Genomic DNA, 144,179 nt, shown 5'->3' on the forward strand with positions numbered 1-144,179 from the left:
ATGAGGTAGGGAGCCATTAAATATTGTCCGATTGACAGACCACGAGTTTGAGCCCAATGGATTATCAATTCAAAATAGACACATTTTTTTTCTTTGCAAATAGAACTAAGCCATCGATCCCGAGACACCATCATTTTTAAACAATAGAGACGTGCGCTGTTGTAAATAAGAAACCAGCTTTATTTCCTATTTATGTCACTCGAAATGCGCTGGGATACATTGAGAAGCAGTGAAATGTTGTTTAGCCTTATTATGCACTAAAGATTTTCCTGGTTATCTCAGCCTCTTATTTACGCATTGACCAACTGAAGTAAATCACACAAGTAACATTTGCATCATTATCACAGCGGAGCTGAGACAGTCCTGCGCTCAATTAGCAGATGAACGTGTCTCATTATCCGAAACGCTGACGTCAGCAGTGTGTTTGCAGCGATGTGAGCTGGGTTCAACTAGACTATAAAAAACAGTCGTTCGGCACAGGAGTTCTGTCCGCGACACTCATGAAATGAAAAGACGTCATCAGGCGTAGTCCACATGCCTGTTGTGGACCACTCATACGCTTTTGAGTCACACCTGATGGATCGGCTCCATGAGGTCGTGACAGTAGTGAGCACACAGCGTGCGCAGTTGCTGTATGAAGAGCACGTAAAGAAAACCATTCCTGAGGAACAGAGGTGTTGAACATCTCCCTGTTGATTTATGTCCAACTGTTTTTAATGCCATCACAGTGGACTGGTGACGTCTTATCCACAGTCAGCAGTGATTCAAGGCTCCCAACTGGACTATCATTTCTGAGTTGATGCATTTTAGAGTCTCGCTGTGTCTCGTACCGAGTTCAGAAAAATCACCAAAACTACTTTGAGACACAATGGCGGTGGAAGGAAACATAATTAAATATGCGTCGTAGTGGCTCCTTGTGTGAGTCCCCACCGTCTTAGTTCAATTAAAAACTCATTTATGCATCGCTTGGAATGAATATGGAGAAGGTGGTGTTAGGTCCGGACCGTGCGTCATTATCGTCCTCCTTCTGCTGGGGTTTGGCTGAAAATCAGAAAGGTCACGGTGCTTGGAACACTGACACAAATGCCTATATGGTGACAGATTGCTGCTGCCGGCACATACATGAGTGCATATTTTATCAATGCATATATGACTAAAGAAGTGAAGCGTGTAAACAACTGTAAAAAAAATAAATAAAAATGTGATATTGCAAAGTTATGTCCAACACTGAGCTGTCGAGGTCTGGATGTAACAACAGAGACTCTCTGTTTACTTTGAAATTCACTTCCTTTGACTGAAGAGTGGCGATTCATTCAGAGAAGCCAAGGCTCTGCTGCAGGGCTGGAGCGACCAACTGAATCTCAAGGTTAGGCTCCTGCTTGAGGAAAGTCATTCTTGTATCTGTGCTCCTGTCTTTTCAATACCACAGAAACTTTATGAGATTGATGTGCGGGAAACTTCTGAGTCACCACAGGCCTTATTCTTAAAACTGCATGTAGGAAACCCTGTGGTGCAGCACAGCACATGTGAGGGGTACAGTGACTGTACAGCGGCCTCGCTGATCATGTCAAGGGGTTTCATACTAGTTTCACAATCGTGGTAGTGTGTGGGCACGTTCTACAGGCAATTGATATGAAGTTAACATACATTTCTTTGTTTTAGAAGTTCAAATATCTTGCAGACTTGTTCTTGAGTGAGGGGGTAAGGGAGTTGGAGACTGGTCGGCAAATCTGCGCTGCAGGGGCAATAGTGCAGTTGCTCTACTACACTGTTGGGTGTAAGAGAGAGCTGAGCCAAAAGGCATAGCTCTCTATTTACAATCTTCATCCTGACCCTCACCTCTGGTCATGAGCTGTGGGTCATGACCGAAAGACAAGATCCCAGATACAAGTGGCTGAAATGAGCATGACTTATATTATGTGTCGTGAAATGTGTTTATTTTACTTGAATCATATGTTTTTTTGGGGGGTTTTTTTTTGCATCCTTCTACTGTTTTTCAATCCCTGTGTGTACAGCAGGGTCATAGCTGCTGTCGAGGCGCACACATTTCCATGTCAAGATTGTTTTTTTCTCAATACTATCCAACAAAACAAGGTGGTCTACCATTCATAAATGAGACCCCAGGTAGTGTATGGGAGAGACTGAAATATACTAAAGCATAAATATACTGCCACAACCAAATTTAAAACACAGTCCAAGTCATGTGCCGAACAATTTTCATAATTATTAAAGAGTCAATAATGGTATTCTTCAACAGGAAATAAGGACCGAAAAGAGGCTTAAGCTAACTTTGAGGTCAGTGTCAAAATACATAAATCGCTGAGCCTCACTGCACAAGAAATGCTTGTTTTCTCATGAATCTCATTCCCTTTCAACAACTTCAATTCCAGATCGCAAGAAAACACCCAGTCCTTATGTGAACCTTGATCACATGATCACAGTAGGTCCTGGTTCTGACAGTGAAAGCACTTGAAATTTGTCAGGAACTTGATTTTAAGCTGCCCATTTGCTAATAGCAACACATTATATACGTTACATTATAACGTTAATATCAAAATAATGTGAAACAAATGAATTAAACAAAATTCTGGCGCAACAAATGAAATTGTTTGCTAGGACAGTTGGTATGGATTGAGGAAATGGTGTGGCATGAAAACAGGGAAAACTCAATCGGCATTCAGAATACATTTATTCCGACTGAGAAACAAACGCCCACGTGACCGCAGCAATTTCTCCTTCACTTTTGAAGTTACTTGGTTTGTTGTATGTAGGACCTTAGTGTGCGCAGCCAAGGGCTTGGCTCACAGTGCTGACTGTTAGTGAAGCTTGTGCTCATGAGGCGACACCATATTCCTAACCCCTCTTTTTTAAATGACTGGGCATGTCATCAGGAAATGCTGTGGTAGGGAAATGTCACTCGGGTGCAGTACGTGAAAATCCAAGTGACAATCTAGCAATATTTTATGCCATAGAAATTAAAATGTCTTTAGGGAGGCCATATAAAATGACTTGGCAGGGCATGTGTGGCCCATTAGCCTGGTGTTTTTAGGAGAGCCTTGGAATGTAATTGACAGCCGCCGGGGGGAAAGAAGGATCAGGGCCAAATGCAGATGTTCCTGTTACAGGAAAGAAGCTGAAAATGGAAGAATCAAAGAATAAATGTATACATCGGTCAAGAGCGGCTAACATGTCTAATTGTGTTCTTAAGTCCCAGAGGGATAATGTTCTCTGAGTTCCGGGGAGCGGAGGGCACTGGTGTGTTTATGTGTTATGTAAATAGATTGAATACAAAAAAGGAAAGTGAACTCTGAGAAGGGAATAAATTGAAGAGCAGGAGCAGGAGCAGGGGAGCGATTAGCAATATTACTGAATTAATGAAGCAAGCCATTTTATTTGGCTCTGGGTTGTTTATCTTAGCAGCACCTCCATGTCAGGGCCGCACTTGTTTTCACTCCTCTGCCCACAAGATCAAACAATCCACCCTGGTGGTTAATTTAATGTTTTTTTTTCATCATTCAAGTGAAAACACAGCAGTGTCATTCTCTACACAATAAAATGGTGCTTGTCTGACTGCAAGAAAGGTTTTCTGCTTTCTGTTACAGGTGATTCATCTTAAAGTCTTCTTTGTCGTGATGCTGTTTCTGTCAGTTCTATCAATGAAATGAATAGAACATATTGTTTTATATTAGCATGCACTTTTTGTTTGCAGCCACAACTTTTAGTTCTCCTCTTGTCAATCTTGTTTTAGTTTAGAAATCACTCATTCTCACTCACAGACAAGAGAAGAAAGAAAAACCCAAATCTGCAGGCAACAGGAGACAAGAAAACCCTGCGTAATACATGTGGTTTATCACTTCCCAGGCTGTTGCTCAACTCAGCTCGGCATCTTTCTCCTTGAACACATTGCGACCTCTTATCTGAGTTGGTTTTGACCTGCATTTTATTCAAGATAAATATATTTTCCACAGACATCAAACAACAAAAGAGGCTCAACCAATACTCATTTCACATGTATAGATGATAAACCAGGACCGTCACAACAAGGAACATGGAATGCTGCCTATCTGAATACAGCATCAATCTAATGACAACAAAAAATGATCTTTACCATCAGAACATCAAAGGAACAGACATCTGGGAAAAAACAAAAGCACTGTGCAAAATGTGATAACATCCTGGCACGCATGAGTAAAAAGAGAAAAATCGTGGAATCTGCCGGAAGAGCAGAAATTTACTCAGTTGTCTGGTATAAATGACTTCAGGTGAGGAGGTCTGTTTTGTTTCTGTGAAAGGCTTGTGAGAGCTGGGCTTGTGGCGTCTGAAGTGAGCTTCCTAATAACCAAGTACCAGGCAGAGAAGAGTACTCTGTTTTGGTGCTGCTCATGCTTCTGATTGCTGTACTTGATTGCTGCATTTTTCTCTTTATCCGCACTTGTTGACGGTTTTTCAATATTCTCATCACCAACTATCACCTGGAGCTCTGACGTGGACCCAAATCTTTAGGTTATGCTTCCAAGGGAACTGGAAATAAGTGGTGAGTGGTAACATACAGTATGTAGCCAGACTATTCTAAATACAGTGGTACCTCGGTTCTCGACCACAATCCGTTCCAGAAGGCTGTTCGAGAAGCAATTTGTTTGAAATCGGAATAAATTTCTCGCATTACAATGAATGGAAAAAAGAAGTTTTTCCAAGCCTTAAAATAGTCTTTTGTAGGAGTGAATGTAGAGTGTCTGCTGCAGATGGCTGTTCGTCTATGTGTGTGGCCGCTGCATGTGGGAGGGGTTGCCGAGTGAGTGACGTCTCTCCAGAAGTGAAGAGGTGCCCGATGCGTGTCCAGCTCTGAATGTGCGCTTCTGTGCAGTTTGGCTGTGACAAAGTCATAAACCAAGTAACGCTCTGTTCGAGGACATCAAACCCTGGAGTGCACGCTCCAGCCTCGGAGGTGTGGAGAGCGAGCACCTCCCCTGTGACTCTCTACCACGGTCCAGTGCAGAGACAGGAAAGGTTTTACACCTCAATATGAAGAAAAAACAGACAGTAAATGTAGCTAACGGGACACGTCTGCATGCAGAGGCTGCGTTATACACAATAACAAAGCGCGTTGTGGGTCAGCTGGTTGGTTCGCGCACGTCATGTGTTTACCGACTTTTTTCGGGGGCGTTCAAGTTCTGTTTTTTTCGTTCGAATTCCAGGACTTTCGAAAACTGAGGTACCACTGTATGTATTTCCAAGAAATCAATTGCAGACTTGAAGTAGACACAAGCAATACAGTACCAGAAGATAAAGTAATAATGGTTTCTTTACACCATATAACGTCATACCTTCCACCCCTCAATGAGGCAGTTAGCAAAGGGCCTCCTTGTTTCACGAGCAATTGCACTCAATTATCGACAAAAGTCGCGTGAGCTTTGTACTTTACTGGTCAAGATCTCTGCAATTCATTATTTATCCCTGAATCTGAACCAGACCTGGGCAAAGTGCAGCTCGGGGGCCATGTGTGGCCCTTTGCCTTTATTTTTGTGGCCTTCATGAAGTCAGACGAAAACTGTACTACTGATATGTAGTAACTTTTCTGACTTTTGTTGTGCCCTATTTCCTTTTTAGTCATTACTCATTCAACAGCAAATATAATATGTTATAACTTTGTTATAAAACCAACATTGTCTTTCGTTTACTTCTTTTCATTTGACATTTTTGTGTGCACTTCTCAGAATACATTGAAAGAAAATTGACAATGTATTAATAATAAATTGCCTTTTTAACTTTCTTAGATGTTTGGTTCATAGTTTTATTAGGATTTCTATTCAAATAAAATCTATTTTAAGTGACTTTTCACAGTACACGTCTTAATATCCTTACTTCCATTTCGTTTTATATCGTAGTCATCGCCGACTTCCTTTTGGCATGACGGCCCCTCACAGCAGATACAGTTTATGATGTGGCCCTACAGGATATTTGATCGCCCACCCCTGGTCCAAACAGAACTGTATACTATGGCGCAGTAATTACTGAAGCAGCAAGGTTGTGCATATGCTCTGCCCCTCCTGCGCCCACTACATTTTCCTCATTAAAAGACACTTCAATGAAATGCTTATTGAAGCAATTTTTCCTCCTCGTGAACCATCCTCAAATGGTTCATTCACAAGATTATGTGAATGAACTTGGCCTGGAAAATATGTCTACCGCTTGATGATAACATTCCCTGCATAGTAACAGTGCAGCCAAATGTCTGCAAGTTCCTGAAATGAGCGGACTGACTCCAATAGTTGAGCAATAGAGTCGCGTAGTTCAGATATTTCTGCTAGTGAACAGCATTATACTGCGTAACTCAAACATAAGGGTCATGCCGACATATTGGGGCTACAGGTTTACATGGCACGAAACTCCTGACAACATAAGCCATGCATGACACCCTTGTGTAAGCCTATGACTTTCAGACATGACTGAAAGCATTAGACGAGAGAAGATGGTCTTCAGAAACACTCTCTTGACTCAGACACAAGCCTCTCCTGAGCAGCCGGAACTCTCCAGTTGCCTTGGTGAACTGGAACTTCCAAGTGATTGCTGAAGGCGTTAATTTTCTGCAGTCGGTTGTTTCTCCGTCATTGACGTCATCACATTCAAGAGGGCAGCCTCACATTTTTTTTCCTCAGACCATATTCATTCTTAGTCAGACGCCAAAATGAAATGTGCGAACATGTACAATCATTGGTGTCTATTGAAAGAATGCAAATCGAGTGGGCGGATTGCAGTTATTGAACACAATGACTGGATGAACGACAGCTCTTCAACAGTTGGAGATGAGGAACACGTCATGAAGCATGGAGAGTGAGAAAGGCTTTATCATCGGGCAAGAGAGGAAAATAGAAGACACCCGAGGAACTAGTCAATGTGTTAAATATGACCCAGCCAGGACGGTGAGGTCACCATAGTGTCTTCGAGAGCAGTTCAGTAACAGCTGCATTAAATGGGGTTTATTCCAGATTCCAATGTTGTGAGAGACTGTTGCAGGACTTTGAGTGTCGATCAATTGAGTTGAGTAAATTTAGTTTTTCCTTGACTACTTTTAATTTTTTTCTTTATATTTTCATATTATATATATATATAAATATATAAATATAGGGCAGCAGCAGCCCCAGTGTTGTCTCGAACACAAATGTTGGCGGAAGATGGCACGTCCGTGGGGTGCAGCCGATGATGAAGCCATCCCAGAGAGCAGCAGAGGAGGGGAGTGACTTTCCGTCCTGACCTTCCCCTCTTCTCCCGCTCTGCCGTTCCTTTACGGGTTAACCATCCTTAATGCTTCATGTATGGCTTGTGTGACACTCTTTGCATAAATGATACCAAATAATTGGGAGTGATGCATTATTCATTGTGTATTAATGCCGGTGAAATAGCTTTTTGGCTCGGACTGCTGTCTGTATATATATATACACACACTGTATATACACCTAATATATATACAATATACTACAGCAGATCAGAAAAAAAAAGTTAAAAAAAAAAAAAAAAATGTAGTGTGTATAAGAATTTCAATTTTATAAGAATTTCAAGTCCATTCAGAGTAGTGGAAACCCTGGCCATTGTGTAGTGAAAAACATCCCTGAACAAAAGCAAACAGATGCTTTTGTTTGATTTTGTTCAGGGATTCCTCCATGTTTGTTGTTGTTGTTATCATCCTAGCTGCGTCGTGTCTTGTGCATCAGTGGGATCAGTGGACCAGGAACTCCTGCACTTACAGAGGTTCCCTGTTGTCTGGAGAGCAAACTGTTAAATCAAATTAAATTGATTACATGTGATTAAAATATTTTAATGCATTAATTATTAATTAAAACAAAAGCATCTGTTTGCTTTTGTTCAGGGATGTTTTTCGCTATACACTGGCCAGGGTTTCCACTACTCTGAATGGACTAGAAATTCTTATAAAATTTCAAGACATTAAAAGAGCTTTAGTTTCAATAAGGTGATATAAAAACTTGAATATAGCCACCTTATATATCCTGGCACGCATGAGTAAAAAGAGAAAAATCCTAGAATCTGCCGGAAGAGCAGAAGTTGGCTTTAGTTTGAGATCACTCAAACACTGTTTCATATAGTGTTTTACGCTTGAATCTGGCCTTCACCCTCACATCTGCTGCCACAGTCATTAAGTGCCAGCGACGCAGCAAATGACTCATTCTGAAGATCCCTGTGACTAAACCTGAAGGAAACAGCGAAGGTAGCGAAGGAACAGTCTCACGCACAGCAAGTGACGCAAGTCAAGTCAGGGTGAAACAAAATGCTCACTGAGGCCACAAGACCAGCGAACAGCAGGAATGGAAAATTCAAAAGAAGTCGATGTGTCATCCGTGATGGTCACGGAACCACTGCTTTAATTTGGGACGTTTTCTGGTTCCATTCTTGGATGAATCACACAGGGCTTTATTTAGAAGCCGATGCACGTGTTGACCCGTGTAACACGAATCAAGTTGCACTCAGTGATGTACTGTACAGTGTGTGTTCCAGGACTGCACTTAACAACTTATGACGTTCCCCTGCAATTCAGTGTGTTTAGGGAGGGGGAAATGCAAAATTGTGTCTTTACTTTCAAGTCCATAATCTTGGTCATTAAACCATTACATGTAAAGATGGCATCTTTATGTAGCACATTGACATTCAAACAATTCACATGAGGACCGGCGCTAACAGAGTGCACTGTTTAGGTGCTAAACTCTTGGTCTCTGTGCCGTGGTGGTTGAGCAGACATTTTGGCCTAATGACGCATGCTATATTTGCATATAAGGGGAGCAGGTCACAACAACAGATGCCATAGCCACAGTGCTGCAGGCACTACTATCTGGAGCAGAGAAACACATATGCGAAGCTGCAGCTGAACAAACCCCTATCTAAACAGCACCGTCTTGGACTGAACACCATCCTGTGTCACTTTGTAATGTCATCACATCCCTGTTCCCTGTGAATGGAGGTTCATATGCTATTAATCTGTGTTATTTATATTGAGTATTATCGATTATATCACAACTCACTTACTGAAAAATGTTAATGTCCCAGTGCCGAGTTATGTTCATTTTAAATAATATCACTCTGGTGCAGCATGTGCCTGCAAACCAGGAAACGCACAACCGTTGCTCCTGTTTTAGATTGTACACACTCTCATTGAAAATGATTGGCAAACAGTGCAAAAGTCAAATAGTGTGCTGTATTTAATGTAAGCAAACAGGGCATCATTATCATGAGCCTGCCTCCGCACTGCAAATACTCCAACTCTTACTACGTTTATTATCTTTATTTGTAGTCAAAATGTCTCAAACGAAAATTTTGCAGTGTAGATCATTAACATATACTTTATTTGCCTCTACTGCAGTAGTATTCCTTCACTTGTCAGTCAAAATTCCAATAAATCTGGCAGCACAGCTCTTTAAAAATGAGTTAGTTTAGTACAGAAACACTCTGACTTTCCTGTTGAAGGAAGCAGTGGTGGGAGCTGGGAAACTACCTTCGCTGGCGTCAGTGAGTGGGCTGAAGATGCTCAAGGACACATGCAACTCTGACAGCGGCATCCTGCTGAACGTCATGTGACCACGAGTAGTGAGGTAGGGATGAAAGAAACTCACCCTGTCAGGCCACTGTAGCCTGGTTACGATTAAGATCTAGAGGCTTCCTTGTCAAATGTGCGATACATGCTCCACGTACAGCACAGATCGAATTTATAGTGAGTCGAGTCTGGGACTATGGCAGGGGGCAGAGCAGAAAGGGAGTGGAGCAACCAGGCATTGGGCAGTTGTGATGCTGAGACACAAGCAGGTCTAATAGAAACCAAGGTAAACTGAGGAAAACTTCACCAGCATACGTCATGTTTTGACTTCATAACTCTCAAATACACACAAAAAGGCATTTGAAGGAGCTGAAGTTATGGGTAAAAAAATTACTTTTTTGACATCTCTAAGGCTAATGTCATGGTAACTGACATTCTGAAGACGACAGGAAGACGGCGGATTGAATGAAAGTAGAGAATGCAGTGTATCTTTAAGAGGCTTATTATAAAGTCTTGTTCAAGTATTGACTCCAACCGGCTGCTGCTTGAGTGACCAGTGTGACCTCATAGCTTGATGAGGTCAAGGCGAGACGCAGACGCTGTGATTTGTGAGAGACACCGGGAACACAGTGACTCTCTGTGGTGTAACTCTCCTGACTTGCACTGACCAGCGATTCCTGGTGAAGCCTCAGCTTCCGGCTGGAACTCTGCACAGAATACAAATGCTGCAATTATGGTAACCCAGCAACAGGAAGTTGGCTGCCCTTGAGGAGAGACAGAAGAACAGCGTTGAATTCATCTCTCTGATACCGGCGAGCACGAGCGGATGCTGTCGGGTGGCCGTCGCTGCGCGTTCAGAGTTGAGGAATAAGGTGAAGACCAAAGAGAGGCGCGGGCACAGAGAGCCACGGCCCCGAGACGTTCAGTTCAAAGTGCAGAGTCAAGAGTGTGCGGAGTGTTCCTGGAGTGTCCCTCTGACAATGAAGACACTGCTGCTCTTTGGCATCAAGAAAATGTAAGATGGCAGCACGGCGGAAAGTGGAACGTGGACTGGCGATGCCGTCTCGGTCCGATTTTGACTCAGATTTAAAGTGGAAGCTGCCAAACTCAGACACAAAAGAAGCGAACCCCCAGTGGAGTTTATATGATGGAAAAACAGACCTCTAACAATGTGAACGGATGAAACCATTGGTCTCCACCTTCACAATTTAGCAACTGCATTGTTAACTTAAACTGGGAATCAAAGTCCCGCTTGCTGATCCAGTATTGCTGGGACTGCTCCGACATAAATGACTGGAAAGAGACAACAAGTTTGCTGCATTGCAGTCAGCCTCATCACAGGACATTCTTAATTGCAGCTTCTGTGACTCGGCGAGAATCGCTGTTCGACCCTCATCTCCAGTGAAGTCACTGGGTGCGTGTTCTGAATTTTGAGCGGCCCGGTTGCCATGGAAACATAAACGGCATCTCTTCCCAAACAACGCTTTCAGTGCTGCAGAGCACTTTCATCGAACCACACTGTTAAACCTGTTGCTGCGGAGACCTTAAAGCCAACCAGCACCGGGTGACTGACTGACTGTTAGTGCTGCAGGCTTAAATGCGCCACCATTCACAAACTCGTGCCAAGTTTTCAAGCTGTCAACTCCTCATCATGACAGCTAGCACGCTACTGTTCATGAACAGGAGGAGGTGGATTGAGTGGTGTTTTATGGCGGCCGTGATTCATGAGTCATTCAAGATTTTGTCAGGGAATCACGACCTTTATTCACAAGAGAGAGTCACGTTGGAGAGTTTTGTTGAAGGTGGAGCCCAGCAAAGGGGCCAGTCAGTTGCATTGCCACCTGACCTGCGAGGTTCAATCGAGATACGAGTATGCAATATGTTGTATCAGTTATATGTTGTTGTATGAGGATTTCAACTTCTCAGTTGATGAGAAGTTGAAATCCGCTGAGAAGTTGATCGGTCGCAGCCTGCCACCTCTGCAGGACCTGTATGTCTCCAGGACCCAGAGTGGTCGGATCAGAGCCGACCCTTCTCACTCTGGTCATTGACTGTTTGCCCTTCGTCCCTCTGGCAGGAGGCTACGGTCCATCCAGACCAGAACCTCCTGTCACAGGAACAGCTTCTTCCCCTCGGCCGTCAGACTGTTGAATTCGTGATCAGTCTTTGTTGTTTTATTTTACTTGATTTTATTTTATTTTTTGTCAGCACTTTATTCCAAAGCACTTTCCTAGTTGGTGGGATCCCCACTGACCATGGCAATATATCTGATTCGGATTCTTACTCGGACACTCCCTGGACCTGGGGTTCCACACGTGACACTGCAGTGCTATTCACTGCTAACTCCAGGCAAAACTGAAACTATTCTTTGTACTTCTAATCTCACGCACTCATGTGTAACAGGATCAGCTTTTGCTCCGCTGCAATTACATTAAAAGGTTTGTTTAGTTCTTTTTCCCCTCTGATGACGTGAGGCAGATGTAACTCAGAACATTTTAACCTCAAATAGAGCCAGCTTTTGCTATTTCAAGGGTCCAGCTTAACCCTAGCCTCCAAAATCAACTGATCATTCTCCACACAACTGGTGGTTAACCCCCTCCTAATGGTAGGGAATGTGTCCCTTCTGGTGAAGTATTTTTAGCCGGAAGAGCTGATAAACTGCAAGGGCGCTCTATTCTCGGTCATAATGCTTCTGCTAGGGTTGTTCTGAACATTGTTATTTGTGGAGGAAATCATCGTCTACAGATGCAGAGCATAAAAGCTTGTGTGGCTGCTGCTGTGTCACCGTGGCCACGCTGAGAAGAAGAAGTGCAGCTCATGTTCTTGTCACGTAGTTCTAAACGTGCAACACTTCGATGCAGTATTTCAGCAGAAAACAATCGTGTAGGACAGTGGCCATAGATTGTGATGAGTGTGGTGCTGTTATGGAACAAATTAAAATAGCCTGTGTTTTCTTTTTAGCAAAATAACGTCAAGTTTTGAATGGATTCAGGAAATGCTAACTAGGGTTGAAGGAACAGATGATGACATTGTGACAGTGTTTTAAGGGTTATCATTTGAAGTCACAGTTTTGAAGGAGTCTGACTCAAGTCACTTTGTCCAGAGAGAGCTGCAGTGTCGTGCTGTGCTCAGGAAAGTCGGCAAAAAAACAAAAACATGTTTCATGACACCCATCCCTCACGTTATATGGTAGTAATACATTTTAGGGCTGCAAACTGTAATAGATTATTAAATTAGTCGCCTATTGGTTCATTCACCATGACGTCATCATTCTCCTAGCATGGTCTGCAGCAAGAGGACCAATGGCTGAAGCTATGTTGTGTCATGGCGACTCAATACGTTGGACATATGGGACCATTTCACCAAGGACACACCAAATGCTTTTCATACCACATTTCCAGCAATTCAAATTCACATGCAGAGTTTCAAAATATTTAACGCTAGAAAAGTTATAATACACCTTTCAGAAATGTATACAAATATATATATATATGTTATATTCTGTTGGCAACTCGACAATCATGTTGCTGTGTTCATCAGCCTGACTAGTCGACTAAATGTTAAGGTGGTCGGTGACTAGTAGGCAATCAAAATAGTTGTTAGTTGCCGCTCTAATACACTGCTAAAGAAAAAGCGTGGACGCTCGACACGCTTGTGAAATCAAACCGTCCACTCAGGAAGCAACACTGACTGACAACGTCACGCGCTGTTGTGCAAATGGAACAGAGAACAGGGGAAATCATGGGCATTTACAAAGACAGACCCAAAAATGAAGTGGTCCTGCAGGTGGTGACCACTGCTTTCTGGCTGATGTTTTGGTCACTTTTAAATGCTGGCAGAAGCATGTGTCTGCAGTCAGAAACAGACTCCATGAGGATGGTACGAGGGCAATGAAACTGATCATGTTTAATCTGGACTGCAAGTGAGCGCTTTGGGTAATGGACGCGTTAAAACACATCATGAAGTTCCGTCTCGGACCATTTATCATGATGCCATTTTGTCAGCTTCGGCTTCAGCCTTTGTCACAAAGTTTTGTGAAAGTTTCCATTGTCAAAGCAGCACTCATTAGATCTATCCCTCTTTAAAAAAAAACTTTTTCTCCTTTGCTTCCTCTTCACAACCACATTATCTCTGTCCTTTTATAGCCTTCAATGACCATCGGAACGTCCTGCTGGAAAGTGGTTGAGCGGACACGTTTGTGTCATCATCACCAGGTGAATTTCCACAAGTACATAGCATTAGGAAAGAAATTAGCATGTTAGTGTCTCACTAAAAAGCGAGTCAGAGGAGGTTCAATCTGGCGATGGGCCTTGACGGGTCCCCCTGTTTTAAGCATACAGTATATTGTGAGAATTAGAGTCTTCATAAGAGCACGTTATTTCCTCCGAACTCTCTCCATCACCCTCCCTTCTTTCTCAGGAAATCTGTTTATGGAGCTCCTGCAGAAAGGGAAGCTGTTTCCATGGGGACCAGCGTCTCACAGAGCAGCGAGACAGTGCGTAAGACAGTCCTGCGGCTTGAAAACTTTTCACTTTCATAAAGTGAGCGACTGATGTGAGGGGTCTTTGCCGGGAGCAGGCTTGCAGCAAAGGAACAATATTGAACCCATGAGATGATGATGATGGGATTCTGCAGCATACACCAGGTGCACAAGCCTCCACGTCCCTCAGGTGAGGGTGAGAAGTCCCCAGCTCACACTCAAGTACTGCATTTAATGAAAGACTGTTTACACCATGAAACGCATTTGAGGTGATACAGCTGACATGGTCGCCTGTGCGGTGAACAGCGCTGGGTTTGGACCAACTGAGCGCCAGATCATTTCGAGTCACACGTCATGTTATTACACGAGAGAACACTGCCACCCAGTGGAGGAATCGTGGTGTGTAGGAGCTAAAGCTCTTAATAAAATAAACAAATAAAGGATCATGAACGTCTTACCATCTTACCAATTAATGTATCCAAGCAAAGTAAGTGGACATTTTTTAACCATCAGGAATGACGTGACATAAAGGTTGACTCTTGGAACACTTGCCTCTTGTAATACATAAATAAATAAAACATAAAAACCGTGGAAGGGTAACAAGGCGATGCAAATCGTCCTTTGATCTTGTTTTTTCATTTTATGAATTTACATTGAAGTTCCTTACATAGTTCTTGTAGATGAAGTGGGTAACGTTGTTGAGAAAACTACTGTTAGTGTAGTTATCTGCTGGGAAGAAGTTGGCAGCAAAGTAAAGAAGGACACCTTAGAAAGGGGGAATGCAGACAAGGACGTGCTGACAGTGACGCTCCACATAACTGTGGATAGACTCAAGAGGAACAGACAGACTGCTTTATTAAATCCCGTCCGTTCCCCCTGTGATATTGAGGCACAGACGTCACTGGTTTTGAAGGTAAGAGAACTTCAAGGGCCGTCACCAAAGAGTAAAAGACATTTAGTCTTTTAAAGAGTGTATGACTGTATGATGTGAAAAAATAAAATACATAAAAAAATACCTCCATATCTTTATAAGCACAAATACACATCATGTCATTAACATTCCAGGACAGTAAATTCAAAAATAAATGATATATTTCATCTTTGGAGCTAAACTATTACAATGTCTTAGGCCTCAAATTGAAACTATATTGTCTCTCAATGTTCCTCTGTTAATCACCAGTTTGGGAATGAACGTTTTTTAGATACAAAGCAGATTTAAATAGAAAAAAAAGTGTTATAACCATTTGCCTTACACATGTCTCTTTATTGTTTTGCTCTGTTCACTTGTTCCCCAGTCTCTTGTGAGGTAAAAGAGTCAAGAGTATGCGGTAGGGACGTGCACAGATAGACCCCTCGTGTTGCTCAAGCACCAGCCCTATGTCCATGTATAGAAATGCCCCGTCTTTTTCTTCCATCTTTATTCATTTATTTATTTTGATGTTCCTCTCAAAAGTAGTTTAATTTTCTTGAATTCATTAGATGTGGTGCACAGCAGCGCTCAAAGCCCGTGTCGCAGCCCCTTCAACTCCATCTCATGCCACACAGGAGTTCGACAGACTGCATTTCACACAGGTAAACACAGTGTGTGAGCAATGCCCTTCAGCCAGAGCATTGATACATTTTAGAAGTCTATATATATATATGACTGGCCTTTTTTCTGGCTTGACTCAAATATCAGCTGATCCAACTGTCTGCAAATTCAATGTTCCCACAAGTTCCACGATGTGCTGCAACAGTTGAAGCTATTCCTGCAGTTATAGGGGTCCAGGACTGCAGCTTGCTTGTGTTCCAGACAAGACAGTTTCTGGATAGAGTTGGATACTCTTGTCATGGCCAAATGAATTCTTAAAACAAAGGAAGCCAATTTCTTTAAAAACATCCCCTCGCTTGCTTGCTGTGCTGCAACACCGGTTTTGTTTGTTTAAAAGAGCAAATACCTTCAGTCGACTTGTCCTTTCCCCCGATGACAATGAGTGTGTTGAGACCTGCAGTTAAAGCCATTTCCTTCCCGACTTTTCCAGCCCTGTGAGTCACGACTAATTACAGTCATTTATGGAGGATTACTCACAAGCCACTCGGTCCTCGACAAGATCAGTGGGAATACAAATCCACTGCATGGACCAACATCATAATTCGTGCCTCTGGTTTCCTCTGACTAATACGTGTTGATGAGAAGCAAATGTCACGCTGGATGAATGACGGGTACAGAATCGGTGAACGGGGTTTGTGTGGAGAGCCAGGACAGGAGAGGAGAGAAAGTTTCAAGCTCTTATGTTATTCAGTTGCTTTATGAATAGTTCTTAAAGTACTTTGTTAATAAATAATAAACAATATATTCATTCCGTTTTAGTTAATAATAATAATAATAATTGACTTTTTAATAGCATTCTTGGTGAATATACCTCTTCAGAACATAAGCATGAAAGTAGCAACCATATTTGATCTTTATTCCAGATATGCTACAAATAAAAATAAAAGTAAACGCAGACTAGTAATGGATTCCTGCAACGATCCTAATTCAGCCGCATCAGCAAAACACAAAATGCTAACAATTACAAAACCGAAGGACGTGTATTGAGTCACCTCCACCAATCAATCTTCAGACTTCCCAAAATGAAGATGAAGGTAGTTTCCATGGCAGCCAGGTCACTGAGGGCGATGTCACTGTTTAAAAACGGGCCGACCACTGGGAGATATTGGCAGGGCTTTGGGACACTGCTGCGTCTGTTTATTATCTGTCTCTACTGGCAGTTGTTCCTCTTATGAGTGACATTATTCATAATATGTGATCACTTATTTAAATCACGACTATTTTCATCACCATCACCAGACGCTTTTGGCTGTCCAGGGAAGGAAGCCTTCCATTGGTCACGATAAAGAGTTAATATCCCTCTGGTTTTGTGATAAAATCCCCATTAAAGGTGGTCTGGAAACCCACCTTGGGAGACTTGACTCTAACCTCAACTACTGTGGAGGAACAGCCCGTGTTCGTTGGACAACATGGCTGCCTTAAAGGAAGCAGCTTGAGTGATGGTCTCCTGAGGTGAGTGTTGCATTCTTATATGAGCAGATGACTTTTCTGCCACGAGCGAAGAGGAGAACAGAGGCCAGGGTTTGTTTTCTAAATTATTTGGGATATATAGCATTATTCTACAGCAGTTACTGAACCACAAACCTCCCTGTCAGAGAGGCGCATGATTTCCCTTCCTGTCACTCAGGTTGGATATACAGACCTGTGATCAGTCAGTAGACCACGGTATCACAGATGCCCCCGCAGCTTCACTCCATAGGGCCTTGAGGGAGAACGTGTGAGCACCCAGAAGCGAGCAGAACGCTGGATGACTGGCTGCTCCTGTCTGTCACAGGAGGAAGCAGGTGTTGATTGGAATGGTCCTGAATTGGCTCTGATATTTTCACACTGTCAAGATGTTTCAGAAGCAGTCTAAAATTATGCCAGTGGATCTGGCATGTCAAACTGCCACTGCATGTGAAGACTCATATGCTATTATTGAAGGTCCACCGGGAAAGTACTGACAGTACTGGCGCTACTTTCAGGTCTGATGATGTGGTACTGCGGCAGTGGACACTTATAAGTAAATGTCATTGTTTTGTTTTACCCATTCGTTTTAACATTCGGTGATAGAATCCAGTGATATCTGAGTTCTTCAACCGAACAAGTGAAAAGGGATGATGCCCATCACTTTAGCCTGAGTCAATGCAGGACTCAAAAGTCAAACATATGAAAACAAGATTCACCAGTGTTTGTGTCACCGCTGACCTTTCCACGGCTGTTTGTCAGACGTTTGAGCAACGATCACAAACAAAGCCACAAATGTCTCTGATGTCAAAATCGCGTGGAACAAATGTGATTCGAGTGCGAACCGAGAATGAATCAAGTCTGAAGTGGCGCTGACGGCTTGCTGCACTTTTGCCTGTGTAATTATCTACGAGACCTTCTCAGTCGTGTGTAGGTCACCAATATTGTTTCGGATTGACAGTAACTCCCTATGATTACGAGTACAATGACATGTTTTTTTTTCCCACTGTCAATGACAAGTGGCTCACTTTGTCGCTCACATGCTGACAAGTCGTGTTGGCATTCAACCAGCAGCAATAATTCCCAAGCTGGAGTGACCAAGATCTTGGAGAGATGATGGACAGGGCTGAGGCAGCTACGCTGGAGCTCACTGAGTGAAGGGCACATTTACGTCATGGCATTTATGCAATTGGGTTATGGCTGTTATGTTGAACTGCTGTGTCCGGTCTGCATGGAAACCACCGAGCATCTGGAAAGTGCTCTCTCTCTGAGGTGCGGCTACAAATTGCACTGATGTAAAAGTCCAAAGATTACACGATAATACCACTTTGATCCATTGAAGTCAGATCTTTTGTAAGAAACTGGGTAGATAACCGTGTATGTATGTGATGCACTGCTCCGGGACTCTGTGAGTGTGATGATCCTGGTGACACAGGAGACTGAGCGAAGAGTAGGTTCCAAGTTTACAGGTAAATGGTCCATGCACAGATACATGCACAGTACTGAAGTCAGTTTTACTCTTCAATTAATGTAAAGACTTCTGGATTCAGACATATTGTCCCCAAACCCTTTCACCACCAACAATGTGAGGATTAAAATATAAGATGAAATAATGAAAACGATCAAATTACCAAAAAGTATTATTATTAATCTGTGATTTTCATTTTTCTGCCTCAATGTTAAGCTCAAGTTAGACAGGAGCTGAAAACAATAGGCGAACTATAACCTGAAGGGGAGCGCTCCTTGGACCGGACTGTGCTCGACACGACTGAACCTATTATTCATGTCAGACAGCGGGATTAAGAAAAACACTGACATGTCAAAAATGTGACCGCTTGGTGGCACTGTCGACTGAAAACGACGAAGAAGCGGCGATTCGTCAGCTTGCGCTGCAGTGACGGGAGTTGTAGTCTTTAGCGCGGACAACGTTTCTCGGCGATCGCTCCAGAGGTTGAACAAACGTTTCTGCCCGAGGAACCTTCAGGTATGTCAGGCTTGGTTCAAGGACAAATCGGACAGCGCTGGGTTTTTACACGAAGCGCTACATTGGTTGGGGTCGTATGGCGGCTAATGTTAGCTTAGCTTTGGAGGACAAGCGGATTTAAAATTATTTCAAACGACGTGTCGTCAGGACGTGGTTTCGTTTGTAATGTTTGAATACTCACTTTTATAGTATTTTGAGTGTCATGTCGTGGTCACGACTAAATGTTGTTGCCGTTAGAGTTTGTTCCTTTGCTAGCATTGAACACATCGCTCACCGTTCCGTTAATACAGCCTCATCTTAAGCCCCAGTTCAACATCGTGTGTAGTGTGGCGTGAGATCGTATTCAAGCGTCTGTCTGTTTCCCCCCGTCAGAGATCGATGGTTGACAGTCATGGATGGAGATGCTGAGGACGCACCTGTGACGTTAGTCATCAGGTCAACCACCCAGGATTTCAGTGACCAAACAGTTCACTGTTTCCACAACTGGACCGTGGGGGAGCTGAAGTCCCACCTGTCGGATGTGTACCCCCGCAAACCTGTAAGTATTTGGATCAATGAGAAGTGATCAACTGACTGTTGACCAAATCGTCGCTGAATGTTGGATCAAGAACCAGTCTGTCGACTGCTTTAAGACCTCAAGTCAACATGGTGTATTTTAAATGTATTTATTTTATGATGTGTGATGGAGTCAGTGTCCCGTGGAGCAGCAGCTGAACCTCATGATCCAGACAGTGAGGCCATCAAGGCCTCATCCTCGAGACTGTGGAAATTGACACACACACACAACATTGTGTTGGACCAGTGCAATGTTTTAGTATTGTATCTCCTGTTTTGTTGCAGAAAAAAAATGTCTTTATTGGGGCCGTCATATGAATTTCACTTCAAATATTGGCCATCGATGTATGCACTGTTAATACCTTCCAGTGTAAATGGCTAAAATCCAGTGTATCTTGTCTGTCAATCTCCTCACAATATGAGGCAAATCATCAGTAGGCATGATTCTTCTCAATATGCTGTTGACATGTACAGTATTTGACATAACGTCTGTGTCTCTGGTTCTTCAGAGAGTCGAAGACCAAAGATTGATTTACTCTGGGAAGCTGCTGGAGGATCACTTAGTGGTGAAAGATGTTCTCCGGAAGGTAAGTTTTCAACCAACCAGTCGCCGCCCTTGTCTTCCCATGATCCACGTATGACAGTTGTGTCCTCCACAGCAAGATGAATACTACATCCTTCACCTGATCTGCTCGACTAAAAACATCTCCAACTCCCCGAAACCTTCCTGCCAGCACAACAGCCGGGACAACACGGTGGGTTCCAGGGCCATCAGTGTCTTCACCAAATGTAGTGTACGGTGGCTCATTAGGGACAAACTACGAAGGCAATACAAATCACATGCTGGGAATATGTGCTCTGCTTTCTGCAATATTATAAAGACCATAAAACTTAACTAAATACGGTTGCCAATGAATAATACATGAAATTCATGACACAAATTTGGCGATGATCATTACAATGAGGCCATGTTAGATGGGTATTTGGCGGAGTCGACCTCCTCTGCATCCCCAGATAGTGCGAATATGATGTAAGGCATCCGCACTAGAGAGCGACTTGGTCTGATGAAACCAACTCTTAGCAGCTGGAATTTTTGCCCATGATTTTTTCCATTGCCAAAAAACAGGGACAAAAACTATCCCAAAACCATTTATCTAACCTCGTGTGAAAAGAGGAGATCCATTTTGCCGAACGTTCTCCTTCGTTCCGCTTGTGCATAAGGGTCTTAAAAGCCCTTGTCAGAGAAACACGGTTAGCACGATTCACCGTGGCAACACATGGAATCGCACCTCCTTCTTCTTCACTGTGGAGGGACGATTAATGAACATGCAGAAAAGCACTTATATAGTGACCGTCATTGTGTGTGTTGAGAAAAAATCTAGAGTGTTAGCGCAACACAAAACAGATGTAACTGAAGATGAACTATGAAAAAAATATATTGAGTGGCATTATTGGTTTAGTGTGCTGTTGTTCTGCCGGTCCTCATCATAGAAGAGTATTTGTATTTGATCATCCTTGAACACATTTGTTGACGTAGCTCTGATGAATACAGCTTCAACTGTAGAAATGTGTGTTGTCATTATAGAGCAGTTGTTCAGCAATGATTTTAAATATGACACTTTACACACAGGGCTTCTCAATTATTTTCCCACATTCTGTCAAATAATAAAATCTTGGCTCCTGACGGTTATGGTCAATTTCAATTAATATTATTAATAATATAATCAATATTTCCACTATCATACAGCCTTGACGTGAGCACGGACATCTTTAAACATCAACCGACCTGTGGACCACGTGCACTGCTTTACACTGAAATGCAAAGTTTAACTTAAGATTTTTTTAAAAATGATCCAGAGTTGACCAGTGAAATATTAAAAGAGAGAAGGCAACCAATGACAGCTAGACCTTTTAGTGAGTTTCCTCATGGTCGGCCCTTCTGCATTCCACCCAATATGATGCTTTGTGTGAAGAAAAATATTACAAGCTCGCTTTTCTGACTTTAAGCCAGTTCTGAGTAGATCCTGTTGTCTTCCTGCAGGGCTTCCTGGACTCTAATGTTTCTCCCTCCGAACAAAGTGGCCAGCCATCCTCTGACCAGAGAAGAGAAGAGTCTGCGCAGCAGGCGAACATGCTCACGTACCACCAGTGGTATATTCAGTACATGCACAGGTACTTTAAAATAGAAAAACAAAACCCGAGGAAGCTCAAATAAGACGCACACATCACTAGAAGCAAAGATGACGACAAGAAACCTTCTTCTTCCAGTTGGTACTCCCAGAGGTGGATCCCGCCCCCGTACTGCAACACCCTGATGCTGGCCTGGTGGCAGCAGATGTACGCCCAGCAGCACTTCCAGTACGTCCCTCCCTCATTTCTGTCTACATCTCTCGTCCCGTATCATGACACGGCTTCTCCCTGCAGTCAAACGCTGGCTGCTCAGACGCGGAATTCCAGTCCAACCCAGGTGGACACGTCTGCGGAGGAGACCCTCGAGGAGGTGAACAACGCTTGGCCCGAGTGGGCCTGCACCTCTCTGTTCGGTGCCGTCTTACTGGGCGTTTTCTTCTTCTTCACCTCTTTCAATCACTTTTTTTTGGTGGTCATGGCCGTCCTCTTCCTCTACCTGTAAGTTCACGCCCGAGATTCACTGTGTAGCTTCATCAACACTCATAACTTGTGCCATATTGGCCGGCAGGCACGAAGCCGGCTGGTTGGGAAATGATCTCATGATCCCCGGAGACAATCTCAACGAGAATCTACCGAACCACGACCTGCAAGACTTGGTAGCGGATCACTTTCATCAAGTCACTTTGGTGTCTACTCTGGAGTAAAAACTCTTCTGTCTCTTGACAGGAACAAGAGGAGCAAAGAGAAACAAGCGCTCCTCATGTGGGCTACCTCTCCACCGCATGGTCCTTCATCTCCAACTTTTTCATGTCTCTGATCCCTGCTGGAACGCCACACGCCGCGCCACAAGATGCCGACTAGGGAGACTGGAGCGAGCTTCCTCTCGTGTGTTACATGGTGTTTCAGCAGCCTGAGAAAAAGTTTAAAAAGGCGGAGTGATTGTTGAACACCCTCGCATGAACGCTGAACAAAACAAATATAGTTTTATAATTTAACAATAGAGAAGAAGTACTGTTACGTCGTGCCACCTTCAGTATGTGCTCTCGTGTCCGACCCAGTGTTAAATCTCTGATGTTGCTTTCTGCAGACACTATTGTTTGCAGAAGCATTTATTTGTGTCTTCAGATTTTGAGTGCGGTTGTATCGTGAACGCCGCTTTCCCTGAGTCATTGAAAACCTAAAGCTGAATCATCAAATCACTGTTTGACTGTTGAAATCAAACTTTGGTTAGAAAAACAGTAAACATGAAGCATATCATATTTGTTTCTGTCCTTACTCCTGTCGGCACTCCGGGTTCCTCCCCGAGACTCAAACATACCGATGTTAAGAGTGAGCAAGGGCTTGAGTGTCATATGCGACCTGTCGAGGGTGTCTTCTCCCTCTCACCCTGGGTAGCTTGGACTTAGTCCCTGCATAAACGAAAAGAATAAAACTAGTCCATCTTGTTTTTACTTTGTGAGGAATGCAGCTGACCACTGCACACTATGGCGAAATGACACTTATGTTACATGTCATGCAGCAGACTCTTTTGTCCAAAGCAGTCAACAAAGTGAACAATCCAAGTTAGTTCTGAGAAGTAAACTGCAAGCTCAGCAGTCTCCACACGAAGTGGCAAGGTGGGAGTGCGTCACTGATGATACTGATCCTGAAATAGCAGGACAGGATGTTGATGAAGTTCACAGATCCAGATGATCATTTCTTCTGCAGCGTTTCCTCTCCGCTGCGTAACAGCGGTTCATAAAAGCTCCCTGCTGCTGACGCAACTGTTAACATTGTGTCGGCAAAAGCGGAGGCGTTGTCATAATAAGTCCGCTTACAGCACCCCAGACACTTGCTTCATGTCGGGTGGAGAGCGCTGACCTGAACTTGAACTTGACCCGAAGTCAGTCCTAAAACAGAGTCAATGAACGGAAGGAAGACTTATTGAAAATTTGGACGGTACTCAAAAAAGCATCGACATGTTTGGAGGTGAGAATATGTCAGGGTTGGTTTGGGTTGTGAGTCTAAGAACAAGACACAGGTAGATGAAATAGCTGAAGCGAAGAGAGATGGTGACCATTTATTCTCTTTTATTGCTTTGCTCGATGGCAGTGGCAGAAAACCCATTCAAGCTCTAACATGATGTGTCACCGGTATACACGTAAATATTCATATATCTTCCTGTAAAAATAAGATCTGCTCTGATCAAAATACAGCTATGATGCAGTAACACGTCAACACTACTGAAATGATCGATGGAGGAAACAAGACGATATCCATCACAGCACTTGGTTATTCGAACACAGAGTCCAAACACGCGGTCTCCGCACATGGAAGAGCGACACGAGTCGGTGGTTGACGCTACGACTGGTACACTAAGGTGGACGCACGCGAACGCCGGAGAGGGGGGAAACACTGACGTCATCAACACGAGACTCACACTGGACAAGGCACGTAAGCGATCGGCTGTATATCACCACAGATGGAGCTAAGTCATTTGAATCACTGATCCATACTTCAGTTATGGAATACTTATTGCTAAAACAAGACGGCACTTTGCAAAATAACTTTGTAGAATATATATGTTTTTACACGAACTGTAGAAATATTTGCCATAATGATTCCATAGTCATCTGTACACAACACACCAACGCTAAGAAGGATACAGCGTAGAAAACAGGTACGACTAACTGGGGTCACGAATATTCTCCGTTTTCTTCAGTCCTACAGATAAACCAGTGATGACAGCGTTACAGTGGCTATATAGGTTAGTGACTAAAATATTGAGTGACCGCAGTCAGAAATCCTTCGAGATTCCTGAGGTTTTCCAATCCGACGTTGGTACCGTCCGAACACACCGCGGGAGACGGAAGCTTATTGTTGTAGTTGTTAAGAACACTGAAGTCAATTTCAGATAAAAACTAACAAACAAAAGACCTTACTGGCAAAGTGCTTTCTGTACAGTATAGACTTCATATGGCCTCCGAGCTGGGGGAGAAAATATTCAGACCAAAAAAAAAAAAAAAATCTGACAAATAACAGAGCAGCAAACTAGTTCAAACAACGCACATCTGCTTTGTGCTTTCTTTGTGTATATTTCCCATCCATACTACCACATCTGGCAATCTTTCCAGGTTGTGAGGTCATCGCACGCGGTCCGCAAGAATATCCTGATGTCCGTAATGAATAGCGAAAAGCACTACGACTACAGATCCCAAGTTGAACTGCAACAGTTGACACTTTAATAACAGTGATGGCAGCCATAGTAATAAAAAAAGAAAAGTCAAAAACCGTTAATTCTCTTGTATGAACTGGGTTGTATTTTTGTTCTGACACCTCTGATGTCGAGCGATGAGATGGTCAATATTTCCCAGGAAAGTTGGAAATTCTGTCATGGAACTTCACCCATTAAATATAATTTATAGCAGTTTGTTGCATTATGCTCAATGTTTTCTTACAACAGGAAGTTGATTTCTAACAGATGAGAATATACAAATATGTAATTAGATAGAGGAGTATATCTACAGGGAAAAAAACCCTTTGGAAATCTTTAAGGAATAGCCTTCAAATTCTGTATGTTTTCAAGGTAATGCCACGATTATTTTTAAAGAATAAAACTATAAAAAGGCAATCTATCTTTTGAACCTTCTGAGAAACAAGAATGTCATATTGGAATAAAAAAAAGGTACTATCAAGACCAAATGTTTCAGCGGCTTGACGTGTTACTAGAATAGTTTTAAAAATGTGTTTACCAAACACAATAAAAAGGACTATTCATTAATGTTCCGCTAAACTGCAACATGCTTCACTGCCATGACTCCTCAGCTGATTGTGTTTAGAGATGAAAGCTGGTAAACGTCCAATCGCCAGAGTTTCAGACAGAGAACATTTGGAGTAAGGTTTGACTGGTGAGGTGGAATAATGTCTGAACACAGAACAAGTGTGGTCACTGCTCAGAGATGGGAGGCAGCATGGATGGGAGGTGGAGAAGAGACGTTTCACCGAAGAGAGTAGTGCTTAGTGACAAAGCAGGACCTAAGCAGTGCGGGTCAGAGGGTCCAGTGACTGTGGCAGTAGAACATGCCAGGATGACACTTGTGCAGAGTTACATCAGCTGGCACTGAAATATGATGGCTTTCATAAAGTAGGATACACAACCGGTGCGTTAAAACACAAGAGGAGGAACAGCAAGTGTGTCTGTGCAAGGTTTAGCGTTTTGACACAAGCTGAAATGATCAAAAAGGTAAACGTTAAATTAAATTACATCGAAAAACAAAACACCCACACACACTTAAGATCCGACGGGGCCCATTCCTTTGGCGTCTCAGAAGAAATCAGGTGGGAGGGCAGTGACTTTCCTCGATTTTCTACGACAGGCGAGGAACGCTGTGACGTGGAGGAGGACTTGCAGCTCTGTCGGGGAGCTGGCTGTTCAGGGCAGGGACAGACGTGTCAGGAGGGGAGTCACAGGAAGGTCTCGGCCGTGGTGCCTCCTCCTGGCGTGTCCGGGCTGATGTCCACTCTGACACACGCCACTTTCTCTTGACTGCTGAACACAGAGAAGAGACAGGACATTTACATCCAATGAACTGAACACAGACTGGACATGGGGCTGTTGTTAGCACGGAAATCCAAACAAGCAGTGCAGCTACTGAAGTGGATGGAAGGGCAGAAAAGTCATTACATGAATCCTCTACAGTTTGCTTGAAAACAAGTCCACCTTTCTGACTCGACTGCAGGTGAGAGGGCAACTGTGAGCAGCACTGGAGGACATCACCGAATACAAGTCTACAATTCCCAGCTCAGGATCCTTGAAGTGAATTTACGAAGAACACTGTCTGCTTATGACATGAACAGATGTGGGAAAATAAATAGTTTTGTGTCCAAAAAAATCTAACTAAAACAACCATGAATTTATGTTTAACAAAGTGCCCACATCACTAAACTACTAAACAAAAGGTCCAGACCAACAGAAGTTGTGCAGCAGGCGTGTTATTTGTGACCATGTCAGAGAGTGAGTAATACCGTGAATCAGAAGACGTATCAGTAGCACAAGGATAGAACTACCTGATGTTAAAACATGTTTTTGATCAAGAAAAAGAAGATCCAGACTATTTGCTTACAGACTATCTTTCACTGCTGGTAACATTTTTCAGTGCACCACATTGTAACATAGTGATGCGATAACCAACACATCCATGATGAGGGACACTGCACTGACGGACAGAAATATTGGGTTTAAAAAAAGCTTCAGGACAGAAGCATGGAAATGTTATTACTCTGTGCAAACAGTTCACTTATCATTCTAACTGCATTCTGCCAGCTCACCACTAGAGGCCAGTGCGGACTAGAGCGATGACAGGCTCTCCACTTCCTCATGAAGCCCATAAACCGTAATAGCTTCATAATTTCCATCATCAGATCCGAATTCATTTCGCAGACAATAAAACGGCACGCTAATCTCATCTCCTGTCTGATCTACGATTACTGTGCCAGTGGATTAAGAGAAGGCCATGACCCGTGACATCTAGCGGCACATCTCATGATCATCATCAGGATTCATGCATCACATTATGAGCAGGAGCACATCAACACTCCAGGCAGCGACGCTCGCACCTACTCACAGGCACAAACACGCAGAGTGAACTCAGGGTTCACCTGCATGTGGACGTAGGTTGAAGCTAGCAAAGACAATCGGGGGTGTAAATGCGATCAACACACAACATGCTCATGTTAGTGACCACGCAGCTTTGATGAAACCTCACATGTTTATCATCCGTGTCAAATGTGAGGCCCAATGTGGACATGACTACAAATATTGTAACTGAGCAAAAATAGTGTGTTCAACCCATCAAATCTTTTATTAAAAAAAAGACAATTTAGGAAGTTTTTATGATTTTTTTTTCAGGATTTTAAGCACTCATTGGGTCACATTAAAACTTGATCTATTATGACCAGTCTGAAGGCGACATGTAGCCAAACAGGTAAAGAGCAAACTAAATCAATCACCCTTCATCATCTACAGTCCAGAGAATATGTCTCCACAAACAGGACAAAAATCTATAGGGAGTTGTGGTGATGTCTCTGTTTGTCCCAACAAATGGCTCCATCCAAACATTAGTGCGCATCAAGGTCCCAGTCAGGCCATGCACTGACTGCTGAGTGAGGTCAGGGTTAAATGAATGAATGACACGAGTCACACAGCCCTGCTACCTCCTGGTCCACGGCTGGCTGCTGGTCAAAAGTCCTATTCTGTAAGATCTGTTCAAGATGGACATAATAACGCCACCAGGTGATCGACCCGTCAATATTCAGCACAGATGTTTGGGATTCTGATTGCAAAACTTCATATTTTCAACTGGTAGAATGACAAGTGTTTGATGGGCAGACCGTCACTCTCACCTTCCTGAGAGAGCTTTCGCCGGGATGCTGAGCTGGGTCGCTTCATCGTAGTCGACAGGGATCTCGTCCTCGTCCTGCAGCCTGGACTCCTGCTCCTGAGACAACATGGTGGGACACGCTTACTCAACACATTCTACAGGTGATGCTGCGACACCGCTACGATCATCCTTCCATCAGAAACAAACACTTGCCAGCTTTTCTCGTGCTTTCTTCTTCTTGTCGTCTTCCTTCTTCTTTTTGCTCTCCGGCATCAGGTCATCCAGCCAACTCAGCTCTCGCTTGGTGAAGAAAAGGTCGAGGAGCTTCCGAACAAACACCAAAGCCAGAACCTGCAACATAAATAAAAAGTCAACCTCAGATAATGTTTTTAATTTAACACAAAAGAGGGAAATTGTGAAAGACCAGACACAGATTGGGGACACAGTAATAATAATAATACTAATAATAATAACAACAACAATAATGTGACATTGTCCAGGAAAAAAAATGTAACTGGATTAACTGTGAGCCATTTCCAACGTCAGGCGTGTTAAAGCCTGACATTCTGTCGTCCCTGTGGCTCCCCAGTGTATAAGCAGGAACAAACAGAAAAGGGCATTTCAGACAAACAAAGAGAGGCAGACTTTTCTAACCACTGTTGGCATAGCAACAAGGCAACAGTGTCTTCACCCCCCACACAAACACTGCATCGTCACCCTGCCTGTGTTTTGGTGGAAGAAACTGTTCTCCACAACCACAGGTGTCCTTCTGATCTGGAGCACTCGGAGAGTCATTTCTGTTGCCAGGGTAGAGTGTGAAAGACAAAAACGGGAGGGGGGTAATCACCATCATGGGGAACACCACAGCTGCTGCAGAGGCTTTGATGACCCACAGCAGGACCAAGCAGGTCAGCTGCACCAGCGTGAAGATGTGAACCTTCCACAGTGGAACGTAGCGCAGGTAGATGAGATCGGGCTGGTGCTTGGCTGGCATGCCGAACAGCTTGATCCTGTCGAAGAACTGCAAAGGGAATGGGACTTAACATCTGCACCACAGACAGGCCTTTAGTTGAGCTCACAGCTAGTGTGCTCACTTAAATGGGGACCAAATGACTACAGATGCACCTAATCGACCATGAATATATTGAATATGTTGGTTTATTTGAAAACAGCGAGGTGAAAAAGATGTATCACTGCTGGATGTGTTTATTGCTCCAACAAGATGGTTACGCACCAGCGGTCAGCAAAATATCATTTGTTCAGGGATGAGTGATAATAACCAACCCGATATTGAGAAAAACTGAACAAAATGAAGCAGCACAGCTTGGATTTCTGTCCATTTCCGGCCAAAAGGGAGGCAAACTGTAGTTCTTCAGCACTGACTAGTGATGGGTCTAATGCAGAAGAGCTCTTTAAAATGACCAATGTGAACCAGCTCCTGTCTGATAACCGTTCTCCTCCACTGCGATGTAATTCATCTGCATGACAACATGTGCAGTGCAGTTTTGGGCGCCTCACTTGATCGCAGCCACTTCTGCAGGATTCTTGGTCCACTAGAGTCAGGATATCAGTGACAAGAGTGATCATCACCTAACAGCCTCCAGAATCCTTTGTCTACAGGCTATTTTGTTGACTTAGTTCCAGCTATTCTGGAGTTCAGGCGGTACTTGTAATTATTTATAATTTTTATTTTATTTTTAAATGTTAAATGGGCAAGATGGCATGATAAGATTGGTTTTATATTAATAAAACATATATGAATGCAAACATAAAAATCTTATTATGAAGACGTTACCAGACAACCATTGTTTGATCAAGTTGAAGCACCAATGAAAACCCTTCTACCGTGTAAAAAATGGAACTTCATGTGGTTTGTCTCTGTGACAAGTACTGTAAGCAAAAAGGATACATAGCTGGGGTGGCTCTAGTTCACCAATACTCTCATAAAGAACAAAATAATATCATCATGTGCAACTTAAGTAAAGTCACATTATCCGCAAAATGTGTCTTTATTTTCATTGGAGGACAGATTTTGGCTCTGGTTTCAGTATAGACAAAAATGTCAAGTAAATTGCAATGTTAATATAAAACGGTGTCTCTTTGCGATTTGGCATGAAACCTGTGTTTCCCATCATAGAACTTCACAGCACAGAGATGATAGTTACAAGGTTCCTCATGCTCCAGGGAGCCAGTAAACTTTAAATTAGTGATGAGGCAGGTAAAGAGTCCATGAAATAATAATGGGCTGGGAAAGTTCTTACTTGAATGCCTTTCAAAGAGGAGACGCCCATGTAGAGAAAGACTCCATACAGCACTGGCATTGGAATAAACTAGGAGAAAGAGTGGAGAGCACCAAGCATGAATCACACGACTGAATCAGAAATACGGTCCTTGGATCTGAGGTAATGGGATTCTAACCTTCAACACCGACGTCATGAAAACTGAACATCCCATGAGGACGAAAATCATGAATCCAGTGACTCGCTGCTCTCGGATGCCCAGGAACTTTGGCTGCTCCCCAGGAGCGGAGCAGCCGGACTCCACCTTCAGGCTGTTGACGTGAGAGATGGAGAGGACTGTCGCTGCCACGAACCAGGGCAGGCCCATAACGGAGCAGACCCCCAGCATCACTGACACTATCAGTAAGTCCAGGTGATAGCCACAGCCTTTCTGTAGACGGGCAGAACATTCAAGAACAACAACATGAAATTCATCAAACTCACTTAAAATGATTTTAGCTCAGCGAGACTAAACTCAAGCAGACACAGAGAGAGCGAGTGTTTGATACCTTGAGCTTGTGTTCTTTGCGGTTGATAATAACTGCGGTAATCTGCTGGTCCATGAATATCAGGATAGTACAGAGCAGCGCCGGAAGAGCCGCCACAAGCATTGTCCACCACGGGTTATCACCCAACGGGTCGATCAGCCAGCCACGATTCTTGGAAGTGGGCTGTAGGATATAAGAAGTGGCTATAAATCAAGGCTGCTCAGATGCCAACGAAGGCCTTCTTAGTATGACATCACGAGAAACACCAAGCATGCTAGTTAGCCATCTGGTGTCTGTTTCCATAGGGTTAGGGATTCATATTTGCCAACAAGTCTTCCTACCACTGTTCAAAATGGTGCCATGATTCACACCATTGCAAAATAAAAATGTTTCAACTTTGGATAAACATCCCTACTTCCAACATCAAGTGGTCACAGTTCGCATATCAAGTGCAGTGTTAACACTTGAAGTTTCGATTTGGCCACACATTCACTTTGTAAAAGAATCTGCAACCGGTGACACAGTCTGTTGGTTCATCTCGGCAGACGCATCGATCAATGAGCACACACTGTGAGCTGGAAAGAGAATGAAGACAACTCAAATGCTGCATCAGCCGGGGGTGGGGGGGGGCATGAGTAAGAGCAACAGTATAATGTATGTGGGAGAACAAACTCCACAGGATTATAATATTGAAAAGTCGTTTTTGTCGTACCTATCTGAACCATAATGATGATGATGATGATTATTATTATTATTAGTAGTAGTAGTAGTAGTAGTATTAATGGTGGGAGTAAATACCCTAGTTTGGGGTCAATAAAGTAGATGTAGCCATCTATATATGACTGACAATCAGCATGCGCGCAGTGAAACTTGAAGCATGAGCGATAATGAGACATCATATGCAGCTTTATCATAGTGAGTCAGGCTGATGGAGTCTTTTTCTGCACCCGAGACACCATCAGAAACTGACCTCAAAGCGGTCAGGGACGTTGAGTTTAGGAGACGGTATCCCCATGAGGTAGTCCACCAGCACCATGATCATGATGGTCAGAAAAACAGCAAAGTCGCTGATGGTGGATCGCACCTAGAACACACAGTCAACAGGCCCATTTCAAAACACCGATTCACAGACACTCATTCATCACTTGCTGCAGTCGATACACCTGGGTCGACAGCATCAATCATGCAACACAAACAGCTGCCTACACAAACCACCAGGTGAAAGCAGACTCAGACATGCTTCGTAGGAAGATGAAAGAGTTTTTCTCATCGTGCAACAACAAGAGAACGTCACTGTAAACATTTACTTATGTTCAGAGAGTTTTTTCATCTGTACACAACATGCTGCTGAATCCCAAGAGGATAGATGGTAAACACAATGCACAGTTAAGGTTGCCATCTCACCTTGGTGGGGAAATATCGCTCAGTTTTAAATTGTTTGAGGAAGGAGGACAAGAAGAAGGTGGTGAAGAAGAGGATGATGGACCAGAAGAGAACGTCAGGGATGTACGGTCCATGGTCACCACAGGCCGGGCCCACAAAATCTCCATGGAGTTCCTTACACATCTAGATAAGTGACGAGACCCAAAATGCATTTCAATATGTTGCATTTCTGAGAAAACAGACACCATTGAAATGAAAATAAGAAATTGCTTTTAAATATGTCAAACCTGGCCTCAAAACTGTTTTCATATTGTGCAGTTAATGGGATATAAACCTTGTTTGATGATAAAATCAATTCCAAGGTAATGACTTTTCATTTTCCATCTTATTTAAAATGGAAAAGGTTCACTTTCTTCACTCACAGAAACATTGAGGCTGCTCCATGGTATTGAGTCTGGGGTGAATCCTGACAAATTCCATCGCTGCACGAGTTTATCCGAGGCATTAGCTGGGGCAGAACACTGACACCTGCAAAGACAAATACATATTTTTGCATACTGCTGTTAAGTGTACCAAACACTCCAGGTTACTGCTGTTTTTGAAGCAGTGTTGCCCAAACTAAAGAGAAACACAATTCAAACAGGTATTGTATAAAGTTTTCTAAATATTCTAGGATTTAATAAACAATAATAAAAAGATCTGTACACGTGCATGAGACACTCTTAGCAGTGCCACGGCAATGTACCACCCTAAAATGTTATCTAAAGTGAATACAATGTAAACATAAACAAGATATCGACATAAAATAACAAAAAACAGATGCAATTTTAACGCCATTCCCACTTACGTATACATGGTCAGGTTGTCCAGGTCGTTGTGGTTGTTGACAGGATAGTGTTCACCCAAGTGGAACAGCTTCTCCAGCGCCTCATAGATAAAAATGATGCAGATGAGTGCTGCGAAGGCTTCTTCTGTGAACCGCGTGATGTAGCAGACAAGCGAACTGGCGTCCGTGGCCACAAGGACAACACACAAGAAGGCAGTCCAGAGCCCGATGCTCGTCCTCAGCGACAGGTACGACAAACTGTAGTCACTGGGGGGAATAAAAGAAGTGTTGTGTATCTGAATCGGAATGCGCTTTTTTCTAAACATGCATATTCATTCATTAAACACAGGATTAAACAGTTATAGAAGTAGGTGTTTCCACACTACAGATGGAGTAAAAAAGTTTCTAGCCCCTTCTTCTGCATTTATCATGTTACATGGTTAGCAGTAAAAATCCACTTTTTCTTTTCTTTTGTTTTTAACCTATGATGTGCTGTGTCATTTAAGATGTAGCATATTATTTCTGTTCTGCAAAGTCATTTTTAAAGTAAAGATGTAGCTTTGAAAATGAGATCTTACCTGCAGAACTTAAATAGGATCTTCTCAAACACTAAAACAGGCCCGGTGCTTCCTAAAATAGTCAATGGTTGACCTGCAAATAGCGAGTAAGCCACTCCTGTCATGGAGGCTCCAAACAAAGACTCTATGGCACTCTGAAGACAAAGAAGAAAGTGGGCTGGGGGTTAGGGGAAGAAACGGCACAAATGGGAGGAAGACCGTGCAGGAAAGGCTGACGGAAGAAAGACAGATAAGGAGAATTAAGCTCAAGAATACTGTGGAGTTTTATTAAGAGAGTATGAAAGCACAAATCAGACATTATAAAGTTTTGATGGGCAACTTCAGGTACCCAATCACATCTCTTCAGTGGCTCTTTCCCTCACCCGGGTTCACCCAGGTCGGAAGGGACCAGATCTTCAAGCACTCTATAAAGGTTGTCCCACATGCCTAACATGGTTGACTTGGTATAGCACATACCTGATAAGGAGAGCAGGGTCAGCCAGTGAGACGGAGCCAAGTGCCAGTAGAGGCACAGCTGTCTCTCTGGTTTGGCCAACGACCTCACCCATACCTGCTCTTTCTAATACTATCTCGTCGGGCAGCCAAAAACAAAGTACAGGGTTGAAGCTATGGGGGAAGGAGCTGCCTTCCCTCTGACTCCATGGTCCATATACTCTTGGAGACTCATACCACAGAGTAACAGGCAATTGGCATTTCACATATTTCTGAACATCTGTTGGCTATATTGTAACACATAGATGATCTATTTATTGTGCTGTATTCATGCACCATTTCGAGTAGTTGATGAAGGCAGTTTGCTGTCAATAAACACTGACACACAATTGTCGAATAAAACCTATTCATTAAACAGTCCGCATGATCGCATCATGTGTTTTCCACTTCAGACTCACAATGTTGCCTTTAGTTGCCTCTCCGAGGAGACCTCCAAATGTAATGACAGGAGACATGCAGGCGCAGTAGAGGAAGAGGACGGAGGCTAAACACTGCAGGCTGAAGGAGTCTCTGATGTCACTCCAGTAAAACGGTGCCTTCCGTTTGATGTCCTGTATCAACCCTCCGAATATCCTGTTAACAGAGGCATGCAGATTAAATCTCATACTCGCCAACAGCAGCTTTGTTTCTGCAGCACATTCTCCAGTAAATCATGTGGATGAAGATCTGAACATGGATCAACACTCTGAGTGTGATCACCCAACAGACTAGTAAAGCAACGATGACTGAACCAACAGGAGAACTGGTGAAGTAGACCCAACTGACATCAAACAGCAATTAACGGATGCTGTGACTCAAAAGTCTGCTCACTACACAGCAGAGTCAGTGAAAAGCAGTAGAGAAAGAGAGACACCTACGTACTGGCTCGATCGCTCAGTCCACCCTCAGCCACTTCTCTTCGGTGAGAAATGACGCAAACACCAAAAACTGATTCATTTCTTCTTTTACGAAAAAAAAAATGAAAGACTGAAAGAGGGATTCTTATTTATATTATTCGGAGGTGTTTCTGAGGGATTTGTGCTTTGTTTAACTTCTACATAACACAGCAGTTGAATGCTAACAAGCAATATTTATCACCAGAAGCATTTGTTCAACTTGCCTTCCTGTTCTCTGAAGCTCTGGTCCTGTCTGATGTTCCTCTTCCTTTTCAAGCTCTCCTGCCAGGGAAGCATTACCATTGGGCTGGGACGGCCTTTTTCTTTTGAGCTGCAGTGAACATTACATTTGTGGTCACTCACTCACTATTGGGGTGCATGTTATCGACCCAGTGATTGAACACCAAACATCCAGTTTCACTTGCTTACCTGCGATGGTACATTCTTGGGGGGTTCGATTCGGATGGTGGGGTCCCACTCTCCAGGAGGAAGGACTGTCACCTGATCGAGGAACTCGTCTATTCCAGATAGAAGATCCGTTCTGTCTTTGGCCTTGTACGCCACATCGTGAAATATCTGCGAAAAGGTTTCCTGTCACTTCCTGTTTCACCCAACATTATTGAATCATTTAAAAGGAAACACACTCAACTCGAATGACTACGATCCACAACCAAAAGTCAAAACTAGATCCAACATAAATTCATCTCGGCAAATGCAGTCATACCATGTGCAGATATGGAACACTATTAGCTATGCAACAATAAAGTCATATTAACTGCAATTACTGCCATCTTTTGTGTTATGAGCTGTTTCTTCTATTGAAAATTCATTAACAGGTGTTAAATTAGGGGATATAATTCTACCATAATCTATAATTAAAATATAATTATAACCATATTTTCCAGGTTTTATCACAAAATAAAAAAGGTTTTTGTAATTAAGGTCCCAGATAATGCATAACTCAGTATTTTTAGTACAATAGAGACTCATCTGAGGAGTGTCATTCATTTTGAGACAGAACTGGAAACTGCTATCACTCATATGCCAACAATCATGAATGAAATGCCCCCCTCAAAAACACAAGAACATATAAATGACAGACATAATATAAAAACTAGACTACGATTTCATACAGTGGGATCTAAAAACTGTCATGATATGGGCCGTTTAAGGTGGTACTGTCTGACACTGAGCAACACTACCATCTATTTTCAATCACCTCGTCTGTCATCAGAGTGGCCATAGATCGACCAATCTCATGGTACTGAGGGCCCTTGCCGTGAGGACCCAGAAGAAGAAAAAGAAACCTGGAAAACAACACAAAGACATGCAAACACCATCATAATCGAATATTCTAGCTGGTGAGAGTCTGATGTTCTTACAATTTTTGTCGTCACACGGCAAATCCAATGTTAAGCTAGCTCACAGGATTAAACCCACAAGTTCACAGAACACAATACCTCGTGGGAACAGGCACCTCAGTGAGACCTGTGATAAGAACGGCTGGGGAAAGTCGCACAAATGCAATTATGGGCTTCTCCAGGAAGTCCACTTCTCCCACCAGCACATTGGACGCCTCGGCACCCGGAGGAATCTTCCTCATGAAATTCATATCCACCTGAGGAGAAAATAAGAAGGCCCAATAAAAAAACAGGCAATAATTAATGTGACTTAAATCAAACTGGAAGTGGGCAATATGGTAAAATATATTTTGTATTTACAATAGAAAAATGTCTATCGTGCCACTCACTCGTCTATACTTTCTATCGCCATTTCATCAAGTCCATTGAAGGTGCAGTGTAGAGGACATTATGCGAGCGGTGTCTGTAGGATTTCCGTTCACGATTGGAGTTCTAAACTTCTTTTTTTAGTACAGAAAACTCTCAATACTGACCATTTGTATTTACCGATGGTTGGTTTTGCCCCATTGAGCAAACCATTATGTCAGCAATCAACACTTGTAGGGTCTCAGGCAGTGAGGCTGCCTTTGGCAAAAGCCCTGCCTTGACTACATTCTTCCAAAAAAATAAAAAACCAAAAATCATCATCAACAGCAACAAATGTTGATCTAAGTGAATATCTTAACACACTATCGCCACAAAATCTACTCACATTTGCCGTAAAACATTTACAATTAAACCCCAAAATAACATTCGTAGAAGACCGTCTGTGACGGTACGAACACAACATGTTTCTACGAAAGATGTGAAACATTGATTTGCCTATCACTACACCTATTTATTAACAATGACAGACATTCTTTGCTCAAGAAAAACTCCAGTAAAGCACTGAACAGGTTTCATATTCCAAACTTTCATCATACTGTAAGATCAAATTTTGATACCAGTTATTTATAATTCTCATATGAGCTATGATAGATGTTCATTTGTGCCTGAAAATGTGGAGTTGATCTACCTCTCTGGCTTTTCTGTTCATTTTATCTTGTTATTGCAGTGAGCAGTTTTCACAGCATGTTTTCAAGTTATACTGCAAAAAACTATGTTGTGGTTTATCATTACGGTGATATAAAATGGTTCACATCATAATAGATTTTTTCCAATGTCAAAAATCAACAGACAGATTAGGAAATAGAGATTAGCAAAAATAAGAATGAATAATAACCGTTTATTATTAAGTAATAATTTGCACGGTGTGAGATAGCGTTAGAAATACTAATTTACAAATCATTCTATATTATTCATACTTTTATACCGGATGCCAAATTCATTGTCAGATTTCATGACAGTATATTTAACATTCACATTACAATGAAAACAGATGAAAATAGTCTAAGAAAAAGTCAAAGGACATTGTTCCCTAAAAAAAACATGGTGGAAGAAATGCAGGCAGAAGAGTGAAGAGCAGAACAACATGAAACAACAGCGGTGAGGTGAGCAACAGAACAAACATGACTACAAAGTACTGAGCAAAGATTGTCTTATAATGAGCCAAACACAGATGTTCATCTTCATGAAGAAGCGCCTTCCATTCCTCTTCTGTATACTTCTACATACATAAACAGGCCACCCTATTATTCCTCAGATCCACTGGAGTCTTGTGTGGCGGCGGCTACTGACGAAAGTCAGCTGCATGGAATAGAAACAACAAAAGAGACGAATGGAGGCAATGAAAGCCGTAAACTTTCATCAACTTAAAATTGACTTGAACATTAAAGTCTCCTCCACAGAGCTGATGGAGCAAGCTGGTCTCATACTGTAACTAGAAGAGGCTGGTGGAAGTGAGATGGCGCCACCATTTACAACGGATGTCACTTGATGTCCAGTAAAAACGATGAAGTCATGGAACTTCCGCCCATCAAGGACAACTTCTGTGCTCAGTACTGTGACTAGGTTACCTTGCTGAAGTCGACACTGCTGCTTTCTCTACTGACCCCAACTTTGGATGGCCTCCTCTCCACTGCCTTGTTACCGTCCAGGTTGCTTGGCACCGAGTTTTGAAAAGACAATGGTCCTAGAAGAGAAACAAAAAATTAGTAATAAGCAATGCTTGGAAACTAATGATCCAAAATAAATATACAGTCAATATTTAAATAAAACTAATTTCAAAACTACACCTCCTGTTTAAATGCAGCTTTCCAGGACATGAGTTTTTATAATACACCACGGTTGTAAGGACATAAAGATGTATCGCAAGGTTCTTATATCACGAGAAAACAGTGAAGTAGCTGAATATTAAGATTTATGACCTGCAGCAAATGGAGTAAATCTCGCTAGGAACTCACGGACATAATTGTAATAAAAAGGACGCAGGCAATTGGAAATCACACACCATCCTTTCTATACCAATAAGATTAAACATTTTGAAGAAATATTGCCAGATAATATCCAACTGCTGCAACTGATTTTTTTTCTTTAAACATTAAACTGGAGTTCATACAAACACTCTCGCGGCATTCCATTTGCATCCACTCCCACGGCACTGTGTGGTGTATAGCAACCCTGTGTAACTCGGATCATTCTATATAAATGAGACTTGCTGCACGGAGACGCACTTTTACACTGGTGAGGTAAGCTAGACTTTGATTGCAACTGAGGGGATTACTTGTCAGCAATTGAGTGCAATTTGCCCCAGTGCTGCTGGTGTCTTTGGGCTAAAGGTTAAGAGAGAGGTATCACCTGATTGCAGGAATCTCACAGGATTTCTATACATAACAGAAAGAACATGACGGTCTGTCCATGTGATTCGAGCCATGCCAGTTCCAGGAAACTCTAGCACTTGTGTTGACATGAGAGCAGGGAATGAAATGAGGGAATAATGCATCAAAAGAATAGCAAGTTTACTATTCTCTTTAAATGATATTTCACCATCACTGTAAACACCTCCACACACCTGTATCAGCTTACCCGACGTCACCCAAAAGGAAACCCAAGTGAGAATGTGTCCGCACTTGTACATGATCTGTAGACTGAAGCAAATAAGGGTAGTGCATGCTGGCTGGTGCACAGGAGCCTGATTGCTCACATACCCCACAAAGCCTCCAAGAATAAGCGAGGGATTAGATTAGTTTGTATCTGCCAACTCTCTTTCATTCAGCCAGGCTAAGCCCTGGAATGCTCACCCATGCTGGCCTTTCGCACAGTGGCGTCAGAGCATATTTAGATGCAGGAATAAAGTAAATAGATGAAACCGTACACGCATTATGACTCTGAGAGCAGCAGAGGAAGCTGAGCTGGTATCTCATCCACGTCAAAATATAGACATGGAATGCATTACTTTAATTGCAGCACAATAAAGTACCAGCTCAGAGAACTGCTTCACCGTGTCTTAAGGTGACTGTTGTCTCTGAATGCACACACACACACACACACAACAAAATACCTTTCCTTCTATGTAAAGTAGGAGGCCATATTCATCCAAAATATCACCTTAAATTCAGGTGATGAAAAGATGAAAAAGTGAAAGAAACACAAGAGAGTTGCTGAGTTGCGTCTTAAAAACATTAACATTGAAGTATTCTAAGCAACAAGCGTGTTTGAATCAACACTTGGTTTCTTTGGAAGCTTCAACTAGGACTGTTATAAAAGCTATTGATTGACAATGCTGAGTTGTTTTTTCTCTACATTGTCATCGACACTGACTCATAAAACACTAGAATTGATTATTTAATACGTTATTTTCTACTGTCTGTAGTACGGCCTGTAAATTGACTGTTAACTTCAGCATTTTAATAACACACTGAGTTAAAGGGTTTTTCTGCAAAGTTACAGCGATGGTTGTCAGAGAACCTCTTACACATTCAAGCCAATTGACACACATTGAATTAAATATTCCAAACCAAACTGAAATTGAGGTTTAAAATATTACCCATGCATAGCTACAACTAAAACATATTGAGAGTTTTTAATGGAAGATTATTGGATTACAGCTTTTCTGACAGTAATACACCTCATATACGTCATTGATCTGGGGCATTACTGGCATCGGTATTAATACTACACAATCCCAGCAATCAACTCGGTAACAAAGACCGTTAATTAATCACTGTAAAGACTTAAAAACCTTCCAGTTTAAACTCCAACCACTGCAGTCAATCCAACTCCCTCTTGGGAAATACGCTATATTTATTTAAAAGGTGTCCGAAAATAGAAGCGCTCCGCTATAATAAGACCAACCTTTCACATAACCTTTCATGTTGGACTCCGAGCAACTGAATGTCACTTCGGTGACCTATAGCTTATTATGGAGACGTGAGGACGACCAGCCACTACAAGTTAAATATAATGGTCTCACTGGTTCACAGATAGAAATAAAACATGGGCATTTGCTCATGCGAAACAGCCACATGTCCTGCTCAAGGGTCCGTAAAAACTAGATTGAGGATTTATGGTAATGGGGTCAGAGTTTTTCCCCATTAAGACTACAGCTTGTAAAGCAATTACACAAAATGGCAACCTTTTTATGAGCGTCACAATTAACACAGACAAAGATAGCGACAACAACAACGCAACAGGTCATGACACTCTGCAGTGTAGTGGAAGAAAACATCGTTGAGGGCAGCTGTAGAGGCCAAGGGTGACGTGTGATGAATGAACTGAGGCAGGGATGCAGAGAATTGAAAAGACTGATAGAAAAGTCAAGAAATATTGAGTGAGTTAGCGAAATGGAGTGAGAGTTAAAGGGGGACAGAGTGTAGCAGGAGAAAAGACGGGTGCCACATGAGCAAATAAAGCAAGAGTGTATCTCAGCGAGACAGCCTTGCTGTGGGTTATTAATGAGATGGCCGCAGAGTTGAAGTTAACAGGAAGCAGAGCTTTCATGCTTGTGCTAGTGTTCTCTGTTCAAGCCGTGACTCACACTGGCAGGCTACACAGATATTTGCCTTCTAAGGGCAGCTGCTCAAGTCCCTGGGATGCCGAGGATGCTTGTCGGCTGAGCTCCTCGGACGAGACCGCTTCTTCCGCACACTTTTGCGGCTCATCATCCTCGGGAGGCGATACAACCACTTCTGGTATCCCCTGGACAGTTCCAAAGGTGGGACTCGGAGTGGAGCGTCTGAATGTAGATGGTGTGTTTTGTGGTGTGTTGAGTGTTGAGGGACCGGCAGAGGGTCCCATGTTGGAGGGAAGGAGGTGGTTGAGGAGGATGGAAACTCTGGACTCGCGTCTCTCTGACAGGTCGGTGCCAGAGGAGGCTGCTCCTGGCTTGTGGAGAGAGTGACGGGAAGAGGACAGGCCCTCTCCTAACAAAGAGGAAAGTTGGATGAGGAGAAAAGGAGGAGAGACGTGCAGAAAGGAAAGAGGAAAAGGAGAAATAAAGCAGAAGGGAAGAAACATACGAGGTAGGATAACATTACAAGGATGGAATCTGGAGCCGAACAAGGTGATAGCGACAATGAGACAGAAGTGTCATTTGAGATTCATGCTAAGAGCAAATAATCACTTGGTTAGGGGGGTGGCAACAGCATTTCCATTCACCCATACCATTGCAAATCAGTGAAAACTAACACTTCTCCATGCAGGGTAGAGTGAGTTAGCGTGACATCCGTGAACACAGATCATGAGCCTAACCTGAACAAAAACACAAACTGTTCAAACGCAGACTTCAGAAATAGATTTTCTTTACATTGTTGCTCTAATTTTACTCCTAAAATCCGTAGCAGAAACTGAAAAATGAGCATGTGTCTTTCTTAGAACGCTGTGACCATGCAGTTAGAAAACACCCAAGCTGGGGCAACTAGGTTAGAAGAAAAGCTAGCACCCATATTTCTGTTTCCCATGGCCCTACCCTGATCAGGATAAGCTGTGAGAGATTAATATTTGGGTTTAAGTGTGGGGCAGCTATATGAATATAGGTCACCTTATTAAAATACTTACCGTTAATCTTGTTTACCTCGATTCACAGTTGTGGAATTTTTTAAAAAGGCAGAAAATAAGGGGGAAATAGAAATGCGAGTGCTAATAAGATCTCACCATTTCTTTCAAGCAAGAGTGGGTCAGAATGTTTCTTGCCTATGTCAGCAATCGATCGCACCAAAGGGATGCGATTGCTGAGCTTTCTCTCATTCTGATGGTGGTGTTTCTTCAGCATGGCTTCTCGCACCTTCTCGCGCAGGTCCTCCTTCAGCTGGCCTGTCGCCACCATGCTGTCAATCACCATATCTGAAGCGCACACCAACAGCCATGTAAAAAAATGTATTGCAATGTAATGTAATTGACAGGAATAACAAGTGGTATTCAGAAACTAAACATGTTGGCAAATAAAACATATGATGAACATTAAAATATTAAATACTGAGACATTATGACAATGTGAAAGCATTTTACAAAATTAACATGAGAACTTCCCAGCTCCCAGTTAATTATTGTACTTTGATCCTTTAAGGGTGTATCACATAAACAAGTATCTTACCAGCAATTTCCTCAATACTGTTGGCCCTCATGTCGAGCATGACAGTGCCGTTAAGAATGCAGCTGCGCAGCTCAAATAAACTGTGCAAAGACAATGTGGCCACGTATGGTTTACTCCACCTCTCCCCTCCATCTTCTACATCTTCTTCAAACTTCAGCCATCTGTAATCGGAAAGGGACACAAAGTATGCACAGCAGTTCAATGTAATTAATTCATGCACATTTTCCCCTTTTGCTGGTCAAGTTATGAACAGTGGTTCATAAAAAAAGAAAAAAGAGGTAAAAGGGAAATTTAATCTCTTTGGTTTACAACAGCTGTTACGGTCACTGCTTTTTCCTGGCGTTCTAAAACAACACTGTGAGTTTCCTGACCTGGCAGTTTCCCTCCACTCAGTTGCACTTCCATCTCTGAATGACAACTCATCCAGCTCAGTGAAGAGATCATGAGGTACATGCTCCAAATCGTCATCTTCTGTCCCCAGGATAAACTGGACCCTCTGAGATGGGGTGTCTGCACAGTGAAGACAATGGAAACACTTAGAAAAGGTACTTTACTCCCAGAATGCACAGGTAATATAAAAACTTTTCCCCGCACAATTACATCCTCTTTCAAGTTGTGCCATTTGAGGACCACTATTTTAAAAGCCTGAAACTCTTTGCCTCCAATGAGTGTTTAAGTCTTGATCAGCACATTAGATGAGAAATAAGATTTGTTGAGATTAAACTGATGAAAAGGTGATGTAATTTATGCATGAGAAGGTGTTCCTTACATGTCACATTCTCCTTCCTTAAGCATTTTTGCAGCACATCCATTATAGGTGCTGTTTTAACACAGACTCTCAAGTAGTTGCCATTGATCAGCATTACACTTTTAATTAAATTTTATTACACCTAAAGCTTCTTCAAGGTTTCTCATAACATCCCATGACTGCAGTAGCTGAGCAATGCAGTTCAAGTTCCGACTATCTATATCGTTAAACAACGTCTAGGAAAGTCAGTCATCTTGTATCCTTGTCAAACAATAATGACATGAGTGACCAATGACAGACAAATGTCTATCATAAGCATAAATTTTATTTATATTATTATTTATTCAGCAAGTGAATCTCCTCTCAGGAAGCTGGGATTGAAAGTGTATATGTGTAATTGCATGCAAAAATGCATTCTAAGCATTTTACCTGGATGCATTGCGTTATACATGTGAAAATGACACAATAAACTGAAACCGTTTCGAACCATATGATGGAGACTCTCTGCCATCTTCCTTCCCCTCCTCTGAATCTTTGTCTTTCTTCTTTCTGTGGTGTCGGTGACCTCTGTGGCGATGCCTCCGCTTGCTCTCCCTTCCAAATGGTACATGGACACCTACATATACTGCTCTGTGGCCTGAAAACAGAAATACATAGCAACGTTACACAGAATCATGAGCTTTGCATCTTCTAGCACAACAGAAGACAACCAAAGAAGGCGTTAAATAGAAATGTATCCTCAAAACTAAACAGTGATGAGGAATAACTGGCATTTTAAGGGTTAAAATCCCCCAAATATTTTAATCTTAGCTTTGAGCAGCGTAGGAAACTGCAAAACTGTCTTGACAAACAGAATATGTGATACTGAGAGATTTTCAGGAAAATATATACAGTATATTAACCTGTTTTTACACACATTTACGGACATCACTATTGTCCTCACTGATTGTAGCACATAAAAAAGGGCTGCTAAAGTGAACATACTGAATATGTTGGAAACGTGTTCGCTGAAAAACATCAGGCACAGACCTCTACAACAGAGATGACGTCACACCAGCAGTTTACGATTTGAGGTTCCATTGCAGGCGTGTAGGACTGATTTCTAACATGAAAGAGACCAAGACTGTATATCTCTCCCCCTCACGGTTTTATCCTCACTGCAGCTAGACATCAACACAGGAATAATGTTGTGAGACTCGGATGGCCTATTTCTGTCTTACATTTGATGCCAATTTTCATTTTTCACAGATGAGTCATTTTTCTTTGATTTAAGCAGGACCCCAGGAGGAACAGGGCTAGAATGAGGTGCAGGGAAAACACACAAGTGAGCAGATGGAGACAAACAGCAGACAAGTGGAGCAAAGACAAGGAAACTTTTAAGAAGACCAACTCAACGTCTAAAATTTGAATTGGTCAATGAAGGCAGGCTCAACGAGGAAATAAGATCATGAGGGTAACACTCTGTCGTGGACAGAATATAACTTCACAACTTCAAGATACAGATGATAATGTTGTGGTATGGACATAAAGTATTAATACTACGGTACTATTGTTATGCTGCTCAATTAGTTGCTGAGATGTTTCAGAGGTTGCGGTAATAACATTTGAGTGACATTGCTCTACAACATCAAAGTCTGTATGACATGAATGTGTGCATGTTGTGTCGCCAGCTACAGCAGATGATCCAGGATTGTACACATGCTAATTTATGAATAGCTATGGGTGATGGTCTCGCAGTGCAGGCTTGTTGCTACACAGTGGAGAGACTACTTAGCTGCTCCTCAATGTGTGGTTTCAACACCGATTTGACTGACTTCAGGGTATCCTCCAATTTTTTTTGAAACAGTGGCGGAATCAGAGGGTAAAGTTTTGACATTTGCTGCATTGGTGACAAGAAGAACATTAGTTTTTAATCATGAGTAGTACATCTCTCCTAACCGGAATGTACAACTTGAGTTCTGTGAGCAACATACTCACAAACATACGTTTGTTTTGATGTTTCCACTTAATATCAATATCTTTGATCAAGTGATATTTAATCTTTAAAAAGTGACAATTTTTCTGCTGCCACGGCGACTGTTATTTAAAATGTGGTGGTGCACCACACTGGATTAAATGCAGAATGTAGAATTTGGAAATCCTGGACTTAATGGCGTCAATACGGCATTTGAGACGCTGAAACCTCCAATGTGATGTCTGGCTGTGCTGTCTACATGCAGGATAGTTGGCTCATCCTTCTCTCACCCCAAACAGTCATCCTCATTTCTAGAGCCAAATGAGCACAATCTATGACCCGCAAAGATGAATCATTCAAACAGTTGGTGAGGCACACTGGATCTGATCAATGCAAGTACTCTCATTTGGACAGAACTAGCTGGAACTGATAAAGGTTCTGCACCAAATACAATAAATATTTTGTGAATTGTGTAATTACATTATTTAGTTATTTTATAAATTATTTATTGTTCAGGGCCCCTTTCACAAAAATATATTACAAGTATTGCCATTCTTCAACTCCTGCACATCTGTATTTATTTTATTTTTTTATAAACCATTTAAGAGCAAGCAGAGCATTGCATTTTCATGAGACTTTGTCACCTGTGACTCAATTGTGACAATTATGCAACTAAATAAAATGTGAATACTGTCCTCACACAAAGGTGTTGTTTTGTTTTGACTAAAGACCTGAGTGAAATTCTGAGATTCATTATACAATTGAAAGTATGTGCCAAAACATGTTGTTCTTTTGCATATGTGAGAGGACAAAAATAAAGCTAAATATCAGTACTTAAAATGTATTTTCATGAATAGCACAACACATTTTCACAAAGTTTGATGCAAGAAATTGAATGAATGTTTATTTCAATCTCTAACACAGTGTAATTATATTTGACATTTGCATGACTTAACTTCTCTGCATTTTCTAGCATTTTTACTGATGTATTACACAAAGAGCAATCAGCATTTCTTCTCCCATTTCACAGAGATTGAGCAGTGTGAATAACAATTCTTTTCGCCATTTCCCGAACAGTGATTATGTACAACTGTGTGTATATGCATGCATCTGTGGTGTCTTTTATGGTGTGTGCGATAATCAGTCAACCACTTCTGATCTCTGGAGTCTCTTCTCTAGAGTAATCTGGCAATTTCGCTGTCACTCATCTTCCTGAAAACCCTTGTTAAATGTTAAGGTTTGTCAGTGAGTTCCCTTTGTCTCAGTGCGTTCTAGCATATGTTTGGTAGTAGTTCTCTCTTCTTTCTTGCTCCTCCTCATCAGCAGTTAGTTTTAACAATCTTTGTTGATTGTCCTTTTTCTCCTGTATTTGTGATTGTACACTTCTTTTTATGATTGCTGTATGTAAAGCACTTTGGTCAGCACTTGCTGTGGAAATGGACTATATTAATACAATTGAGCTTGACAATCCGATAGCAGCCCATTTCTGGCTATAAACATGACCAGTAGTGTTTGTCAGTAATCTTGCTTAAGCCAACCGTTTATTTGTATCATATGTGATCTGTATTCAGCTTTATGTATTATTCCAAAAACCCTTCCACAGAGTTTAATGTTGCCATTTTAAAAGACGACTGAAATCAGTACAATAGCTGCCCTTTAATGCAAAAGTGCCCGTTCACTCTTTGCTTGCAAGCTACTTTTGAAACGCTGAAGAGTTAGACCCAGACAGACAAGCTGCTGTCTCACAATCAACTTGAGCTTTGTCTAGACTAGTTGTCCTGCATCAATCAAGTGATGAAGCACGATATGGTGTGAGTGACGCACTGTGGAAAGCGGGTCTGAGCAGCAGTCAGTGCCTGCTTGCCTCAGCAACAAGTGTTATAGTGAATGTTTGACTGATGCCTATATTTTTCATTACCATTCAATCGACACTCTCTACATGTGAATAAAGTGAGGTCAACAACATACTACACTTGGAGGGCTCCCGCCAGCAGCCATTCCATGCTCAAATCGTTCCAGTGCACATGCTGTCACGTTGGGGCGAAGCAGTGGAATGGGTCCTAGACACTGCACCACCACGCACGTTCTGGACATTGTTTGGGCCACGCACCATAATGGCGTTATATAAAAAAAATGAATACCATGATGAAAATAAACACTTGTCCTCTGTAAGAACCAGTATTCTATTCTTCTGGCCTTAAATGTATTTCAGTGCTCTTACGTTCAACAGCACTTAAATGAAAATGCAGCTAAAAAAGGCTGCAACGTCATGTTTGTACTTAAGCAGTGTTTAAGAGCCAGTCAACTAGTCTTAACCTCAGCCACAGCCAGTGAGTAGCTTTTAATAGTAACTGAGTGAAAGGTCCTGAACCCACTGCAACACTACATTGACAAAACACAGCAGTGATTGACAGGAGACATTACAAGTCTAGACTTCAACATTTCCCGTAACAAATCCAGGACACATAATAGAGCCTTTTATGCCACATGAGCCATTGTGGGCATTTATGAATGGCACAGATTCTCTAACTATTTTCCTTCATTCATTTAAGAAAGACGAGATACCGGTAGAAAATAACTTCAGTTTACAAATCTAAAGAGCCATCATCACTCGGAGTGGACGCTTCATCAGGTGTTTCCGGTGGGTAAGTTAAACTATAAGCTAAATGATTCATTCAAAACACCGTACAACATAAATGAGGCCAAGTTAAAGTCCAAACCCATTGCATCTTTAAACGTACTTTCAAGGTCATCCCTCTCGCAGTTGGTCTGTGTGGTGAAGCTGCTCTTTCCATGGTCCACTATGGCTTCTTCATCTAGACCCTGAGAAGAACCGAACAGAGAAAAACAATATTTATATTCAATATCACCGTCTAGTAATCTATCAGTTTTAACAATCAAGTGAACATTTCCCCGACAACATTTTATTTCCCAAAATCTAATCTTCTGAAGATTAAAACTAGTCTTCAGAGGTGATTCCCCGGCTCCTTTCCTGGACGGCTGGTGACTGAACAGAAGCGATTCAACACAAGTGGAAATAATTTTGACTTTTATCATTTCATTTTTGACCATGGATTCTTAAGCGCCAGTTCCAGCCAGTTGCGACTGTCATCATGGCGACACTTGAGTGCAAAGTGTGATCCGAAGTCTGCATAAAGTGTTTGAGTTTTTGGTTCTTTTTAAGTGTTGAGAGTGAAAATGTCATTTCAGTTTGCAAAAAGAATGTTCAACCAATCTAGACTGCCATCTGTTCACATTATCAGCCTATTATAAAATGGGACAGTCTGAAACATTAAAAAAATGTCTTGGGTATTCAATCATTTCTTTTTTCATCATGTTTGTAAATATGTTCGTGACTATTTATTCAACATTTTTAAAACATAGTAAACAAAAAAGTGGTATTCAGTATTTGGCAACGCATTTCAAATTTTATTCAGCTTCAGCCTCACTTTTTCAATTCAGTGCATCCCAAGGACTTTCTATATTGATACATCATTGTGCAATCAAGAATCCCGATGTATGAGTGGATCAATATTTTCTTACAGACCAAATACACATAACCCTCACTGTATAGTAAACTAAAACCCTAAACATGGTCCAAACTTATTATTAGTGGTCCCTTGATTCACAACCTTTAAAAGCCATGTCGACATCCAAGACAGCTTTCAAATGTGTCTCCAGTTACAGCAGCATGTGGGGTCAATACTGAACTAAGTGTGCAGAGAGGTCCACGGTGGGTGTTGCACCACAAGCCATTCGACATGAACGTCACCCAGCACAATAATCTCACCCTGAGTTAAAACCGAAGAGAAAGGGAGAGAAACAGAATCAAGGAAAAAATATAACAGTAATATTAAATCAGCACCATAAAAAAAAGAAAACACTTCACTTATCTCAGTTGCAACAGACAAAACAGCCAAATCCATGAAAATTTCTTTTAAGCCACCAATTGCCTGGAGATGGTAAATCCTGCTGTTTAGAAAGGCTACGCTGTGATGGCAAATCTACGGAAGTCAAGCCAACTGGATGCCCATTCGTGGCCACGTTTTCATACAGAGAATAGGATGTCTAACACAATAGCTCCATTAAGCAGCAAAGTCCAATGGTTGCAGTTAGTCCAGATTTACATGCAATATACAGTGAACCAAACTAATCAGTAATTCCAGTGAGGAGGGTGCTGCTATTGAGTCCTTCCAGTGAAACTGTCAACAACTGAACTGACACTAGGAACATTGTGCTGGCAAGGCAACAGAAAAATTCAACAGCAATCGTACCACGTTTGCACAGTCACAGCCTGGGCTGTGTCCATTTTATTTCAGGGTATCTGACTTTCATAAAGAAAATTATTCACTTTTAATGAATTAGAGCAGTTGCAATGTGCAAAAACGCCTTCGGTCAGTAACATTTTGGGAGTAAATTGTTTCAGTGATTGTGAGCCTGCGTCACGGAACGTCCTCTGCTCAGACACAGCAGATGAAATGAGAGCTGATTCTGGATTAAATAACCAACATCCGACTACATTTTTGCACCTAGTATGTCTGATCACATCAGAGGAGCGATACTGAGCAGCAGAATGCGCAAACCGTGAAACAATTAATAATATTGATTCTGAAGACACAAATCAAGTTATTGCAAAAAAAACAAAAAAAAAGCGACATACTGAAAGTACTTGAATCCATATTTTTATTGCTCACCCCTAGTAGGGCGGGAGTCATATTTCCATCCCATAGTTGGACTAAGCAGTTTTGAAGTATTTAAAATTCTGAACTTAGAAGAACGAAGACAATAAATCAATTTTCTGAGCTGTCATGTAACCGTAGTCACAGTGCCTTTCAACAATTTATGGTACACTGTGACCAAGAAGCAAAACCTATTTTAGGCTGTGAGTCATTCAGGGTGTAAAAATATCACAGGGTGACAGTGAGCTAATCTGTGACTACTTGTTGATAAGAATCATTTAATTTAAATGGTAGTTGGGAAAGCATGGCCACAGACTCTTTTGATGTACTTATACATGACATTTCACACAAAACTTGATGACGCACGCATGATTTCCATCACTCACTACTTTGGAAAATTACAAGTCAAAACTGTGAGCCTTTTCAACTGCTTATTTGTTCCGTGATTATCAGGATAACATTTCAGAGGCTCCCTATCTCAAGGCTTGTCAGCCAGCCTGGACTGAGCTGTAGTTGGGATATTATCTGGCCATCTTGGCTTTCTCTTGTTCTTCTCTCAAATGGATGGACCTGGACTGGTGTCCAGCTAGCATTCACAAGACAGCCAAAACAGTCGATGAGTTTTTAAAGGTCTGAAAGCAACACAATGGAATTTGGAAAAGTGTGAGTTCTGTCAAAGAAAGACTTTACACAGTACATATTCACTTGCACAATATGAGGCAGGTATGAAGACGAGTATACAGTACCCCGTGAGTTAAGCCTTTGTAGGTCAAAAGAAAAGTCAACATTTCTCTCTCATCTTATCCCAGATTAAGTAGGGCATTCCAATTTTCCCTCCATATACCACTGTAATCTGACTACCTTGTAAACCTGTCAAGCACTGCCACTCTGTGTAGTTGAGAGGATGCATGTACGACCCTGTGGATTAACATGGTAATAAGGACTCTATCTATCAATCTCAGTGTGTTGAGGACAAGCTTTAAAAAAGGAATTGAAGAGGAGCAATTGCTAAGAACTAGAGTTCCATCGATATAAGAAGCCTAAGGGCAGACAGGGGTGACGAATGAACTGGGAACCAAAAATAGAACGGCGATATGCAGAATGCAATATAAAATAATCAATGAGCGCAGCAATGATTTACAACATCACTTTTTTCTAATGTCTTTTAGAAAGCACAACTCTTGTTTATAGCCACTCTAGCTTCACGGGTAAGGTCTTATCCTTAATCTTCTTAAGATGCCGATACACCAAATCTGCTTGTTATAGAGTTTTAACAAAATCTTCTGTGCCAACATCGATTAACAAACGCTCCACGTGTGATTGTTTTTTTCATTACAACATACTCACACCTGCTAACATCAATGTGGTCTCTACCCCATGTTGCATATTTCAATGTGAATCTTGCAAATGTCACATAGTTTTGTCCCAACTATTACCAAGCCTTGCCTTGTGTCTACCGCATCCCTGGGGAGGTGAGCAACCACTATTCCCTAAGGGATTAATGGAGATTCCAGGAGCAGAGCCAGCATGGAAGAAAAATGTATTGTATTAAAATGAAAAGAAACTTGGTGAATAAAAAAAGTGTGTATGACAAGACAAAATAAACACAATCTCAGACTCCACTTAAATAGACTTGGGTTCAATCTCTTTGGTATATTCCAACTTCAATGCTGAAAGAGGTGAAACCAGTCAAATGTTTCATCACTCACAAATCCAAATCGATTCCCCTGTTTTTGATAATCCTCTGTCTAGATGTGACAACACTAGAGGAGGGAAAGGTTCATTCAGATGTGATGAAAAGTCAACAGATGTGCAGTCAAAGTCATAGCCATCTAGAGCCATAATGTTATGTGCAGCTGAATCCATGTGTACCGGTCACATAAAGACATTCAGAGTATAATGGAGTCAACCACTTAACCTTTGTTAGCAGTGCAGCGTCATCAAGGAACTGAAATAAAACCTTCAATTTTAACACAAGCTGTACAACAGCACATCAAACATATGATATAAAGTCATTTTTCACAACATTAAAATAGTAACTCATCTGACCCATCCATATGCTCAAAATTTTTTTTCAATATTTTTACTGAAAGCATGGAATCACATTTTGATGTGACCTTGTTCTTAATTTTGAAGTCCTTCTTCTCTACGATTAGACCAGCTGCAGTAAGTCCCACATCATGATGACGCTCTGTTTTGAAGTTATCTGTCTATAAAGTTGTCCCCCAAACAGCAAACGAGAGGTTACAAAACTGAGACCAACTGTTAGGTCACACTGGGTGTTTCACTCTGCCTGAAACACAGCTCTGATCCTGCCCTCCTCCTTATTAAACAGAGCTGTGTCTGCTTTGTATCTGATTTGATTATGATTCAAGTCAGCTGGTTCAGCGTTTGACTTTGTTTCAACACTAACAGGTGTTGTGTGCGCACATGGACAACATTCACATAGGTGACATGATCTGCAATGTACTCCGGAGCAATGTGTCTGTCATCATAGGCAGACACAGAAGTGAGAGGAGAGACAGAACTGAGCCATGGCTCAGTCATTTAACCAACATTAAGCACAAGCGAGTTCTTTATTGATTTGGGAGTGAGATTCCACTCCATTGAGCGGAGGCGTTCCCAACAGCAGCTGTGAGCAGAGGCGGGTCTTATACTCAGGTGTAGGGCTGGACGATTATGGCAAAAATCATAATCATGCTGTGTAAACAGAGGCTCGGGCTCCCTCACTGACAGGCAGAGCTTCACGCTGAGGGGCTCCCTCTGTGTAGAGGGCTCACTGTGCCTCCCAGAGCAGCTTCCCACCTGTCAAATTTCACAGGGACGAGAAGCGGTGCAGCGTTTGGGTTAGGCCTGCACGATAAATCAAAAAAAAAAATTCGATTCACCCTTGTTTCTGATTCCATTTTCGAACGTGGTAGTGACTGGATAGCTCTGCGACAGGATAGAAACGGAAGGAATATGGATGACAAACCGGGAACTAGTTATGAGAATCCACCAATCAGCCTAAAAAAAAACTTGTTCTGGAAAAAAAGACTTGCTGCTTAGGGTTGTGTGGCTCTATTTTGGATTCAAACCGGATGATGGGTGTCAGTCTCAAGTGATTTGCAAAACGCGTTTTTCACTCGTCGCAATATGGCAAGGTAACACACATCTTTATCAGTACCTCAAACGTCATATGTTTGGTGCTGCAACGTTGTTTTGTCATGGTTTGTGTGCAATACACTTCATATTTCATGAGAAAAAAAATCATGATATCAATTTTTAGCTAAAAAAAAATGTGATTCATATTTTCCCCCTTATCATGCAGGCGTAGTTTGGGTAGTTCGGGACAGAATGAGAGAAGCTGGGGAGACGATAGTTGGGCTAAATAAACATTTCATGACGATTATCATGTCTTCAAATCATAATCATGATAAAAATTTGACTAATTTTCCAGCCCTACTCAGGCGTGACTTATAATAAAATATAGAATTTCACATATTCTTAAATGTTATTTTACACTGACTGACATGGTCAAATATTGTAAGGGCCACATTTTGTACATAATAATAAACATCACAACTAGGAATGGATTTTCATAGGAATAGATTATGGTGGCTATGCAGCTAGTGCAATATAACTCTGGGGCTTTTCACACTGCGGACTCATTCGACTCAAAAGTACGAGGTGTGAACACAAGCGACCAGGATTTTGCCCACGGACATGATCTTGTCTGGAGAGCTGCACCTTGTCCTGGAAAGCTCTATACTCAGGGTGAGCTTCTCGCCTCAGGTGACTTGGTGCTAGATTCAACGAACAACAACACAACAAATGCGAATCAGTAAAGGGTTCTGATAGCTGTCTAGGCGGACAACATTGTTCAAAAACAACTTTGCGGACAAAACAACTCCCGGAACACTGAGCTGTGCACCCGCAGCTGCAGGAGCCTGGTGCTGGGGAGGAGCGTAGCACAGCAGTCTTGCTATGAGTGTCACATGTTTTTGCCTTTGTTAGACTGATAGACCTGATTTTATTGACAGACAGATTTACTGAAATGAATAATGAACTGTCGCTGTGCTGTCAACATCAAGGAGGGAAGACGCTGATTTGTTCTGAAGTTGCTGAGGATTACCAGACTCTTCACTGAACATTTTTTACGTCTGGATCTGTACTTCACTGACTAAAATCTTGATCGTATTCTGTCTCACTTTGTTCAACTTGTTGTGAGAGCCTCATGGATAAATTGCGGCGTTCCATATTACACACTGCTTGTTTCCACATTTTTTTGGGGGGAAAAAATAAACATGATAACACTCGAGCATATACTTCTGGCGATGAAACGCCACATTCGGATACAGCCATGGTGGAGGCCCGTCATCAGTAAATGTGGTGACGATGGCTCGTAGTGTTATGAAATGACAGAGAACTAAGGTGGTCAAGCCGATGGCCGTAAATAGGTTCGGCTCACCACCCTAGTGCGGGCTGATGATGGCTTCCGTGAGATGTGCTTCGTTGCGGGTGCATTGTGCATAGCCAGCTGAGAAGACATACAAGGACATCGCCTGGGAACACCTTGATCCCTGTTCACACTTAGGGTTCCACCTGACTCACATGTAACATAATACTGCACACCCCAGGACTCAAGCAATTCCATGCCAAGGACACGTCTGAAAGGCCAGTTTTAGCTCCCGGTTCTGCTAAATGCTTGCATGCTGCTGAATGGCAGTAAACTGTGAAATGGATTTCCTGGTCGGGAGTGTCTCAATGAGACGCACCAATAATCAGGAAATCCATTCCACAGTTTGCAGTGAGCTTGCAGAGCAGCTGACTGGGAAGAAATTTCAACTGACAACGTGACGCTCAGACTCGGCCCATGGATCAGAAATGGGTCGGCAATTTCCAATCAGTCAAAAACGTTGCTATCGATGCAAGATAATGATACTGGATTGGAATAGTCCCATCACATGTAGTAATGTAAAATGCCTTTTTTTTAAATAAGACCAGGTAAGTTTTGTTATGTCAACTTCAACTCTGAAAGTTGTCATAACGATATGCTGTACAACTAAAGAAATAAAATTAAATTAGGTTCACAACTATTAAATAGCAAGATAACTCGCCACAAGTATCAGTGCAAAGAGCATTGAATAATTATTGAAAAAAACAGTACTTTACAATTACAATTTTACAGTAAAATTTTGACACCGCAATGAAGTCCAGCATGTGTGTCAGAGCAGACAGGACAGCCACAAGAAGTCTCAAACACAGGACACATGTATGATAGCCACATCATAAGAAAATTCCGACAATAAACTAAGCTCTCATTTTTTCACAAAAAGACAAGGATGAAAACCCATAAATTGCAGTCCCATCTATTTTAGGAAGCTTTTGGCTCCACGGATATAATGGCTTATCAATTCAACAAAAGCAGCCCATTTAAATTCAATAAAGTCAACAAACATCCTCTGTTACCAGCAGGTACCCTCTTTGTATTCTGCTGCTACATTTGTCACACGTCTCTCCCTGACATTCTCTGTTCCTCCTTCTTGTCCCATTGCTCAAAGCAGCCATATCTGTCCCTGTTGGTGGATATATTTTTCAGATGCCTGAAGCATTAGGATGAAATAATCACATTCAAAGGCGACATGCTCTAAGTGCACTGCCGCTCTCGCACCTGATCCCCAAACATCCTCAAACGCTATCTATTTCTAGCTCAATCTGCATTACAGGGGCAGATAGATGCAAAAACACAGCACACTAGGGTTTCAGCCGAGCACAGCTACACACAAGAAACAAACCTACCGTCAGCGCATGCTCCTCTTTGCTAGTCTTGTCCATTTAAACCTAAAAGCAGGATGAGGATAATAGCAGGCTTCTGTCTGCAAGTTGCCCCTTACAGAATGCTAAGCGCTAACAGAGAGGCTGCCGCATTGGCTGCTGCCTCTTCCTCACCTCATCTTTTTATACGGAGAGGGAGAGAGAGCGCGATGCCACAGAACACATCGTGTTCAGCTCCAGCCTGACAGCCCGCTCTTTGCTCGGCAGCCAATCCCTCAATGCCTACATGAATTTTTTATTTGCCCAGTCAAGTGCTTGAAAACACTCGCAGAGGACACACACATTTGGAGGACATCCAAATGCTCACCCGCTGAGCTATTCAGGTCACAAATGAAAACCCATCCCCAGCACTGATAAAATAGAAACAAGAACACGTGCTGGTTAGGCAATCCTCAGATTGCATTCTTTGGCTTGGCATCGATTGAAAAGGCTAAATCACAGGGCTTTCATCACAATCCAGATGCCCCTTACCTTAATCTTTGGCACTTCCAGTATCCACCCAGAGCTCATAGAGTCCCCTTTTAACGACAACTATCGTCATGTGTGGTAAGGGCATGAAAATAATCATTTTACCACCGTGATCTGGTAATGGATGATTCCACTTCTAAAGATGGGTTTTAGCTGACTATCGGATCAGACATGGCACTATGACAAGAGACATGAGGGCGCCTCTGCCTTGTCCATTTCATATTTGTAAATGGACATCTCTAAATGTATACCCCAAGAGATGCCATTGGCATGAATTCAAAATCGAAATTTCTTCATCAATTCATGTGATATTTTTTCACCAATTTAAGATACGTTATATCACAGTTCAATGGCTTGGATTAATAAGACAATAATTACCATCTGTTTCTCATTAAAAAGCATGTAAGGGCTATAGCCAGATAAGAATGTATGCAGATGATCACAATTGTCCTGTCATTCTTAGCACCCAATTCCAAAGGACAGAGCAGAGCAGAATCAGGATTCACACTAGAATAATGTACATAAACTAGGATGAATGGATTGATCCTCACTTTTAGAATATTATGCAGAATTTAGCAGAAAAGTCACAGCTGTCATGAGCCAAAAATATTGAAGAGTTGTTCATTACATTTAAATGGATGGACTATTGACAAAACCCTCACAGCTCTTCTTATGAATGTGGGCTGGAACCAAGTAGAGCTAGAGTCTGGTCTGTGTTTCCTCTTAGCAATCATTCATTCATCTGCAGCTTGTTCCATTATGGGGGTCGCATGGTGCTGGAGCCTACAGTTTCCCAGCTACTTTGGGGTAAAGGTGGGGAACAGGTCACCAGACAATCACAGGGCACACAGTCACGCCTACGGACAATTTACTAGAGTACTCTCTGTGAGAGATTGTAGCAAACCCATGCAAGCACGGGGCGAACATCGAAAGGACAGAGGTCGCCCCAAGCTGGAAGCGAAGATACAGCAATCTTGCTGTGGTAGCGCGAACCGCTACCCCACCGTGTGACCTCTTAGCAATCAATAAATCTGAAGCAAAATGGCCATACACTCGAGGCGGCGCACTAATTCAGACAGATGAACACTATATCCAATGTAATTATTATTCGTGAATGACCAGACATTACCACTAATAACAGATTAATGAATCTCATTGAAAGAAAGAGGGCGAGCGCACCCATTATTTCAAGCACAACGTGCATATATACTTCTACTATAATGATTAGAAGCATTGTGATCAGTCAGTAAAATGACAAATATATGCCATTTTTTCAAATTATTTATGTTTTTATAAAAATAAGATGCTATTTATATATATATATATATATACACACATATATGTATATATATATATATATATATATATATATATATATATATATATATATATATATATATATATATATATATATATATATACATGATGAGATATGTTATTACTCTTTGAAATTTTGTATCACGATGTACACATGACACCTGCAGCCAGCCACAATGGCAGTTGTTTGATAATAATAATAATCATAATAAAATTTTAAAAAGTGACTTTTGACTGTGATGTGTGTGATGTGTGAGGAGAACATAGTGGCAAAAATCAGTATCGGCATGTTGGGACTTTTAAAAAAATCTGAAGTCGGTATCAGCCATAAAATGGTGCCACCACAATTTCAAATCCTGCAATCTCTGGAAGTAACGAATCAAGATGATATAAGAGGGTTATGTGCTTTAATAGCTAATTTAGCAAACAGCAATTTCAATGAAGCCAGTTGTTTTGCCGGATTTTCACAATACTATCATCCTCAAAAGTGCGTTGCGCTAGCATGACCATACCGAACCAGTTGTTAAACAATATAATAAACAAATAAATATATTTACAGTAGTTTTTGTTGCTACCGTGATATTCTGGAAAAAAATAAAGGAAGATAAAAGTAATGTTTCCAAAACCACAAACCTTCTGATTAGTTTTATTGTTTATAAATCATTAATCCAGATAAATGGCTGAGCTGATGTATGCGCCGCAACCAATATGTGAGAGCAGCCTCAACGCAGCCTTGTGCTATTAAGCATTAAAAACAATGGCTGCTCTGAAGGTGATTAGGGAACTTATATTGGATCAAGATAAGTGTTGTGCTTGTGGAGCAAATTAAACATTAGGCTTGAAACACATCTTATCAGCTTCAACAAGCAGCCTGAGTTCTGAGCAAGGAGAGGGTTTTTTTTATTATTGATTACGAAACAATACAGTGGAACCTCGGTTTTTCGAACGTCCCAGACTTTGAAGAAATCAGAGTTCAAACAAAAAATTCGAGATTTTTTTGCTTCTGATTTCGAACGAAAATCCAGAACTCAAATGGCCCCCATAAAAGCCGGAAAAAACATAATGTGCGCGGACCGATCAGCTGACCCACGACGCGCTTTGTTATTGTGTATAACGCAGCCTCTGTATGCAGATGTGTCCCGTTAGCTACATTTACTGACTGTTCTTTCTTCATATTGAGGTGTAAAACCTTCCCTGTCTCCGCACTGGACCGTGGTAGAGTGTCACAGGGGAGGTGCTCGCTCTCCACACCTCCGAGGCTGGAGCGCACACTCCAGTGTTTGCTGTCCTGTTGTGGGCTGGAGCTCGTACAGGGATGAGGCGAGCGTTACTCGGTTTATGACTTTGTCACAGCCAAACTGCACAGAACCACACATTCAGAGCTGGACACACATCGGGCACCTCTTCACTTCTGGAGAGACGTCACTCACTCGGCAACCACTCCCACATGCAGCGGCCACACACATAGATGAACAGCGCACCTGCAGCAGACACTCTACATTCACTCCTACAAAAGCCTATTTTAAGGCTTGGAACGCATTACTTCTTTTTCCATGAATTGTAATGGGAAAAATCGATTCACATTTCGAACAAATAACTTTTCGAACCGCCTTCTGGAACGGATTGTGGTCGAAAACCGAGGTTCCACTGTAAATCCTTGTGTCTTGTGCCCATGTATCTGGGTTTGGGCAGATTTCTAACTTACTAAGTACTAGCTTACTCACTCATAACGGTGTTGTTTAGCGCAAACTTTCGGTGACAACTGCAGGGTAAAATACAGTCCGGCTATCTGCACTTTAGAATGATTAATTACAGGCTAATATGTAGCTAATACCCATATGAACACATGGTAATATATGTATATAATATAATCTGAAGCATGGCCTTCTTAAGGATTATACCAAACACATCTTCAGGAAACTCTGACAACAGGGAAATAAATCACTGGAAAACTCACTGTATACCCTCTTAGTTTGTCCTCAGCCACAGCTTGGGAAGTTAATAATACAAGTCGAATGATGAGCATATATGCATAAACAGAGATCTCATTCGGCTAAGATTGCAGTTGTCAGCCAAACAAGCATCCAGCTATAACTCCACGTGGAGCCAAACTTCCTCAGCAGCAAGCACGTGTCGATACATGCACCCATATGGAATCATCCAGACACATACAAACATAGTAGTGGGCAACCTAACACCAGCATTGAAGTCAGAGTGACTGAGGGGGATTTTTAAACTTAGCAACGCAACTGAGAACTGTTCACTCTGATCGGATAATGAAAATAAAGTATGTAAACAACAGTCATGTTTTCGTTTGAATTCAGTGCTGCTGCTCTTAGTTTGTTTACTCAAAGAGTTTCCAACCAAATTAGACGCAGTATTTATGAAAGAAGTGTCACCCGTGGTCGCCAGGCTATTTTGGGCATTTTGACCCGCAAATTTGCTTTTTATTTTTGTGTTCAAGCAGATCTTATCAGGTGACTAGCTCAGAGTAGATTCGATATATATACAATATATAAACGTTTTCAAAGGTATCAGCTGAAGACAAAGAAGTACTATGTTGCCCTATATATCTGATGAGACAGTCTGGTGTTGCACCTGCAATTTGAATCAAAGATAATAACAAATGCATGCATGAAATAAGGATAGCTGAAGCATGAATCACACTTTAATAATTGTCATTGGGGTTCTACTATGCTTCTTAGAGTTATCTACAGTGTTTGCATAACATACTCTGGAGTGGAAAAGAATGAACTTTTTAAATTTAAAATTTAGTTTGTTTACTCAAATAGTTTCCAACCAAATTAGATGCAGTATTTATGAAAGAAGCGTCACCCGTGGTCGCCAGGCTATTTTGGGTATTTTGACCCGCAAATTTGCTTTTTATTTTTGTGTTCAAGCAGATCTTATCAGGTGACTAGCTCTGACTGGAGTACAGTAGCAGACAAGAGAAAATGTGACATTTAAAATGAGATCATTTCAAAGATATAGGAACAAACTACACTCACTATCACCTCGTATGAGTATTGATCATCATAGTATGTGATATCATTAAGGTTTGCTATATATACAGTATATATACATGTTCAAAGGTATCAGCTGAAGACAAAGAAGCACTATGTTAACTTCTGTATATTAGAGCATTTTGGTTAGCATGGATTATATTTTGAGGTGCTTTAGAAAGATTCTGTAATGATCATGTAATACGTCAATCAAATACAGCACTTAAAAGTACATGTTCAATTAACTTCTCACAAAGTTAAGATGAACTGCCCACACCTAAATACATGTGCACAGAATGCCGAATGAATGAAGTTATAGCTCTGTATAGTTACTTCATTTATTTGTGTAATAATCATGTACATAATGTAAATGGTTCTTAGATACAAAATGTATCATTTTAGCACTAGAGAAAAGTAACCGAACTTAATACGTACACAACGAGTAACATGTACAATGAGGCAAAGCCCCAGTCTAATAATTCTGACTAAATAACGGAAGTCACATTAGCCAACTCGAACCCGGCTAATTACTTTAGCTTGCAAGTATCGGGTTCAAAACACGCCGCACGTTAACAGCCACAAAACCACCGGCAAAGCGCCTTCCACAGCAAACACGAGAAGTTCGGTGGATCTGACGACCCAAACGCGAATGTTTGGGGTTATTTGAACTGCTGCCACGTGTCAGAAGAAGAAAGCCGGCTAACAATAGCGTCCGCCGGATGGTGCCCCTCCGACTCTGACTCCCGAGCATCCATCCTCTGGTTCCAGCAGCGGCTTGGCCATCGCGAGGAAGACAAACCAGCGGGTCTGTCGTGTTGTTTACGGTACTCACAGATCTTAACAGGGGTCGCATCTGTTCCGAAGACTCCTCCATTTAACTTGGTGCCCTTTCCTTCGGCCACCAGCACCGCTGTTCACCGCCGGCTGTGTGCGGTGTTGAGACCCGGCTTGACACTTCTGTAGCTGGTTGTGCTTTCCCCAGCGACGCGGAAAGGTCCACGCCTCCAAAGTGATTGACAGGTAGGGACAGCCAATAGAATTAGAGTATACTCTTTTACCAGCCAATAGCATTCGAAAACGTCATTAACGTTTTGTTTGTTGCCTTAAGCACCTAGCGGGCTTTTTGTTTACCAAAGAAACCCTTCGTGATTTAATGCAGTGCCTCTTAAATAGCGTGTTCGGTTCTTTCTCCCGACTGTCACACATGCGTATGCTACTTTTATATGTGCAAGGATGTGCAAACCTCTCGTCTCTCAGACGTTCCTGGATCAGAGTGTGGCCCATCTGATTCTCATTTTACTTTTGGTCCCAACTAGAAACCTTTAAAACCGTCCAAAGGAAGATGACCAGTACAGTTTGCCCTGTATATCTAATGAGACAGTCTGGTGTTGCACCTGCAATTTGAATTAAAGATAATAACAAATGCATGCATGAAATAAGGATAGCTGAAGCATGAATCATACTTTAATAATTGTCATTGGGGTTCTATTGTGCTTCTTAGAGTTATCTACAGTGTTTGCATAACATACTCTGAAGTGGAAAAGAATGAACTTTAAAAAAAAAGAAATAAAAAAAATGCATGGAGCAACCTTTTAACCATGGCTACTTCGTCTTGTCTTGAGCTGTAAGGGTGGCTTTATTGTAAACTTTCCTCTGAAATAACATCAAAAACATATGACATGGATTTTTTTTTTATTATTTTGAAGGGAGGCTACTGTTAAATGCGATTCCTGAAGAAAAACAGTTGCACAATACAGCCCCTTTTTATAGTGATGGGCTGATGAAGCTTGACAGACACCTGCACTGACAGAGCCTTAGTGGAGTGGGTCACCTGCCTTATTCCCTGCATGAAAAAATGTCCCTCTCTTCAGTTGCCTTAAGTTTCATGACACCTGTGAATGGCTTGCTCTTGCTTGAGATCACCTCTTCAAGGAAAACTGCCATCATATTAACATATTTATATGAGTAAATATGGCTATATTATTTTAATAGGATCCAGTTATTGGCAGGTACGTAAACACTTACAAAAAGCTCAAAGCAATTGGCAATTACATGTGCAATGGTTGTCATCTCAGTTATGGGGCAAAGTGCAATGTAAGCATGTATAACTACTGCTTTTGGGTGTGTGTCAACTGTTTTGGTCAACATTTTGGCAAAAAGGCTGTGAGTTGATTCTGAACTGACACCAATCCATGAAACAGACAATACCAACAAGCAGTATTACAAGGAGTAATGAAATTTAAATGAAATAGTAATAGTAATGCCCAGACTAAACTAGTTGAGATACATACCTTTATTTAAAAATAATACGTGTGCCATAAGGGGTTAACAAAAACCCATAAACAAAACACCACAAAGTAAACTTTAAAATATGCACATTAATATTAGATTATCTGACAAACATGAAATATCTTCAATAAAACATTCAATGGTAAATAAAGACCTCCTTCGACTTTTCAGTGGGAGTCTTGCAATGACATTTCTCTCCAATAGATGGCGCAATCCGCATTAAGGCTAATCAACGGTCTTTGAACTGGTTGTCCAATATTCTCAGACGTATTTGCGGTCTTATTTTTGTCCAGCAGATAGCAGCATTGTAACATCTCATTTCTCTCCTGTCTCTACCGTGAATGACTAGTTGACATAAATGTGAACTTATCCGCCGCTCAAAAATAAGAGTATCAGATCATGAAATATATAACATCTTTACTATTAAGTTCATTCTCCAATTGCAAGCAACATTGTGGTGGATTTTATCAGTGTTGTTTCACAATTTTATTTAGAGTCTTTAATCTATTATTAAAATGTAAGTCATGCCAATGCACATTTGATGTGTATTTTCCAGTAACATACATTGTCATTGTGCAATCATCGTAGCTGATGGAGTTTGACGAGATTATTCACGGATATTTCTACATATCTCACACGTATATAAAACCTCAGCATAATCACTGAGCCGTTCTGAAATAGATCTGCAAGGTGGGAAAACAAACTATCACCTCTTAATTGCACCCTGAGTCTAAAAGATTCCGGGAGCCTATTAGCACAGAAAGACAGAGGGTGTACTTCTGAAAACATGGATTCAGATAATACAACTGAGAGATGAGTCATATGTTTGACAACCCGAAGATGCACCACACTGGCATCCACCTGTGCCGGGGCTTTCATAATGCCATGCAGTCTGTTACATAGGTGGATGCAGAAAGTTTTAAATTGGAGATTTAAAAAACCATGCTAAAATGAAGTTGCTCTCATAGGGTTGTTCAAAACCATAGGTTTTGACTCATAGATAAAAGGAAACAGAATAGATAAAATGAGATTGTAGTGTGCCTGCCGTGTTGACATCGTACACTTAAAATGAATGTCATGTCATGTACAGAAAATCGGTTTGTCTTTGGTGCCTTTCCTGAGGAAGAGGAATTTTAATTGTATCCAGCTTTCCTGGATGGAAAAAGTAAGCTGTTTTCCATTGCTGTTGCTCTGTTCAAAGCCGGTCTTGTTTGCTAAAAAAGACACTAAACCTGCTGTTGTGTCAGTCTTATTTTATTACACCCTCTCGCACATTGCTTCCTTTATTTTTTGGAAAGACGTGTTGGTCCATTAATAAAGTCCTTTGAGGGGGGGGTGAGGAGAAAAATGCAGGCCACAGACATTCCCTAATCTGTTGCGCACCCCATGAAAGTGCCAATGCATTGATTTGCAGGTTAGATCTTTTCCAGATGGGTGGCTTCCTTAAGCATCTCTTAGGACTATGATCTTGCTTCAAGTCCAGTGGGACCATGAGGAGAAGGTTGCAGAGGCCAGTGACCAGCACGGTGTACTAATCGACGCAGGGATGGGGAATTGTTTTGAAGGATAAGATATGGAAATGGCGGTGGCCGAAGGAGAGAGGAGGAAGGTATCCGGGTCGGGGCAGCAAGCCTGTTGTGACTGTCCTCCAGAGGAAACAGAGGGGTTTGAAATCAATGTGCCCTTAAGTGCAGCTTGGCTGCAGGATACTCTCTCAGACGTTAGCCACGCCCCAGTGATTCAGGACCGTCCTGAGCCCTGCAGATGCCGTCTGAGGGCGCAGGCCCTTGCTTCCTCACTTCGCTCTCCTCTCACCTCCACGCTCTCTGCCAACACCCTCCTTCGAACGGTTATGGCCTTGTTAACTTGAGTCCAATCTCACACCAGCATCTCACTCCAGCCAACCCGTGAGCATCACACTTGGCTGTGGACTTTCCCCCCTCCCACTGCACAGCTGATGATCCATGAGATAGTTGGTGGAACTGAAACGTCATGCCAGTGTAGAACGCAACTCCACAGAACTCCTAAACCTACAAACTGTTTGAAACAGAGATTTTTTTTTAATCACATCTTGGTATATAATAACAGAAAACTAAAGGAACACTTAACCCATTTTTTTACCAACAAACCTAAGGTGTAAGCCTGTCAATGCCAAATGATACGACAAAGTTCACTGCCATTTTGGTTAGTCTGCAATTATTACTCCCTAATTCTACAGATGGAAAGTTGAACTGTCCTTATCTGTCAATTTCATTGCGCTGGTTCATAGCATTTTGGATGTGAAAGGTACAAGAAAACATAAATAGAGCCTCATTGACGTTCCCAGTGATGAGAGACTAGAGTCAGATCAGCCATCACCTGTGTCTTGCAAGGGACATTTATCAGTAAATATTGTATGTATTTGATGATTTTCGACACTTTTGCAATGTGAATCAAATTGTTGATCTGATGTTTAGTGTTTTTTTCCCGTTTTTTCCTTCAGCCAGCTATGTGACGAGTCTTTTGTGCGGGCAGTTGCGTCGTGACGATGGCTTCAACCCGCAGTTCTTCTCTCTCTCTCTCGTTCTTCTGACTCCTCTTGCCATAGTTGTGATTTTTATGACAATTCGTTCAATCAATGATCATCCTAAAAATTTAAACATACAACAATGCGATTAAGAACAAGAGGTTTTATTACACTGGCTGCACCTGTCCCTTGAGTTGACTTCACACGAGAATCATTTACTGCTGCCTATCAGACGGTATATAAAATTCACACATTGGAATATAGGATTGTGCTGAGGTCAGGTCCTCACCAGCCACAAGCAGTTGCTTTTGTTAGCTTGTATATAGGGCACTGTAGCACTGAATAACTTGGGTGGCGTTGATGTTTTTGGATTCTCTCATGCAAACATTTACAAGCGTGTTGTCACTCTTTTTCATGATAACAAGCATAGAAATGCATCAAAATGTCCCACCCATTTATTCTATTATTTATTTAAACACTGGACCGTCTAATAACTACAAAATTCTTATTATAATATTACAGAATCACAAAAACTCTACTGATATGTTCGCTTATAATAATTAAACAAGCTGATTTTCATCAACACACCCAAGTGGATGTGTATCGTCTGCATTCCCATGTCTTTTGGTTACTTCTAAAAGACGTGTCAAGAAATGTTGAACCCAACACTGGTCAGCCTGTGGCTGCATTTAGGCAGCGAGAGCAGTAATAGTGTGTGATTGAAGGTGAGGAAACGGCCTAAAGCCCACATCTGTGTTTGGGTGTCAGCCCTCTTTTGGGCTGATGTTCTGGGACCTCCATGGCATTTCCTTCATGAACTCTCAACATGGCCATTCAGCCTGGGGTAAGGACATGCCACTGCCCTCACATGTAACAAAGATGTTTTGGCCTCATCTTTTGAGTTCTTCTCAACTTATTCTCTTACAAACCTCCATTCGGAAGAAGAGTCAGGTGTTTTTTTCTGCGGATTTTCAGTTTCCAATTCCAGTCTCCAATATCTGAACATGACCTGAATTTGTGGAAGCATGCTGCGGAGGTGTCTATTGATTACTTTAACTTATGCTCGGACGGTTTAGAGAGACTGACATGGCTATTGATCGTTGGTCCGTCATTCCACATGGTGTTGGTCAGACAAAATATGATAAGGTTTCATAGCGTTCACTCAGGTAACTGTTGGAGAGCTCAACCTCATGGTGTCTAGATTCTAGCTTCCATTATGGGAACATCTTTCATCACCCCTTGTCATACTCCTAGTCACCATCGTAACTGTTGCCTCGAATTCATAGATGTTTGTGTAATGTATAACAGATTTTGTGTCTGTCTGTGGTCTGTTTCATCCAAGATGGATATACCTGGATACAGAAGCCAACAAGTTAACATGCGTCATCCATATGTTCTTTTTGGGTGTTTGCTGGTTGACATAGTAGTCCTGTTGTTCAATATTATAAACCAGCATCAAGAAACAACAAAAGTTAACCAACTTGTTTAAGAATTAATCCATAAAAATGTTTTGTTGTTCTTAGTGAAAATATCACATTTGATGTCATTCAGACAGAGAAACAGAAGAAACTCACAATGGGCTGATTCAAATCTGGAAAACACATAATATAACTAAATTCATTTTTCATCATCATCAAATTATTATTAATGCATTGAAACATCCAGCGGGGATATTACACAGCAAAAATATATAATGGCTTAATTTTTGTCATACATAATAAGCATGTTTTATTATCTCATTTTGTTTGCAAAATGAAAAAAATGTCTCAACAGATTTCAATGTGTTTTTGGGGTAATTTCTGGATTAAAGTGATTAAAATCAGGAACCTGAAGACATAACCGCTGGTGTCTTACCCATGCTGGAGGTCCTGGGTTGTGTGGCAAGTTCCAGAACACTACTGCCACCTGCTGTCCCCTTTGATTTAATTTGGATTTGACCAATATTGATGTCTCTAATCTGATAATGTTATCTAGTTAAACACTTGACATAAATGAAGGATTATCACAGGATGGATGAAAAGTAGCTGCTTGGCAGAGGTCTGCATTCTCTGATCTTCTTCCTCATAAAAATTAAACACCAGAAGAAATCCTCTCTGTGCTCAATCCTCCCCCCCGAGCATTTCTTTCCGCTTCCAAGAGGCCTCAACAATCAAGGCTTCTACCTTGTTAGGAGGTGTTAATTGGAGTTACACTCCACACTTCGTCAAGGAGTCTGACAACAGAATTAATTAGGATTTGACTATGTAAATCAATTCAAAATAGGGTCCTTATGGTGGGGAAGGAGGGGGGCGGTGATGAGAGAAGCTGCTTTTTCTCTAAAGAATAAAGTTGATTTTGGAACTTTTCATTTTGCAACCTCAGCCGAGTTCACTTGGAGAGAAGGCAAGAATACGCGCGTGTGCACCAGAGTTCAGGGGTTCTTTTGTTTGTATGCAAACCAACTAGCAGGGACAAAACAAGTCGGCGTGAGCGTGCTGTTCCACTTGACCTACATGTTTACCAATATAATGGCATCATCAGAGGACATGTTGAAAATAATTCCAGAATGTTTTTACTTGTCCCAAATAGCATCTTACAAAACTGAGATGGCAGTTGACGGTCTTCCTTATATGGGCAAAATCCATGAAGGAATATAGCTGGGCCTCATTATTGTGAACTTGTGAAGCGAAGTGGAGATATGTTGTTTATTTAAACCTGAGTGTTTTCTATGACGAGTTTGCCATTGGTTTCCTTTCACAGTCCAAAAACATAGGAAGGGCCTTCCATAAATCAAAATTAGAGGTGTGAGTGCATGGCAGTCTTGGCTATGTGTGTCCTGACGCTGTCTGTCTAGGGGGTCAACCAACTGTGTGCCCGAAGGATGATCCATGGTGACCCTCTGTACGGAATAAGCATGAGAATAGAGATTACCTGGAATGATCTTTTGTCAAGTTCTTTTCATTCTTTAAGGCAGCATTTGTTTTCACGGAATGAGTTTTATAGGAACTACACAGAACAGATTCATTATTATCACCAGCCACACAACAGAGATAGAATTCTTTTACATATCACCAACTATGCACAATTTGGCCATCATGCACCCACCAATGCCCATCTAGGATCCCAGTCAACTATTTCTTATATTGCATTTGCTTATTTATGTAGTTATTATGTAACTATACCATCATGTATGTCTGTGGATATTACATAAAATGGAATATAATTGAGATATCCCAATGAAATGCAACCGGGAAAAAATGTTTTTATAAACATTCACATTTAAATAAAACTAGAGAGAGAAACGCTGCTTTATGAAAAGCGACTTTATTTTCCATTTAATTACACCTTCATGAGGACACTTTTGTACAAGATACATCACAGTCTAAAGTGCACGAAATACTGTACAATAAAAATGACTTAAATACGCAAGGTGGCTGGGGAGGAGGGAGGGAATTCACATTTTTAAAAACATATTTACAGATTAAAATGAATCCATGAAATAAACATGCTTTTTTGTAGGGAAAGAAAACAAGTACTAGGGATGGTTTTGCTCAGGTTAGTGAGGGGTTGGCATGTGGGGGAGGGGGGGGGTTCTTGTGCAGCTTGCTTGGGGGAGTGGGGGACACTAAGCTTTGGCACCTTGAGAGAGAAGAGAGAAAAGACATTATCAAGGAAAGGTGATCACAATAGTAAACAAAAGAGTCATATTTAGTTTAATAAATACAGTCTTAAGGGCTTGTGTAGAATGCATAATAGCCCATGCCTTTTGGGTTGTCCTTGTAATCCTCCGAGGTCAAGTCTTCACACTTGATGGTCGGAGAGTTCTCTGTGCTGGAGCCCCCCGGGGACATCCTGCGTCTCTTGCAGACCATGGAGTAGACGCCCGAGTCAGTGGACTCTATTGATTTCAGAGACTGAGATGTCTCAATCCAGGATGGCGGGGCACTCTCTTCTGGCATTTTGTCTTTTGTTGCTCCGAGCTGGTCCTCAGGGAACGCTGGAGGACTTGGGCGCGGTGACCAGGGTAGACCTGTGGTCATCTTACGCTGATAGGAGCTTCTGGTGCCCCAACCTGCGGCCATAGAGGCAAAGGCTGAGTCTGGATAGTAGCTGAGGGCGTGGGACGTCTGTAGAGATAAGGGCTTGATGCCGTAGGACAGCAGGCTGCTAGTGGAATAGTCATTCTCGTAGGACAGATCAAGTTTGTTGGTGCCCGGCTGCTGAACTGGGGGGACGAACCAGCGCTGGGCGGTAGCAGCTGCAGAGGTGTCCTCGCTCTGCGGGGAGAGGAGGCTGTTGGTCTGAGGAACGGTCCGCTCACTGGCATAGAAGCGGTTCTGAGGCAGGTTGTTGACAAACTGGTCCTGAAAAAAAGGCTGCATGGCGTAGCGGGCGCCGGGAACGATTTGTGTGGATCGAGGGGAGTCTGTGGGAGATGGTGTCAACCGGTCACTCTCTGGAGCCGTGTACATCCTGTTTGAGACATACAATAAAGATAACTTTAGGCAACAGCATTTAGAAAACAGCCATGTGACTTTTGTGTTTTGTTTGTTTGACTTAAGTTAAACAATCTGAAAACATTTTGCAAGCCCATTAAGCAATGCAGGAACATGGATTTTCCCTGACTTCTTGAGAAATTGTCAATTCAAATAGATGAATTCAATTCAAAGAAAAGCAGAATACAATTAGATAAACATTGTCCACCCTATTTAATAATCAACATGACTGTCAGCAAATTCATAAAAAAATGCAAAATATAATAAATAAGACTGTTGGAATATAACAGATGTCTTAGGTCCATTTTGAGTCATTGCTAGTGAACAGTTAAATTCCCTTGCTATCAAGTCACAGCAATGTCCATGACAAAGCATCTCGTTCTTTGGGGCATTTTTTTTGTTCCCCCCGAAATAATACATTTACTCTGAAATTATTTAATCATCACGTTTTGGAAAAATGAAAGCACCACTCTCTCCAGAGTACTTGCAACAAGTACCAACAGATTGTAAATTGATCATAAGTCAAGGAGGAAACGGTGTTAGATGTTGTAGTTTACTTTAGAAAATGCCAGTCTTCGCTAGATGCCACTTACGTGAGGTCAAATATTCTTTAAGCCTTTTAAAATTAAATAGAGTTACAGCAGTAATTGTATGAAAAAAAACACACATCAGTAAGGACGACCAACGAACAGACAAACCCATCACACCCTAGAAGACACTTACGAGTCATAATTATCACGGAAGCCTTTTGCAAAGGGGTTGTGATCAATCTTTAGCTGTGTGATCTGAAACAAACAAAATATCCTGTGTTAACCACACAAGCATCTGACTGCTGACATATCTCATCCACTGGCTTTTTAAAAAAGTTTCAGAATGTACAATATTTTCCTGTTTAGTTCAGCCACAGTGCTTCTGATCATTCAAGGCTTACATCTGTGTTCTGGTAGGCCGTGACGGCTATAAACTGGTTCTCTGGGAAGGTGAAGGTTTGGGTCCGGGCCTCGTTGCTCATGTCTTCCACGCCATCTTCTGTCACCTCAACGATGTGGAGACGTGGTTGGTACTTGTGAAGGGACTGTAGGACGATCATCTGCCGCAAAAATGTGACACATGATAAAACAAATTAAAAATGCTCTGTCAGTGAAAGCCAAAGTGATTAAAAAGCGGAGATTGAAGCCAAACCTGTGTGTTGTTGTTGTTTGCTCCTTTGTTGTTTGTGAGCTTCAACTTGCCAAAAGAGATTTCTTGTCTCATCCAGTGAGCTCCGGTGTTTGGGGATTCAGGATGAACGTACATTTTGTTTCCTGTAAATAACACTTTATTAGACCTCTCAAATAAGAATGCATTCATACTGTTGAAGGATAAAAACTTGGTGCTTGTTTGTTACAAGAAGAAAAGTTGTATTGAGAAAAAAAACATGGTTAAATAAGGTTAAATTACTTACATGAATAATAATACGTTGGAGTTGAAGACGAAGATTTATTTAGTTTTTATAAATAGACTTGGATTCTATTGAACAATTGAATAATTCTATTTATTCATTTGAGGCCCAATACAAACGGGTATATTTATCTTCAAGTGAAAATGATGCCCTTTGAAATTTTGCAGAAATTTAGCATATAAGACGGTTTCAGTATGTCTTAACAAAAAACATGGATGGTGTGGGAAATAAAAATAAAGGCTTACAATTAAATAACAGCAAATCAAACCCAATCAGTTATATGTTTCATGAATTTGTTAAAAATAAAAAAACGTATCTATTTATTTAAGGCTAAGCATTTTTTCCACTTCAAACTTTAAACGACATAAAATAGCTGGACTATCGGACATTTCACCCACCTTGCATGTTATTATCCGCTTTGCCGCAGGTGACCCATTTCCCTCCTTGAAAGCGCCAGTGGTTCGGATCCGCCAGAACTATTTCCACAAAGACGTTGTAGTGGGCCGTGAGGTTCAGCCCCGTGATGTTGAAACTGAGGAAGGGGAACATCCGCCTGAGAAAATAGAGAATAAAACAAAAACAATTAACATAAAACTTTTCATTGCTTTTTGCGGTGATTTTTTTATTGGACGGTAAAAAAATATACATTTATAAGAGAGATCTAGGCGGGTAAATCGGACTCACCTGCCCTGCTTAGTGATGATCATCTCAGTCTGGTGACGGTGGAACTTGAGCCACAGAGGCCGGTTGCAGAGATACACCTGAGCCCGAGCTCCGACGCCCGCGCCCGGCAGAGACATGGAGCCGATCCCGGTCCCTGTCCCGGCATATGACGGGTACAGACAGCCCGGTCCCTGGCTGAACTGATACCCTCCGGTGCTGAACTGACTCCGGCCGGTGCACACTGAGGACGACGAGAAGCCAGCCGGAGGGAGGACGGATCCATAGTGAAGGGAGGCCGGGTACCTGGAGCTGCTGGAGCCGGTGTACACGGAGCCTGTCTGGCCCGCGTACGGGAAGATGGAGCACGGATTTGCCATGTCGGAGCTGGCCTGAGAGGACGTGATGAAATACCGATCAGCTCCAAGTTCATCAATGTATCGCCGACTCGTCAGCTCGTCCTCACCGAGCACCGGGGAGCCTTTCCTCCCATCGGGCCCGGCTTTAGAGAAGCTGTCCCCGTCCGTGTCCGCCAGCATCCCGGTCCCGCTCAAGTACTTCTTTGCCCCGACGCTGGACTCTGACTCCGCCCGCTCCACCTCTTGGTAGTCAAGCTGGGAGGCTGGTCTCGGACTTGTGCTGGCGCTGTCCGACGTGGAGAGGTTGTAAAAAGTTTTGGGTAAGGAACTTGGGAGGATGTTCTCTAACTGCATGGTTCTGTGGGGTTCAGTCCAGTTGATGCGCAGTCGTGGAGGCGACACGACCTCCCAGTGACACCTGGTCCACACAGACGGATCTTCAGAGCCGATTGGATCGACATTAGATGCGCACAGGCTTCTTATAAGATGCTGCTTTCCAGTGCAGGACGAGAGGAGGAGCCTCTTGCACTGGCACCTACACAACCTTCATCCAATTTTACAACCACCATTCTGTCGTTGACACTCATCGGGAGTCGCTTTTAGAATAATTTTAAGTTTGTTTCTGATTTTAAACGATTCTGATTTGGTTATAAATTTCCCGCGGTCAATTTCACAAGTTTTAAAATCATTTTTTATATCAGTAAGTACACACCTCTCACTGCAGCAAACACGCCACGCGCGGAAATCTATCACATGTGCACCTTGTTTCCAGTAATTGGCCTCCGCCGGCGTCCTTCCGTCCAAGCTGCTGGAAAATCGGAGATGCGACTGGTGAAATTGAAATTTGTTGCCCAGAAAAGTAGCTGACAATTTACCAGCGCCTCGGTTCCTTCAAATAATAATCCTAAAATAAGTAATTCCGTTAAAATTCAGAGTATTTATATATTTTTTTACGAGTGAGTGTTTCCCATGTGACAATATATAACAAAAATGTTCTGACTAAAATTTCTTTTATTTTATCAACACTTTCATTTAAACTGCAAGTGTCAATATTCACTTTATAAATTATTTCAGTTATTAAGTAACAAAAAAAGACCCTTTAACACGACTGTGTATTAAAAAAATAAATTATTCTTCCGTTTGTTGAAATGCGTTTTTAATCGATCGGTTTTGAATAATTTCAACAACTCTCTGTCACTAAAATCCAAACCACGCGTGGAATGAAAATATGAAACGATAATTCTGAGTGGTGAACACACTTCTTTTTAACAAACACTCATACAACGAAAAACACACCCACTCACACCAGAAAACACACTCGAGAGGAACCGCACGCGCGACCGTACTGTGGTGACGCGCGCACACACACACATAAAATGCAAACATGCACGTTCACTCTTTAGTTCGGACGCACACGTAGCCTAAATTATTACACGCACACGGGTGTATTTTGAACACACATTGACATTATGCTTATGCTTTGCATCTCACCCAAAACGTAACCATGACTCTTAAACCCAATTGCAGTATCCTAATTATTATGAAGTCTTCATCCTTAAACTTCTTTGGACCCTTCAAAATGTCCAAAGCCAAATGTGTTCACAAGGAGGTGTTTTGCCAAGAATTGGTCCTCACAAGGAGAGATAAACCACGCGTGCGCACACACAAACTCCGTGAAGACAGTGGACATACAAAGGAGTGTTATAACAAATACGCAACATAAAAATAAAGTCAGTCATACACAGATGGAAATGCTCCGCACATGCATGCTTACAAACGAAAGCCGGACGCGCAAGTTGAAAAAAAAAAAAAAAACACCTGAGAAATGAAAAAAAAAGTTGCCTCCTCTCACCTCGCATTTGTTAAAGATGAACAGCGCCCTCTAGTGACGTGAGTACTTGTGACTTGGCGTCATTTAATAGAATATTTTATTTAAAAAAAAAAGCGATTTAAGAGGCAGGTGTTACTGACTCCCACTTTCCGTATCTTTGCATCATCTTCAAGCCTGTGTTCTTCTCTGCGTGTGCTTGTGAGACTTAAAGGAAACTGATGGGTGGGGGGCTGTGGGGGCGAGATGAATTTGGGGAAAATGGGGATACAAATCTGTGAAAAGCTGAGGGACAATCTCGGCTGGAGGCAGATTGGCTGGTGTCATAAATGGAAGAGTCGAGTCGCTGCAGGAGCATCGAGGGACTTGGTTGACACGCGCAACCACCGCAGCCTGTCCATCAAACTACAGACCTGTCCCAGACTAGGGAGGGGGGGAACCTCAAACACACAATTCTGTTTTAGTATATTTCAGTGAAAGAGCCTGACACTGGTCCGGAAACATACAGAGTTGAATTGTGAGCAGTGTGTGTGTGTGTGATGAACTGGTGACCTGAAGGGTGTCGCCTGCCTCTCACCCCAAGTAGCTGGGGAAGGGTCCCACGGGGAATGAGCAGAAGAGAATAGGATTATAAGATTTACAATTTCCCATAGAGAAATACCACCAGAATTCTGCCAAAAGATTACGACCACTAGACTGATATTGCCTCAGCTGCACCAAAACTCCTGGGGTCTATAGGAGCCAATGCAACTTCTGGTTCAAGAAATGACACAGGTCCACAACAGTCTCTAAACCTGCCACTATGCCTATGCATTTCAGCAAGGTGATAATGAGTTTTGCGCAGCAATATTAACACACCGCATTAATTATTCATTAATAGTTCAATTCATTCCTCGAAGGTGGACGGTAACTTGAGATTCAACGTCACAGCTCTCTCCATCAACATGGGCAACAGGCCTTCGCTGGGCGCTGCTAATCCCTTCACAGCCAAACACAGCTAAAAGGAAGTCGTACTTGAATCAGAGGCAGAGTTTAGCTTTTCACACCTCGGCTGTCAGCGCCTCATTAGTTTAATCCAGCTGTACAGCTCTGCTCATTTATCGGAGATGTGCAAGGTCAGCAAATGACAAGAAACGGATGTTCAAGGGGGGTGGATGCGCTTTAATTAAAAATAATCATGTGCTTGGATGGCGCTAATTTTCATGATTTCAACTCTTCAACGTGCAATTGGATGCTTTCGCAATCTTTTCGTTTATGCTTTTATTTGACAAAGCATGCAATGCTCCCCTCCAAAAAAAAAAAAAATGAAAAAAGAAAAATCACCCTTTATTGTGCATCTTAAGATTCAAATTTGGAGTGTCTCGGTGACAGAAGACGAGACAGAAGGAACTGCAAGTGAGGTTCACTCAAAATGCCATCCATTCATTTATCCATTCATCCTCATCTGCTTATCCGTTGCCAGGTCGCAGGGGCAGCAGCTTTAGAAGACCACGCCAAATGGCCTTCTTCTGGGCAACATCTACCAACTGGGGGATCCTGAGACGCTCCCAGGCCAGTGAAGAGATACAATCCCTCCACCTGGTCCTGGGTCGACACCTTTGTTTCCTCCCAGCTGGCCGTGCCTGAAACACCTAAATTGGGAGGGGTCCAGGAGGCATCCTCATGAGATGCCTGAACCACCTCAACCGACTCCTCTCAACGCGGAGAAGCAGCGGCTTTACTTCGAGTCTCTCCCGAGTGACAGAACTCCTCACCCTATCTCTGAGGGAGACGCCCACCACCCGTCAGAGAAAACTCCTATCACCCACTTGTATCCTGGATCTCATTCTTTTGGTCAAGGGATGTAGGGATGTAGACTGATCGGTATATTGTTTTTGGCTCAGCTCTCTCTTACACACAAAAGTGTGGTAGAGCAACTGCAATACCGCTGCAACTTGAAAGCAAGACCCCCTAGATACGTCTATACTTCTATGAAGAAACTTCTCCACTTGAGGCAGGGACTCATTCCTGAGCCGGAGAGAGCAGTCCACCCTTTTCCGGTTGAGAACCATGGCCTTGGACTTGGACATGAATACTTTCAAATGTATTCATATGTGATTGATTAACCACATGTTTTTTCCCCATTAACTTTAAACATAAATAATAAGTCCACCATTTACGTGAATTGGGAGTGAGAAAGTGGGAATTGTGAAACCAATTTGAGCTAGTGTTGTCGCGCTCAGGTTGATTGGAGGTTAGGCCCAACACCTGGACTCAGTCCGCAGTCTGGTCTCCTCCACATCCGACTGTTTTACAGGTCAGTTGCAAGAAAGTTTATCCTGATAGGTTTGTGTTCTTGTGAGAGTAATTTTGAGTGTTTTTAAGAGTAGTTTCCACTGTAAATACATAGACGCTAATGCTGTGAGGCGTAGGATGCCAACACTGAGTACTGCATGAACTTTCATGAAATATTGATTAGAATATGTGCTGTGGATATTTTCTTTCAGTGTTGTGTACACATCTGCACTAACACAGGAGAAAATGCAAATCATATTTTACGATTCATTTAAGTACAGCTTATTGAATATGAATGTCAGGGTTCTACTCAAGATTTTTTCCCCAGCATTGGGGGTGTCTCCGATCCTCGGGTAGGAGCAGCAATGTGTCGGATTTTGAAGATGGGGAATGCAAAAGGAGAGCGCATGTACACTCTTCACAGTCCTACCAGCACTGACATTGGAGTCATATGGGGTGACTCCAATACTGGTAAAATCCCAGCGCATCTATTGTATATTTGAGCGTTTGGTCAACAAATTACATTTGAACTATACACAAAGCTGTGAATGTTGACTTTTGACTTGTGATCAGTCAGTGTATACTCGGAGAACAGAGAATATGGGGTTCAGAGGAGCGAGGACCATTGAGCTATGTGCAGTTTTGCTATGGTTTTATCATTCATTTGAAGCATGTAACACAATCAACTCATTCCTATTACAGAATGGCCCTTCCAATGTTACCTCAGACTGCTGCATACTTCAGGCCAAACTCTCCTCAACCCAAATGTAGCTCTTGCTAAGACTGGTTAATTTGGAGGCTAAAAATGACTTGACTTTTGAGTAACTTGAATTGGACACAGACTTTCATCTATTAGTGGGGAATGAAATGAGTGGGGAATGAATCGATTCAGCTCACTTTGAGGACTCTCCCTTAACAAGTTAGACGTTTTTTTTCACCTTATATTATTTTTTTCAAAGCAGGAATTCATCTAGTTGCTGAACTGCCATTCAGTCTCACACAGTGACACAGTCCAGCATGAGTAACATAACAAACCTTCACAACGACACTGATCAACAAATAAGCTATAGAGTGAAAGCAATACCAGTTGAGACAGTAGAGGGAGTCATGCTGTTTAAACGTGGCTGTACCCAAACACAGCTGAAGAGGATGATATATGACTCTCCCTTTGTAAGTGTGCTCTGCTATACGTGTAAATTGTCAATGTTTCAGGACACATTTTCTCATCACTTCTATTATATAACATAACTTTTCAAGCGAGCTCATAGTTTACTCCTATCAGTGATGCAAATAACCTAATAATGGTGCCAACAAATACATGAAAAAACACTTAAACACATGTAAGTTTACCTAGAAAAGACGATTAATGTGTTCAATTTGAGTATACATTTGGGTGTTGTGATGTTGTTTGAGGTAAAATGTGATGTGGACTGAAGTCATTACTTGTCGATAGTTCATCTGCGACGTCACTCCGTTTACAGTTAGTGGGAGGACTTTTCTAAATTGTTTAGCCAGGGAGAGTTATGCTTAAGTGGTGAGCTGGTGTTCGCGCTTTAACAGCCTTGGCTCTAAAGCCTCCTCAGACGCAAACCCCAAGACTCGTTTAAAAGCCAAAAAACAAATAAAAGATGATTTACAAGGCGGTTATAAATAAACTAATTCCAAATGAGGTGGATGTTCAGGTCCGACTCATAAAGGAGCTCTCGCTCGTGACCTGTCAGCATGTTTCTTGACCACCTATAAAAGTCCAAGTGTGTCTGAGATGACCCTCTTTGGCCCTCCACCAGGGCCGGCGCGACAGGGGAAGGGAAGTCTAACCATATTGTTGTCAGAGTAGATCATCAACACGCCACATGAAAGGGAAGCATTCCGCTTTTTACAGGCCCGGTTGGCTGCTGAAGCCTTTGCTGGGGAGAGAATTCATGTATCCCATTGCAAGGATTAATAACGCAAGTCTCATTAGAGATCCTTGCCACTGAGACCCCTGGAGGGAGGGGGTACTGGGAAAAGCAGCCAGTGCCACGTGTAGCACGCCGGATCAGCGCTCCTCCGCAAATCATCATCCTCTCCAACACTTTTATAGGAAAGAATTTATTTCACAAGTTTATCAAACATGTCTTCCAGTATATTTTCCAGTGCGCTGTGATTGCAAACATTGAATCAAAGCGGCGGTTCTTGGACTTCCACAGATTATGTTACAGACATGCTGCTGTCTTCAAAGATGCAAAGGTGACAGCTTTCATGAATTTCCACTCGGGTCCATATTGCTTTCATCAATTACTCTCCTTCAGAGTCCCGCTATTTCCTGCGTTTGCCCTGGAATGGAAGCAGAGCTGGGTTTTCCCTCAAGACTGGATGAACAGTGCTCGTCCTTTTCAACCCACTGTCAAGCCCTTGGAATATGTAAAGTATATTCATGTTCTCCATCACATGGGCTGGGTCAGAGTTCAGTCAAGCACTGCAAATTATCACGGAATTGGAGCCTTTCCTATCCAGTAGACAGAAGTGGAACGCCTTGGGAATACCCTTATGTGCGACGTAGGGTTTGAATCCCTCCAAATACATTAAAATCACCGGATTACATTAAACTTCAACTGTGCCTATCAGCATATATGTTTGACTAGCCAGCGGAAGAAGCTGGCTACATCATTCTTTTGTGATATGCAGGATTCAGGGGGCAGCGATAATCCACTGTGCTAAGACAAATCATAGAAAAATAAGGCGCAGCGGTCGCATTTGGGGATATAGGATTGGAGCTGCACTCACTGTATTTGAATCCCTGAGGTATGATAACATGATTTTTGGATTACTGCATTAGAAAGTGTCACCCAGTACCTGTGGGAAAAGCAGCAGGTACAGATCATGGAGTTTTAAGTGTCTAGGCTCTGATAACATCACAGCATAGTATTTTCATCAGATTTCTCAGGATGCAGAAGTGTTTTTTGAAATCCAAAATGATCTATAATGTTATTTACTTAGTAATTTGTTGCAGATTCTCTTTGCCCGAGGTGCCAAACCTTTTTTTAACCAAGGATTCACCTCCAAACCACTTGCCAGACACATATTTATGATGTATTTACGATGCACACGCAACTGTTGCAGTCACATATGATCAAAATGAACTGTACACTGGGCAGCAAATAATCTAGAACAGTGCAACCAGTCTTGAACAGGAAATCTGAATTAAAAATCAGTCTACATGTCAGTTATTTGAAGATCATTTTAGTGTTTTCCTTTTAATTTACGTTCATCAGCTTTCAAGGGCAATTTTAACTTTTATAGTCTCATCTTGCTCTATACAATTCTTATCATTGTGTAATTGCGTTTTTGGAATGCATTTATTTGCCACTGAATTTGGTACCATGTACCAACTATCTTAAGGGAAACCATCCCCACGAGTGTAAATGTAGGTTTGAAATGATGAGTCCTAATAGCCAGTAGTTTGCAGTAGCAGTAGCAGACACTTTACCGCTGTGGGTCAAACTATTGCTCACTCATTCTGCCCTGAAGATCAGACGTCAGGTTAATGGATCGTCAGCTTTAGGAACAATTTCTAGTTGAACCTTTGACCAACTTGTTCACAGAGACAATGTGAGTGTGTGTGCATGGGTTGGGGATGACATTCTGGTAGTTTCCTCCTTAAGGTACTTCTGAGGACTCAGATGGGAGGAACTAACATAAACATGTCTTATTGATTTCGATTGAACAAACAACAGAAAGGACCTTGTTGTTGAGTTCACCTCACCTGTCAGTGCAACGGCATAGAACTACAGGAGTTTTATCTTTCGACCACAGGCTTTGAGTTTTGTCTGTCTATGAGTGCTTTTCTGTCTGCATGTGGTAGAGAGGAGACTTCTGAAGGGGTCCACTGCTACTTGCCTGATGTCGTAGATCGACCCTCATATGACCCCCTTAATACTCTGTATTAATGTCAGAAAATACAGATGTACTGCCCTCTTTGCACCGACATTGAAGCATCATTAGCTTCACTAGTAAAGCAAATTGGTCATCTTTGGAAAAGTGCAGATGACTTGGCTCTTCATCTGTATTGTGGGAAAGAGAGTCACCTAAAATAGTTACCGATTCAATAAAAAAAATGTCGGCATCAAAAGCAGGTGTGAGAACTGACTTGCTATCTCAACATTCAGAGCGAACAGTCTGAGCGACAGCAAGTGTCTTGAGTCAGTCTTGAGCATAGGCATGTTAAATTGACACCCTATAAGCAAAAAGGAAAAATGAATATTTTCACAATGACCATTCATTGTGACAGTAACAAGACATTACACTCTGTTACATATGTGCCCCATTTACTTTTATCAGTTAGTTTGATCCCTGATCTGTTGATCTTCACCCACAGGTGGCACATGCACTCACGCACACACACAGTATCGTCACCCTCATACTTTCACTCAGTCCATCACAGTAGCTGCAGAGTGACGACAGTTCAAGTGGGCGGCGGTTCACTGGCCCAACTCTCACCCTCATCCCTGTTTTAGCAGCAACCTTTGTTGACCCACTTCTCCCGACCCACCCTCATGAAACGCCTGAGGAATTGACATCAGGGACCAAAGAAAAATAGCAGGTGCTAAAAGTTTGTCGGCGCAGACTGGATCTATGCGTTTCCTGGAACGTGAGGTGTAAGGAAGGATGACGGAATTGTATTGACTGAGTATTAAGCTTCTAAGAAAACAGGCTTTCTAACAGCAAAGCTCTATTAGCCCAGGGCTGCTGGGGAGGAGCAGGAAGAGGGTTCTTTTAAACATGAATTGAACAGTCCAACAATATTAATATATGATCAGCTTTTAGGAATATTATGTATACAAATATACTACTGTATGTGAATGATTGTTAAAGAGTGGAAAACCCCTGTTGTTGGTCATGAAAATATTGTTTGTGGAAAAAATGAGTGATTAAAAAAAGAATGGCATATGTAATTATAATTTCATGACATCTAAAATTGTGTTATTATTATTATTGTTGTTGTTGTTGTTATTATATATTATATACTCAATATAAAAACATAGCAAGGTGATATGCTGGCTCTAATGATCCATAGGTGTTTGGGGTTGTCCATCAAAAACTGCCCTGTGAGTGTACAGTCCCACAAACACCCATCGCAGGAATAAGCGGTGAAAGATGAATAAATGAAAAATGAAATTGTGCTGTTTTGTTCCCTACCTTTGATTGATTGTGAAGCCACAGGGATGCAGCTTAACAGGGCCTTCTGACCAATCGCAGGTCTGAGCAGCAACTCGTGTTGTTTCCAGTCCTCTCCTGAAGCAGTATTACTGCCAAGCAAGCTGAGCTTTTATCACGTTGGCAAAGCTGACTCAGAAACTGCATTTAAAAGACGGCCTTCATTTATTATTTTTTTTTGTCTCACTGGCTTGTTTTTTTATGTATTTCTCCATTCTTTTGGAATGGGAACACGGCGAGACCCACACCACAGGAGTATTCTAGCTGCTGCTTCTCCATCAACATGTTTAAATCAGTGACTCAGAAGTGAGAAGTTTTAACACGTCTCGCTCAATATGAAGATCATCAAGCGATGGAGAGGAAAGCCCTGACTGCCTCTACCCACCATCTAGGGAGTTTCTAAATGACGAACGCTCACATGGACTCAAGCAATGCAACCTGAAAATAGTGATGCTAGTGATGATATGTATAATGATAATATAACAATGAGGAGGACAACTTCATAAGAAATGGTTACGGTTCTTGTAAACACAAAGGAAAGGGAAACTCTCACTTCCTGTCAAACTTACAGGAAGTTATAGCAGGCTAAATCTTTATCAGACCAGATCAAGAAAACACAGTGCACAAGTATGGCCTCAGAGTGACACAGTGATCCTCATTTGTTTTCTCTTTATTTGTATCTCTATCTGAACACTGAAAGAATTCATATAATCGTCGACATTTTCAAAAACGTCTTGTCTCTCAAGTTGTCAAGAAAATCTTGAAGTTAAGTTGTGTACCCTAAGTCCTGCAGATGTTTGCTATATAGCAAATGCGAAAAAAATGTGTTGTGCCTTTTGATCATTTTAATATTACACTTCCTCTTGTGTATATTTATTCCCCAATTTTGCCATTATTCAGTCTTTTCACAAATAACAGTATGCAATATAAACAAGTATTTTTACACTTGTGAAAATATGACATTTTATAGCGCTTCTCATGAGCGTAATACTGTATAAGACATGGCTCACTTATATATAAATATATATTAATATTATGTGCGCACTGTTGGTCGACAATATCCTAGATCATTACTAAGTTGGCCTGAAATCTGGTTTGAACCTTCTTCAACACCAGTATTACATTACACTTTTACCACTTATGCATGTCTTTTTATGTAGCTTGCAGCGAGAGCATGATGAAATGTCACCTTCATGTGTAATGGAAGGAGAACGTTAAGAAATACAGCAGCGTCATTCAGATACATGTGAGTCAGTTTTGTTTTTATTAACTGGTTCCATTAAGATGCTTTGGTGATTGATATTTGTGATCAGTTGAAACAGGAACTGAGTCACGGACATGGTGCAGCAGCCATTTTTGTAGTCCTTGTCACTCCTTCAGTGTAAAACAGCTTCTTTTGGAAATGCAAAACTTTAAACTTTTGTTTGATGCAAAGCCTTTCAACAAGTATGTGAAATTAGATAGCTGAAGAAAAACAAAAAAAAACATGATATGGTCCCTTTCAGAGGCTGAAACTGCACCTGTAGGTAGGAGTGAGTGAGGTTTCACTTTCAGTTAAAGCTTGCACAATTTGCCCCATAAAAAGTCGCGAATGACAGCAGTAGTCAACCGCTAACTGCTTTTCATCTGCACACTGCCTAAAAATGAAAACATATTTATCTGCCAAACCGGCAGATGATGCTAGTAATGCTAGCATCTAACCCTAATTGACAAGAGTTCACTCATGTCACAAATTTTATTAAAAATAAACCTGCTGGTGTTGGTTCAAAAGCAAATGAATATAGTCCATTTCTGCAAAGTAATGGGAAAAAATGAAAATATATTTCAATTCAGTCATCCTTAGGCTATAATCAAATGCGAAAAAATTAATATAATTTGGTTTTTTTTTGAGGAATTGAATGAGTGACTAGTTGTTACTATGCCAGTAAATTACTAAAAATCCCTGATCCTGTTGGTGAGAAACACATCCAGCAGCCATTAGACATAATTAGAGACCACAGAATGCTTTTGTATTAAAACATTTGCAGTAATTTGGCAGCTGTATAAATTAGATGTACTGGATCATTCAATGCACATACATGACAACACATGCACTGCAACATACTCGAGCCGGTGCTCGCACACATACATGCGTTGTGACACACATATTCCTACGCACACACACATGCACAGAGGGACCTCAGTGCAGCGGACACCTTCAATATTGAACCCAGACCCAGGCCCGGTCTCTGTATTTACATGTAAATGCTCTACAACAATCTGCGGCCCCTTTCGTCTGCGCTGTCCCTCCAGCCGTCTGCGCCTGGGGAAGAGAGCTGCTTGTCAGATGGGTGGACCACATCAGATGGGCTCCCGCGGTTCTTAAGCCAAGCGGTCCAGAACGAGAGGGAAGAGGCTGCTTCCCTGGCAGCCACAGAAACAGCAGGGACTCCCACATAGCATGGAAGTGGTCCATGATCCAGTCATCTTCAGCGACAGAGAGGCATGAAGATGTCTGATTCAGGGCCTTCTCTTCAGAAGGGACGCAGCAAAAGCATACAGCTTCGTCGGCCCACTTCTTAGTGAGTCATAAATAAACAAGGTGGGACAGAGCACTCGGGTTCTTCGGAAAACCAGGTCCCTCTTTTTGTGGGTTGAGGTGTCATAATTGACAAGTGCGTGCACGGACGTGGAGGGCTAGGTGTCAATGGTAAGAAACAACGAACAGCAGTGAGCATGCATTTCCAAGTCTGGCGGTGGAGGGTAGGAGCCCGTCTGTATTTGTTCCCTACGATCGTCTGTCGAGTGTTTGTGTGTCCTTCTGTGCTGGCAGGTCAGACATGATGGAGGTCTAGACACATGGACCAAACATGGCGTCTGACAGTGCAGCACTTGTTTGGAGCTTTGTCTGATGGTTGCAGACCTTGATAAGAGAGATCAGCCAACACAGGCTGGACCTGGTGATGGTCCAGAACTCATGATGAATAATCCAATGTAACCATTAGTCTCATGTTTACTGTTCAGGGTGAAACACATCCACATGACCGCCGTGCATCACCTTTCCCCAGCAGCCACCCTCCACTCTCTCACTGCAGCATGTTTTATTGGGAACCACATAGTGCCACTGTCTTCTTAATACCCCTAGGTCAAAAAGTTATCGACATTTTGAGAGAGAAAATCTGTTCTGTTCAAATCTGTTTTAGGGATTTGATCAAGGGTGTCCGAACTGTTCCAGTAAGGGCCGCAGTGGGTGCTGGTTTTTGTTCCAACCGATGAACCGTTGAAACAAAAACCTGCACCCACCGCGGCCCTTGAGGACCACTTTGGACACCCATGGGAGAGATCCATTGTTAAGCTCGCTCTCAAGTATTTGCTGGTTGTTCCCAAGTACATCTCACAACATAAAGAAAATTGCTATGGCAGTAACCAGCTATACTTCCTCGGATAATAATTTCTGTATGCATGTGATCTGACAGCTTTCATCGTGTCCTTAAGATACTGTCAGACTCAGACTTAGGGGAGGTAGACATATGTTCTGAGGAACCGTCCTGAAGAGCTACATTTGTTTTTTACTTGGTGAAACCCGGGTCTAACACTTCTGACTGATGAATCATAGATTCGCCTAGAGACGGCCCACATCTACTTCAGTTGTGGCTAAGACCACACTCAAACTTCAGAAGAAGATCCCCCACCTCTTCAACTTTCACACCTTTGGTGAAGAGGCTGGCAGAAGAGCCCTGCACTCGGTGGGATCTAGAAATGTAGTATATGCATTTCTGATCATTGGTGTGAGTCTTTATGTTCTCCCACAGCTTGTCTGTTTTCATGCGAATAGCATTGTGGGGCGGGGGGGGGACAATGCAACACGTTCAAGCCGTGTGGGAGGTGTGAAGATGGGATCTCTGCTGCGCTTGATGTGAACAAAGAAGAGAAAGACTTCTGCTTTGTTTTTCACGTCTGGTAAAAATAGCAATCGTGTTTGTTTGCTCGTCTTTTCTTTTTAAATAATTTGTTTTCATATAGAGGTGTTAATTGACATATGCCGAAGAGATGAAGGAGCCCTTTGGAGGCCATTCTTTGGCTTTTTACCTCAATATAATAGAAATTAGAAGCAACATTCTGATGTCAGAAACATAGTATGGCTAAACATCATCTCTCTTTCGCAGTGGTTAGACCTAACATGCACTCACGTCGGTGTCTAATAAAAATAGTAATAAAGCCTATACATTTTGTTCAGTTGAGATACAGACATGGATGACAGCAAACCAGTTTAATGATTCTGACTTGGCTCACATGTGCCATGTGTCATGTGTATAAGTGCTTATGTCCAAACTGTCAGACCACTTTCAACAGATTTGAAAAATAACTTCACCCAATGCTACTCTTTCGAAAGACAGAGCATGTGTTATGACATAAAATGTAGAAGAGTGATGAGAAATCTCACATCGCAGCAGCTGGAAAAGCGAAGCGGGTGGCGGAAGGTGATGGAACCTGGCTGTTACCACAGAGAAGATTAAACATTCACTGATACATGACTTTATTTTTCTCATTCTTAACAATGCTTAATATTAAACTATTTTAGGCTGTGTTTATCGGTTGAAAAAATAAAAGATTTTGCACTAGAGTCTGTCCCAGCTACGCGGGGCTTGAGGCAGGGTAGTACTCAGGACTACAGGACAGGACTGTTCTGTATTCTTTTGGAGGGTGGGAGGAAACCAGAGTGGCCATGCAAAGGATTTAACTCATGAACCACATTTGCCCAATGCTGGAATGGATTGCGTCAGCATCACACTTTGATAAACCTTGCTACCACAAGGTTATTTGACAAAATGAACATGGTTCCATTGTTACATTAAAAGTAAGCAAAACTGCTGTTGAGTAAAGCTATCAGTTCAATACTTTACATTGTTAGGTCACTCGATCTTTACAGTTGCATTTAGGAAGGTGACAGGTGAGATGTGACTGGATACTGGTGTATTTACTCATGATCTTTTCCTTTGTCACCTTTCTTTTCTGAACTCTCAAGCACGTGGAATTTCCCTTGGTCAAATAAAACATTTGTCATATTCCTACTGGTTTATGTTGTGTTTCACTGTCACTCACAACCGTCGCACGTGCAAGTGGTTCCATTCTCATGTGAAACTACTTTCACTTTCTCATTGCCTACGTTCAGATCAGCCGTGGCATCATGATCAACAAACATCCCATTGTTGTGTGGCCCACACAATTCTCTGCATCAAAGTTGAACACCTGAGAGGTGACCTGTAGCCTTCCAAGTGCTACAGTAGCTCTGTTCTATACTGAGCTGTGAAGCCCTTGGCCTGTTCTTGACTACTGTCACTGTCCAGAGTGCCATTTGTGCATGTGTCAGCATGTCTCTGGACAGACAGAAGAGTCCAATGTAGGTCGGCCTTCACGTCAGCCCTGCTCTCCGACTCACTTGCAGTTCTCAGACTTTCCAATTTCAAATTGGTGTAGACACTACTAGGGTTTAAAGGTCACCTAAATAATGATGATACAAACGTGGGTTGGTTGATCTGTCGCAGGATCAAGGACATCACAGAAGAATTATTACACAATTATTACACAACACAACTCAACATAAAAAGGTAATTATTTGGAAGCTGATGGTATTTATGTTTTGCTCCCAATTTCCTTCAGCATAAATCATCCTGGCAAGATTTGCTCCTTGTAACATTTTTAACTGGCACAATTGTTTCTATCTATATCCTTGTGGAGACCTCTCACTGCCATAATGCTTTCCCCAGCCTCTCACTCTTGACCTAACCATCCAAAACAAATGGCTAACCTTAACCAGGACTCTTAGCCAAACTTGGACCCAATCATAATGACCCTGTTATTTTAATGTTTCCATCGTCAAACCGACGCTTGGACTTGTGGCAACCAGCAAAAATGTCCCCACAAGGCAAAAAGTCTGCACAGGTTGGTATGTTTGTCTCCCAAGGATAGTTATACAGTACAAGTCCGCACACTTCTGGGGACCTCTCATTGCCGTAATGCTTTTCCCAGCCTCTCACATAAATCTAACCATCAAAAAGAAAGGGCCAGTCCTCACAAGGTATGCACACACACATAGTTTCCTGATATCCCTGCTGAAAGTGACTAAAAATAAATGAAACAGTAGGTGGTATTCATGCTTTTTACTGTCTTAGTTATCAATACATTCAAACCAAAAGCCAGAGCAAAAATTCTACCCATATGATTGAGCCAAATTAATGGAATTCATTGGCTCTCAAAACCGTTTCAAGTTTCAAGAGCTTGAAGAATTGCTTATCATTTGATGGGTCAAAAAAATGACTCCCAGACCAGGTGTCAGTTGACGTGCTTGCACTCTAATCGCAATGTTTGGGGTCAACAAATGAGCCAAATGTCAGCAGTGTCGAAGTCTAATGCTGCCCATAAACAAGGTCAGTGGACTGTCACCAGCTACTGTATGCTTCCCGTCGCAGGATGTGAGTGTACGTGTGTGACACGGCAGGCTGCTGGCCATCCTCCCTGCTGAGGCCAGAAGGCATGATCCCCAAGTCCTGCCAGCATCTCCACATTCTGGGGCCACTGATGTCAGGATGGCAGGAGCTTGTGGGCGGCTGCTATTAGTGAGTCCTCTTCACGCCGGATTCTGGAGTTCCTTCAGCTGGTTGTGTAACTTTTGGATCCATGTCTGCGTGGCGGATGTGTGTTCTGAAACAAAGTCTAACTTTTAGATCAGCGCACTCGCGTATCATCGAGAAGTGCACACATTGGATTGTGCTGCATTGCAGCTTGGTAGAAGAAGGCAGATTTCCTGTATGTAACAAAGCAGAGGAACACCTCAGAACAGCTGTCCTCCCCACGTTCATTTTTTGGTTCAGTCCTGCCTCCCGTACAGAGCAGCAGCAGGGGCGAACCATCACATTTGGTGCCCAGCGTGGGGGCGGTTGGTGAGCTGTCGAGCTCCAACTCTCCCATGGAGCTTTTCTTCTGTCTTTTCACCACAATTTTGACTAACCTCATTTGCATCTGCTAATTAGATCCTGTTAGCATAATTCATACACATGACACCCTTTTGAAACTAATGAATAGATACATCTCCAGACAAGTTGCAAAAGGCATTTAATGAGACTCAACTTACTCAAGACATGATGGTGAAAAATCCAGCGTTATTGTTGTGCCCTGGAGATTTCAAGTGGGAGTGCAAAGCTGGAACCCGATAATGTGGTAAGATTTTTCATTAACTTATACATATTCAGAGATCATATTCAGAAGTCAGAATTATGTGCAATTTTTATTTCACGCTGAATATAAGGTTAAAATTGTCTGTTGTAATCATGTAGAGGGACAGTACAGATGGTGGGAGGCTGATCCTATCTGCGATTCCAGCCCATTGCTATATGCAAAATGTTCAGTAATGAATATTCAAGCGTTAAAACAGTAAATATGATTCACCCTATGTAGTCGCATTTTATTCACAGAACAAATGTGGAGAAATGTGCTGTCAGGAAGACTAGAAAGAGCTGAGGAGCTCCATGAAATATGCATGACGAGAGTTCACGACTTTCGGGTCACCAGGGGAGCGTTCTAACACTTTACATGGGTCGCAACTTTTTCAACATTCACTTTCCACATTTCATTACACACATTGTGATCCCCACAGTCATCTACATGGTGAGTCCATCTGTATTCCTCTGTAATGTTTGAGGAAATTAATGGACAGCCATGTGTATTAACCATATTTCGATAAATATAGGAAACATTAATATGCACAACAATTCATTCGGTGGTACATTTATATTCAGAACATAATGTATAATAGCCTTTTAACCTTTTTCAACTTGGGGCCCACCTTTCCCAGAACAAGTAGGCCCGGGGCCCATACAAGACAAAAATACTAGACAAAAAGAAAAAAAAATACACTAGAAGCAAACTGTTGAGAAAATTGGAAAAAAATTCTCTGAGGTTACAATCAAGCACCTTCCAATGGGCCGTACCAGAGACATCTCAGCTTGTTTCTCGCAGACCCATTGTCAAATACTTCCACGATACCTGACAGTGGCCCTGAATGGCGGTAACTGGACACCCAACCAGAAACCCTTTCCACCCTGGCCTAGAAAATATGACTATCGCTGTTAGAAATAAACAAAACAGTCTATAAAGGGAGTTAGGCACATAAATATTAATATAGGACAGCAGTCCTTGTCTGTTTGGCTCTAACAATTGGAACACTGGATTTAAAATAAACATCAGAAACGCTTTATTTATAGGGAAATTACTTTTTGTTACAACCACAACTGCTGCTCAAAATAAAAGAGTAATGAAGAAGAAAACAGAGAGAGTGGGTGACATGGAATGTCAAACAAACATGCGAGATAAAAATAAAGAATAAAGACAATAATATATACTACTAAGCACAAATAAAAAGAAACATCTAAACAGTATTTTCAGTGTACTTCCATATAAGAATGGAGACATAATATATACTACTAAGCACGAAATAAAAAAGAAGTCTTTGTCTTCAAGTCAAATGGTCAGGGAAGGCATCCACCAATGTTTTCCTTGGACTTCAGTTAACAAAAAAAGTCTAAATTAAAATAATAACTTTAAAAAAAAATTAAGTCTCAAGCCTATTTAGCCATGTATTATGGTGTGTGGAAGAGTGATGGAGAGGAGCCGTCACTCTGGTGTGGATCTCCACCTGGCCGGCGGAGTGACGACGCAGCAGGGAGTCTTGAATCATCTCAGCTGAGGCCTCATGGCTTGGCCTGGCTGGAGCCCTCACGATGATGAGCCAGGCCTGAGTGTGGGTGCACTTGTTTGTGTGGCACGGAATCTGAGCGTGCACGCGCGTGTCTGTGCGCGGCTCCGTCTATCTGTGTGTATGCATGCGCCTGCCATTGTGCACTTGAGTGCGCCTGCTCCCTTCTGCTCCCTCCAACCGGTTGATCTTTCACATTTCGCACGGGCAGGAGGGACAGGAGGCTGCCAGGCTGCGCCCGGAGTCTGGGTACAGTTCGGTTAGCAATGCCCGGCATTCATTAGCACCTCCCAAGCTGTCTGCACTTGTTCTAAACGCTCGAGCTAGCTTCCATGCACTGGCTGCCTGCTCCCTGCTCTCGTCACCCCAGTAAAGGCCTTCAGCAGGCTTTGGCTCCTCTCTGTCACAGCTGAGGCCTGCATTGCTGGCGTGGGCCATTTCAACTTTGTTTAGAACACTCACACGATCGGGAGCCAGAGAGCTTTGTTTCACTTCATGGAAGTTTTTGTGCAACGATCCAGAATCCTTCAACTAAAAAAGTTGAACTGAAGTGAACCACATTGCATTGCTTCCGCCTTACGATGTATTAGGGAAGCAGAACAGTAGATTCATTACTGATTTTTCATATAAACCTGATGAAACCAAACACATCATTGTTGTGTGTGCTTGGCTGTGGGAGGAAAACGGAGCACTCACTTCACAACGGCACGACTTCACAACAGTTATGACAGAAGGCTCTGACAAGGTGGGAGGAAGTCGTGTACAGGTGAAGGACTGAAACTGTGATGTTCCTAAAGACAGCAAAACACAAGGTGTGTCTCACCTTGCTTTTTTCTTGTTACATTTCCGTTGCTCCCTCTTCCCTCTCCATCCCAGGATTTCATATGTTTTCTCTCTCTCGCTCTCTCACTTTACCATCTCACATCATTGTGCTCACAGGCTCAACAGGCAGGGAATACCTCAGAGAGCTGCGACCGGGGTGCAAAGAACACAGCAGGAGTGGTATTTCCAGGCTTCCCTCGCCAAAATGAGTCTTTGTAAGACCTAATTATTAGAATAAATTCAGTATTTGTTTTGAGGGACGTTTGTCTTACCTTTGGTCACCATGAAGTAATGGTTGTGAACAGGACTCCTATTTTGCGAGAGCAAAAAAAAACACATCACATTCATAAGATCACTGATATGATTCTAAATCAAACCCACCCAACACGTCATCGCCTTAATCCACACCACCAGGCTGAGATCCCAGCGCGTTTTCAGGATGCTGCTGTAGTGTTATCCAGCAGTTAGGGCAGGATCTGTGACAGCTTCACCCAAATCACATGGTAAATCGATGTCATCCATCCACACTGACATTAGTAAACACAAAACTGACACACTTTGGTGTTTGAGAAGTCAAGCTTATGTCAGTAAAAGGCTTTACCATCATTTTCACCATTCATGATGGTTCATAGTTTTTTTTTTACAATGAAGAAAAAAAAGAAAAATGCTCCTTACAATGACTACGCAATAGTACATGCGGAATGTACACATGTGCTGCATGTGCCTTGAAAAATATGACTCAATTTCTACTGATTTTCATATTCATTGCAACTTGCTATTTTTCACTGCTGAATCATGCGACAAATTACAGGTATAAAATCCACCAAATTAAAAAGCAGAAATTAATATAGCACTCTTTTGTGTGACTTAATTTTCTTTTGTTCTCTGTCTTAATATAAATGATCTTCTAACTAAGTTGGTATGAAAAGATCCTAAATTACCTCTGATGTATTTTAATGAATACTGAATTTGTATGGGTCTACTACATCTCACCCTTTAGACATCCTATCTCAAATGTCCAGGTGTTTATCAGGATCATCTGGAGTTCTTTGTTTCTGTCAAGTGTTCCAAACATCTCTTCAGAAAGTAGCAACTCAATCCACCAGAGCTAAAGCCTGAAAAGGTCTGTGAATGATGAGTGGACCTTTGATTTCAAGCAAACTTAGGAACTGAAGTAGCTTAGCCTTCTGAGCCGAACGCAGTGTGCCAGTAGAGAGACGGCGGTCTATGAAGCTCTTCTCTGCAAACCACAGGATAGTTTGCTTCGTAAAGTGAAATAAGCAGGAAGAATTCAGGAGTCTTCAAGTTCCACTGGGACATAAGAGTGAGAGCAAAATAATATGGACAACAAGTGCCCATAACTGCAGATATAAAAGTAGCTGATCCTGAGTCATGAAAGTCTGTCATAACTTCGATTTTAGTTACTTGAATGATGGCTAGTGACACACCTTTGGTTTGTTTCAGTGTAAGAATGTTATGAACTATTCCATCTCTATCCTCTCGGTGGTCACATCCCTCAGCATTTGTCGGCTCATGTGTTTTGCGGACACATCCCTGTCTCACTAACAAGAGAGAACCTAATGTGATTACATTCATTGGGGATATATGTGATTGTTTGTTTAACCGTGACCTTTCTAATTGGCTCTCCCTGCTACATGTCACTCTCATCTTCTGACAGAGGAGCGCCTTGATGCGCCTGCAGGCCATGGGAACCGCCACAGGGGGTGTTTGTTTTAAAGCTAACATGGACTGAAGGTTGCCGCCAGGTTTTTCATGCTGCTATTTTAAAGCACGTCGTGAGCGAATCCATCTGTTAGCCAGATCTGCTCCCGATAGCCGCCCTGACAAACACTTTGGAGATATAGGTCCAGGCATCTGAATGGGAGACAACCCGAGAAAAGCCGCTCTGCCACATCCCGCGCTGGGGAGGAGGCTAGTGACACGAGAGGCAGAATGTATTCACCGAGCCTCCTCATCCTCCATGCACTCATGATGGAAGGGTGGAAAATAAATTTGAAAACTAATTAGCACTTCAGCACAAGACTCTCACGTCTGCTAATCCAAGCTTGATGAATAAATAATTCAATAGCTTGTTGAGTTTTAAAAAGTTGAACTTCAAGCCATACATTTTTTTTCTTCTATGGAATAGATTTAAACAGGTATTCAACTTGCTGTTCCACCATTTTGTAATGGGCACTTAACTGGTGGTAGAACTTTTTTACTTTGAAAAATATTTAATAATATGTTTTACTACACACACACAGCCAGATACATTTGCCAAATTTACTTTTGTGATAAAACAAAACAAAAAATGAAATTCTTTCTTAAGATGCTTAAAGTTAACACGGAAAATTGGTCTATATAGATATGAAACCATGGTCTCATAATTAGTCCATCTACCACCTTAATTTTCCTTCACTCGGGGAAAAAAAAGCATTAAAGCAAAATAAAAAATAAACACCCAGACGACTTGAACTAATTTTAGGGGACAACATGCGCACAGGACAACCTGCTGGGTCCAAAACGGGCCTTCGCCATGCCATGACAAACAAGTTGTGGGCGAACAAGAAGAGGAAGGAGGGAAAAACGATAACTGCAATGGCCCACGCCGGTTTTCTTTTCCGAGCAAACAATACAATCTTTATTCAGCAGGGGCTCTGGCAGGGGCTTTACATGCTGGTGGAGGATTGCTTGGCATAAATCAACAACTTTGGAAAATAGATTTCTCGGATTGCTTGAATGTCAAATTGAATATTTTTAAGATTAAAAAAACAGAGGAGGGATAGTCATGGATTCTGAATCCTGTTATCTCCTTCTCTGTGCCTGGACAGATGTGAGATGTGAAAACAGCATTGGGTCCAGCCTCCCGGGGTCCTCCCCTCGCGCCACATTCAGCATGTCGGCCTTTGTCTGTTTTAATTGAGCCCCCTGCTTAATTTAATGGCCTGTTTAATACTTAGTGAAACAGAGCTAGCGCTGGAGGTTAAACACATCTTAATGCAGGGCGCTAATCCGTTCATTAAAGCTGGTCGTAAGATGCAAGATTGCCTCCGTCAATGAGCATTCACTGACCATGTTGTGAAGCCACAGCGAGCTGTGGGCCACTCACTGAGTTGATCGAGACGATAATGCACTTTGTGTCGCAACCACATTTAGGAATCAGTATATAGTATATAGAGCTTCTGGTCATTCTGTTTCCACATCTCTGACCAGGTGCAGCTGGACTGAGGCTTGAGTTTTACTCCAGCTTGGATTGAAGGATCGTCTTTTAAGACTGAGTGACTTTTCCACAAGATGTTCCAGATAATGTTCAACTCAATAAATTCATTCAATAAATTCATATTGTTTGCATGTCTGCAGTGTTTCTCATGAATAGTCTTGAACCAGATTTGAATGATTTTATTTTAAGGAGACTTTCTTTTCTTAAATCGATCATCACTAACCTCTACTAACATATAGTTGGATAATTCAAAATCCACTGTACATACTGTAGTGATGAATGTAGCTCACCTATAGCATATATATTTAGCCGTGTTTTGTAAGTAAGAAGGAAAAATTAAAGCAATGTTTGAAATATTTCATTGTTTTTCAAAGAGGTTTTTTCTCTTTTATCTCTTTTATTTTAAATGGTTAAAACCACTAATAATAACAACAAGTAATAAAATAACATGCTTCCCATTGAGTGATCTCTTTAGTGTATCTATTGTAATCATGACTTTATTATTATTATTATTATTATTATTATTTGTAAACAGCCAAATGGTAGTTCTATGCTGTATATATTGAGCAACAGATTTTGATGCGTAAACGCCTACAAATATATATAATATAATATAAGAACTTATTGTTTCTCAATAGTAAAAGTTTGGCATGAATGTAATGTAATGAATGTAATGTTTACAGTCAAGGAAATTCATTACTGTTATTATTATTATTAGAACAATAATAATGATGATAATCATCATCATAGTAATAGCTGCTTTGCGGTGAGCAGGTCAATACTTGTTGATAAATTCTATTGAGAATCACTCGAAAGCAAAGCCACTCATTTGTACGTGCGGCCACAGTGCTGCCACATGTCGCAACCCCATCCCCCCTTTGACATAACCGCCCCTCTCCTTGTTCCTCCGCGTGTTCTTGAGGTGCAGCTCGCCTGAAAACACTTGAATTGGCCGCAATTGCCTGGAAAACTTTAAATAGCAACGAAGGATAACCTGTGAAATCAGCATCCAGCTGACGTGATGTTCCTGTTGTCAATCTCTCGGAGGAAAACTACTCTCTGAAGTCAGATAACCAGATTGCGTTCATCTTGATTGCTGCTCCACCACCAACCCGCCCCCCGCCCCTCCACATTCCCCCACCCTGCTGCTGCACTCCGTTTTAATTTCCCAACACTTTGAAAGCTTTTCTCACTGTATATTTTATCACTTTTTCTTAAGACTTGTGCTCAGCTACGCTTCAGCTCCTTTTAAAATACAGAGCCAAAAGACAACTCGCTTCTTGGATTCTCTCTTTCTCTCTCTCTCCTGCTGTAGCCCTTCACTCTCTCGTCCCATTGTGAACAGGCTTATTGGAAAGAACGCTCTTAGCAGAAGAATTTCACACTGTATCAGAAAAATGCATCTTTTCACACCTGTAAATATCTAATCTGCTCGGTAACCAGCTCCTCTGAGGGTGGGCCACATGCTGTACAGCAGAGGGGCGCCCATGGAATTTGCATCTTTTGCCAGCATTGACAACCAAACAGACAATGGCTTTATTATTAATACTTCAGTGCCACGTACTCCTGCAGGAGCATATAGGAGGCCTTGTTCTTTGTCTCACCGTCGCCGGAACCCCAGCCGTCGTCAATTAATTCCCAGCATGCGGTCAGTTGATGCTATGTGATTGAAGTGTGACAAAAGTTGTGAGGTTTATTTATTTTTCTTGCTGTTGTGATGAAGCTGGCGGATCTGTGGGCGTGTAATCGCACCGAAGTAGAGACACCTCAAGAGGGACACTCATCACATCGCCACGTGCCAACAAGTTCTGCAACTGTGGGTGCATGTCAAGCCATCAAAACATTGGAAGTGGGTTGATTGGAAAATGTCAGTTTATGTGGCAGTTTGATTTCTACATGTGTTTGCTGTAAAATCCTTCTTAAATCCTAAGATCAATCAGAATAAAACGTGGAGGTCAGGAGATTATTTTCAACTGACTACAAAGGTGAGCGGTTGTCTTTGTCTTTGTGCACCCTGGAGCAGACTGGCAACGAGTCTGGCGTGTCCATAACTAGGACAGTGATGACCAGTGATCCTGTACTGCAAGTGTTGTAGTCTTTCCAAATGTTGCTGGATATCATTACATTTTGAACGGATATCTCAGGGGAGACAAATATTCACCGAAACTTTCAGTGAAAGGCCATTACTATGTACATACTGAGTGCTTCTCATTAAATTTGCTAGGTATGTATGCTGTACAATCTCCCTCATGGCTTTTAGTCAAGGCGGACATTTTTCTTGGTGAAAACAAGTTACGATTAATTTATTACAACAAAATATTGCGTTAAAATATTTAGCATTTAATCCTTTTAATTTAATTTGATTTAACAGTTTGCTCTCCAGACTGATCACACTGATGCACAAGACATGTGGCAGCTAGGATGATAACAACAACAACAAACATGGAGGAATCCCTGAACAAAAGCAAACAAAAGCATCTGTTTGCTTTTGTTCAGGGAGGTTTTTCTCTAAACAATGGCCAGGTTTTCCACTTCTCTGAACGTACTTGAAATTCTTATAAAATTAAAATTCTTTTACAAATATTTTCAAGACATTAAAAGAGCTTTAGTTTAAATAAGGTGATATAAAAACTTGAATATAGCCACCATCCTGATTCATGGTGCTATTGTCAAACTGATGCAACTAATATTTTGTTCTTCAAATGCATGTATTGGTCTGTCATTTGATTCAGTAATATACCAAATTCATTCAAATTGAAAAATGTGGCTTATTGTGGCAAATATTTTTATACGATTAAACTACGATTAATTGAGATTAATTAATCACAAATTCTCAAATTAATTTGATTTTTTTTAAGTCCCACCCCTAATATGAACATAAATTTTGATTTTTATGTCATAGTAGATATTTCATGACACCCAGAAAAAAAATTCTAATGGGGAAGCAATTTCATATTTTTTTTCTCCCTGTCACATTAATTTGACTATTTTGTGTTGAACACACATGCATACATACATTGTCAGATAACCAACACTTAGTCCTGCTCAGGGTCGCGGTCAGTGCGGGAGCCTATCCCAGCGGTCACTACTGGGCGAGAGGCAGGAACACACCCTGGTCAGGGCACACACACCATTCACACACGCACACACACCTGGGGGGAATTTTAGAGTGTCCAAAAAACCACACAAAGTACCACACAAGCACTGGGAGAACATGCAAACTCCCCCCAGAAAGGTTCCGAGCTGGATTCAAACCTTCTTGCTGAGAGGCAGCAGTGCTAACTATTGAACACATGTTGACCACAATTTTTCTTATTCATTTTTTGTTGATACAAAATGTTTCTATAGTCAGGGCAGTTACTATGTCTGATCTCTTCGATGGTAAAGACACATCATTTCTGTACCTTGACGATGATGTTAGTGACACTGTCGTTGTACACCTCTAACAATTGCAGGGGTCAGTCAATCGATTGACTTGTTGATTGTGATCCAAGTGAAATTGCAAGCCCACGAGTACCAGCATGTCCACAACAGAACATTCAGACGCTCTGACCTCTCTCTTGGACCTCTCCCTGCTCTCTGTAATTGCCCCCCTCCCACATGTCCTCCTTCCTCCACAGCCTTCTAGCCTGCCCTCAGCCGGAAAACGGCCAGAATAGTGGTCATGGACCTCGGGATTGTGGTCTCTTCTGGGGCCCCCCTCGCTAACACTCTGCCCAATGTGTTAATAGATCCAATGCAATCTTATTTTCGCACTTCTGTAGGTCGGTGATGGCCGACCAGGCGGGATCAGCTTTCTGCCTCGTTGAAAGAGCTGGAACAAGAGGTGGGGGTGGAGGCAGCGGTGGGATCACAGCACTCTGCTGAGGAGGTCAACAAGAAGGCAGGGGGGCACAAGTTCAACTGTGTAGCACAGTGAAGTGTGATCAGAAGGGAGGGAGAAGGGGACCAATGTGGGCATCAAAGTACGGTTGGATGGAAGGATCAATATGTGGTTGGATGGTTGATCACAAGGAAGGATGGAACAAAGTATAAAAAAGGTCACATGGTAACTGATGGGTCAAAGGACACTTAAATAGTTAGGGGCGGGTGCATGAAATTATCCACCTATAGGTTGGGTTTCCCTTAGGCACTCATCTTTCCTCCCGCCATCTCAAGACATACAGAGGCCCATTGTTGACTCTGATGCGTGTTGGACTTGCGACCTGTCCAGAGTGACCTCTACATCTCCCCCAAGTAAACTGGGAAAGGCTCCAACGTGAGAGTCAAATGAAAGGGAAAACCAGGCGATCGTGACGAGGGGGGGCAAATAAGTGTCGGGGGGGGGGGGCTCAGAGTTTGGCTCAGAGCCAAGGGTGTCTCAAGCATTTTGGCTTCCTCACCTTCGCCTGCCCCTGTCAGGCTGCTCATGGTCTCCCTCTCTAGGCGTCAGAGATGCAAAGTGACAGCCAGGGTGGCTTCCATGTCAGTGAGGTGAGACCAGGCTCTCCGGCTAGATGCCCTGACCAGGACCACCCCTTTGGGTCTGCCTTGTGTGAAAATAAATCCTCACACTGTAGTGTCTCACCATGATTATATTGTCAGTGCGCACGCCTAACCTGTAAGCACCCCCCTCTCCGCCCCCTACCTTCTTCCAGTTTCTCCGACATCCAACAGTGGCAGATTAGGATGCTGTCATCAGAGTGTCAGAGTGCTAAAACAGCCATTAAGGTTTTAATTGAAGAGACAGCAAGATGCAATGGGGGGGAGTCATGTGAGGGTGTGCTTGTGGTGGTATGACAGAGCTCGTCTTGCAGAGGTGAGAAGTGACAGAGACTTGTCAAAGGTCACAGTCGGCCAGAGGCCAGCCCTACTATGCTGTCAACCCACGCTGCTCTTTTGTGGAGGAACTCAGTGATGCGCTGAAGCAAATTCACTTTTATCTGCACCGGCCTGGTCAGTGTCTGTTTTCACCAAGTACAAGTGCAGTTGAGAGCTGATGTGCAGGCGCCAAATCCGATTCACTTACACATGCACCAGGTTAGCTGGCAATATAAAAAGGCAGAATAATTCTTGAGTGTGTTTTTACACGTACACTCAGTCGAGGCCAACTTGCTGTAGCCAACAGCTATTATTTTAAGGGGAAAATATGATGAAACTTAGCAGCTTTAAATGAAGGAATTATTCTATTCGACTTTAAATAGGTCCGAATCAAGTTCACGATGAGGCCTTTCGGTTCTGGCTCTGACACTGGTGCCGTTCTGAATTGTGAAAATCTTGGTGCTTCCTTTTTGATCCAACCTGTGATCAAGTTTAAGCAAAGCCAGAGTTTGAGGGAGTTTAAGCGCGACTTGTTGCAGTGCAAATGACTTTTGATGATGAGGAGACACACGGCTTGTACATACAGCGCAGACTCCGACTGAATCCCATGCGTTTTAACTGCGAGTTCTTTGCTTCTTTACACGGCACCGCCATCAGAGCCGATGGAAATTGGCCTTCAAAGCGGAAAAGTTTGGAGCTTGGGCTGACTCTCGCGTGTCAACTAAATTCTTTCATTTAAATGCCAAGATGCCACCTCATGACCATGCGCAGTTACTGCGACTATGCCACCAAATACTGCCATCGATGCCGGTGTAGATTCAGAATGTGTCAGCTTGTGGAATGAGCCCTATCCGTGACATCACATTCAGTGGTTCTGATTTTTCAAAACATTTTAATGGGTTAATGATATTTCAACATTACAAAAGACAATGTTTTTGATAGTTTACCAAGCAAAAACGATGAAAGCATCGTGACTGGCTGACATGCACCGCGCTGACGTCAGACCACGAAGTATCTTGAAAACATAGATGGGAAATAATACCCCCAGACGTCAGCCATTCACAACGACACGTTACGCCCACTGATGATGTCGCAGTTCACCAGCTCAAAACAACTGTCGTAGGTTCCAGCCGTAAACCAACTTTGCAGGTTCCAAACCATTTTTTTCCTCCCTCAATACGCTGTCCAGTTGAACAATGCAGATCCATGCCATGTGAAGGTTTCACCTTTATTTTCTGCCGGGGAGGAACAGTTACGTTGATCACAGCGTCGAAGCCTAAAAAATCGCCAGCCTTTCTTGCAATTTCATTACCTGATGTAACCAGGTATAGGTATGAATGAATCACTTCGAACTGGTCCGCCATCCTGCGCTGCTCAACTCATCCAACTCCTCAACTTAGACATTATTTTATGGCAGCTTGATTGTCTGCTTTTTAAAATCATACCTTTTTTCCCCTTGTCAGTCTTGGTTGTGCTCAGCAGATGAAACCGTGATGGCCTTCACTTTGAAAGCCACACCAAGCTCTTTTTGGGCGGTCCAAAACCCTCTTCACAATAAGGCTAGAATAGAACCAGTGGTAGGGGTGTGTCTTAAAGAAAGACTAAGCTTTGTGTATTGATTTATAAGAGCTAGTAATGTTCTAAAAGATCACCAGTAGATGACTGTTGTCATAACCGAGCCACATTTTTTTACATTGAAGAGTGGCCGTGTAGAGATACCTGAGGAGTTGGACGGAAATGTTATGGGGCAGACGGGAAGCCAGCTCAGGTTCTGAGGGGTCCACTCGCTGTCAAATCCATGCCAAGGCCTTCAATGCCAAGTCAGTCTGTCAGCACCCCTCCTCGCAGCGGTGCTGGCCTTGACACCCTGCAGTCAGGCCGAGGCCAGCATAAGCTTTGTCGTGGCGCTGCATATAATTAACTGGACCATTGAGCAGCTTGGCCTGGGACAGGTCCTGGTCCTGGGCACCGGTCCACAGGGCACAGGCAAGGACAAGGCAGTCTATGCCAGAGACAAATTTCTGCTTGTGCTCCCAAGAACATGTTTGATAATGGAGAAAAAAAAAGTTAACATGTTGGGCTATCCAGAAGATAGTTTGCTTCAATGGCACTTCACAGGATACACATGACATTTCACCATCAAACATTCTCAAAATCAGTCATTGAACTATTCACTTCCAAGAGCATGATGGAAACAACAGAGCAATATTCGTTTTCCTTCTGCGTCAATAGAAACATATGATGAAATAAAAACAGTTCCACCACACCATCCCAGTTTTGGGCTCCCCCTCAACAGACCACTACAGTTTTGGTGTCAAATGAAAGACCTCTACACCATGAGTCGTCCGGTCAGGACGTCATCACTCACAGCGTATTCTTCTCCGCCAGCTGAGTATCACACCCATCCATTTGATTCCATCCGCCCTGGTTGAAATAAGTACTTGTTAGGGACAGAGGTTGTGATGATAATAATAATAATTGCTAATGTAAAGGCATAATTGAAAATGTGTGGACATCACCTTATTCTTGTTCCCTTCCCCCTCTGTATCTCCCAACCCCTCAAGCCCCCTCACCCTTATCCTCGCCTCTCCCACCTCCCTCTCGTGCTCTCCCTGAGGGCAGCGTGGCATTTCTACCCAGGGCTGGCCCTGCGCTTGTCACTCTGGATGGCTCCTAGCATGCTGTGCCCCGCTGTGATTGAGCATTACGAGGTGTTTCACGCCTCCGTGCATTAGGCCAGACGGCAGGGAGGGCGCTGGGTAAACGATACGTATGGATTGCGAGGACATCTGAGTTCACTGCGGGGTCAGGTCAGAGGGAGAAGCGCTTCAGCGGTTAACCATGCATGTAACTTCGCACACCTGCCGCTGGACGTACGCACACACCTGTACCTGCTTGAGCAGAATGAGATTTTATAAGTTTGCAGGCATTTTCAGGAAGGAGGATGATTTTCACTTTCCTCTCTCTGGCCTTTCTATGCTACTGTCACGATGGAATTAATGTGCCACGACGAGGGTCCTGTACACTGAAGACCACCCACTGACTTTTAATATGGTCTTTTGCCGAAGACACTTGATGAAGAGAGGTGGGCTTTCATCTGGTGGGGCATCTGTGGAGAATGGATTGTGTTTGACATTACCTTATTTTCTGTGGAGCAAAAATGAAACAATAATAATAATAATATGACAGAATCTTAGATGATGCCTGTTTTTCTATGAGTTAAAATGACAGCAAGAGTGAGTGACTCTCTCCTGCGGTGACATAACTTACCTAACTTACCCAACACAGAGACTGAGCACTGTGGAAAGTCCAATCCAACCAATGAAGATGAGAGAAAAAAAAACAAAAAAACTTTTTTCTCCATCTTTGAGACTGGCACTGGAACGAGATGCATGTTTTGACCAATGAAATGCCATTCTTGCAACTCCCAACGTTTGATAAACATAGAAATGGTGGCGCCAAAGTGACTCAGAACAAGGCTGGGGAATTTCATTTAAATCACATTCAGCAAAGTTTTCATAGAACACCCTCAACCACAAACATGTATCTGAGGAACAGTTTGGGAATTTGGACACACATTTCCATGGTCTTAGTCATATATTTAAAATATCTGACTCAAAAAAAAAAAATCCTTGGCCCCCAAGAGGAGTTGATGAGGAGGTGGGTTGTGAGTTGCGGCCAAGCTCTGCATCATGAGCTACAGAGAGACAACTCACACCTACGGCTAGTGAATAATCCCTACGAAGTGTCCTATCTTTAAGGAAAATCAAGGAGCATCTATCTTCTGAGCTTCTCAGTGATCTCTCAGCGACATGTGGAAGGGCTAACCACATCATGAGAAAGGTTACGATGTCTCTGTTGCTGACATGTGACGACAGCATGGGACATTGTGCAGATTGTGGGCAGGGTATTTAAACATGTGCATTATCATACAAGCTCTCTCTCACACACACACACAGACCGACAGTACACACATGCACACGCGCACTGTGACATACCTTGAACTGACATGTTATTTACCGCACTTAATCCTTACGATCCTGAAGGGCAGCAAAGTGTAAACGTAGGTACTAAACACCACTTGACCTCATTTAAAGTGTTCAGTTGAATCTAACAATTATGTTAATTTGAAATGAAAGATGAATATTATTCAGTGTTTGTTGCCACTGGAGGACAAGTAAATAATGTTCTTGATTGAGATTTCATTATGTGTTGCATTATAAGACCCAATAAATAAGTGTAGAAAGTATGTGGAACAATTATTATTTCATCTGGATTTGAGCTATTAAAAAAAAAAGGTTTAGTATTTCGGTACGGCTCACTCAGAATCCATAACCTGCCGCTTTAGACTGTGAGTGGCTGTTCATCGACCGGAGCGCCATCAGCTCTACCTTTTGTTCTACTGTCCGTACATACTTCTGACAACCGTGTTTCAGCCTGGCTGAGCAAACATGTGAGTGCACACATGTAATCCTGGTTCACCTGTGACATAGAAGAGCATCCCAGACACTGGAGCAATGTGTAGTCTCTTGTTTCCAGGCACTTTGTACAACTGTAGGGAGGAAAGCTTCACCTCCAACGCCCCATTGCCTGCTGCCCAGACTTGTCTGCTCAGGGAGAAAGTGTTTTTGCCACAACAGAGCTCCGTGGATCAATACCTGCATCCAGGAGGTGTCTGTTAGTCCACCAGACGGTCTCTTGCACAGAGGTCCACAACCCTTTTTGAGACGAGTAGAGACAGGAAAAATCTATAGCGCTGTTATTGTGCATTACAAGGTAGGTCACTATTTAATAGTATTTTATCGGTGATTTATTATATTATATTATATTATATTATATTTTATTAAGATTTATTACGATTAGAACAAACAAATAAAATCTGTATTGTGTACTGGGAGTGTCAACCTTGTCAAGACAGAGCAGGTGCCTGCAGAAGCGGTAACATTAGGTAAAATCCCATAATGTACTGCAACAATTGAAGCATCAGTGAGAAAGTAACATCCGACTTATGACCGGGATCGGTTCTGACCAACCGGTCGTAAGTCGGATTGGACGTCAGTCGAATGCCATTCAAAATGGCCGACGCGAGGGTTATAGGTGCTACTGTAGTGGTAGATGGCTGTGTGAGAGTGAGATGCTGGGATACTGTGCTGCTGTAACTGTTATATGCGATGCTGGGATGCTACTGTACGTGCTGCGTTGCCAGACATTGAATAAAAAAAAGTAAGTATCTGCCAGCTGTGGTCGTAGTGCGGGTGGACGTAAGTCGAGCCTCCAAATCTTGTCTGAAGAATTAATAAACCTGAGCTGCAATTTCTCTAAATGCTCACACCACTATGGTCTTGTCCGCCAGTCTGTCCTCTGTTACTCACTGTTTCCTTCGAGCATACCTGGTCCCGCTGCCAGACACGGCCTTTGGATTATGTTGGGTATCTCTGCCCCTCTAGACTTCTCTGTCACTCTCATCCCGGCCACCCCGGGGCTCGACAAGCTGCCCGGGCCACTGCATCTGCCAGCACATCTTTAGCGACTTGGCAGTTATCAAAGTCCGTCACAGGTTGTAATCAAACCTGCCTGGAAACGGAGCAGGAGGAGGTGGGGGAGATGGAGCGAGTGCAAGTGAGGGGGAGGGCCCCTGCTTCTGCCTGATTAATCATAATGTAATTTTAATTAAAAAGCACAGTGTCAAAGGGTTTAGCTGCCTGAGAAGTGAGCCCAGATTGTCACACAGCAGCATCCTCCTCAATCTGCAGGCAGGAAACGCGTCCTGACAAATCCAAGCAGTCAGGCCAAGAAAAAACAAAGGCCACCATTACAAGGATATTGTCATGGAGGGGAGAGGGTGAGAGATGGGGGCCGGGGGGGTTGACACGGGTGATGAGGGGACAAGGGCAGCACGGCGCACAGATATGGGTTGTGGCCATAAGAAGCAAAAAGGTTGGGGGTCACACTGTCACGATAATTGGTGCTCGGTGCAAACGCGCATGTCAAGCAAAACCGCAAACAAAGAGTGCGGCGTGAGAGATTCTGGCTTCATCTTTCGTCAGAGGTGGATATCGTAAGCGCTTGTGATTCACGCTGCAGGCTGGGGTGTGGCGAATTGCTTGATGCATAAGTTTGTTTACATGTGAGGTGCATGCGGCGGCGTCTCCGTGTCAGGTCGGCCTATTTTCACGCCACCTGAATCAGGGCCGCTGTGGTGTCGGCTTGGGGCCAAGATGTGGCTGAGACGATGGCGGCTGCTTGAGACGGGGCAGAAGGCGACGTGGTGTCGCGGTGGGGAAGCCAGAGGGCTGCGTCCAGGAGTTTCTGTGTTCACACAGCTGAGCTTAAAGTGAGGCCAAACACTTGTGGTGACATAGAATTACCCTAGGTCACCAGTGACGAACATGAAAGACCTTTTACAATCTGATTCACACCAGTTAGTTTCATTATTGTTTATCTATCACTGAAGCCTGCACCCTAAACCAACCAATACTGAAGACCAGAGTTACATTTAGACAAATTTCCTTGGATTTATTCTCACTGCCGTGTTTTATTTCTGGGCCTTCTCTCTCTCTCAAGCTGTTTCAGCTGGTTCTTTCATGGTTCCCCCAGATGTTTCCAGCCAGATCAGAGATATCCTTCCATCATCTAATCCTGTAGTTGCTCTTCACAACAGATCATTTGAGCGTGTTTCATTGGTGGCAGCATGTTTTTTTTATTGTATTGTTTTTGTTTTGAACAAATCAAAGACAAATTGTAAAAGAGTTATACTGCACAAACAGGCACATCATAAAAAATAAATAAATAAATTGTCACGGGTCAGGAACGCAGAGTGAATGTCACGTGTTGAGGACGTGGAGCTGGACCCAAGTGCAAGTGGTGAAGGTTTACAGTGAGGCACGAGCTAGTCAAAATAATATTTTAATCATTAACTAAAAACTACAAAACTACAAAAACACAACAGAAAAGCGTGACCGAACCGGGAGAAACTAAGCAAAAGCTGAATGTACAATGAACCGAGATAGTGACTAAAGAAACAAGGAAAACACGCGGAAACAGGAAGAAAAAGAACACTAACTCAGGCCCCAGGATTTAAGACAAAGTAATCAAAAAACAAGCTAGCTAGCGCACAGAACGAGAGAACGAACAAGGAGAGCCACGAGAACCAGGAGTTACCACAGGGAACAAGAGGAGTCCAAACCTCAGGAACTAGAGGACACATCACAGGGAAAACAATGAGGGACGATCTGGCACACGGTGCTGGAGTCCAGGTGTCTTTGTACGTGGGTGATCAAGGGTTGACTGGCTCCAGCCGTGTGCCACACAAACAGGAAGGGAGGCGGGAGAAACCAAACATGACTCAAGGGACAAAATAAAAGCAGGATCATGACAATTTTATGAACATAGATGGCATGTTTCATTTCTGACTCTGTAAAAAAAAAAGATTATTTCCAGTCATTGTACAGGCAACAAAGAATTAGAATTTCATGTTGATAAATAGTCATTTCTAAATGATATCCCAGTGGTTGTAAAATTAGTTTTTATTTTGAAAATACATTATGATCTCGTGTGCGATTCACGTTGCTTCACGACAGCTGGGATCAGACTGACATTGACTTTCTATTCTATGACTCATGGCTCAGAGCTCACTCAATGTTTCTGTATATATTCATATAATGAGACGTTTATCTGCCATCTTAAAATAGGATCGCAGGAGCAGGTAACACCTCATCGCACCTCGGTAGAGAGTGTTTAATTTGTCCACTTCACTCTCCACCAAACACTTGAATTAGAGTCACACTTATCTCCTTTCTCTGACTAATCAACCCCATTGACCGGCGATTGTTAGCAAGCGTTAAAGAGACCAGAGGTGCAAAGAGAGTAATGAGGTCTCCGTTTGATCTGATGCAGCCCATATTGTGCTGAGACGTCGGAGGGCCACGCCATACACTCGCGCACACACACACACACTCCGAGGACACTAACGAGGATTTAAGAACAACCGGGGGGCGCAAACAAAAAGCAGGGCACCCGCCTCACTGAAGGCAGACAGATGACAGCTTAAACAAGCACCAACAGGCAGGTAACAAAGCCTGCCCAAGCTCATTTGCATCTCAAAAGGCATTCACATGCTCGATAGGGAGGCACATGTACTGAAATGTACTATTACGTAAGCGGGGATGCACATATGTGTGGGTGTGACCCGCGACACACTCCCGACATCTCAAATCAACAACCGATGGGAGAGAGGAAGAGTCATTTTGCTTCCTCTCACCCGGAGCTTCTGGCTCTTCGGCTCCTGGTGCACCCTGAGCGAACACCCGCTGGCTGCCTTAACCACTCTCTAATAAACCCATCTGTCGGGTCATTATTGACTCCACGGCCATCTGAGGAGCAGAGAAACCCTGGGATGCATCCAGCAAGGTTAAAGGACACAAATAAGGATTACAACTTACACTGTGAAAATTTGTACGTGTTGTATTTGGAATACTGTGTTGGCATCAAAGGATTTTTGACAGGGCAACTGGACTCAAGTGAGATGTGAAGGATGTTTTCACATGCAATCTAAAAGGCCTACTGAGTTCTTTTCTTTATTTGTTTTGGATGAAGATGAAGCATCATCAGTATATATTCCAGTTTTCCAAATGTATTGCTTTCTTTAGAGGAAGGAATGTAACTGTAACTGGAACAACTAGGATGCATTGGATTGTCAGTCGCATGGTCTGACAATCTCTGTAGGACTGACTGGACTCTGTAATATGTCTATATTGTATTTACACCTTTGACTCTCAAAACAGTTTCTCACTGTTGGGCTGGTATAAACACACATTATGACATGGCTTGCTTACTATAAAAATGAAATGCTCAAGCTAGCCTTCCAGTTTGCATGGCTAAGCTAGTCAGCAATATATCGGGAGGGTTTGTGCATCAGCAACAACTCTAGAGCAGGTAATATAAAAGCCCAAATTTAAGGATTCGTGCTTTTACGATGAATCAAGTAAGAGTGGGATCATAGCCTGATGTTCATCCTTTCATGCGTGTTTGTGCTACACAAGTTTCTTCAGTGACAGGCAGCAGGGAAGAGTTGTTGAGGCTTTAACTTTGCTAATCTTTTTCCTGCCAGGTCCCTGGGAGATCCTACTGTTCGTTTATATTGAACTTTGTAGGCCAGAGACTCTGCCAGGCTCCCCTGCCTGCTGCTGTAATATGAGAGCTGCTGGGGACCCGCGAGACATGCTGCTCCTCAGCACATTACCTTTAGCTTTCCTTATGCGGAGAGTGAAGGGTTTCCTATACGCGCTTATCGATGGCCAGTTTGAGAATGTAGTGGATTATTTTAATGTCATTTATGGGGAAAAAAAGCGTATTGTGTGTGTGTGTGTGTGTGTGTGTGTGTGTGTGTGTGTGTGTGTGTGTGTGTGTGAGTGGCACTGGCGACACTCCATGGTGTCCTCTCTGGCTCACACAGCCTCTGTCATAAACAGCCACAGCCTCTGGCAGATGTTGCACTGATATGTGTTTCCCAAAGTGGCACACACACACACACACACACACACACAGATGGACATGTGCACACACTGACTTACGCACACATCTGAAGACAGACCTTTGGGATTGCTCACGGGTGAACCTTGTAGGGCAGAGTCAACACCTTATTATTAAAAAGCATGGACATTCATGTGTGCACACACACAAACACATACTTTTTTTTAATCTATCTTGAAATTTGGAGCAGTCATTTTGAATTTCAACAAAACTTTATTTAAACTCTCCGTTTTCATCATAAAATGTCACTGTGCTTGTGTGTATCAGTGTGAGTCTGTGGAAACACAGAATGGTAGCTGTGTCTAAAACATCTAAATTTCTTGCACCCAAACAACTACTTTCCCTTTTGAAAGTAGTGACCGCAAATCTCAGTTCTGCCTCCACAGATTGGAGAGATAATCCCTACAAAGCAGTGTGTTTGTCCGTTGTCCAGAAAAAGCAATTCATCTGTGACCCTATAGTGCTATTCTCTGTCTGGGCGCAGCAAGACAGCACTAAATGTTCAAGTGGAGGTAAGTGCTGGCAAGTCCTCTGACAATACAAGCACGGTTTCAAGCTCCGCTCAATACCGCTCTCCTCCTCGGGGGCCGTGAGGAAGAGAATGTTGGGGAGTGGGAGTACAAGGAGCAGGACTCAGGGTGGAAGGGTCAGGGAGCGTGTGATTTGGGGAGTGGGGATTTGCCAACGTGTATGTGTGCGCGTGTCTCCTCAACAATGTTTGGTGGAGGGACACCGCACACTCACTAGAGAGGGAAGATGTGCTTGCTTCAGTGAACTCTGCCAAGGGCTAACAGAGAGGAAGGTCTTCAGAAGGCGAAAGACAAACAAAATCCCCTGACACCTTCTGAGACAATAAGTCCCTTCTTTAAAAATGTGTGAATGGAGAAACAAAAAAGGAAGATAGGACACACAAATGCAGAGCTGCGAAATGAGCAAACAGACAATTCCGGCAGAAAGGAATTGCAGTTGATAGAAATATTGAAATTATTGTTTGAGAGAAAATTTTATCTTGTATTGTCACCAGTAATTTGGCATTTTATGACACTGTATTACAGCTGATCATCGGATTGCTTGACTTTGCTGGTTATGAAGTCACATTGACGTCAAATCATTCTGTTTGATTCGATTCTGTTTATCCCCTCTATGTCCTTCACTTCACATGACTATATTTGTTTATTTGTCTCCACTCCAAGCTGTGACATCTTGCTGGATCAATTAAAGTGCTTACCACCATTGTTAAATCCACTAAACTCTGCACCAGGTTCACAGCAACCTCAGGAAGACAACTGTTTTTCCCTATCGTTCATGGTTCAAGAAAATGCCGTTGTTAATCCATGAGACTGAACAGTGAGCTTTTACCTTCTCAATCATTACAGTGCTGGACATCAACAACTGAACAAGGTGATGGTTAGTAGCTGCTCATATTATCAATGAAAATCCTGAGATTATCAAAGACAATATCTTGACCTGAACGCATTTCTCGACTTTTCTCTCACTGTCTGATGCGATTGTTCTGGTAACAAGCCCACAAGCCGGTCTGGTCTGATTTGGAGTTTCAACACCTCTTCCGTTCTGGCTGAAGGCTTCTCGCAGGTATGATTTCATACTATCGGTGCAGAGAACCGAAAATGAGAACTTTAAAATGAGAAGTCGGAGAGTCATGTCGTAGCTTGGCCCTGACTTCTCACCTCTTATCCAACTGGCCGACTGGAGAGACAGAGGAAGCATCACGCTGCGGTGTATTTCCAATTGCCTTGCTTGATGTTTGTAGATGTTAATATTTTCATAAGCAGAGTGAATGTTCAGACCACAGGTGATGCTAAAGGAGTTGGAATGATGCCAGGTTGAAGCCATTTTAGCAGCTATGGCCAGACTTTGTGTCAAAGGATTAAACATCACACGTTTATATGAAAGATATACATTTATTTTCAACCAATGAATATCAAATATGATTCATATTTATGCAAAACACAACATCTTTGATAGGAATTTAAAAAATGTCTAATGTTGTTTCTATAAAATAGTTAGGTGGCATTAAAAGTAATGCATTTGGTTAACATGTCAATACTTTTCTAAAAGGTGGTTGTGGTTCCCCTCCCCAGAGGCTGCTGTCAATACGAATTCTTGTGAACAGTCAATATTGTCGATATTGCTGCGATGTGTAATGATAATTTCTGTCTGTATCAATGGTCTATCTATCTATCTGTCTGTCTGTCTGACTGTCTGTCTGTCTGTCTGTCTGTCTGTCTGTCTATCTATCTATCTAGCGATGGTGTTCTCGCTTTGCACTGTCTGGACTGGGTAGGTTCCGGCCTTCTTGAAATATCAGAATACAGCAACTTGAAAAAGCATTTTAAAAAAGGACTTTCTTAAAAGATACAGCTGTACATTATGGTCTGTATTGAAGTACTTAAAATAAATAGACCGTAACCGATACGGTGTAAAGTGACTCTCACAGACTAAAGTCAGATGAGAAAACTTTGGGTGGGTTTTCATGGACTGACTGAGTGACTGAGCAGTTTGTTTTGTCCAGCGTGTCATTAAGTGCTGGTGCGCTGCAGACGTCCATTCATTGCCCACTTGAGTCCTCCTAAGCCGTCCATTAAACTCAAAGCAAAATGCCGCGCTCCCACACAAACACGCGAGGAGCATTGACAGACTTTGCTCGTCGCATCTGAACGCCGCTCGCTGCCAACCAGGACATGAAATCACTTTCAGCGGGACATAAAGGCGGTATTGTGGGGCGGCCCGGTGGTAATTGCAACACACAGCCCCGGACTGAAGGAAGCTATTTGGCACTATGGCGCTGGCCTGGGCTTCTACCGCTGATCTCATTTGGCTGCATGAATTAGCTTTCTCTGAGCTGGGTGTTAATGCAACAGCCCACTGCTTGGCTGCTTGCTTAGTTAAGATGACTAACGTGACAGTCTGTTCACTTCTGTTGTAAATCTGAAAGCCTGATGAACTTTCTTACACCTTGTCGTCCCCCTCTTAAGTACTATCAGTCTGGGACAGCTGGGGCTGCACAGAGGTCACCGCTGCTCGCTATTCAGACCGTTCAGCTCTATGGCAGCCGCTGCTGTTGCACCATTTGTTTGTTCGCTCAATGAGCTAATTCCCTCTATTTATCCTCCTGCGCTTTAAAAGGAGAATAGAAGACCACCGCCATCATTTCACAGAGCATTTTTCAAGGAATTTCTTATAAAATACCACATAAAATGGCTTTTTATTCAATTTTATTTTCCTTTAATTTACTGTACCTTCACAGATCACTACTCTGAATCCTGAATGTAATTACAGTACTGTGCTCCCCTGACTCCTAAGCGCCTAACCATTTTAGCACGCTCAATCTTGTACTGAAAGACAAACTGGATGATCATTTTCTCTGGTATAAAGCTTCTAAAAATTCATTCCGTCAGAAGGGGCCTTATTCTGCTTGTTTCAGTGGCCTTTAAAATGCATCGAAGACAAGCAGTGCTGTAAAATATAGTTCAAAAAGTTGGGAATACAGTTGAGGGGCCCTATGAGTTCCTTATTAATAAAAAAAAAAAAAAAAATCACAGCATGGGATATTTGAAGGCAGACGTTTTGTTTCAGTCATCAGAACATTTACTGCTGACTTACAACTCGGGAAGTGTCATTCTGTCTTTCACACCTCATCTTTAATTGAAGGTGTTATTTTTCTTAATGCAGTCAGTCTTATTTTTGGATCGAAACTCATATTGCAGGAGCTCCTTGTGCTTTAGCGCTGGAAATTTTCGGTTAGACTTATTATATAAGAGAAACAAAGCTATTATCGGCAAGGACTCACAAATTCAATTTAGACGGTCCAATGTGCTTACATTTGACTATATGTTCACAACTTCAAAACTAATCCAATAGTGTCACAAATTGCATTGAGACACAGTTGGTGAATGAACCGCAATTGGAAAACCATTTTTTTCGTGTTCCTCAGAACATAAATACGGCGTTTGTCGTGACCCCATGCACGATTCAATAGATTAACTATTCGTGACCACATGAACGAATTGCCTTGAGACTGGGTTGTAGTGTCGGTGAAGTGATATAGGATGGTTGGACAGACTGTTGTAAAAGAAATGCAGTAATAAACTGCAATTTCTTATGAAAAAAAAAAATGAATTGGATACCTCTTCTGTGGCCCCGTGTTCACACTCCTTATGAAGACCCTTTTATACTCAACTTATCATATGTTCTGGAAATGGACAGAAGCTTCTGTCCGTGCTGTCAGTTATTCTGCATTGTTCCACAAAGTTTACGAATAGGGACCAAACAGAGCAGAACCACTGGAAACCGTGGGGGCAGTGTTGCTGTTGCTATCCGAAACATAGCTCTAATGAGACAAGAAGAAGACATGACAATAGCGGAAATTCGCCCACGGTGGATATATTGGTGACTAGCAATACCTACGTAATGTACACTTGGTAAATGAGCCTTTATCTTACTCCCCATATCACCTGTAATACAAACCCAAGTGAGATGAAGGAAGCAGGAATTGGACAATGCGAGTGAGAACTTTGTAGGCAGAGCAACATGGGGAACTGTTTGGTGTAGAGGAAAAGATAAAGGGATTAAGTCAGAACATTGGCACAAGATTGTGACACCAGTCGTGCATGCAATGAGCATATCCACATGGGATATTGTTTATATGGGGAACGGGAAAAGGGAAAGTAGACTCTTAGATGACTGAATCACAAATGATGGCCCTGAACTTGTGTCAAATTGAATAGTTGGAGTTCCATTTGTAATTTATTTATCACCTATCTGTGAGGCGGGGAGAGTTAAATTGTTGTCGTCTTTGTTGGTAAACGTATGGCACACAATTTGGGGCAGTTGCAGTGCAGGGTGGGATTTTGACAAAACTGTGACTAGCTTTTCTACAAGAGGTGACGTAGAGAATTCACACGACACCTGCTGAAGGTGAGCCATGCATGTCAGATAGGTCAGCAGCAGCAGGTGATATCCATAAGGTGCCGATGGTGCTGGCACGAGCAGGCAGAGGTAGTGGGGCAGATGGACCTGTCTTGCACTGACCATACATCCCAGCGCCCTGCTGGGGCTCAGGGAGGGAGCTGAGCAGGCTCCCAAAAAATAAGGGCGTCCCACTGAGACCCTGGCTTTCAGCCTTGCCCAGCTTTGGCCTGCACCCATTTTCAATGTCCCCGCCCCCCTCTCACCCGTGTCTCACCACTCCTGCCTGCCGAAATGCTGACCAAGCCCTCAGGGCTGGGGCCGGCCTCCTGGGCTAACAATGGTCTAAACGGCAACCTGGTTCAGATCGGGCTGAACCAAAGAGGACGCTCTTACAGAAAATAAATCAACGGCACTCTAGTTTACTCCAGAATTTATCGTTTTTTTTTTTTTTTTTGTGCAAAACCCACATTCTCACCAAACAGCTTCTGAAGTGTTGGGAGATCTATTTATCAGCAATATGATGGAGTAATCTGTTCGTGCAGATGTAACTACTCTCTTTTTTTTATCTGCTTCTTTGGAGGTCCAGTCATTTTCCGTTATGTGGCAAACACACTCAGCTTGAGCTGTGAATTTTCTTTGCAAGGTGACATTTCCTGTCTATGTGTAAATAAAGAAAACACTGAAATGTTGTTACAAAGACTGAGGTGGATTTGTGCATCAAACATTAGACATGATTTCTTATTTAACCCAGGGTTAACTTTTTTTTAAAATTATGTACACATTATTTTTTAAATTTAGATTCCAGGGTTTTCAGATTTGTCTGTATATTAGTGATGTAAGCATATCTAAAATTGATCTGCCTATTACTATTATTATTATTATGAGAACTAACAGACATGAAAATGATCACTAAGCCCCGAACAATGTTCATTTATGTTCTGTGGCCTGAATGTAAAAATACAGTGAGGATAATCAATTATCATTTGAAGTGGCGATATACAGGAGCCGTCCTCTTTTCACAAATATTAGTCCAATAAAAAGTCAATTTACACCACCCTGGATGACGGGCAGTTTATATCGACCCATGGCTGCCTCCCTGCAGCTGCCTGGAGTTCCACTAATCCATGAGGGAGGAGGCTTGACGGGGGTTACTGAGCAGAAGATTGGTGATAATTGGTTGAAGGCTAGTATACAATAATAAAGGGTCTTAATAGCTAAGTAGTTGGTGTCATTTCCTTCCCCTCGTATTGTCATAGCAATTAAACCTTGTTGATGCCTCGCTGATGAGAAAATGAGTGGAGAGAATGTTAAATAACAGGGAGTGCATGTCTTTTTGTTGTTTAAACCAACTGCAGACAGGAGCAACACTAGCCCTTATCTAGAGATGGAGGTGACCACGTAGACGTGGCTCTCCAGAGAACGTGGCGCATCATGAGCAGCCATAATCCACGAGGAAGAGCGGGCCTAATTTCAAAGTAAAATCATCGCATTAATTCCACTTGACGGAGGGATGTGATTTTTGAGTTGAAATTTCGGATTGGATTTGGCTTCGGTGCTCCAGCTCGTCTCCCGGTGACCAGCAGAGCGTGATCAGTGCGGCGGAGTCAAAGCTCAGGGGCATACCTTCACATGGCATCTCAACTGGTGACTGCATATAGGTATCAGTGAGGTTCAATTTCTTCCCAATGGTATACATACATACAGTGTCTTGAACACGCCACGAAGCGCCTAGACCCACCTTTATGTACTGTGAGAAGGACAGACACCGGCCAGTGTCGTCTCCCCCATGTTGACCAAGCAGGAGTCCTCCTCCAGGCCTGTGTTTACATTTCCCTTCGAGTGTTTCCCCCCATGGCGCTCCATCCAATTCTGCCCAACAAGGGAACACAAGGGCGCGCGACAGAATGAAAGTGGGCTCATGAATGGAAGAGGACAAATTGACATGTGGCGTTTTGTGAGGTGGGTGCACAACCTCTCGACCGCTGATTACCATTCGCTAATGAGTACCCCGTTTTTGTCCTCTCTCCCCAAATCGCTGCAGATTGTGCTTTCTCTTCTGCAGCTTTGTGCGAGCCCAGAGTGGCTGGTGGACCAAAGGTGCGCTGTTAATGGGGAGAGGCACACATCAGTAATTAAAGCAGTAGGGGGTCTTGTACTATACCAGGTCCCTCCTGGAGGCCACTATAATTCAGTCCTGCCCAATTGATCATTGTGCCGGGCCAGTTTAGCTCCGGGCAGTTCTGTCACTCTCTAATGAGAGACGGGGCCGCTGTCCTACCAGCACCAGGACCGGTTGGGGCCAATTGTTGTGCTCATGCCAATCCGTCTGATAATAAGCTTTGCTCGCAGCTACAAGTGCAGTCTTGTGCCTATAGGAACATATAGATTTTAAAACACGCGATATTCACAACTTGGTAGACGCCACTCGATGTCTTCACTTGTCTTTTCATTTTCGCTCCCTCGTGCTGAATTTCAGAGAAGGATCGGAAGAAGAATCCTTTGTTCCAGACCTACACTGTTATTGTCATTGAAAATGTTTAATATAAGAATCAGTTCTTAGTCAGCACCTTAGTGAGCCTTGCACTATATGCACTGGTTGGTTGCAGATTCAAGCGGCAAATATATATATAACATATCATTCTGCTACTGCTGTTCTTTGTCAGCTGTTTTTAGTGAAGGTTCCATGTTGTTTTATTGACAATGAAATTGTTTGTGATGAACAAACAAGCCATTGCGAGCCCGTCCCGCCAGCGGAGGACTTGACATCCAGTGCACGTCACTGATCGGCCAACACTCAACTTCCCTTTGGAGGTGTTTGAGGTGGATTTTGAACAATTTCACTCCAAAAACATGCTGCACGCTTCATTAAAGACGGTGCCTAATTATTGATTCACACCCACATTTCCACACCATATGTCTGTTCAGCCCTCTGCTCAGAAGAGCGCTTTCTCTTGTCGTCTTCCTGTCTTGGCCTCCAAACTTCTTTTTAACAACCTTACGAAGCCAAGATGGAATTGTCAGTGCTGACTTTGTAACAAAGCTCTGCCAACAGGTTGTTGCATTACGGTTAGGCCTGTTAAAACTAGAGTCAAGCTTAACAGCGCCAATACTTTTAACATGCGATAACACGCACGTTTGACCATCCGCTTCTCTGTGTACACGTTTTGAATGACCCTCCGTTTGTTCTGTAGTCTAGAAATCTGGAAGCCGAGTGGTTGAGACATGAGCGGAGATGAAACTGAGACGGTCTATTGGTTGTCATGTGTAGTTTTAAAGTCACACTTGGCGTTTATTTCAACAAGCCTGAAGTTATTTGTTGTTATTGTCAATGTGAACTTTTGTCCATAAAGTATGCCGAGTCTTGTGGAGTGTTTGTACGGGGAGGAATCCACCATTGCTGCTGAAGGCTCGGACTCTGGGTTCTGTTTGAAAAGTGGCCGGACTCAAACAGTTCCTCCGCTATCACAACGAGCAAATGTCGCATTTGACAAGGAAAAACATTCTGGATTCTATCATTTTTGTCTGTGTGAAATGGTGTCATACTTGAGGCTCTCTGAAGGGCGAAGCTCTGCACAGCCACTTCTCTCATCCTGATACGGCGCAGCATTCATGTTCAAACAATGAGCAATAACACTGTACGGTAACAGTGTGTTTGTTCGTTCCATCTCCAGCTGTCAAGGGCTCATTTTCACTCAAATATTAATATTTGATTCTGTGTCGTAAAATAAAGACAGAGTACGATGGTTTGTAGAGTATTTCATATTAATATATGTGGAAAACAACACAGCAAGCTTGTATGAATGCAGCCAAACATGACCATCCTTTCACAGTACCCACCATGTTTTTGAGCATTCAGTGCCTCTGGGGTTATGCTGAAGAATATTCTTGACTTATCTGTTATGTTGGGCTGTTGTAGGAAACAAATGTTTGCATGATGAAAGCAGTATTGGCCACTGTTGTGGTGATAAAATATTCCTTTAAGTAACATTTAGAATGCTATAAGTGTAGAGTAGAAGAGTAAACAAACCGAAAACTGTCCCACACTTCACTGCGCAGAAGTCTTCACAAGAACTAAAAGAGCAGAGGTCCGCCCATGGTACGTGTTTCGATTCACTAAATTAAAGGATATTTCTCTTTTTCCTATCTTCAAGCCCTATATCACCAGGATGTTGACGACACTTAACAAATGTAATAAAACTGGACTGAATTGCTGCAGTGTCGACTCAGTCCTCTTCTAATATACAGGGGTTGGACAAAATAATGGAAACACCTTAAAGCAAAACTTTAAGGTGTTTCCATTATTTTGTCCGACCCCTGTATCGTGTTGAGTCAACGCATGGCAAGACAAGACTGAAGTATCCAACACATCTAAGTGAGTATGACTTGCACAGAGTGGGTTTAACGTTTCGAGCAGTGGAATACACTGCAACCAACAAAGTCAATATGCAGTTTCTTTAAACAGACTCAAGATAATCCTGTAAAATAAACACGTAAAATGATCATCAATATGAAATTTCCATTCTTAAATAAAAAAATCAAAATTAAAGCCACTTTATTTTACTGATATGGCAAAAGTTTATCGACTCCTGCACAGAGAATTGAAGCTAGAAACATAACTACAGCTATTGTCCCATCCGTCTTGGTGAGAGAAAGTGCTGCAAATATAAGCATTTATAAGCGTCTGGATCGTGTCCTGCTGAGAACTGTTTTACCTCTGGCGCGCACCCACCTAGCACACGTGCACCGCTGCACGTCCCGAACCCCCACGCTGTGCTCAGCAGGCCGAGGCGATCCACCGGGAACGTCTCTCGCTTCTGCAGACCACTTAATTCATGCATCCTCAAACCAGCGGGGAACCGCAGGTCCAGAAATTTAGTCGATTTAGTCCTTTTGACAAAGAAGTTAAAAGAATAATGATATTTGTTACACTTTGTTGCAATAAGTCCCACCAGTGTGAGGCAGTAGTGACTCCTCTCCATATGCCAAACCCTTGTGGACGCCACAGATAGTGTGGATGTAATTAAAATAACCCAGCCGAGGTGTTTTAGCACAGTCGTCTTCGCTTTGCCTGCACCTTGTTTTTTCCTGTTTCCTGCCCTCTTATCTCTCAGACCCCCTTGAGCACGGCGTTTTACATTTCTGTTTGTAAAACTGTCAACACATCCACTGGCTGTACTAACGTGTGATTTAGCGCCAGCAGAGAGGAGGGATGGAGCGTGAGAGAGAAGCAACTGCATGAGTTCTTGCACATTCTCAAAGTGAAATATTTCCTATCATTACTCCCCTCTCACTGCCCACCACGACCACTCCCCGAAAACACGCGTGTCAGTCACTGCAATGTCTTTATGTTGCAGAAAAAGTTAGGTCATTTAACAGAAAATAGCTCTTTAACCATGATGTGTTATCACTTAAGTATATAGCCTATTTGATATTCATATTGTGCCTGTAAGATAAATTCTGAAATAAACAACAGCCAACACCTTGCAATCCACCAATTAAAGCATAGATGATGTAAGATGTGAGGGTTAATGTTAATGTGGGTTTATGTAAGTAACACAAGTATCACAAGTAACTAAAAATGTGTTTTATTTTTCTTCATTAATATGAGACTAATGCATAATTTTGCCATTTGAATTTAAATATTTAAGTGTCTAAATGTATCTCTCTCTTTCTCTCTTTCTCTCTCTCTCTCTATATATATATATATACACACACACACACACATATATAATTCATAGATTTATTTATTTAGGGTTCAATTTTTTTAGTTAGGTACTTATTTATTTTGCCTGAAATCCAATTAATAAATGCTAGAGATGCGAAATTGAATTTGTCTAAAATAGCAGGCCTTTTTGTAAATTAAAATGAACAATTCAAGTCTAAATATGGTTGTTAAAATTGTGCGTTACTGTAAATAAAATCTTATTGTTTATTTTTACTTTTTATTTTTCTCCTGTTTGTCTCGGATTTCAATACTTTGTTTTGCTTCAATTTACACCTCCTTTTTTGCAACTGTGAGATGGGAGTTTAGCATCTGTCCCCCCGGAGTAGAGCTGCGGCAGCCGAACGTGAGCTCATTTATAACGGCCGGCCTGATACCGCCGGGCCTCGGTGGGAAGCTCTGGCTCTTCAGCTGAGGAGTCTCCCCTGTCAATAACAAGACAGCCACTTCATTACAGCTTCACAAGTCGCCCGGTTATTAACCGTCCTCCGCCAGAGGACGTTGCAGTCAGACGTTTCTCAATATTAATCAAAGATGCATCGTTGTGTCACAATGTCATTTCTGCAGCCGTGCTGGAGACGTCATCGTTTTTATTTGATAAGATGATAATGTGTCCAGGGAGCCGGCACGGACAGATGACTGAGGATCCAGACTGGTATCATTTTTGATTCTCCACAATCAGATGGATGTGTGGGGGGATAAATGTACAGAAAGATGGGTACGTATTTTATGAAATTCAAAACAATGATTAACTATCTTTACTTGTGGATTGACAAAAATAAACAAAAGTTTAATCAAACTTGCCTTTGTAAGGTGGAAGTTAACAAAAATACAAAGTAATAAATAAAGAATCTTAAACAAAATAGATGGCAAAATAAAAGGGCATAGATTGAATGAACCACCTAAATATTTTCCTACTTTTACTTCCTCTATTTAATTTGTTATATATATTTAGCATTTGAAATACCACTGATCATTAAAAGTGAAATATAGATGAGCTCAGTGGGACAGTAGGTGGCAGTAGCTTTCTGGAACTTGCTTTAAACCTAGCGAGAAAGTCAGTTAAAGACAAGGTGGTGATTCTGAACACCGTCGAAACTGAAATTGAAAGTCAAATTTTTCTGCACTGCCACAGCCCCATTTACATGCTATACTATGTGTAACACTAAGAAATGCAAATACACCACCATGCATGATATTATTCTCAACATGGATGGACAGCATGTGTATGATTTTTAGACTTCAGTAAAAAGAAACCAAACATATGACTGCAAGGTAGAGGGTTCTATTCATCTGTATTGTTGTGATATACTTGTGTAGAATTGTCGCATTAGTTTTCAGTATCACTTGCTCGGATTTTAGGTTGAATAACTTGGTTTTGTTGCAACTTTAAAAGAAGACAAACAAGCTTGAGTGTTTCTCCTTATGGAGTACTGGCAACCAGTTTTGCTCATTGTGTTCAATGAACAATCCGAAAGAGGCTTGTTCTTTGTTCAAAGCTGTCTTGATAAGCAGGGCCAAGACAAAGGGAAAGCCATCATTTGAAATCTTCTTTGCCCGGATTATTTATTAAAATAACTATTCGCGGTTCGTCCAGAACTCCTTTTAATCAATTAAAACATAGTTGCTACTAAAAGCCGGTGGGAAAAAAAAATTCAATAGCTATGGCGCAACACTTCAGAAGGGCCTTAATGTGTGAATCCACAGACACGTCTGCATGCGCGTAGTGGCTTCTTGCCGATTATAGTTGCACCAAATGTTGAACAGGACTTTCAAAAAACACGTTCAAGAGAAGCTGTGAGAATTTCAATCACACCAGCAAATGCACGGGCTGACCACAGCCAACGACGACGAGCAGAGCATACCAGAGAGAGAGAGAGAGAGAAAAAAAGCCACATTAGACAAGTAACACTCAAGAGGAAGAGGATATTCAACGTTTCACCAGACGAACAAAGATGAAACTCGGTGCTGCAAAACGTTTTCTGTCGATTAAATATAGACATGAGGGGGTGATTTTCACTGTTTAAAAAAAACGAAAACAAAAATGAATGTTTCTAAGATCATGAAAAAAAAGAACATGAGGATGCTCTTGCCGACTGTAAATAAATCCATTCAACTCTTCCACTCAATGTTTCTCACATCTGAAAAAGGCTGATGGAACGAATGTACTTTTCTTTATTTAATGTAATAAACTATATATATATCACAGTAATAAAAAAACACCTAAGTATAATTCAAACACTTAATAAAAAAAACATAATAAATAAAAACTATTAATAAATGAAATAATAAAACCATTGTTGTTTAAGTTTGCCTGGTAATATACTTATCTCCGGTCCAAAGTGTTGGGAAGTCTCCTGAGTTAGTCTGTGGAATCGGGAGCAAAAAAAGGATTTTGCCATTTAACACTGTAGCCAAGGGAATTCAATAAAATAACTACTGTGTTCACCTCAGATAAAAGCAAATGATGTTTGACGCAATGACAGATTTTTGAATTTGAACTAGATGGAGCATTATACATTAGCTTAGCACGCTGACAGCCTCTCAGCCACTTCCAGCGGGTGTGTTAATGTGCAGTCGAGGTGGTACCTCACTGCGTTCACATGTTTTGGGTCGGTGTGTAAACAAAAAGTAGCAGCTTAAGTGAAACCATATTATCATGTCATTAACAATTTATTACAATATTCCCAGAGTTTCATTGACTGCCTTGAACAGGCTGAAAACAAGGGGAGGAAACCACAGTGAAGGGGATCCTTACCATTGTTGCCGTGTCTGTGGAAGTCTGCACCCAGTGGAAAGTCATCTGTGAAGTCGGGGTCAGGATGAAGGATAGAATGCCGCACAGAGGTGGTTGGTGCTCACTAATCTGGGGTCTTGACTTCTCAGAGTGAGGGCAGGGAAAATGTATTTTTAAGAGGATGACACAAACATGTCAGAATGAACAGAAAATTAGACTTTCACAAGAAGTAATAAAAAAAAAAATCTCTTAAATGATTCAGAGCGCCATCTGCTTTTCTGGAGGTAGAACTCTCCAATGATTGTATTTGCACAGATCTTATTCAGTTATTAGTCACCAGAAACTTTGGTGAAACTTTGGTGCAACTCTGCATCACGTGCTTGTTGTATGTGTGAGATGTTTTGGCAGCACAGCCGCCTCATGGAGGAAGGTAAGCTGATAAAATTGACAGCTGTGTTTTCATCTTTTTGTATTGGTTTATTTTCCGTTTTAAAGGAATCCTCTTTCTGTATATGTTGCTTGCATACTTTGCGTCGATGAGAAATGCTTTCCTCGCTGTCGCTAACGGAAGACAAAAAGGCAGCCCGGGACCCCAGCAACCCCCTTTTTACATGTAATGATGATTCCCCTTCATTAGAACCGCTAGTAACCCTGTTAGGCTGGAATGGACTCATATGGGTAATCGAGAAAACACTTTTAATCACCGCACAGCAACAGTAGGGACCTTGCTAGGAGGCACTGAATCCAAATAAAGCAGCCTCTTTATAAACAGACGCAGCAAAACAGCTAAGACCCTGATAAGACTCCTCACACTCTCCATGGCGGAACCTGCCTGTGAATGTCTCCTGACAGCTCCTTAGCCCTCGCTAGAAAGAAGCACTTCCTAATTATTCAGCCTCGAAACATCAACACACACACCAAGTAACACTCGGCCGCGCAGCTTTTGCATGGCGGAGTCGCCCGTGGTTAGCTGGATGTGGGGATGTGCCATCGCTTGAGAGAAAGGAAGAAAGAAGCAGCAAACATCGCAATGTGACAGTGACGCCGGTGGTCCTGAGTCAAGTCAGGACTGGATGACGTGTTCCCTGTTCAGCACACCAAAATATCTTGTAAGCTTTTTTTGCTTTAATATGCTCACAAACAACAACTAAAACATACATAAACACAGTGGAAAAAAAAAAGTAAGGAAAGCAACAATTAAAACTACTGAAAACAATGAAGCACTTGTTGTTTTTTTTTGCAAAAATGCTAAACATAATGATGCTCACATTTGAAAAAACAAAAAACAAAACAATATATATTGATACGAATACAAGAGTTATTTAAGTGCAACATGTCAGCTCTGACATTTTGAAGAAGCATTCTATCAAATCACACTCCTCCCCCATAAGTCCCATATCCATGGGTTTAACAGTTGGAAGGTGTAAAACATACACATGAATAACAAATCACATACATTCATTTTAATATATATAAATATTGAATAAATCCAATATATGTGTTCCATAGTTTTTTGTCATTTTTCAGTATAATATTTGATCAATCCTGGGTTGGAAAATTCAAGTGAATGTGACATTGAGCTTTAGACAGTTTCAACACTGTGCTTTCATGAACACTCTGTCATATCCAACTCCTCGACGCTGCCATTTGCATTTGGATGCACATATATTTGTGTCTCTTCAATCAAGTCTTATGTAACACCAGCTAAAGGCAGCAACAATCTAAATGCCTCATTTCTATGGAGAGATAAACAATGATGACAGGAATGTATGTGTGAGCTCCATCTCTGACTCAGAGGTGTTTATTCTCAAACGAAGCGGCGGCGGCAGCAGCTGTAATTCCGCGACCATCTAGACCAGGCAGAGCTGCACCGAAGCTGTCAATTATAAAGACTGGATTTGACTCATGGATGATATGACTCTGACAGGTGTGATTCAGCCGAGGAGCTGCCATGCGCCAACACGATGATTAAATATTATAACTCACGCTTTGCACACCGACACAAGTGAATCAACGATGGAGCTCTTTGGAGGAAATTGAACTCATGTAATGTTTCCATTTTAGTGTTTCATTTTCATCAAAGCGTGACACTCACTCGTGTATCTGAGGCTTAATCCCACGGTGTTATCACTCCCTCATCCATGGTGTGAGAAACGTGGCAGACTTCAGTGCTGTTTAATGTTCAGGCCTAACTGTTATTTGACGTACTGTTGGATTTATTGCGTTTACCAAAACAAGTGAAGCAGCATTGTCTTCACTCCCAGCAGTGGAACGTCCTCAGTTTACTGAACAAGCCATGAGTCGCTCACCGTGACAATAAATGATCCATCAGAAGCAAATATAGTTGACGTGTTTCTGGTTTTGCTTCAGCCACGTTTTCGCAATCAGGCTGTTCATATGATACAGGAGTCTCATGTCACAGATACATCAATGTCCGGGAAATATTATGAAGGTGTCTTCTGAGCACTGCAGGACCAAACTACGAAATGGATTTTAAAAAGTGAATTAACAATTTAGTGAACAAAAAAATCATTCATATTAATAATTCTGAATGCAAGTCATATAGTGGGAAATACTCAACTCAAACCTATTGTAATGCAATGTGGCTCTGTATGACAATTCATCACACAATGTTTTATTATCTAAAATCATTCATTTATTTATGGTATTTCAGCAGTTAAGATGAATCCCATTTATATTAATTGATCAAAATATCCTTACACACATAAGTGAGCGAAATATCCCCGCATGTCGACCTCTGGTCCCGTTACCGCTCTGCTCTTTACACCTTGAATTCTATATTAGGGCGGAACACCATTGGACCGCATTACTTGAATCTTGCGTCAGTAACTGACAAGTTGACCGCGGAGCTTCCCAAGAGCGCAGCGCAGCGCACAGAACCGGGCGACATTGCAAAGTGTGCTTTTAACGTTGAGCGTAAAGAACCGTATGAAAACAAAATGAATCTTAAAAGTCAGTCGGTTATATTATAGCAAACACCAAATAGCGTTGATAAACTAGCGACGAGCCATCGATGAGTGGAGTGAGGCAAAGTCTCAAAGTGCCCCCTAGAGGACATTATCGTCACGACACATTATCTCTTTAAATATTATTTGTTGATGACGGCAGTTACTAGAACTGAGTGGGAAAGAGTGAAAAAGTGAAGCAAAAGTAGAGCTAGGCGTTTTGAACAATGTTTTATTATAAAGATCTGCATCAAAATGTTATTATTTGAGCTTGATTGACCTATAACCTATACAAAATAAAGCAGTGAAAAGTGTAATTATGCGATGGCATTACATGAAACAAGTTTTTGATTGTACATTACATTTGAATTTGAAATAAATTGTACTTGAAGATATAAAATATAAAATATTGAACAATGGGTATTTTCCCCCATATATTTTACTCTTGAAGATAATCTAATTTACAGTTTAAATATAGCTAAACTAATAGCTAAAAACAGGCACGTAAAACAGGGTGGTGGGGGGAGAAGTGGGAGTGTCATATATTTTACATATAGAATTCAAATAGTAATGAATGTAATGATCTGATAAGGACCATACAAATACAGATAAAGGCCTTTGCTCATGTCTGCAGTACTTTAACTGTAAGTGTGTGTAACTGTATGTAACTGTGTGTTTCCAACTGTTATTCCGAAACTGTTATCGCCTCAATAATATTGTATTAAATATGTGAAGGTGATGATGAGTGTCACAACAAATTTACCACCAGAGATGTTCTACATGACATATTTGAGGGATATATACAGTATATGGTGATACAACTATCAATGACAGTGTGATGGTGTCCTTGTTTACAGTTTTCAAAGCCTGACCATGGTTCTCAGTGCTTCCAGTCCCACAGAAGTCTGTCACGAGACACAAAACCTGGCACCTTGTCCTCCTGCTGGGTCCAGAAGGAGAGCAATCACCAGACAGGCAGAACAACAATACCCAGGAAAACATCTGCTGACATGGCTGACTGTGTGTCCCTGCTGGCGGACATTCTGTGGAGGACTCAGAAGATTCCGGCCTCGCGCTCCTTTTCCCCTGCGCTCCGTTCTGGAGATCCACATGCCTCCTTGGATTTCTGTCTGCCGTCTGTGTGGTTGGACTCGGCCAGTTTGAACAGCATGACTGGACACTTGTGTTTGGGTGGATTCTTCCTCCTGGACCTGGAACATGGATATGATGCATGTCTTCAATCATTTTATCCAACAGATGGAAACTGTCCCCTGAGCTTATCACCCATGTCTTCCTTTCTGTTGAGGCCCCATTTTTCCTTTTGGCCAATGCTGCCACTTGCTGGACGGTTTTAATACCGCACCGGATTCCAACTTCTAGTTTCCACTGTTTTTGTTGAGTTGGCTTTGTCTCTTCAGTCACACTATTATTTCACAATGACACCATATGAAATTAAACACATTATTAATCCCAGTGAATTATTCCATAAAAAGTACAATTGCTTTGGATGACAATATAAAAAGCACCAAACACCCAAAACATTTAACAATCAAATCTGATCCTATTTGAAGGAGCATGTTTTTTTTGTTTGTTTATGTAGCTGAATATGCATTTGGAATACTTGGGAAATCACCCAGTCACCATTAACATCGACTCATTTACCTTAAATGCGAATTCATTTATGGTTTTCTGGTTTTCTTATGGTTTGATTCAGTGAGTACACAGTTAATGTGGTGATTCAGTAATTTCCTTATTTGTTTTGTGTCATTCGTCTTATCACACGGGATTTATATGACTAGCCTTACGACCCAGGCAACATACAGTGCATCTTTCCGACACTGGCCTGGACACCGACTTACGATGTTTTCAAAAGACACTTCTCTTCGCCTGTGTGGAACACTGAAGTCTGATAAAGTACTGAACCAAGGTGATGTTCTGTCAGTGTTAAGATAGCAACTTAATACCAGGTTGCTAAAACGTCTCCATCTCGATTGGTGCATGCAGTTTAATTTAAAACTTTGTTGCTAGAATTTAACATAGATGTGCTCAACAGTATTTGTTTACTTTCTAATGTGGCTGTAAAGAGTTTCTGTGGACAACGTGAGCATTTGTATGTAACAACTTTGCTGCTAGCTTTCCCGGCTAACATAAACTACAGCCAGCTAATAATAATTCAGAACTTGTATGATATATATATTTTTTTCTCAGTTTAAAAAGTATAGTAAGTAGTGTGGGAACTTTGCACTTTTTTAAAACTGTATATACTACTGTACAGTATGTACTGATCAATAGTATAAAGGCAACAACTTTTGTTTTTTCTCCCAAACTTTTTGTATATACTCAAAGTAACCAATACTCTGAAATACTATTCACAAAACTGCCTAAATTGGTGATAGTCCTTCTTCGTTGCCAAGCTAACCATCATAGACCCAGTTGCTCACAATCATAGATTTTGATAGATTTGTGAACAATATTTGAGAGAAATGGTTAGTTTGAGTTTATAGACAAAGTTTTCAGTCTTGGATATTAATCTTCTGAATCTCATACAGTTTTATTCACTCTCTTGTGCTCTGTTTTGCTCCTACAGCCTGTGTCTCTGCAACCCGAGTCTCTTTTCAATCATATTTTACTCCATAACTTTCATACAATTTAAACACGCCTTCAAATGTTGCTCAGATTGAAATTACATGTGTGTGTTCTATTATGTATTACCGCAGTTCTGTTCCCAAGCATAACATATATTCATTTATTGCTTTTTTTTTTTAAATTTACATAGTCATCGTTTTAATTCAGGAGTGTGATTTTATCGTTTAATTTTTATTGTCGTTTTTCTTCTGAACAATAGGAGGATGGATACTGAAGGCTGCAGACTGTCAGGAGATTTCAAGTAACATAAAAGACGGTAAGTCGGCAGTTTTTTGGCAGGTTCTGGTTGCAAGGTTTCCCCCAGGATTTTTGAAACTGTGCCGTAGATCACATATGACAGTCTTTGAAAAGGTGATCATTATTCTGAAGCCATGGCAGCTCTCATTTAAGCTGTGGCAGTGAGCCATGATCATTTACAGGTAGCAGACACCCTGGGCTGTGTGAAGCACATCTTTCTTAAGCGTGATTTAATTAGTTTTTGTTCTGAATACTTGATAAAAGGAATATCAAGACATTTTCTATGTACCTCACATGTGTCTCAGCAAGAACATACTTGTAAGTAAATGTCTTTTGACCTATCCCCCTCATTCATGAACTTGAGCATTGAAGAGTAATCATGTAATTCTGCTTGCTCACATAAATAATTTTTGTCAAAGGTGAATTTAACTTGGGCTATTTTCACACTTGTCCTGTGACTGCTTGAACTCATGTTGTGCTTTTACAGATGCAGGTGTAACCCTGACCTATAAAGGAAACTGATGGTCTGTTGTAATGGACTGAAGCTCAAAGTTGAAGAGTTGACTTCTGTATTTTTTATGGACCTTTTTAGTGCTGAAGTGAAAAAAAGAAATTGCTGCTACTGCTACATCCTAATTTCACAGTGTTTTCTAATCCATCCTGTCTTTCTAAATGATCCTGCCCTGTGAAATGTGTTGTCAGTACAATCCTGTGCAGCTGTCCATACATGTCAGTCAAGCTTTTCCCCGGCGGGGCACCACACTGACACTTAATCAACTGTGGGGGTCAACTGAGTTAAACCACATCCTTGTAATAATATTAGCTCATAAACATCTGCCTACATTTAAAGAATATATATATATATATATATATATATATATATATATATATATATATATATATATCATGATCGGTCTATTTCAGCGTGACTGGTGAATGCTGATCACTACCTGTCACTGCCGATCACAACAAGCGATCACGTGTGATAGCTCTGATGAAGCCTCGCTGGTTGTGATGAGTCCGACAGCTGTGAAGCAGCAGTCTGCCGTGAAGAATCTGTCATTTAAAGTTTGCTTCCTGCAGCACATGCACGGGAAAGCGTTAAAATTAAATATGCCATTTAAAGCGCCAGCACTTAACGGAACGCAGTGTTTTTCGGGCTCATGAAAGTGTGACCGCTGGTTCCTTAGCAGCAGGCTGTTAGCACAGCTAACGCTTAGCAACATCCGCTGGTCCGAGCGTGACATTCGGAATGTTAAGCTTATTGCCCAAGAAATAATCAGTAATTTCACCGAACTAGATGAGCAGCCTTTTTCAGATGTCGTTTATAACATCATTTCCATCGCCGTTTTGGAGTCGGGTGCAGCATTCGTTAGCCACCTGAATCTGAAACTTTTAAAAACGCACAGTGTGTACATATATCACGGACAGAGCAAAGTCTCAAGAGACTCACCAAACTGCGACGTCTCACGTGAAATTAAATGTCTCCGTTTAAAAGAATAGTTGCTGCATTCTGCAAGGTTTGTTTATCAATATTTTTGAAGAGGTATATTAAAACGTGTCTGAATTCAAATGATTTAATGGTTCATGTTTTCACATCATGTACAGGGAAATCTCATCATTTTGATTAGAAATTCATTGTCAATCCATGTGATCGGTGGTGATCGGCACTCTGGCTGATCGGTAGCAAAACCCTGATCGGTGCATGCCTACTAATAATAATATATAAGGTGAAATTGAATGATGCACTGGTATTTTTGAATGGTTCCAGTGAGCATTTCTTAGTCTATATTCATGTTAAAATCTCATTAAGAAGCATCTGACCGCTGTTGACCATCTCATCTGTTGCACTCATTTGCTCATAAAAGACAAATGGACTGAAGCTGGTGAAATGCAGTGGAAGCAGTAAAACTTGCTGATGCACTGCAACTGTTCTTTAATTGAGACAAGTCAGTTGAGTTCTAATGTCAGTTCTTGTGTGAATGAGAAGTAATTTTTCCCCTGTCCCACGTGTGCATGAAGTACACTGTTGCATTCTTTTTAATGTTATTTATGTCGGCAGAGATTTCTCAACAGGGATTGAGTTGAATTGTTCTTTCAATAATTTTGCTGTTGTATTTGATGATAGCTTGTGTAAACTGCTATGTTTGAGGAGGTGATGTTTACACATGATCAGGTGGCCAGGGGGGTTTTGGACACAAGACTGTTTTGCTAGCATTTGGGCAGCTTCTGCTTGATGTATAGACCTCTATCTTGGGCAATGCCCAGCTCTTCAGTATCAAGCACGAGATTTTAAGCGAGGCCAACATGCAACTTTTATGTTTTGAATTTGTGAGAATTTTTTACGTGAGGTTTTTTTTTTTCTACGCAACACTAGGAATCAAGGTCAGATAATCTCTGAGAAATGCTTCAGGCGTGTTGTGAATGAAGGACCAGGGTGAATATGAATTGTACGGGACTTCTGGTAGAGACGTATGAAAGATGTTGCCTGAGAGATCAATCTTCAGTATAGACGGAGTGGGTTTTAATTTTAATGTAAAACTGTTCCACAAACTGGAATAAGATCACAGAATATTCTGACAATTTCAGTCAAGAAATGTAACCCCAATTTAAACATATGTCAACTTAAAAAACAGCTCTCATTTCATCTCAACGTCAGTAAGTGCCTGATATCTGGGGAAGTTTTGGTGGTGGTTACTGTTGGGGTGACTTGTGTGGGAAAGGTGTGGATTGATATCTGTTGACAACTGCTCTGCACATTTCTTTAGTCTGTACTAGTGGCAGACAGATGAATATCTTTGGTTCTCCATCTTCCAGTCTCTGCGTTTGAAGCTTTGCTGGCCTTAATGCTTCAGCTCTGACAGAAACCTATCGATCTGACACCTCTTGCTGATATGTACGTTGGTCTGAAGGGTTCGGAAGGGAGCCGCTCTGCTGCCAAAGACGCTTGTGAATGAATGCTGGAATGTTGGTCTGCAGTTAAGTTAAATGACTGAGCTGCTCCTTTTTTTGTCAAGGTTTAAGCTGCAGATATTTCATTTTTTTATGCATTTTTTAAAATCATGAATGACAGTGTGTTATTTAAACCCCGTTAAAAATGCAAATCACTGATTAAGTACACCAGGCTTGTTTTTGATTTGTAGACAGGTTTTGATGTATTCTGTAAACTGACCCCTAAATCTGTCGAGCAAAATTAGAAAAGATGTGCATGTTAAATGCGTCGATCCCCAGAGAAAAAAAAAGAAGTTTGGCAATTCAAGAAGCAATAGAGACATGGAGGGGACAAGAATATCACAAGAAGTTCATCTCTGTCCAACCCAATCCATCCTCACCCGGTCCGTCTCTTCATATGTCTGAAAACGAAATGTGCAACTTGAGTTCCACGAGCAAAAGACTTCAGTCATTGTGATGTTTCTTTTGGGATTTTTCCGTCTCTGATGCGGTAAAAAGCATCATGTTCATGTCCACTGCCATGATGTGTTATGTGCTATGCATTTGTTCCAATATTTCCCCTTGATAACACTGGATCTTCTTCGTCGGTTGCAGATGTGTTATGCCAAAGATGCTGAGCTTTGCTGTCAATCGCTGTTAATTCCATTCCATTGAGTGAGTTACTGACTAAACACATAGGAGTAGTGACATACCCACCTTTCACTGACTTGCTTCTGCTTCTTGCTCTGGCATGACGGGGCTCGCAGTAAGGGATTGTTTGTCACATCAGTCCAGCCGGCATGGACATTACAATAGACTGGATGACATCACATCCTCATACAATGAAACTCATATTGTCAACGACTTAATCAAATGTTATGCAATGTCTAGTGAAATTACAAGTTATTTCCATTAGACGAATTATTAAAAATGGTCTTTGACTTAAAGGTTTTGACACTTTAAAGTTGTTTTACTTTCTGTTAAGGTGACATTTTCCTTACCCTTTCCCCCCCATCCATCGCCAACTTTTTCGGTTCTACTTCCAAACGTGGCTGAGAATCCAAGATGTACGAGATCTACACTGGGAACAGTAATGTCTGTTTCTGTTGGCCTGGCTTCGATGAAGAAAATCAAGAAAAACATTTGCAACGATTCCGTGGTGCAAGACAATCTGTACTTGAGACAAATACATCATTTAAAGCTTCCGCTTGAGACTTCATAAATGCATAATGCTTGCCTTAAACATCCATAAAGTTGTCAGGCATTATATTTCTCCTGTTTGATTTAAAGCCTTACAGCAAACACAATAAACGTATTGGACACCGAGGTAACTTAAGGCAAATGACACGCTTCAGCTGGACGAGTGGTATGTGCTCTAATGCTACAGTCTGTTTTCCTGGTGTTAAAGGCTGTAACCATCAGTACGTCAGAGTTGAATTGCTGTAAACTTTAACACTGCGAGAACACGCTTTTTCCAGGACATTTTCTTCCCATTGTGATCATTTAAAAAAACCCCAATGACCCTGACAAAAAGACGGGTGCTGCTCAAAAACACTGATGCGCCACCATGGTCCGTTATTGTGATAATAGTTCAATGAAACTGCCCTCAGTGGGAACTGATCGATCCAGTATTTCCAGTGGGCAATATTGTTCTTTATGATTTCACATATTTCTCTATTATCCCTCTCACTGATGTGTTTAATACAGTTTCCAGTCGCAGGACATTTTCTTCTTGAAGCTATCTTAAAGACGTATGCTTTGAATTCACAAAATAGCTTTTTGAGTTCATCTACATCTTCAATGAGTCCTGCACGTTACTCAAGGTGGTCTTCAAATGTATAAGAAAGAAAAGATTCAGTCCACTCTGCGATATGCTGTCATAATTGGCATATTAAAACTAGTTGTAAAGCCACCATTTTGGCTGTGTGAATCATCACATGTTGTGACCGTTATGTCATTATTGCGCTCAGATGTTAGGCTGTGGACAGGTGTGAACACCATATGCCGACCCTCAAACCTCACATCTCCTTGCATATCTTGGAGCATATTGCTGATCTCCCCGGTCTTACACGTACATTAATTTGTTATTATTTTAATGAAAGATTTCGCTGACTGTCACAACAGAGAACCCATTTGTCTGAAGGCTCAAACAAAGAACTGGCAGGTGATTGGAGAGTTGGCTTCGATGGGGCACGACACCATCTCCACGTTGAGGGCAAACACCTCCTTTAGATTTTCCGGAGTGTGTTAAGTATAGATTCACACCTTCTCTGAGCGCGTAACCATCTCTATTAGCCGCTGCGGTTGGACCGGGCCTTACTCATTAACACCACCACAGTTATGGTGGAATACAGATCAGGCTGCAGGAAACACGAAGACCTGCCGTTCTTTCCTGCTGGGTAAGCTGTGTCACAGAAGTGTCTTCAAGACGTAACACTCTTTTATTGATGCTTACTGATATAGCCTTCACCTTTACCTTCTTCTGCTGCTTATCCGGGATCGGGTCGCGGAGGCAGCATTTGGAGCAAGGAAGCCCAAACTTCCCGATCCGCGCGAACCTCCTTCAGCTCTTCCCGGGGGATCCTGAGGCGTTCCCAGGCCAGACCGGAGACATAATCTCTCCAGCGAGTCCTGGGTCTTCCCCGGGGTCTCCTCCCGGTAAGACATACCCAGAACCTCCCAAGGGAGGCGTCCATGGGGCATCCAGATCAGATACCTGAGCCACCTCAACTGGTTCCTCTCGATGTGGAGGAGCAGCGGCTCCACCCCGAGCTCCTCCCGGATGACCGAACTCCTCACCCTATCTCTAAGGGTGCGCCCAGCCACCCTGATGAGGAAACTCATCTCAGCCGCTTATATCCGCGACCTCATCCTTTTGGTCATTATCCCAAGCTCATGACCATAGGTGAGGGTGGGAACGTAGATCGATCAGGTAAATTGAGAGCTTCGTCTTGTGACTCAACTCCCTCTTCACCACGACGGTCCGACCGCATCACAGCTGCCGCTGCACCAACCCGTCTATCAATCTCACGCTCCCCTTTTCCCTCACTCGAGAACAAGACCCCGAGATACTTAAACTCCATCACTTGGGGCAAGAACTCTCCACCGACCCGGAGAGAGCATACTGATTTAGCATTAAGGTTTTTTTGGGGGGAATTAATGGGTGACTGTGTGTGCGTGTGCGCCCCCTTATGATCGATGCTATTATGTAAACTCCCATTATCCTTAAAAGTGCTTTATTGCTGCTCTTTTGTGGAGGCCATTATGAGAGCGCCACGCAGCGATAGTTGTAATTAGGCTATTTCTCACCTGTTATTACTCTAGCCATGATATTAAAGTATAGGCATCGCTTCCCGCTTATTTCTGTGCCTGCTTGATGATTAGTATATTTAAGTCAATGACCATTTGGTCTTTATGAGAACTGCTTTAGTAGTTTTAATTGGAATGAAGTTCAATCTGACTACACCAAACGTGCACAATAAAAACAACAGTATTTTTCACCTCTAAGTAGAAAGGGCCTTCTAAGTCCACTGAAGACTGCAGCGTTGTCTTGATCAGTGTTCTATGCTGCGTTCCATCTGAGACTGGGTTGAGTCTGGTGCACCATTTGAAGCACATTCATTCTCTATGAACTTCCTCCAGGGGTCTCCTGTACAAACGATGCCTATGCACAAAAAGGTGTTGTACACACTTATCCACAGCAAAGTCCCTATATACGAGGAGTGTGAAATGCCTGGAAAGGAGCAGTGCTCCACACAATCTTCAGTGCTGGCTGTGTGCTTCTTCAAGTGTTGGTCCATATGCAACACGAATGCCGACCCCGAGTCGTGCACATCTGAGACATAAACACTGATGATCATTCAAGAGCCACACGTTTGTATTCCAAATCCAGATGGCTTTGTATTACGTCAAACACACGCCACTCATCCAGATCGAAACACCTCCCTGACAGCCATGTTTTCAACAACACTGCCTATGTGCGTTCCCAGTAACTGCACGGAAGCGGATTCAGATCAGTCAACATTGATGAGATGAAATGTGATGCGCAAGCATCACCAACATTGTGAGGCGCTTCAACACACAATCCATGCTTTTCAAGTACCGCGGTGGTTGGAACTGACTACAAGATGGACTTTCGGCATTGCACACTGATGCCGAAGATGGCAATGTCAGGGCAAAAAAACCCAAAAACAAATAAATCATAGGATTAGATCAAACAGTGGGGTGGCTTTCCATCTATTGTTTGAAGTCGAAATGTGTGTGGCCTCGTGTTCGCACACATTCGTGCATCCAGATTAATTTGAATACATGTTTAGTATGAAATCTGCTCAAGTCTTTGTACATGAGGCCCCGGATTTTTTGGGGCAATTGTAAGCTTCCTCCGGACAAGCTGAGTGTGTCCTTTGTCCTCCTTGGGGCACTTTAGACCCAACATAAAGATAATTGTGGATTTCTTGACAACCTCACATACTACAAAATAAGCCAGTGTGCTTTATCATGCTTTTATTGTAACATTACCTTTAAAACAAGGTTGCAAATCTCTTTGATAGACGATATGCATCTACATACTTGGGTTACAATCTGGTTTAAAAGCAATATATTTTCATGACAGCACTACTATTTGGATCTGTCATTTGTCTCGCGATACCTGATCCATGTTCATCCATTCGAGTCAGAAAGAATAGATCCTCTAATCCAGACCTGGGCAAAGTGCGGCCCGGGGGCCATATGCGGCCCCTTGACTGTGTCTTTGTGGCCCTCTTATAACTTATAGTTATATAACTTATAACTCATAATTTTTTAATCCTGGTTCCGTTTTAGCCAGTCATTTTTGTTTCTTTTTTTGTTCGTTATTAGTATTTCCCTCAAAAATTGTCGAAAGAAAATTAAAAAGATATTTTGAAATAAATTGCCTTTTCATCTTCAATGTTTGGTGCATATTTTTGTTGATTTCTATTAAAATATATATATTTTTTTAATAGGTTTCATGCCATATTTACACTTCTTAATATCCTTGCTTCCATTTAATCTTTTATGGTTCATTTCCTTACGATTTTTTCGTCATGTACCAAAGTCATCGCCGCCTTTCATGGGGCATGATGGCCCCTTACAATAGTTACAGTTTATAATGTGGCCCTTTAGGAAATTTAACTGCCCACCTCTGCTCTAATCTAATCGATTAGAGGATCCAGCTTCCGACGCAGTCAAATCTCTTGCTTGAGAAACCAGATCGGTTCATATCGGTCAATGTCTTTGCCAGATTCTTCGGACACCTGCGAACCCTGACTAAAAATTTCATAACTGATGATGATCTATTAATTTATATTTGTGATATGGCATGCTGTTTGTCCAGGAATGTTTGACTGAAATAATGTCTTAATTTAAAAGGTTGAGTTAAACAATGCCACATTCGATATGTGTACTATTTTTGTATCTGTTTCTAAAGGCTTGCTGACCCAAGAGGGTGAGCTACGCAGCAGACTGCTTTGTTATTCACAGTGTGCTCTCCTCCTTAGCCATTGATTCCATTATCTCTCTGCAGCCTTTTGCAATTTTCTTATAACCTCTGTTGTATTCCCCAGTCCTTTATTATTTTAATCGCCAGTCATACATTTTTATGAAACTTCAAATACTGCAATGAATTAAAATATGACGACTCCCAAACACTGATAAACTAAACAAGTGGTGCTCCATGTTTGACCAAAGCTTTCTATGTCAATTGTAGGTGGTGTTTCATGCGGGTTAAGTGGTCTTTCATCTCCCTTTTCTCATTCTGTGTCTCCTCTGATGTCATGGGAGACAAAAAGTGAGCATATACTCTAAGTCACTGTCGACATAGACCTTCACTGTCCTTGGCAGACAAGGCTGGGTCTGTAAGGAGTTTGTAATATCCCTCCTGGGGGTTCTGGATATCGTACCAACAGTGCTATGGAGGCCGAGGCTTCACTTCCAACATGTGATGGGGCACATAGCAACCAAATAAAAAGACTAACTTGGACATAACTTGGAGACAAAAGTGTGTGCTGTATTCTAATGTTTTACTTTGTTATTCTAGTCGAATTTCAGTTTTGTTGTGCAGTTGCTAGTGAACGGGAGTTAAATAATGTAAGTGTTGGTGAATGTCTTAATGTCTTAATTAATAAGTGTTGGTGAATGTCTTTCCCTGAGATGGCGCTTTAGATGACTGAGTTTGGATCAGAAAATTGAGAGTTACAGGCTGCAGTTATGACATTGTCGAACCATGCTCAGCATGCAATAAAGATAGTGGAATGAGGGAAACATAAAAAGTGCCCAGAGGCGTTTGCAATATTCTCAATATGAAAACCTTAGTGGAGCTGCGATTCTGAAAAGCTAATATTTCAGAGTTCACTATTTTTATAATGTTCAATAGGGGGTCTTCAGAGTGGAATGGATACAGAAGCTATTGAGCCTCAAAATGTGACTATTTCACTTCAGTGTCTGGCACTTCAGAATCTGCTGTGAAGTTGTTTTGATCATTTAAGAAATTTTAAAAGCAATATTCTGGATCACGACGAAAGTTGAGAGTGGAAAAACAACTTAATTTCTGTGATACACAGGTATGACATTAGGAGCAGCTGTTGACACAGTGCTGCCAGCCTCAAAAATAAATCAAAGTTTATTATACGCTGAGAAGGATATTTTTTTTACTATACGACTTAACAGGCGTCATTGGACCGGGGCGAAACATGAACAGAACCAAGGAATAATTTGGGAACTCAATAAATTGGAATCAGCCAGCACAAAAGATTAAACACACAATAAACACACTTGTGGAAAAACAAAACGCAAACACACAAATACACGATCATGAACCCCAGCGTACCTTCCCAGGCGCCGCCTCCCGAGGACTCCAGCGTGCCTTCCAAGTCACAGCAGCCAAGCTCCTTCAGTCCCTCCAACAAGCCTCCTCCTCCCCTCGTCTTTAAAGACCATCCGTCCAGAGTGCGAAGGATCCTGGACCAGAGGCTCCTCAGTTACTTCCATCGTCTGAGACACCGGGTAAGACACCTGGAGGTGTTCCTTAAGGGGGGTGTGACTTTCACTAGTGCACTTGGGTCCCGCTCCACGTCTTGACTCACGACAGCGTGGGCAAAGGGATGAAATAAGAAATAACTAAAATGTGCTTGTGGTGGAAACACACTTGCATGGCCAAAAATATGGACTGAAAATATGGAGAGTTGGGACAGAAATTGTAAAATACAAAGCTCAAGGAAGCGAACAGGAAGACCGACTGTACTGAGGATAAACAAGAGGGCACAGGTTACCTGCTTAATCTGGTGCACTCCTCCGTGTCTACATCGATTTGTATTCAGCTCCAGGTGAGCATCATTAGCTGAAGTCACGCTCCCTGGAATACGCAAGTGGAAAACAGGAAGTCACAACAAAATTAAAGCCGAACATTACCGACTACTGATTTTAAAAACAAGCTGCTAATTGAGGTGTAGCATTCCTTGTTTTTCCACTCTGCATTTTGTCGTGTGGCGTCGCAGTCTTAAGGGGATCTTCAAAGTCGCCTGTTTTTCCTCACTGAAAGAAATCAGGATGTGACTCTGAGGTGCGACTGTGTGCGTGTCAACAGGCTTCGTTGGCCTGTTGAACCACTTAAAGGATTCCATTTAACGGGTCAGCCGAGCAATTAATCAAGGGTTTAATTGGAATCCTGAGTGGAGTGACATGGTTTATGCAAATGAGATCATTAATATGCAAGCCTGCATCGGGTGCTTAAATGAAATCCTCCATTCCTTGCTGGCACACACATTTCAGCAAATTAAAAAGCAATCACGACTCCAAATACACATTTGTTTTATTCAGGCATTTAGAGCGGCTCCTGCTCAATGGAAGAGACCATGAAGGGAACGCGTCATCACTAGTATATCCAGTCGATGTTTAAAGCAGATTGACAGCCATTTAAAACTACCATCAATTAACTACAGCCATTATTTCAATATAAATGTATATAAAAAATAGATTCCATTTTCTGCGGATCTGTGCAAACCCATTGCTCCGACCTTCTGTGTGATGTTGCGGTTGGCAACCTTCCCTTCAGGGGCAGTTTGTGACCCTTGTGCTTTGGTGTCCAGTTCACTTTGTGAGTGCTGATGCTGTGAGATAAGACAGGGAGGCAGAGTCAGGCATATGAAGTCATTCCCCTTCTACTTCTTTCACATGGTGACATTAACAACTGCTTTAAAAAATGAAGTTCCCCAGGGAGCTGCTCTCTCTAGATGCTTATGTATGTTGCTTCTTCCAAGAATTCTTTCTTACATCATTTCAGGTCAATAACTGAAGAGTTGGAGCCTCCTATTTGGCATGTACTAACTGATGTGTGCTATTTTGAGTATGTGGGAATGCAATCCACATTGTGCACGCAAGGAATGAAAGTTTTTGTCCAGTTTACATTTAAATACTTTGTTTGTAATCTAAAAAAAGAAGCAATGTGTTGGATGAACACCTGTGTTTTTGGGTTAGCAGCTGGGTTAATTTGCCAGGACACAAAGTCATGCAACATAGAACCATTGACCGGTGTTTTTTTCAACCTTTTTCAAGCCACAGCACACTTGGTTCATTGAAAAAATCCCGGGTCACACCACCAAAGGTACCTCGGCCAACACGCACTTGTGCTTAAAGACCTATAGAAAAGCCCTATTCATTTGAGAAAGACTTTAGCTACTGACTTATATACTGGTTAATACTGGTTGTTATTTTGTCGGGCTGCATAAACAAATAGCAGAAAATGTATTTGTTTTAAATGTGTCCAGAAAGGTGTGGGCAATATGTCAAAATATATCATGATTTATTTACTTACTTACTTACTTTTATTTACTCACTCTTATGTTTAACTGACTTTTTCATTTTATCACTTCTCTTTTGCATGATTTTATTGTAGTTTTGAGTTTCCAGACAAATCCTTAGCACTCTATGCCTGAACTTGCTTCATAAAAACTTAAACTAAAAATATTCTTTCGCTCTTCACATTTTGGAGCACATTTATTTTGTTGTGCGTTTAGTTTTTCACCAACTTTTAAACCACAAAGCAAACTTTGACATCAATAACATTTTGAAGTTAGACGTCACCTGCGGTGCAGACAGTCTTTGGCATCGCGGGTCATACAAGGAACGCTCCTTTGTTCTGTTGTGAATGTGTGTGGTCAAGTTAGAGGCGCATTAGGTTTAAAAACATGATTTAATGTCATCATGTCACCTTCCTCTATCACCGGACAAACAAGGTGACACTGGATCATTTTCCCACAGCACCCCTGGCAGTCTCTCACGGCACACTAGTGTGCCACGGAAAACACTGCCGTAGACCATTACGTTAATAGGATATTTTAATATTCTTGAGTCACAAAACCACTGACATTAAACACAAAAAAAGGCGTTAATATGTCACCCTCGAGTTTGTACTTCTGTCTGGCGTTTGGCCTCAGGTCATAGGTGTTTTAGCCTTGCCGATACAGAATTTTCCCTTTTTGCTGCCTCTCATGTCCTTTGCTTGCATAATTTTTGTGTCTTTCAAACTTCATGGGTTCTTTGCTCACAGTGCGATGCATTATGCCACATTTCCTTTTTAATTGTGCACAATGGGGTGTTTTCTGACAGCCGGTGTACACAGAGCTCAGTGGGTTAGAGCAAACAAAGGAACGGATATGAAGCAGGCTTCCGACACTGTTGCCGACACAGATGGTTTGTATCAAAAGTGTTGAGATATGCCTGCATCCCATTTGGACATCCTGTCGCTGACCATAAATGTCACGATTTATGTGTAAACAATTAGAATAATAGGTCGTTCTTATCCAATATGCCTTTTTTTTTTCCCTTCATCCTTCCCGTCCTGCTCTCTCACACACACACACATGCATGGCCAACTGTAGTAATGTTCTTATTCTGCCTCTCGCACGCCTCTTATCCTCTTGTGTGCCAGGTTTTGCTGGCTGCTCAGGGTTTTCTTTAATTACAACAGTTAGCAGGATGCTTTTTCTCTTACATGGCAGATGGTCCGGCACCATGTCGTATCAGGTAACCGTGACAACCACCTCTTTCTCTTCACAGTTTCAGTGCCATCGTGGCTCTTTTTACAGTAACCAAATGTCATTATACTCTCAGCGGAGTGTGGGGTCGGGGAGTGTGTTGGGGAAAGAGAGTGGAGCTGGAATTTATTCAGGATGCTTGTGGACCTTCTTATCGAAGGCACACAGGCAGAGAGCAGTGAATTGTGTGACGACCACTATTGTTTTTAGTCTTGGCACCAAGCTTTTGATTTCAAACTTAATTATTTATGATACTATTTCATATCACCCCCATTCAACATGCATATTTAGTAATCAATGTCTCCTGTGAGACACGCACACACCCCCCATATATATATATATATATATATATATATATATATATATATATATTTATATACTTTTTTGTGGTTAATGTCAGGGATTCTGTGACTCGAGAATATATATATATATATATATATATATATATATATATATATATATATATATATATATATATATATATATATATATATATATATATTATTTTTTTTTTTTTTTTTTTTGGATGCTAGTGTTGAAATATACACATGAAAAACTTTTCTGAATTGTGTCAGAGGGCTGCACAAATAACTTGAACTTGTAACTCAACCGCCTCCCATTGTAAAATGAACTTAATTCAATTTGATCAGATTTTCAACAGCTGGTAATTGGTAGCCAAATAAAAATGCTCTCTAAATAGTAACATAAATGTAACATAAATTGTGGTTGGATATTGATTTTCATCTCATTTATCACCACACTGAAATCCCTAACAGCATGTTAACACAAGACATGCCATTTTACTGCTCCAGTCTGGTCAACTAGGGCACTGAAATCTGGCTGATGGTCAGAGTTCAATGAATCCATCTGGCCATTATCCACACAGCACTTGATGGGAGAAGAAACCATGTGCATTTCACTCCTGTTTTGAAAGTGCCGTGAAAAGTCTCCGTGCATTGCTTCGAATGTGGATCAGTAATAATGGATGAATCACTTGAGGCTTCTGTCGTGTTGGTGAGCAGGTGAGAATGTTTCCTCAAAGCCATGCACTTGGAATTATGATTTATTATTATCATGACTATTTTTTGTTACAAATGTAACCAATGCTGCATGCACATGGCTTTGGAGGGGGTCATATCTCCACTCTGTCAACAGAACAGTCCTGGACTTGGCTGCGATCAGACCACCAGAGGTCAAGCAGAGCTGTTGTGAATGATATATGAAATACATGAGAAAAATGTAGTGATGATCATAATCATGCTCAATTCTAATGTGTTGATCACTGACGGATGACTGCATTTGAAATAAACCAACACTGACACTTACTTGTAACTGACTGACTTCTCTTGATTCTATTCAGAAATAATGCTAAATAATGAATCTGCAACTGCAGCATGAGTTGAACAACATGTGAGGAGAACGGACCAAAGGAGAAGTTGCCATGTTTAAATATAAATAAATAAAACCAAGGAGGCAAACCTGCTGCCCAAACATTTATTTTGCAGTTATTGCATGGAAGAGGATGAGTAGTAGTAGACATGTTTTGATACTGGAATTCTCTACACATGAGGTACACTTTTATTTTTCATTCACAGCACTACGACTACGACTTCATTCAGTGTCCAAATTGTCCATCCTTGTCCGTATTTGGGCGCGCGTGTGATGCGCTTCCATGCTGAACCAGAGGGAGGCAGTGACACACCTTGCAGCGGTGGAAGTTGTCGGCGGCTTCTTTCCACAACACTGGAGTCGTTTGTCCATTCAATTAATCACCTATTCGTTCTTTCTGTTGTTTAATGAACCAAGCAAGTCAGGCTTGTATTATGCAAAGCAGACTTTTGTTTATCTTGTCTGAGCCAGACTTGGATGAATCGTCTTGGACTTGTTGGCACCTAAGAACACTGGCATAAATATCCGCATGCTTGCCTTCTTCATCAAATATCATCACCGTTGTTTTAAGTTACGTCTCATATTTGAGTTTCGCCTATTCAAAATGTCAGATGATCTGACAAAAAATGATCAGGAATTTGAATTGCAGCTGCAGTGAGATGACTTGCTGCTACTGAACATTACAAATTATTTCAGTGACTCAACCTCACCGGTGTCTATTGACTTTCTCTGCCACATCATGTATCAAAAGGGAAAAGGAACTCAAATCAATACTTGAGCAACAGTCTAGATGAGAGGTGTTTACATTTGTGTTTAAATCTTGAGTCTAGATCGAAATCTACCTGGACAAAGGCAATACTAAAGCCTTAAGATCAAATTACTGTGCTCCTTAAGCCTGTGTGTAAAAAATATTGATCAATACTTACAGAGATTTTCTCAGTCACTGACTGGAAATGACATGTTTCCCTGTTTGCTTCCACAGATTGCTAGGCCTTACAGTACGTAAAGCTCTGCTATTGATAACACGTGACGTACTACAACCCTTTGTGGAACAACAAGTCTAGCATTTGGAGTCAGTCTGATTTTCTTTTGCATTATGAGGAGGAGGGTTATTTCAGTCCCACTTTACTGCATTCAGACCTCCACCCTTCAGTTTTGGTCCCTTATCAGGGACTGGAAATGCAGCAGGATGATGGTAGAATTGAAAATATTTGCTCCTTTTTGCTGTATATTCTCAGACTGAATGATTATTCTCTTATTCATGTGTTCCAAATTTTGAAGTCCTTTAAGGAATATGAATTGTGATGAAGTATGAAGTGTGCTTGTAATGTTACAGATGCATTTTGAACAAGCAGGTGCATATGACTTGTTATAGGTTTTTGCTTGTTTATAGTTCCAGATATTCAGTTTTTCTTTGTGGAGCTCCATTTTTTCCCCATTTACTTGCCTTTTTACATCCATATTTTGATGACTTGACTTAACCAACAACCTGTATTAGTAATTTTCACTCAGTCCTTAGTAGTTATCTACCAGCTGATGCAGTTCATGTCAACGGTTTACACAGTGTCTTCTTGAGACTT

The 144,179-nt window shown here is 42.0% G+C and overlaps 3 protein-coding genes across 19 annotated transcripts; 1 reads left to right on the top strand and 2 right to left on the bottom strand.

Moving 5' to 3' along the window:
* The first annotated feature begins 18,489 nt into the window (after nucleotides 1-18,489).
* Nucleotides 18,490-23,108, top strand: LOC128757757 (homocysteine-responsive endoplasmic reticulum-resident ubiquitin-like domain member 2 protein). The gene is made up of 9 exons (XM_053863272.1): nucleotides 18,490-19,039; nucleotides 19,412-19,577; nucleotides 20,104-20,181; nucleotides 20,254-20,349; nucleotides 21,636-21,766; nucleotides 21,863-21,952; nucleotides 22,019-22,222; nucleotides 22,293-22,380; nucleotides 22,451-23,108. Exons 2-9 carry the CDS (start codon nucleotides 19,431-19,433, stop codon nucleotides 22,583-22,585), a joined length of 969 nt encoding a protein of 322 aa, XP_053719247.1. The 5' UTR covers nucleotides 18,490-19,039; nucleotides 19,412-19,430; the 3' UTR covers nucleotides 22,586-23,108.
* Nucleotides 23,109-24,917: 1,809 nt separating this feature from the next.
* LOC128756733 (sodium bicarbonate cotransporter 3-like) lies at nucleotides 24,918-61,840 on the bottom strand. Of its 17 annotated transcripts, none has more exons than XM_053861311.1 (25): nucleotides 61,691-61,840; nucleotides 48,317-48,398; nucleotides 44,109-44,258; nucleotides 43,245-43,383; nucleotides 42,874-43,034; nucleotides 42,474-42,623; nucleotides 41,345-41,704; nucleotides 38,360-38,475; nucleotides 36,465-36,622; nucleotides 36,224-36,311; nucleotides 35,434-35,580; nucleotides 35,229-35,335; nucleotides 34,528-34,702; nucleotides 33,638-33,771; nucleotides 33,081-33,326; nucleotides 32,656-32,761; nucleotides 32,255-32,416; nucleotides 31,821-31,934; nucleotides 30,872-31,033; nucleotides 30,502-30,753; nucleotides 30,345-30,413; nucleotides 28,931-29,104; nucleotides 28,297-28,434; nucleotides 28,106-28,200; nucleotides 24,918-26,252 (listed from the first exon to the last, which is right to left on the bottom strand). In XM_053861311.1, the coding sequence occupies exons 1-25, from the start codon at nucleotides 61,730-61,732 to the stop codon at nucleotides 26,168-26,170; spliced, it is 3,612 nt and encodes a 1,203-aa protein (XP_053717286.1). In that variant the 5' UTR covers nucleotides 61,733-61,840; the 3' UTR covers nucleotides 24,918-26,167. The 17 variants fall into 17 exon arrangements, with proteins under 17 accessions (XP_053717286.1, XP_053717294.1, XP_053717285.1 ...); XM_053861319.1 differs by having other exon boundaries at nucleotides 24,918-26,249; nucleotides 38,396-38,475; nucleotides 42,435-42,623; XM_053861310.1 differs by having other exon boundaries at nucleotides 38,396-38,475; nucleotides 42,435-42,623.
* Nucleotides 61,841-69,062: 7,222 nt separating this feature from the next.
* On the bottom strand, nucleotides 69,063-72,999 carry eomesa (eomesodermin homolog a). The gene is made up of 6 exons (XM_053861321.1): nucleotides 72,254-72,999; nucleotides 71,968-72,122; nucleotides 71,311-71,432; nucleotides 71,060-71,218; nucleotides 70,852-70,913; nucleotides 69,063-70,105 (listed from the first exon to the last, which is right to left on the bottom strand). The coding sequence occupies exons 1-6, from the start codon at nucleotides 72,940-72,942 to the stop codon at nucleotides 69,361-69,363; spliced, it is 1,932 nt and encodes a 643-aa protein (XP_053717296.1). The 5' UTR covers nucleotides 72,943-72,999; the 3' UTR covers nucleotides 69,063-69,360.
* Nucleotides 73,000-144,179: the final 71,180 nt, after the last annotated feature.

This window comes from Synchiropus splendidus, chromosome 4 (genome assembly GCF_027744825.2).
Source record: "Synchiropus splendidus isolate RoL2022-P1 chromosome 4, RoL_Sspl_1.0, whole genome shotgun sequence".
In the NCBI taxonomy this organism is placed as follows: domain Eukaryota; kingdom Metazoa; phylum Chordata; class Actinopteri; order Syngnathiformes; family Callionymidae; genus Synchiropus; species Synchiropus splendidus.

Coding starts and splice junctions, on each gene's coding strand:
- LOC128757757 (XM_053863272.1), top strand. CDS start 19,431: ATGGATGGAGATGCTGAGGACGCACCTGTGACGTTAGTCATCAGGTCA. Junction 21,767..21,862: donor TATATTCAGTACATGCACAG/GTACTTTAAAAT, acceptor TTCTTCTTCCAG/TTGGTACTCCCAGAGGTGGA. Junction 21,953..22,018: donor TACGCCCAGCAGCACTTCCA/GTACGTCCCTCC, acceptor TTCTCCCTGCAG/TCAAACGCTGGCTGCTCAGA.
- LOC128756733 (XM_053861302.1), bottom strand. CDS start 61,732: ATGGAGGAGTCTTCGGAACAGATGCGACCCCTGTTAAGATCT. Junction 41,705..42,434: donor ACTCTTGCTTGAAAGAAATG/GTGAGATCTTAT, acceptor CCTCTTTGTTAG/GAGAGGGCCTGTCCTCTTCC. Junction 30,414..30,501: donor TCATGACGTCGGTGTTGAAG/GTTAGAATCCCA, acceptor TCTTTCTCCTAG/TTTATTCCAATGCCAGTGCT.
- eomesa (XM_053861321.1), bottom strand. CDS start 72,942: ATGCAGTTAGAGAACATCCTCCCAAGTTCCTTACCCAAAACTTTTTAC. Junction 72,123..72,253: donor ATCATCACTAAGCAGGGCAG/GTGAGTCCGATT, acceptor CTATTTTCTCAG/GCGGATGTTCCCCTTCCTCA. Junction 70,914..71,059: donor CGGCCTACCAGAACACAGAT/GTAAGCCTTGAA, acceptor TGTTTGTTTCAG/ATCACACAGCTAAAGATTGA.